Genomic DNA, 144,179 nt, shown 5'->3' with positions numbered 1-144,179 from the left:
CACGGCCCCAACAATCAATTTCTACATAAGATTACCTTCAAATTCTTGCTGCAGTTCTGAACATTTGAGAGAATATTAACCCCCAATTTTATTTTTCTATCGCCAACTTGAACTTAGTCGCACCGATTTGAGCTCTTTTGCGTCAGTTATTATGTTGATGAGATTATCTGGAGTTCTTTAGTTGTTTTATCCATGTCGCTATAAGGTAGTTTTGTTTTCATATTTGATGGTACTACTTCAATTTTTAAAATTGGAATGGTACTGCATGCCTTGTTTAAAATAATGAAAGAAAGAAAAAGGAGAACATGAAACGAAGCTCTTTGGACGTTCAAAAATTTTCGGTCACCAAACATCTTCAACATTTAACCAAAAAAAAAAACACCTCGAACGCGTTTTAGATCCTTAGTATTTGATATACCTCACATCCGACCAGCATGACCTGGCACCACCAATCAATGAGAGTCTAATACAGATCATGTAGCCCATCATCTCGGCTAATCAGTTCTTGCCACATGATCACTCCTCAGAGAAAATCAAATCTCTCTTCACTTCACGATAGTTGGCCTAGAACAATAAAATGATCTCTACAATCATTAGATCGGTATCTCACTATATCCCAACAAACTTTTAGATGTGTGAAACAGTTATCCTCAACCTCCTTTTCACATCTTTGGCATCATTGGCTCCGCCCTCTGCCTATATAAACTTTTTACTAGAGACCCTCCGGATAAGTCTTTCATAAGTACAAGTCACATGCAACTTGATCCTTTCAAGTAAATCTAAATCTTTCTAAGCACCCTTGAGTCCTTAGAAGCTCTCTGAAGTCCTATCGAATCTTTGAAAAAACTTCTGAGTCATTGAGTCCCCACACATGAGTTCAGAGCGCCCTACTAGTAGCAATCTATTAAATGGACCTCTTACAGTTCGAGACTAAGTGACATTCTCGTGGGATTACATCTCTCCAAAACTCACAAAATGATTCTCTCCTTGTTTAGCAACACACTTCTCACTTACTTCCATTTCCACTTTTACTATTTTCTTGATTTCATCTTCTACTCTTACCTCTCGGCATCGGAGGGTCCTTCATCAAAAAACTCTGTGAATAGCATACTTTCTTTATCTTTGATGTTTTAGGATGCCCTAAGAGACTCATGAAATGTGGATCCAAACCTCTTTGATAGCTTCTCGACTTCCAGCTAGCTTCTAAAGTCTTTGAGTCAACACTCATTATTTTTCATCCTCAGCTCTAGTTCATCAGCCTGAGCCAGATTGACTCACAATCATAACAATGTTGATGATTGTAAATCCCTTGACTAGAACGATGTATTCCAAATTTTCAATAAGATGATGAAAATATCGCATTCCTTTATCCCACCTAATAGCGAATGAATCATGCATATGTGATGCTCAATTTTTTTTTTAAATTTTATTTTATTATTATATATATAATAATATTTTTATGATAAAATAATATTTGCTATCTATTTTTTTTAATGATAATTTTTTTTAAAAAAATTAAAAATATTATTATTATGTTTAATTTTTATTTAATATCAATTTTTAAAATAATTAATTTTTAAAAATTTTAATTAAAAATAAAAATAAAAATTTATGTTGATTTCGATTCCTATCTTTGTATGAACCAAACAACAACAATGAAAATCATCCATTCTGATTCTGATTCCAATCACAAACCAAACACTTATGATAGTTTGGCCATTCCAATTTTGATTCTAATCTATTTTCATTTCGATTTCAATTTCGATTTCAATTACGAATCAAACACCCTCTTAAACCATTAGAAAGATAGAGTGAATCATAAGTGAAAGTGGAGAGAGAGTAGGCCGGTCCAATGTGCTAACATGTAACCAAGCACTAACTCCACGGAGATCACGACGCCAGGGGGAAGGTAGTGCCGCCCCCTCTCTCTAAAAAGTTAAAGCCATATCCGCAAATGCCCATCTTCTGAACAACCTTTGAGGTGCGAGTGTTTGCATTAGTAGTGATTTGTTTTTTTTATATATATGCTTTGCACCCTTTGATCACAAAGCAGATTCTTCATTTCCTACGGGAAAAGCCCCTTTCCAAGGGAATAAGAGACATTCCCCAACAAACTAAGTTATCTAGTTTGACTTAACAACAACATCTTCATAGCCTACGAAATATAGAATAGGAGGTTAAAATGACTATGATTTGGAAAGCCTACTCCCTTTATCTACTCTGCCTTTTTCCCCCTTCGTTTCAGCCTCAGCCTCCGTGTGAAATAAAAAATTTTTGATCCTTTACACTTTAAGATTGCTTGAGTTTGAGCATGAAGAAAGAGACTTTCTCAACCTTGAGGCGTCCACCCTCTATTTGAAGCACAAACAAGTAGTACAAAAGAGCTGCATTGCCGCTGGGTTGGGTGCATGTCATAGGCGTGGGCCTCAGCGCAGCCTGCTCCGGGAACCATGCGTGCAGGGTACGTCGTGCCAGAGTGCGATGTGTCAAATTCTTGTGCCAGCCTCGCATCCCTGCGCGAGTAAAAACCACGGAGGGCCCTCCCGATCGCCCTTCATTTATCCTTTATTTGGTATAAAGAATTGATGGGAGAATGAATGGATAAAGGAAAAAAAAGATGAAAGACGTTGGTCCTCTATTTAGCATAAAAGAGGGATAAAAATAACCATGGATAGAGAAAAAAAAAAAAAAAAAAAAGAAAAAGAAAGAAAGGATTGATGAACCTTTCATCTATCTTTTTATATATTTAGTGAAATATAAAAAAATAAATAAAAATAATTTTTTTTATTTAATATAAAAAAAATAAGAAAAAAAATGAATGATATTTATATAACATTTTTACCAAACTACTCAAAATATTATTATTATCAATTTATAATATTCATTTATATTAAAAAATAAATAATATATAAATTTACAATCATTGTAATCTATAATTATATGAAAGTTATATAAATATTTAATTTAATCTAATAAATAATTTTATAAATAAAATATTAATTAATTATTAATTAATTAATAATTAAATTTAAATATTTAATTAAAATTATTCAAATAGTTAATTAAAAATAGTAAATAAAAATAGAGAAATAGAAGATAATTCTAATTATTTAATTATAATTATCAAAATTATGTATTAAATTAAAATGATTAATAATAAAATTTAATAATATTTGATTAATAGTGTGTGTGTGTGTATATATATATGCGCTGTCCCCGTCTGGATCGCTTAGATGTGCATGACTCAAAACTCAAATGGCTACTCAAACCTCAGGAAATTTCGAATATATATATATATATAATATGAATGAAAAATAAAAAATATTATAGTTTTGTCAAACAATTGATGAGAGATAATTTTATCAATGCAAAAATCTATTCATCAATGCCCATCCATCCTTTCTTACATTCTCTCAATCTGAGAGAATATAAATTGATGGATCAGGACAAATGGACAACCTTCCATTTTCATCCATTTTTTTTATAATTTTTTGAATCAAACAGTGGATGGAGACCATCCACCCTTCCAACTTCATCCATCCACCCTCTCATAATTCCAACCAAACACAGGATTAGTTACCATATATTCAACTAAAAAATTATTTATTAGATCTATTTTATCATATAGATTTTGGATCATCTAATAAAATATCGCTATATCATCCAATGAGATTAAAAAAGGTGTAGCAAAAGTTGGATGGAAAATGATTAATTATGATTAACAGTGTACTCTATTTCTTTTAATACTTTTCAATCAAATAGGAAGTTTTGAAATTTTGAATGATCGGATGCTATGATGATATTTTATTGGACGGTATAAAGTCTATGTGGTAGAACAGTTATAACTAATAATTTCTCCGGTCCAACAATATCATGGTCCAATCCATGGGGAGATGATTGTGCCATGTTGGACTTCATGCCCACCATGTCAATAACACATAAGATTGGGGACATCGTGGGTGCTTCATAGCCGATTAAAGAAAATTACAGGGTGCTTATCGATTGCCGGCATGGAAACTTAATATTCTTTGGTGATAGGTCTCTTGAACTTCTCTGCGTTGTGAATTGCACCACTTTTAAAATGAGATAAAGTGACATGCTTGCATGACCATAATCTATGCGTTCTCAACAACTTTATGTAAGGTTTCAAAATTTTATTGTGGTACTCCTACTGTATCTCAATAGACAATAATGATGATGATGATGATTAAGGAGATAATTTTATTTAAGAGAAGCTTTTTTTTTTTTTTTTGATGATTTTTTTTTTTGTTTAGAGTTTATAGTCCATGTTATGCTAAATGAACTCATTAGATATGCTTTACAAAAAAGGCCAGATGGAGTTCCATCAAAGAAAGTTCTCATCCTGTAGTCATATGGATTTAGAAATTTCTTACAATCTAAATATGTAATTGGCTTTCTCATTGGCAGGACTTGAGGGCTTCCCTGTATTATTGTCCAACTGTGCTGAGTGAGTGGTTCAAGTGTGAAAAATGGAAAAATCCAATGTTATGTCAATTTCCTTGCCAAGTGCCCAAGTCACGGAGAGTGGGCTGCACAGGCTTTGCTGACCAACGGAGCCGAAGATATTTGACAGAGAGAGACGCGATAGGGCGATATTGACCAATGATTAGAGTCAATTTGGATGCCAGTGGATCAAAAAAAAAAAAAAAAAGATTTTTGAGGAAAAAAAATACTGCATGTATAATCGTCTCCACGGTCATTGTCTCTGACAATGTCTTCGTTTCGAGTTTGTTTGACGCCGTTTTTTTTCTCTCCTCTTTCTTTTTTTTCTTAAGTTAAAAACATGTAATCTAGTGAGAAAAAAAAAAAATTTAGTTGGTCTGCTTTTATTTTTTAAAATATAATTTTTATTATATAGAAAAAAATAGAAGTAAAAAATTTTTACTTTCACTTTTTAAAAAATATTTTTTTAGATTTTTTTTTCCATATGTCTTAATGTCTCTCGACTTCTCATCAAATTGGCTTCCTTCCGAACTTCTTTAGATTTATCTAGATCATTAGCCCCATCGTTGTACCACTTTTTATTTCTCCCATTTTATCTTTTTCGTCACTCCTTTCATCATCATCACCACTTATTAGTCTTCTCATCTTCAATATATATTGCCTCTCCGACTCCTCTATTGAGACCTTCATCATTTACATCCTTCACTCCCTCTCCTACTCCTTTCCTGTCTTAGTTCGTGCCTTCTCCAAGTATCACCATTCAACCATTTTAGCTTTACAATGGTCGAGCTACCACATCTTTAAGTAATATTTTCTCTGCTAGTTCTATCTTTCACTTTTTTGGTAAACATATTTTCTTAATTTTATTATTTATTAAAAAAAATTGATAATTAGATATATTTTTATTATCAAATGTTTGAAAAAAAAATGAAAACAAAATTTTTATTTTTAAATATTTTGAAAAATAATAATGATGTCAAATGCAACTCAGAATACCGGTATTATTATTAAACACCAACACTTCACAAATAGACCTAAAATAGCAATGTTTTCTACATTAATATTAAAATTAATATTTATCAGTATCCAAATTGAGACGCAGAAGACTTGGACACCAGAGACACGAATAATCTTTTAATCGAAGGAAATTCAAGAGATGAATATTTTCTTAAGGTTCTTGGATAGAATAAGAACTTAGCATTCTTGGAATAGGACATGGTGGTCCGCAAGAGAAATTGCTATATCTGATAACTAGTTATCATCTTCTCTACATCGAGCAAACTTTGTGATTTTGGTCCGGCAGGCTCCATCCGATCACCACCATTTTTGTGTTGAATGGTTATTTTATGTGATGCAGACGCATAAGAGATTGCAATTCGATGTGATGGCCGGAGCGCTTGACTGGACAAGAGGATCGTAGGTATGGTCAAGTGAAATGCATGATGCGTGGATGTAATGAACGCCAATGCTTACCCAAAGGAAAAAAAAGGTGCCAATGCCAATCTATCGAAAAAATAAAAAATAAAAAGATAAACGTAGGCCAATTCTAAGCTAAAAGCTTCTGTGGGTGGTCCTGGGCGGTAGTGCTCAGCCAAGTGCGGAAGATGATAAGGTAGGCGATCTTTATAAGTATGATGGCTAATAATGCTAAAACAAGGTTCCCAATAAAATAAAAAAAAAAAGACAATAAAATAACGAAAGTTGATGCTTTCTTCTATGTCAGATAAAATAAAACATTTGGCACTATTTTTTTTGATATTATTTATATATATATAATAACTTGTCATTCAAATCAAAGATCCATTCTATTAACTATGATCTATATCATTAAAAATATTTACAAACCAAAAGTTATGTATCTTTATGTTCTCTAACTTATGCAACAAGTGGATTAAAAATTTATAATTAAAATGATTTGAGACCATGTTTTGCTGTGATCTAAGTATTGAACTTTATTAACTTTCAATACATATATATTTTAGTATATATAGTCATAGATCATGATCAATAAGGTTGATTCTCCATTTAAATATTTTACTATATATTTTAGCACATAGAGTAATTAAAGCCATTCTACTTGAAATGTAATTAGATGCTACCAAAAAACATGATTTTGTTTGTTTCTAAATATTTTTATTTATATTGATCATCGTGTAGATTCTCTATTTGAATGCCTGATTTTTGATTTTAGACCTAATAGAAGTAGATATCTTCTCTCAAAATGAGAGGATTTATATTCTTATTTTCAAAAATAAAATGAATAATCAAATGCTAGCTCAATTTGAGATTTATATGAAACATATATTCTATATGTATAATATGTGTGTGTATACACACATTCACGCACGCATGCGCGCGCGCACACACACACATATATATATATATATTGATAAAGTCTCCACCAAAATTTGCATCTCTCTTAAATACAGCATCTTTTCCGTCTTTAGAAAAAGCTCCAGCAAACCCTCTCAAATATACTCTCATTTCTTAAATCTCCCCTGCCTACTTTTTTTCTAATACACATGCATAGCACATGCAATTAAAATACTAGTGTATATATGTACACGTACGTCTCATATTATATTAGTAGTGCGTTGAGCCTGAGATTATGTCCACATATACTTGCAGGGGCATGCATGGTTATAAAGGAGAAACAAAAATAAAGTAAGTTGAACATCAGTCATCAGATTGCAAAAGTAGCCAGAGACAAGAAAAAGATAAAGGAAGGAAGCAGGTGAATACAGATGATAAATAGCTCTTACTAGTTCTTTGCTGAACTCAAGTTCAACTAGATCAAGATAAATATTTTCAGCCTTAATCAAAAGACAGAATCTTTTTTTGGGTAAGAAAAAGACACAATCTTTTATTCCATCTCTTCTGGATAAGAGGAGGATGTGAACTGTTTTCTAGCTCATGAGACTGAATCAAAGTGAAAAAAACAAAAAGAAATCCACACGGTAGAATTCAGAATATGAATTTTTTCATAGAATCACATGCTCGATGCAAAATCATATGTACAAAGATCCGATCCTTTTTCCACCATTTCAATACTCATTTGTACAAAAAGACATTCTACAATACCAAATGATCCTCTTTTCACTTCATCACTCCATCATCCTACCCTATTGCTTTGACTTTATTACTCTCGATATGATTTTAAGATGTGGTGCTTCATCTAACAACCAATTAGTGGCCATACTAGGAGACTTGTGTCCACTCTGTGGAGTGAAAACACTCCCGAAATGAGTGTATCCTGCAATTGTTTTAGAAGATCTGCCTTATCGTCTGATATGTCTACTTTAAAAAATTCATATATATGCATACATATAATGCTAAGCAAAGCAAAAGCATGCCATTGTATTCTTTATTCCATACTACTAAATGCTTAGATCCACTTGTGAAGCAACATACATTCATACATTTGCAAGCATGGAATGCTAAGAAAAGCAGGAGTACGTCAACGTATTCTTTATTCCATTACTTCTAAATGCTTAGATCCACTTCTGAATCAACATACCTTCAATTTGATTGCCTAAAGATCGAGAAAAGCACTATTATCAGTAGTAATGATCCCTCTCTCTCTCTCTTATCTTTTCATAGCACTCATCCCAATTAAACCATTAAAAGATAGAATTCCTTGCATTCTAAACCCAGATGTGCTTAAATAATATATATTTTATACATAGGAAAGCATGTTGCTTCTACACTTCAATGATTGTTACATCTTTCAATATACTACGATCGATAATTTGCTTTCTTAGAACCTTCTAATATCATATCACTTCAAGATTCCTTGAGCATCATTGTGTTCTCAACAGTGTGTTAATTTATGTTTTAGAAAAGCATCACCAAGTGTAGAATCTTTACAAAGTTAAGCCTGAATTACAAATAGGCGCAGTTAAAACTCAAAGTAGAAACTCATATTCTCATACCTACCTCAGTTTCCTCCCCAAATCCTCCCATAGCAAAAGCATGACATAGAATACATTCTGCATCATTTGATCCACTTCATATGCTTTTTGCAAGGAAGAGGGTCCCTTGTTTTCATATAATAAAGGAACTCCAAGGATTATTATTAGATGGTCATCGGGGCATGTCTTTCCATTATTTATAAGTGCTGCTGCTTTGCGGTAATATCCTTTTCATGATGCACAATTGACAATTCAGGGAAAAGTATGACACTAAAACCAGAGGAACATTCTATTTGTACTTCGTCCATGAAAGACACTCGCTAAACAATAACACAAGTCCGTTCGTTGTTTTGATTTAGGTGGTTCCATGTAGATGTGGAATTGTTAGGTACAGTTGCTCCAAATAAAAATATAGCATTGTTAGGTAGAAGTTAGTCTAACTTTAGAGATTCAGGAAATTAAAACTAGGATGGTGGGAGGGTTGGCGCCCCTCCATCCCACCATAGTAAAAATTAAATAGCTTCGTGCAAAGAATAACTAAGAGGAAGGCAGGAGTTAGATGCGTATGTAGTGGCTTTCGTGTGAAGGAAGAAGGTTAGTGCGCAGAAATTAGAGGAATCCTCTTTGGGACAGGAAAAGGGATAAAAAGGAACTCTGGCTGAAGATTAAAAAAAGCCCTCCTTCATTGAAAATAGAAGGCATTGGATATTAAAAAAAGAATTCATGGTTACCAGAACTGACAAAGTTAATAAGAAGAATCGAATCATGAATTGCTTCAATTTCAGAATAATGTAGTTTATTAATTAAAGTGGTCTTTAAACTCATTGATGGTGAAGTAGCTCTTGAAGGAGAAAACGAGTACTTCTCCATCAAATGAGATTAAATGTTACAAAGTGTCGAGAAAAGTATTGAGCAATTTAAGCAATGCCAAAAGCAGTGACTTGCAATAAGTGGGTTCAGACGGGAATAAATTCAAATGTCTGCCACATGAATCAGAGACATCGTAGGCATCTTGCAAGGATTTCAATTTGCAAGTTTTCATGCACGATATCAGGTTGACTTTGGCTTTACTGATGTCATCGTATCAGATCCGTTGAGAGCAGTGGAACTAAAAAGACGCCACAAAGAGATAAAATAATTACAGAAAGATTAAGGAATTCATATGGACTGGCACTACCTCTAATCCCATTCTCCTAGACATAGTTCTTTCCCCCCCCCACGTTCTCAGAGTTCATGTAATTAATAGTAGCGTGTGATGCTAATTCCACTACATCAATATCTAGTTTCCATTACTAGCGTTGGTCCAGTGATAGCCTGAAAGACCAATAAAAAAGACCAGTCCTTTTTTAGCTCAAAGGAGGCCAGGCGGTGTGAAAAGGCAAGAGTGAATGTACTAGACAAGTGGTAAGTCTGTGAACAATTGCATGCGATGTGTATTTGTTTATTATCAGCCGAATCTTGCATCAATTTTAAGTTTTGTTCGTCATCGAATGAGAAGATGTCGACGTTGCTCTAACGCTATTTTAAAACTGCTGAACCATCAGCTTTTGCAATCCTTCACTTCTCAAATCAGATCAAATAAAGAAATGGAAATTACCTGCATTAATTTTTTTTTTTTTTTTTAAAAAAAGGGTAGCTTCAGTTAGATTACAACTCGATAGCTGTACCCAGTACATCTGGCACCAAACTACTGCTTCTCCTATTTGAGGGTATGCGTTCCCACTATTGTTGGCACATGATTTAGGCCAATACTGCCTTTCAATAGGATGACTCAGTTAGCGCGCATAACTGTCAGTTGGAGGTGACTCACACGGTAGCGGTGTCCAAGCATTATATGTGGTCTCAAAAAATATCATCTCTCCTTGCATAAATGAATTATTGCCTTGTTTGTTGTTAATGGAAAATGATTAGCGTGGCTCGGTGCCATTTTCCGCTTGGCAGAGGTCTGAGATTTTGCATCCGAGATTCCAAATTCGTGTGGCTACAAGAGCTAGTGGAGACCGAGTTGTGGGGAAATAGAGGCAGTGGGTATGATAGAGGATCATGAAAAGATACAGACGTGTCCAAATGTGAGATGGTTGGAGCCGCTCATACTGGCGCTTGATCCGGCGTGGGGACACCGTGTGTCCAGACTCTAGAACTAGAATCACCTATAGCACTTGTATTTGCCACAAAAAAAAAAAAAAAAAAAAAAAAGAAAAAGAAAAGAAAAAAAGAGACAGAAAAAGGTATGACACAGATGTCCCGAAATTATTCATTTGGAGCTTGCCCAACCAAGGTAATTAGTAAGTAGTCCCTAGATAGAAAAGCATGAAACTTGGAAATTGATTTGGATCCTCCTAATAAGATGATTCATTTGGTTTATCATTGTTTAAGGGTTTTGGCATAACTTGATGTTGTCTAATGAAATAAACACAACCAGGTTCATGACACATCAATCTAAAATTTTATCTGCGGGTGCCTTTGGCGTACATTACATTATTTCAGACCCTAGACACCGCCTACATAGATCTTGATTCTTGACAGATCAGGGTAACTGACACAATGTAGATCTAGCGGCTAATATGCTCATACTTTCATCCAAACAAATCCATAGATTTCAAATCCTTCAGTATGACAATCAACATCTGCTTCCATTGCAAATTCTTTATGACAGTGAATAGATGAATGTGATTGCTCTCAGAATTTAAACAAAACTTGGTCACTGATAGTTCTTACCAAAAAGAAAATAAAAATTAAGAGAGAAATTATTCTTGTGAATAGACTTCCAGTAGATATCAGACAATGGCCTATTTTGAACCCTCACTCTGCATCTAACTGACCCAACTGCATCAATGTCTCGTGAAAGAGTGATGCTCTACTTCAGCATCCTCCAATGAGGCCATCCATGTCCACAGCCCGCCATTCTGTCACGATATTCCTGGATATTTTCTTAAAACCATGTGATTTGATAGTTCCAAGATGTTATATGCTTCAGCACTGTGACACCCCTTCAGCAACATAACTTGAAAAAGAAAGGGTTTGATATGGTCATAATACATCAAATAACTTACACATCAAACTCCATAAGCTTTTGCTGGATATTAAGGCCAACATTTGCAAGGACAGCATTGGGTTAAGATAAAAGAAGTTAATAATAAGATCCACACTTATGTTGAAAGAACATCTCACCAAGAAATACGAGATATTTTTGGGAACAACCTCCTCCCTTCAAACATCTTGTCATTCTACTAAAGATTTGGTATCAGTCCTGTTTCTGAGACCATCAAATCAGCTCTGCCTCAGGATTCCACTACCACTTTGTACAACTTGGTTTTCAGCCCTTGAATTTTGTTTCAGAGAATAGACCGACCAGCCAACTAATTGGGCATCTTAACGTGTAATATAGGACCCAAATGCCATTTCAGATAGCCATTTCCACTCCCATCATATAGGCAATTCAATGTAAACCAAAGCAGCAAGCATATAAATCATCCAAGAAGCCTGGCACTGAGATTCACCTTTTTCCTTTTGAAGGGGGAACAGACAGCATGCATGTGCTCATAGGCTTGTTTAAGATTTTGGCTTACCAAAATTTGATGCCAATAGCAGAGATACCCTGCTCGTTGACAAAGACAGCTGAAGAATAGTGATGCATCTCACAGATTATCAGTGTTGCAGCAGCAGTTTGGTATTTCCATTCATCTTATGGAGTCAGAACACAACGAATGCATGAACTACTTGCAAACTCAATCTTAACTAATATTAACTATAGGATTCGGAATCCCAAAACACTCCATAAATAATGACGTCTGAAAGGTCTTATAAAGATACCAAACCTATGGAGTGTCTAAGGACATCAAAAAAGTAGCCAGCATACAAACAACTATTGCGAGGTAGAGATGCCGGAGGCAGCTCATTTATGCATTTCAGACCTTTGATGTCAAGTTAATATGCTTCTAATCCCTTTTTTTGGATGCCCATTCCTCGACAAATAGAGCTGTTTCATTATCTTCCATCAAATATCCTACAAAACCGACATGAACGAAATCAGAAGCTCCTATTACAGAAACTGAAACACAAAATTACCATGAAAGAAAGCCATCTATATCAGAATATATACTTCATTAGTTGCTTCGGCCATCATTGTTGTGGGCCGTACGCTCAAACCCACCGGAATCCAAAATGCTTCTAAAATTCTATGAAAATGTAAGGCTAAATCAAAGGTTATGCATATCCATTTCTGTTCTACAAAACATGCTGGATATTAGTCATCCATAATTTTTCTACCATAATACAGATACAAGTTGGATATTATTCACATATAAATTGAATTTTTAACAGAATTCAGTGATGAAAACTTACATTAATTATATAATCATAAAGGATGGGAATAAAATTCACACATGTCACCAAGGATCCAAAACATGGCTATTAAACCCACAAAAAGACCACCAATTGAACCTGATCTGTATTAAAATATTAAAAAACACAAAATATTTAAATAAAAATAAAACATAAAAATATTAATATTTTTTGAATCAAATGTCATTATTATTAACCTTTAACTATAGCATAAACTAAAAAAAAAAAAATCAAAAATAGAGAGATTGCAAGAAAAAATATGTTTAAGTATAGGAATAGATGGGAGTTATTAATATTTTTAACAATAAAACTTTGATAATTCATAAAAAAATAAAATCAAATATGCCTATTTTTCATTTTTATCAAAGAAAATTTTTATTTTTATAAAAAATAGATGATTAAAATATAAAATATCACAATATGCATCAAATGATTATTCAATAACCCAAAAATACATGAATAAGTAAAATAAACAATAAAATAGGAATGCATGTTGTAGCTTGGTGGTTGAGGGCTTAGCATTCAAAGTATAGATCATTGGTTCAAACCCCCTGACTAATATACTTTATTTTTAGAGATTTTTTTACCAGATATCCAGATCCGGATCCAAAAAAATCTTTAAAAATTCAAATCTGGATCCGATTAGATATCTGTAAAAATAGTCAATTGGTCAAAAGCATGCGTTCAACCTACTCGGACTCTCCCACCCGAGATTAAGTGCACGTTTCTAGAATCCCATGAATCATAGTCATGGCGTCTATTGTTAGACTGCCTCTTTATCATTTACATTGATGTGTATAAATAAGCCAAACATAACATCAAGAGGTGAAAAGGCCGTGAAACCTCAATAAGCAAATAAAGTGTTTTTTCCCATCAGCCTCAGCTTTTGCCACTCCATGGGAATACATCTCCCCTATGAAATGAAATATTTGCCCCTGTTAAAACGCCCCACAATCAAGAATCAGGATGGAACTTAGCATATTTAGCATGTCTTGTTTACAATAATAGGCTCAAAACAAGAAGGTTCCGTGCATCTTAGAATCTCCACAAAGACTCTTGACTCAATTCCATTGAAAATTGTCGCCTAAAATGGTCCAACAATTTGCCAAAAATATGCTTCAGAATCGTGCCAATAAAGCTGAAAGAGGATTTACTTATAGATGAACAACCAAGTTTAGTCTTAAAAAACCCATAGGTAAAGGGCCCTCTAATGAGAAGGCATAACCCTATGACAGATCTACAAAAACATGGTCTCGTTCTCCTCTCTCAAAGGTATCAAGGGCCTGCTGGACCATGGTCATCTAGAGGCATGTAATGAACTCACATAGCACCCACATGCACAAAACATAACTTTTGTAAATAGTCATCTAACTGAGAAAGCAAATGTCACAGCCTTATACTTCTTTTCACTTATTAATTTTTGTTGCACAATAAAGCAAGATGTTCTTTCTAAAAGCAACGATGGAACTTTATCAGGGACTAACTTTATTTGGCAGGCAGTTGCAAGGATCTCCTCAACCCTTGCTTGGATACTTCTTAGAGATGGGTTCCACAACAGGCTCTATTTTCATGGGAAAAGTTTTGGAAAGCAAATTCTACCACCTAAAGAAGGACTGCAGATAAGAGAACAAATAAGTAGTTTTTCCGACTGATCCCATGAGCACTCATTCTCCATATTGTAAGAATCTCTTATTACATGTGTAAGGTTGATGCGTTTTGAACAAAGAATGTTAAAGGCCATGGAGAAGTGCACATCAAGCAAAACAATAAATTAGCAGGATGATGGATAAACTTCTGCTCAACATGCACCCCCTACCAAAAAGGCAGAGTAACATACATCATAAGTCCCAAAACTGTTTCAGAAGAAAAGCTCCTAGAGATATTCACTTTTAGCTTTACAAAGGATGGAACATCATATACAGATGGGACATGAAAAGAGTACAAGCAAAGGCTTGCCAAGAAAAAAAAAAAAAAAAAAAAACTGTGACCCAAGCTCCTTTGCTAGACAAATGTATAATATGAAGAAGCATCCTGAAGAAGGGAGTTTGAATGAGAGAAAGGATGGATCACCATCCATCATTCTCTCAGATTTACTGTTTCGGAATTACTATGAGATTGGATTTTTGCGATTTTTTAGATGCTTTTGATATTAAACAAGTGCAAGGTCAAACCTTGATTGTGATTTAAACAGGAAAGGAGTCCATGCTGAATCATGTTTCAGAGTGTCTTAAGATTAATCCAAGAAGGTAGAGAGCTGGTTTAGGATAATGAAATACCTCTTTTCCTCCTAGTGCCCCAACCTGAATATGGTTCCAAGTACAGTAACAAATTTTTATTAGAAAAATTATGGCTGTCGCCACATCATTATTACACTTCTCATTCCAGACTCTTCTTTTTATTATCATCTTATACTTACTGATACTAAAGCACAAAGCTTATCATGCCTAAGTGTGCAAATTGCTGTTCCACGGTTTGCATTATTAGAGTCAGTTGCCTTTTTATGAATGGATGAGCAAGCTGGTTTCTTTGAGCAGAAATATTTATTCTATTAGGCTCAAGCAGAAATCTTTTCCACAAACTGCACACCTAGAGCCCAAATAAAAAATAACATTCAGACAGGGAGTTTGGAAAGCATTTCACCATATCGCAAGAAATAGTAACCAACAGCCTTGTATAAATTTTCTTTTTTTAAGAAAAAGGTCTCTTCACATGGTAAGGAGGTACTATAGAACCTTTTTCATCTTCTTCATTTCCTCAATCTCCTGTGATTAAAAGGCTTCTTACTCAAGATATACTAGTCCTATGGACTAGAATATCAAGCCAAGATATATATCTTTTCCTTTCTTCATATGAAAACCTCAAGAGATGCCAATATTGATCACCTTGAAGAGGACTAACATGACAATGCTGAAGATGACATATTCCACTTTACTGTGAGTGTTTCAAACATATTAAGGATTTAAAAATTTAAATGTTACTACTGTAGAAAACTTGCCAAACAAAAGTGATCTTAGTAATGAATTTTACCAAACTAAAATAAAGGTGGAGGGATTTCCTTATGAATTGGTAGTAAGATCTTGAAATTTGCAACAGATTATGGTCCTAATATGATTCTGAAATCTGAAGAACCATAATTCCACCCCTCCATATACCTTCATGAATTTTAGTTCCATATATTCCTGGACAAATGAGGATCACCAAAGCATGCAACTTGGTGAAATATAGGCTATAGAAGCTCAAGTAATCAATAATATCCATAACTTTCAAACAATTTCACCTTTTAATCATGGAAAGATTCTACATACTCCATGGTTGCATTTATTTTTCAAGTCTGTTAACCATCCACACCCTTCCATATACCCACATCATCACGACCTTTTCTACAAAGAATTATGAGGCCCTTACGCATTTTGACTCCAGATATTCCTAGACTGATTAGTTTCAGCCAAGCATGACAAATTGGTGAACATATGCAGCAGAAGCTTAGAGGAAAAATAATATGCACAGCCTTTAAATCATTTTATCTTTTGATCATGGAAAGATTATTACATACTTTATAGTTGTACTTATTTCAAGTGGATCTGAAACCATTTCATAAAGTGCAAGATAAACTTGAAGTTAAGATTAAAGCAATTGAGCTTCCAATGATGCTAGACTCTTCAGCAAATTTAAACATTCACTTGTTGATGAAGCAACGGTTCTTGTTTAAGCACAAAGGGCATTCTACTTTGGATGATCCTTCCTAAGCCTCATATGTGACTTTCACTTCACCTCTGTTTATTTTTCTTATACTCAGAGTTGCATCACATGCTTTTCCTACAAAAGGATTAAAATCCTCAAGCTAACCATGAATTTGCAAAATCCTAGAATCAACAAAAAGAAAACCATAATTCACACCAAACGACTTTTCCAACATAAACAATAACTAAAGAATGATTTTTGCAACAATGAAATAGTACGATATGCATAACCCTTACATCTTATAACTCAACTGATTAAATTAGAAAAATTATCAACTAAAGAAAAAACCAAAATCCAACTAGATTAAAGATCAAATAATCAATTAGGGTCATCACTAGATCAAGTTGAGACCAACCCAAATAGAGTTGAATTAATATGGGATTTTGGCATTCCAATCCCCTTTCTCTAGTCAAATGCCAGGATGGTCCTTTTTTATAACAAATACAAACCACCCAAATGTTTTGGTTCGATGGAAAAAAAAAGAGACTCAACATGCACTAAACAGGTCATGCCATCAAACATCATTTACCATATAACAATTATCCTCCCATTTCTTGTTCCATGTCCTCCTTTTGATTATACCTACCACGTTGAATCCCACCCACAACTGATGTTCCATTCAAGCATAAAATGAATGGCCTATCGACAAACTACTCATATGCATTCATTTTAGAGCTCCTTGGTGGGACCTCCTTTCCTTCCATAACATCTTACCCACCTCCTTAGATACCTATACTTTAGTAGCCCATGATATAATCCTCTTTCTCAAACTTTGGCGCCTTCCTATTCAAGTCCACTTGGAATAGTGGTCCTTTTGATTACCATTATGCCGTCCTTGCTCCCTTCTAATGCCTTCACTGCCAATACCTCTTTTAATTGGCTAGCTAAAGATCATACCAGGTTCTAGCATCATCAACATTAGAAACATTGCCAATCCAAAGCAGTTACTTCACATGGTAACTGGGCATCTAGCGAATTCCTATCTTCAACAATATATAGAGCCTTTAGCTTGGATGGTAATGTGCTTCCCTTTCACTTTTAGGTCTCTATTAATTGTTTTAAATTGGTGACATCACAAAGACCCACCATTTAAGGGACCATCGATAGCTTGAAGATTTTGATGATTATTGCACTCTTTTATGCCAGGATGACTCCAAATAAGTTCTTTGTTCTGGTTCTGCCATTTTGTTCTCTAAATGTGGGAGGTCGTTCAACTACTGCATCATAGGATCTGTTAAAGAAAGGAGGGGAGGGGGGGGGAGAGAGAGAGAGATGCATCATCTTATGAAGATTTAGGAGAGATAGTGGGGAAAAGGAGAACACAAGGAAGAAGTGGAGATAAAGCTAGTGGGAAATGCGCATCTCTAATGGTATGGTAATTTAATAAATAGTGTTTAATGAAAGAATCCACCAGTTAAGGGACAAGAACTTTTTGTCTATTGTATCAAAACTATGGGTTCACTTGTATTTATCAAAGAACAAGGTATTGTCTTGGCATTTTATAATAAAAAGGGATCATGTTGTCAAAAACCCAATTAATTTTTGTGTTATTGTATTGGGTGATTATCAGATTATTTAGGTTAAAAGTATATGGACCAATCTTGTCAAAACTCAATACTTCGATAGCCGTAACCTCCAATGACCACTGAGAAAAATAAGACACATTGACTACACCAACACCACACCTCTTTTAAGTTGCACCACTTTACTAATCCATGTTCCCTTGCAAGAAATCACATCTATGATGCACAAGAGACTTGCATTATATTCCTCCTATTAATAGGTTTTATATATTCTTCTACAAAATCATAAGAAATATTTGGACAATTCTAAGCTCAATATGTTGAAGCATAAAAGGAGCATCATTGATCACAAGTTTGGGATCTTGCCATGCTTTTACAACTTTCAATAAGTACTCTGGTATAATTATACAAGATGATCCCAACAAACTTACATCTTTCTTCAATTATTCCATGAGATGTTTATGACTCATGAAAGAATAATTCATGTTCATGGACATGATTGTCTTCAGATTAAGATCATTGACAACAATAGGACCCAACACACTTTTTTTCTTCTTGAGGTATGAATACATGGAAAAGGCAAAATGAAAAAGCAAGATGTTTTTCTTACTTATTCAAAAACCAAACGATGTAATACTGCTTATATAGAGAATGCAAGGAGAAGAAACTAGAGCACAAAAGACCTTCTAAATCTAAACATTTGGGTTCGCATCCATCTTTTCCTATTTGACATTATGGTAACCAAAAGGACCTACAAAACATTATTGAACCTCTCATGTGAAACATATACAGGACATGAAAAAGGCTATGCAAAGAAAGAATTGAAGTATCAATTTCTGATGGCATGCCAACCTAGATCTGGACAACAAATATCGTCTCATGCCAGCACTTGGCATGCACTAGCACAATAACATAGCAAGCAATGGTAAATAGCATGCTAGTGCACCATGCTAATAAAGCATTGGTCCAATAGGTATTAGTTCAAACTTCAAAGCATCCGCTCTAGCTGGTGTCTTTGTTAGTTGTCTCAACTCATCCATTTTGTAAGTCTAAACAGTTCTCTAAAATTTGTTTATGTCCCTCCAATCTACACTCCAATGTAGAAAATTCTTAATGCACCGAGAGGTTGATGTGGTAAGCTCTCCAAGGATAAGAGCCATCCTTACGTTTAAACTAGTTTTTGGTGAAGCAGTCATTCCACTACCCCTAATCAGAAAGACAGACTAATAGCCTGTTCTTGAACCTACATTCAAGAAATTTTACTAATTATGGCGGCAGAGGCGAACAATTTAATCTCGGTTCCCTGATAAAAAACCTTTTAGGATGCTTAACAAAAAAATGCCCACCACTGACCACTGCTATCACTCTAATGCTAGTTAAGCGAACCATTTGTACAGCATAATACAGTATCCATATGAGAAAGTTCGGAAGAGTTTTCTTTTGAAAAAAAAAATGCATTCATAAAATATCTGTTTGTACTTAATTTTGACATCAAATATAAAGAAAACAAATTAGTTAGATGACCACAGGAAAAGACCTAATGAGCCAGAAACAGAAATTCTGCCATGAGATTTACCTGCAAGTGATTTATTGCATTAAATAAGTTTGCCGGCCACTTATTAGATATACCTAGTAGAACTTTATACCAACAAAGACTTCAACTTACCTCATTCAGAAACAAAAAATCCCCGTTACTCTACTTGTACTCAAAAGTTGGGATCGGAGTGCTTGGCGTATCAAAACTCTCTAGGATCTCCGTCTTGCTGCCTCCACCTCCACTCTTCCCCTTATCCTGCTTCTTCTCACCTCCAAACCACCCTCCGAACCAAGAAGAGGAGGAGGAGGAGGCAGTGGTATCTTCAGCCAGGGAGACTGGAGATTGGTATCCCATCTGGGGAATGGACCCTCCAGCGCCAGCCATGGCGGGAACGCTAGATGGCGGCATCATGAGGGCGGGGTCGGGGATGTTCTGCGGGGCGCTGAGGACGCGATTGAGCATGATGCCGGCACCCTCGATGAGAGCAAGGAGGATACCCCCGAATAGGGCGGATCGGGCGGCCGGGCCGGCTCCCTGGCGCATCTGGAGGAAGCCACCTGTGGCGGCGCCGGCGATGATGGAGTTCCAGGGGTCCTCCTTCTGGCGGATGTATACCATGGAACAGTCGAAGGCAGAAAAGAGGCCGCCCCAGACGGCAAAGCTTCCGCCCACGCGGGGGGCGTTCATGCGGACCCCCTGGACGCCGCCGGCGAGCCGCTCGCCGTTGGGGGAGTTGTAGAGTCCCTTGATGAAGTGGAAGGCCGATCCTCCCACCGCTCCCATCCCGAACGCTCCGCCGATGTCGTCCAAGATCCGGTCCGGACACGGCTCGCGCGACGTCTCCGGCGTTCCCATGCCGCCAAGAAGGAAGGAAGAAAAATCGAGAAGAAACTAGAGAGAGAGAGGGGCCAGAGCAGACGGCTATCGAGGGGTACATAAATTAGGAACAAACCCTAGCTAGAATCGGACTGGACTCTGGGGGCGGTGGCTTTGCAGTCAGAGCCCACAAGGTCCGGGCTGGGCTGTCTCTCCTATTAGGCTTGCTTTATATTGGTTTGCGCCTATTCTTCTTGAAATAACTGGGTCGGCTAAATAAGTCCTGGCCTATTAACAACCCAACAAAAGACCAGCGGCGTGGAACGCGTGTCAAATGGGCCGGGCCAACCTGTCAGGTTAGCAGGCTGGATATGAATACCATGAGAATTACAGGCCGGCGAAGGTGGAGCAATCATTCTACTCATTGGGTTCAATTTGATTGATAATATTTATATGTTTTATTTATACACTTATTTAGCATCTAAATATGATTAAACTTGTCCTCAAATCAAAGAAATTTTAGGTCAAATTGATTTAGAAATATGCATTCTTTGAGCTACTTATTTTTAAAAATTATTGCCACTGAAAAAAATATAAAAGCTATTAAATATGTAAAATCCATGAATATAACTCGCGGCCATGTTTTGTAATCATTATACCCATGTTCTAGCAGATTTGCAAAAATAATGAGATAAATTTGGGTGGTAGGATTCTACTCAAAATTGTGCCTAATAGTTATATTTGAAAATTAACCTAGCAAATATACATTCATTCAAATTGATTTTTTTTTCCCCACATATATTGCCGATCTAAAAAAGCCCTCACTTAAAATTAAGTTCTGTTGGAATTTTAAATTAACTCTCTAAAAAATATTTTTTAAATATTAATAATGATATTAACTTTTAAAGTATCCATGATGTGATAGCTATCAACTAGACTCCGAGATAAAAATTTATTTTACTCGAATAAATAAAAAATTCGACAATCTCCTAAATTTTATTAGATATTTTGAAATAATTTTATAAAATATATTAGAAATATTATAATTTTCTTGAAAAATATGCTGAAAGTATTAGATCATTGTAAATTAATATCTAAGATAAGTGCTTCATTTTTCAAAGTAAAATTTTTTTTATTAAATTTAATATATAATCAATTAAAAGATATATATTTAAAAAATAATTAAATCCCTAAAAGAGAAAAATAAATTAATTCATTGTAATATATTTTGGATTGTGTATGAGATGTTATGTATATGATAAATATGCATGCTTCTTACTTAAGCACACAAATGAATCTATAACTATGGTAACTTTATATCCCCACATTCTTCATGCAAAAACATGGTACTCATATAAGAAACTATCATCAGAAATTCAAGCCAGAATATATTAATATCATCCATCTTGATTTTTGGCTAGGATTTGTGGCAATATAGCTATGGATGGTCTAGATTGAGTGTGATGGAAGATCAGGACTATCTAATGGTCATCCCGATAAAAATAGTAGTTTAGATTCATACTAAATATAAAAGATATTAAAAATATTAAATATAAGATATATTCGATTTTGGATTTGATATCAGATTTGATTTTCAATTTGCTTTCAAATCAAAGAATGGTCAAAATCATAAGCTAAATCTAATGATTTTTAATTTTCAAACCCATCATCTAAACGATCAGAAATTTGAAATAACGTTACACTTGTTCAAGTAACAAGAATTCCTCATTTAATTTCTGCTATACTTGTTTAGTACGGTTTTAAAATAAACAAAAATATTCGGTAGGTTGACATGAAATCCTACATATTCGATTTGAACTACTCTCGCCGCACGAAATCCCAAGTGACCGCACCTCGTAGTCACCCAATAACTCAAATAGAACGCCTTCAGTAGAGTGCTTTACCTAATTAATTTTTTAAAAAATTATTTATAAAAATAATTTAATTTTTAATTTATTTATAAAAATAATATAAATAAGATAAACCGTTATTCAAAATAATATTTTATGATGATCACATCATCCATCTTTTTTCTCTCATTTTTCACGTAGACGACGAAAAAAAATTAAAATCGTCAAATCAAATAGCGTTTTTTAAAACACCATTTGAAATGGTATCTTAAAAAATATCATTTAATTTGATGATTTTACTTTTTCAAAAAAAATAAAAAAATAAAAAAATTAAAATTATAATTTTAAATTTATAACAAAATAAAAATTATAATTTTGATTAAAATAAAAATCATCATTTTAAATTAGTATCCCCATTTCAAATTATCTTTTAAAAAAAAAATATAAAAAAAATTGGTGTAAAAAAATAAAAAATAACATAAAAAAGAATTGAAAAAAATAAAAATAATAATTTTAAACTTTAAAAAAATAAAAATTTTAATTTTAAATTTTAAAAAAATAAAAATTTTAATTTTAAACTTTAAAAAAATAAAAATTTTAATTTTAAATTTTAAAAAAATAAAAATTTTAATTTTAAATTTTAAAAAAATAAAAATTTTAATTTTAATTCGAATAAAAATCATCATTTCAAATTACAATCTCCTTTTCAAATTAATTTTTTCATAAAAATATCATAAAAGAAGGAAAAAATAAAATAAATAAAAATTATAATTTTAAATTTTAAAAAATAAAAATTTTAATTTTAATTCCAATAAAAAATATCATTTTAAATTATTTTTCTCATTTAAAATTAAATTTTCTAAAAAAATATCCCAAAAAAATCTTAAAAAATTTAAAAAATAAAAAATACCATAAAAGAAGAAAATAATGAGAAAGAAATGAAAAAAAAATAAAAACTATAATTTTGAATGAATTTTAAAAAAATAAAAATTCTAATTTTAATTCAAATAAAAAACATCATTTCAAATTATATTTTCCATTTAAAATTAATTTTTTAAAAATAATATCCCAAAAAAATCTTAAAAAATTAAAAAAATAAAAGGTGCCATAAAAGAAGAAAAAAGAAAAAATAGAAAAAAATAAAAATTATAATTTTAAATTAAAAAAATTAAAATTTTAATTTTAATTAAAATAAAAAACATCATTTCAACTTACTTTCCCCATTTCAAATTAATTTATTTAAAAAATATTCTAAATAAAGGAAAAAAATATATAAAAAATAACATAAAAATAAAAAAAATTGGTAAAAATAGAAAAAATTTAAAATTATAATTTAAAATTATAAAAAAATTTTAATTTTAATTTGAATTCAAAAAATAAAAGAAATAAAAAAATGCCATAAAAAAGTGAAAAAATGTGAAAAAAAGGAAAAAATAAAAATTGTAAATTAAAATTTAAAAAAATAAAAATTTTAACTTTAATTCAAATAAAAAATATCATTTCAAATTACTTTCTTCATTTCAAATTATTTTAAAAAAAATCTGAAATAAAGAAAAAAATTGGTGTAAAAAAAATAAAAAATACCATAAAAATATAAAAGGGGGAAAAGAATTGAATTGAAAAAAAATAAAAATTCTAATTGTAATTCAAAAATAAAAATTATAATTTTGAATTTGAAAAAAAAAATTCTAATTATAATTCAAATAAAAAACATCATTTTAAATTATTAAAGTAACTTAAATTTATTTTTTTTAAAAATATTTCAAACAAAGGAAAAAAATGCCAAAAGGGGTAAAAATGGGAGAAAATTATAATTATAATTTTAAATTATAAAAATTTTAATTTGAATTCCAAAAAATTAAAAAAAATATCATAAAAGAAGTGAATAAAAGGGAAAATTTTTTAAAAAATAAAAATTATAATTATAATTTTTTTAAAAAATTAATTTTAATTTAAATAAAAAATTATCATTTCAAATTATTATCTCCATTTTAAATTAATTTTTTTATTAAAAAATCACATAAAAATAACTAAAGAAAATTAAAAAAAATAAAAATATTATAAAAAAAAAATTTGAAATAAAATGCCAAAGGGAATAGCATTTTTGAAGATGCCATCTCTTTTGGCATTTTTGAACCATAAGACCCCCCAACAAAAAAACCCCCTCTTCTCCTTCTTCTCAGGCGTTTCTCTGGCTTCTTCAACGTTTTCTCCTCTCCGATGGCGAGTTCCAGGCGGCGGTGAGCTCCTTCTCTCTTTTCTCTTCCTCTCTCTCTCCCTCTTCTCTCCCTCTTTTTCCTTGGCCCACCAGCGACAAACGACCGACGGTGGGCCCACGTGCCCCCCCGGTTGGTCCGCCGGCGGCCGTCCGCCCCCTCCCCTTCCCTTGGCCGGCCGCCCGCTCTCTTTCCTCTTCCTCTCTCTCCCTCTTCCTTCCCTCTTCCTCTCTCTCTCCCTCTTTTTTCTTGGACCGCCGGCGACAGTCGGCCGGTGGCGGTCCCGTGCACCCCCCAATGTGGTTGGTCCGCCGATGGGCCACCGGCAGCCGCCCCACCCCTCCCCTTCCCTTGGTCGGCCCCCTCTCTCTTTCCTCTTCCACTCTCTCTCCCTCTCTCCCTCTTCCTTCCCTCTTCCTCTCTCTCTCTCTCTCTTTTTGCTTGGCCCGCCGGCGACAGCCGGCCGGTGGCGGTCCCATGCGCCCCCCATGTGGTTGGTCCATCGGTGGGCCGTCGGTGGCTGCCCCGCCCCTCCCCTTCCCTTGGCCGGCCCCCTCTCTCTTTCCTCTTCCTCTCTCTCTCCCTCTTCCTTCTCTCTTCCTCTCTCTCTCTCCCTCTTTTTCCTTGGCTCGTCGGCGATAGCCGACCGACGGCGGTCCCCTTCCCTTGGCCGGCGGTTGCCCCGCCCCACCCCTCTCCTTCCCTTGGCCGACGGTGGGCCCCTTCTCTTCCCTTGGCCGGCCGCCCTGCCCCATCCCCACCCGCGACGGCCCCGCGGCAGTGGGCCCCAAATGGCGGCCCCACGATGGCCCTCCGGTGGCGGGCCCGTGCGATCTTTTTATTTTTTATTTTTGTCTCATTATTTTTTATTTTTGTTTCATTAGATTCAGATTTATTTTAAAATTCGATTCGATCCTAATTTAAAAATTTTAAAATATATTGTATTTCATGAAAACGTAGACCTGTCAGTTGACCAATGTAGGATATTCTACAATATCTATATAAAATATATATTTGATTATATATTTTTGTACGGGTATCATAAAATATATATATTGGTCAATTGATTGTCCAGTTTGGACAGTTTGGGAATTATATTTAATTCTATAAGTAATTACATTATTCGAACGATATGCAGAGGGTTTGAGAGAAATTTCGAACAGTATTTTTCTTTAGTTCTCCTCACACATTTTTAATCGTGTGGGAAGAACTAAAGAAAAATACTGTCAAAATTTTTTTCGGTCCCTTTTGCGTATTGTTTGATTAATATAATTAACCTATAGAAGTAATACAATTTTCGAATGGGATAGGATCTATTTGTACCTATTTATTGATGATATGATGCATTTATCATGTAAATCTTTTGAAATGATAAAATAATTAGTAATATTAAATTTTTTGATTTTGATTTTGTCATAAGTTTATCTGAGAAAATGGCCAGTACTCGAGTTCGTGTACTATTGTATTATGATGGCATGATACAGAATGACGAAACTGGTGTGTAGTACAGTCACTCTGTAAATTAAATGATTAGAGTATCTTTATCATTATCACGTCAAGAATTATTGGACCATTTATACAGCAATATTCCTGTAGATAAAGAACAATATAAAATAAAATTAAAATAAAAATCTCCTAATCTGTCGGGACAGTTAATGCAAAGCAAGTATATCTTAGTTTCAATTGATGACGATGAAGATGTCGAAGAAATACTGATCTTTTCTTTGAAATATTTAGAATATTGATTTTTAGAATTATATATTGAAAAGAAAGATGTACCAAGCTTTGAATACTATAGTCGGCTTTTAACTCAAGCGGACAATAATGTTGGGCCTTCCTCACCTTTTGTAACTCCTATGATGCAAACCGATAGTGTTGAGGCCATATTTGTAGAACAATATTCTACTACTGTCGGTCCTAGTTGTCTAATTATTCAGAGTCCTATGGTGATTTTTCTTATGTCTTCTGCTATGGTGACTTCTCTTTTGTTAGAAGTAGTGGTAAGTGTGGGAGACGATACTCATATAGGGAACGATGACTGGGTAGTCAGTGAAATAAATTCTGATAATCTAGGCTTCGAGTCAGATGAAAGCAGAGATGAAGACTATTAGATGGATGAGGACAGTAGTAGTAGTGATAATGATGGTGAAGATGAGAATGATGATGAAGATGTTTAGCCTAATATTAATATAGAAGAATCTCAACCTCGTTTGCACGAACCTCCATAATTTTTTAACGATATAAATTTAGATGATGGTGGTTGTATTAGTGCTGGTCGAAGATTGAACTCTGACAATCAGTTTTGGGACTCCTCGATGACTGAATTTTTTAAAGATCTAATGTTTGAGAGTAAAGATTATGTAAGGAGAGCTGTTGATCTTTATCACATTATGAAGCATCAGACATACAATGTAGTTCAGTCGCATTTGAAATTATGGTTCGTACGATGCGTATCATCAGATAATGTTCGAAATTGTAAATGAAGGCTTTGTGCTACATTGTTGAAAAAATATGGATATTTTCAAATCATAAAATATGAGAGTTCTCACACATATTTGTTTACGGGATTGAGTCGAGACCACAAACATGTCAGTGGAAGGATGATTGGCACACTAGTCCAACATATTGTTGAGAAAGATCTCGGTATTAAAGTTGAAGCTATTGTAACAACCGTTAATGATCAATTTCAATATACAGTGTCATACAAGAAAGCATGGTGTGGAAAGCAGAAGGCATTAGTTGATATTTATGGAGAATAGGAGCTGTCTTATGCTAAATTATTCTATTATATGGCTGCACTTCAACATGCAAATTTCGGTACAGTTGTTTCATAAATTTTTTTTTTCAATTGTGAATTCTAATGTCCGAGTTTTAAATTATATTTTTTGGACTTTCAAACCATCTATCCAGGATTTTACGCACTGCTATCCTATAATCAGCATTGATGGCACGCACTTATATGAAAAGTTTAAAGGTAAGATATTAATTGCAATAGAAATTGATGCAGAAAATGAGATATTTCTATTAGCATATGCAATTATGGATGAGAAGACGACTGCAAGTTGGAGTTGGTTTCTTTTCCAGCTCAGAACACATATCGTCAAAGATAGAAATAGAATATGCTTAATTTTTGACAGACATCCAGGTATATTAAATATAATCGCAGATGAGTCTATTGGATGGAGTCCACCACGTGCCTATCACCGATACTGCTTAAGACATATCTGCAGTAATTTCAAAATGTGTAGCTGAAAAGAGCAGTATGGCAAGCAGGAAGCACTCATCAAGTTCGCAAGTTCAACTTTATCATAGATAGGATCAGAACAGTGAATGAAGAGGCTTGGAGCTGGTTGTCGAAGATAGAAAAGGAGAAGTGGACGTTGGCACATGATGATGGCCTACGCTATGGTGTCTTAACTACAAATTTGTCGAAAATTTTTAACAGTGCCTTACGAGGAGCTAGAAATATGCCAATTACAGCTTGTGTTCAAATGATATTTTATCATCTTGTAAAATACTTTAATACGAGGCATATCCAAGTCTTCAGATATGTAGAGGAGAATTTAAATAATCTTTTTACTCCTCGTGTTGCAATTAAGATTGCTGAAGATCCGGTTAAAGCTAACCAGCACCGAGTAACAGCATTCAACCTTCAAAGAGGCATATATGAAGTGCTTACGAGGAGAGCAAGTGCAGGGTTACGAGGTGGAAAAAATTTTTATACTGTTACTTTAGCTGAAAGAAAATATTCTTGTGGAAAGTGGAGCATGTACAAATATCCATATTCAGATGTTTTAGCTGTGTGTTAAGAAATTATTGTATATTTTAGTGATTTTGTGGATGATGCATATACAATTACAGCATATATAAATGCTTGGAGCAGTGACTTTAATCTATTATCACATGAAGATTATTGGACGCATACACGTATGTTCAAATGTATTCCTGATCATCATCGTTTGAGATCCAAGCAGAAAGGTAGACCAAAGTTAACAAGACTATGAAATGAGATGGATGATAGGCAAATAAGAAGTAAGAACCACTATGGCATTTGTAAGGAACAGGATCATGACCGCCATCGCTGTCCTAAGATACTTCAACACACTTCAACTTCAAGCAGTGGAAGAAATTAAAGGCTCCGAAGATGTATTTTCATCATTATTTTATGTATTCTGTGAGATTGTATTTGAATATACGTATTTAATATCCAGAGATGAACTGAATTGTATGTTTAAGTTGTATTATGTGACAATATTGTGTTTAAAATATATTTCTGATAAAATGAATGGCTATCATATTTCTTACTTTTTAATACACTTGTGATAATATCATTATTTTAGATTCATTAGCGTATTATGGCTTACGATCCGCGGTATTCCGATCCTCGAGACAGTAGTATTCTTATATTGCAAGAGCACCATCGATCACAGATTATTTTAGATGGTGGAGTAAGCATTCCAATCCTACTCTTACTATTTAAATTTTTTTTTGAAAAATTATATATATTATTTAATTATTATATCTTATTGCAGGAGCCCAGACACCTTCGTCTACGACGATTCGATGCTGACTTCTGGAGGACAGAGGACATCCCATATAGAGTGCTGGATTATTTACGATATCTTGGATTCTATGGAGTATGTCGGATTGATCGTATACAGATGGATGTTGGTCTTATTACTGCTTTGCTTGAGAGATAGCATCCAGAAACATACATTTCATCTTCCATTTGGTGAGGCGACCAACACTTTACAGGATGTCAACATCCTTACTGGACTACCAATTGATGGTGATCCAGTTATCGAAGTTGATCCCACCTTTACCATTCCGGAGTGGCAGGCTTTGTGCTTGCGATTGCTAGGGTTTGAGTCCGACGCCCAATTTTTCGATCATTCACGACTCAGGATTGAGTGTTTGGATGATCGTTATCGATATTTTCATATTGAGGATGATGCACCAGAGGAGATGGTGCAGCAATATATTAGGGGTCAAGTGCTGTGGTTGTTCGGTGGTGTCCTGTTACCCGATATTTCATCGAATAAAATGAAGTTGATATTTTTGTCATTATTAGAGGATTTAGACTTCGTCCGTAGACTCAGTTGGACCAGTGCAGTACTATCTTGATTGTACAGAGATGTGTCGGGGTTTTTATGCTGATCAGAGCGAGATTAGTGGTTATCTTGTATTATTACAGGTTTGTGAATTAAAATTTTTTATTTTTAATATTCAATTATAGTTCACATTGGGTATATTATGTATGATTTTTTTAAAATTTGCAGATTTGGGTATGGGAGCTATGCCGACTATCAGTCCATTACGACGACAGTTGCTCGAGATGCCATCAAAGCAGCATGATTCTGACATTCCATTCAGACTCGATGGACCATTGGGATATGGTATAAAAATATTACTTTTTTAACTTGAAACTTACTATTTTAAATTCGACAAAATTTATTTAACATGAGTAGATTGTGAAACAGATGGAATGTTGCATTCAATGTTCATCACGTATCGACGAGAGTGGCACGGGTTTATAGGTGCCAGTTGGATATATTAATTGATACATATAAATGGATAAATTTAATTTTTTTACAAATATCATTTTACAATATTTATAATCTATTAAAATTTAACCTTACTAATTTTTTTATTTTAACTCTATTAGTTTTTGTGGGAGCCATATACAGATGAGATATTGGCTATATTGCCGCAGATGTGTACAGTTGGACATAACATATAGACTGCTAGGGTGCCACTTATTTATTTTGATATGGTAGAGTGACATCTTTTCGATCGTGTCCTACGGTAGTTTGGTCAGATTCAGGGCATCTCAAAGTAGTTTGATACCAGTCAGGAACTTCATCATATTGATCAATGAGGGAGAGATCGTATTGACTGACGTATCAGACATGCAGAGTACATTGATATTTGGGATGCACGTCGAGATCACATTGTTCATGGTGATCCCATTTTGAGAGACCGTCCATATATCGAAGACTACATGGCTTGATTTTTTAGCATTACAGTGCGAGTCATTGGACAGCCTCGGTATGCAGTTTTCGGATACGAGGGCGAGAGTTCTGCTGTGCGTCTTTTGATAAGACTACAAAAATTAATTTATATTATTTATGTTAATTTTTATTTTATATTTTACAGTATATTGATTGTTTTATTTTTATTATGTAGACTGATTCTATGTCGGATCTTGTGTTGGACGCTCGTCGTATTTTATCTACGACTGATGAGGACGAACGAATTCGAATACTGCGTAAGATAGAGAGAACAAGTTTCGAAACATTGGTGACAATTGGTGTTGACCCATATAGCTGTGCGCCTTGGTATGGAGCAGTCGATGCGCTAGATATGAGATATACACCATCACCATATGTTCTACATATGCCATCACCGCATATTCTGCAGATGTCATCACTAGATACTGCACAGATGCCACTGCCTTTTGATCCACAGATGGCAGCATCTTCTTCTTCCTACATCCCCCAGATGACATCACCAGATACCAGTTGGCCACATGAGTATGACACTTTCTTTTCAGGCCCATCAGTGTATCCAGATGAGAGGGTTGAGGGGGTCGCTCAGTCCGTAGATGATCCGACAGCATGACTTATTCCTGAGCAGCATGACCACCAGATCTCCACTGATATAGGGGAGGATCCATCACAACAGGAGCAGCCGTTGAGGACCTTCCTGAGAAGGTCCAAGCAACCACGGGCACCACGACGTCCTTGTGGGACTTAGTATTTTTTTGATTTATATTTAATATTTTTAAAATTTTTATTGTATTATTTTTTATACACTTGATATTTTTATTCTATTTTATATTATTAATTATTAATTATATTTTATATTATTTAATTTTAAGTGATCGGATATTATGCTTTGTGGATATGGATACAAATACTCTCATGTGTCCCAGAACATTAAGAGAGAAAAAGTTATGCTAAAAGGGCTATAAAAATTATAATATAAATAATAATAATAATATGTCAGATAATTTAATTATATATCTTAAAATATCTAAAAATAAGCTAAATCAGACAAGTCGGTGGGGAACCATCAAAGTTCAAGCTGATTTTTCGATATATGAGATGAATCGGACCGTACTGGTACATCTCGATTTGGTACGGGCACGAACAGCTACATATAGTGCAGTATGGGCTGATATAGGACGGTAAGATTCCGATATAATTTTGAATTCAAAATTATAAACTTTATTTTTTATTTTTTTTTTCATTTTTTTGGTATTTTTTTAATTTTTTAAGATATATTTTTTGAGATATTTTTTTAAAAAAATTAATTTTAAAAGAGAATTATAATTTGAAATGATGATTTTTATTTGAATTAAAATTAATATTTTTTTCTAAAATTTGAAATTATAATTTTTATACTTTTCTCATGTTTTTCTTTTTCTATTCTATTTTTTATTTTTTAATTTTTTAAGGTATTTTTTTGAGATATTTTTTTAACAAAATTAATTTTAAAAGAAGATTGTAATTTAAAATTATGATTCTAATTTGAATTAAAATTAAAATTTTTATTTTCTTAAAATTAAGAATTATAATTTTTATTTTTTTCAATTCAATTCTTTTCCCTTTTTTCTTTTTTTATGGTGTTTTTTATTTTTTTATACCAATTTTTTTTAGATTTTTTTTAAAAAAAATAATTTGAAATGGGGATAGTAATTTAAAATGACATCTTTTAATTGAATTAAAGTTAAAATTTTAATTTTTTTAAAATTTTATTTTACAATTTTAATTTCTTTTCCCATTTCTTTCCCTTTTTTTCACTTTTTTTATAGCATTTCTTATATTTTTATTTTCTTGAATTCAAATTAAAATTTTAATTTTCTTTATAATTTCAAATTATAATTTTAATTTTTTCCATTTTTATCATTTTTTGTATTTTTATGGTATTTTTTTAGGTATTTTTTTCCTTTGTTTGGAATATTTTTTAAAAAAATTAATTTGAAATGGGAAAAGTAATTTCAAATGATATTTTTTATTTGAATTAAAAATAAAAATTTATTTTCTTTAAATTCAAAATTATAATTTTTATTTTTTTTCATTTTTTTATTTTTGATTGTATTTTTTATTTTTTTATTTTTAAAGATTTTTTTGAGATATTTTTTTATAAAAATTAATTTGAAATGGAAAAAGTAATTTGAAATAATATTTTTTATTTGAATTAAAATTAGAATTTTTATTTTTTAATTCAAAATTATAATTTTTATTTTTTTCTCTTTTCATTCTAATTTTTTCTTTTTTATGGTATTTTTTATTTTTTAATTTTTTTAAGATTTTTTTGGGATATGTTTAAAAAAAATTAATTCAAAATGGAAAAAATAATTTGAAATTATTTTTTTTATTTGAATCAAAATTAGACTTATAATTTTTTTAAATTCAAAATTATAATTTTTATTTTTTTTCTTATGTTTTCTTTTTTTATAGTATTTTTAAAAAAAAAATAATTTGGAAAGGGGATTATAATTTGAAATGATAATTTTTATTTAAATTAAAATTAAAATTAAAATTTTTTTAAAATTTAGATTTATAATTTTTATTTTTTTTAATTTTTTTATGATATTTTTAATTTTTTTTACATCAATTTTTTTCAGATATTTTTTAGAAAGATAATTTGAAATGGAGATACTAATTTGAAATGATGATTTTTATTTGAATTAAAATTAAAATTTTTATTTTTTTCAAAATTTAAAATTATAATTTCTATTTTTTTATTTTTTTTTCTCTTTTTTTGAAAATTAATAATTAAAATCATCATTTTGAATGATGTTTTTGAAAATGCTATTTGGAATGGTATTTTCAAAAATACTATTTCAAATGGTATTTTAAAAAATATCATTTGAAACGGTGATTTTAGTTTTTTTTCGTCGTCTATGTGAAAATTGGAAAAAAAAAAGGTGGGTGACGTGGCCATCATAAAATATCATTTTGAATGGTGTTTTATCCTGTTTGCATTATTTTGATAAATAAATTAAAAATTAAATTATTTTTTTAAATAATTTTTTTTAAAATTAATTAGGTAAAGCACTCGCCTTCAGTACCTCTGTATGGCGCCAGCGACATCAGAATAGCACTGAGGACCATGGTACCACCAAACTACGGCCATGCAGTCACACTTAACATGAGAGAGAGAGAGAGAGGAGATTGCCCCCCTTGAAAGCGCTCAGGAACCAAGGTGATGAGTTAAAGAGTAGGAAATAAAAGATTAAACAAGAGAAGAAGGGGTGTTTTTTTTTTGATACAAGAAAAAAAAAGAGGGGTGTTAGATGGGATATCTAACCAAACATCCTTCCCTCATCCCTCCATTTAACATTGCATATTACTGCATACCCGAAAGAAATTCTCTTTCCATTTCCCCCATACCTCTTATGTAGCTAATCGCTGCCATCTCTACTCAACGCTAAGGACGGCAATTGAATCAAATTAGATCGGATATAGATCGGATCAATATAGATTCATTCAAAAAATCATCAATCAAAATTTGATCTATTTATTAAATAGATCAAAAATTTAGATATGAATTTAATCTATTTATTAAACGGATAATCCGATCTGACTTATTTAATATGCTTATTAAACAGGTCAAATTAGATTAAATGAATTAAATAGATTAAACAGATCGAGTTAAATGGATCAAAAATAGATTAAGCAGATTTTAAACATACATCAAATGGGTTAAATAAGTTAAATAGATTAAATAAGTTATCTAACTCAATCCAAATCTGAATATTAAATAGGTTAAATGGATCAGATATTTAAAACTCAAAACTAATACAAATATTCAATGGATTAAATAGATCGACTTGTGTATTATCCAAATCCATTTAGTCTAAATTCAAATTTATTTATGATGGATCGAATACGGATTAGATTGATGAGTTGGATCATATTTTTCTGGCCCTACTTAACGAATCCTCTTTACTCTGTCGCTCTTTCCTCTCTCTGAAGAAAAAAAATCTTTAAACTTTTTTCTTAACTCAGTTCAATAAAAAGCCTACAACTTTGGTACCTCTACATATGTCCCTACATACGTATCTTTAGAAAAGTTCTTATCTTCTGTTAGGATCGTAGTCCCTAGCCAACCTTCTAAAAGAAAAATCTCTGATAGAAAGTGAGGTTTATTAGTCTTTATCCACTAAGCATAGAACCCCATTATAAGCATGCGAGCGGGTCTGAGGGACTTCGCACCTTAGTTGACTCGCATCAAGCCAGATCGACCTCAAGCGGTAGGTTGGATGGTCAGTCACAATTTAATCTCTATCCAACAAATATGGGTCGACCCTTCAGATCGATCTTCGAAAATTTTGTTAGATCAACAGCCACCCCTTCGACTGGCAACCCCCTCCCGAGTGTGCATTGGCACTTACACGACATCCTCACAGTGCACCAATAGTTGACAATTAAATACTAGTACTCTACTTGCAATTTTTATCTATTTAGGATTATTATCCTATGTATCACCTAGTCTCCTAGCTCTGTGAGAAGAAAAATAGGACACCAGCTGTTGCTGTAGATTGCTGACTTGGATCGAAATTGCTGCAGCACGACGTTTGATGCCGTAGTTGTATGACTGGTCTTTTGATCTGAAATGATATTACTGCTCGCAGTGAAGCTGCTGGAGTTTGACTGACACATCAATATGGATCTCAAAGAGCCCTTGTAGTGGATATTGACGATAGTTGGTCCACTATAGAAGTGGGGTGTGCATCAAGATGGGATCTATATTGACTTCTGTTACTAAGTATACCCATTCCTGAGGCTCTGAGATGGTGGTCGGATCACTAGACAACTTTTCGTACAGTTGCATCAGTAGCTATTTCATTCTATATAGATAATTTCGATCTATCGATCTATCGATCCTAGCAAAAGGGAGTAGTCCTATGAGATTTAAGAGGCTGAATCTTTAAGTCTATGGCCATAGCAGTGTGATTGATGGAAAAAAATTTTCATAGAATAATATATAAACTTAAGCTGATTGAATCTATCATATGACCGATGTTGAGATTTGACAATTTATCCATGACTTGCCATCTACTCAGGACTCACGATAGAGGGATTGAATCATACATTAACTACATCTAGAGGTTCATTTCGGTTCTATTAGATTGTCACTATATACTGCTAGGTATTACTAGTGGATTGTGAGAGCTCACTAAGATTGTTTTGGATTAATAATCCTTATTGAGTTAAAGTGGAATTATTCCGATCCATTGAAAAGAGTTTCAATGATACGATGATAGAGATTATTGTATGTCTCACTACTAGATAGAATTGAACCTATGAGGTCACATAATAAAAGGATTAGGTCTGAAATAAGTAATTGAGCTTATGAAGTATCAATTGGGTTTAAAAAAATTCATTGGATTCATGATAAACTTGCTAGCACATGGTTGGACCTAATTCCTCTTTCTGTTGTGATTATTTATTTGATAAGTTAATTCTAACTTAATTACTTGCTAATTATCTACATGAATAAGATTCATGAAACTTCAATTATTGGATGTCTAAAGTTATAGATCACATAAATTAAGGGTGCAAGTCCCTTATGAATCTCTTTGATAGTTATTATGGGGTGCCATCTTAATTTGATCAATTTGGACGTGTCCATGGATTAGAGAATCTTTTATTTTCATATGAGACAGCTCTTGGGTGTATTTTGGGGTGTCTAATTATGGATGTAGGGGCTTCAATTGTTGGTGCCTAAAGAGCTTCCTAATGTAAGTTGGATAACTTAAGTTAATAGAAATTCTAATGCAAGTAGGACTTATATTATGAGATTGAATAGGATTCAATCCTTATGCCTATTTAAAGGGATCTCCCCTAAGATCTCTAGAGAATCAAGATCAGCAGCTCCTCACACCCAAAGGCTCTCTTCACGCCCTCTCTTTCTCCTCTTTTCTTTTCTCTTGGGCATTCTACATGCCCTACCCTTGGGACGCACGTCCCAAGGTGTTCCATGTCCAAAAGAGTTTGGATGTCTCTTTCTTATTGATTTCTAGCATCTGGTAGTAGCACATAGTAAGGAGAAACTCTAGAGAAGAGGAGAAGAAGAAGATCAAAGAGAAAGATCAAGTGTTGATTGCAATCCAGGCTTTGTTCAGATTCAGCAGACTGAATTTTGAAGATTCAAACTTCAGATGATAGAAGACTGTTCCAGACTGATCCCAAGTGGATACTCATAGAAGTCAGATACTTGTGTGGCTAACAGAGAGCTCCATCTCTTCTAAATTCAGATTTGAAAAAAGAGATTGCAAAACAGGTATGTGATTTGATCACATTCTAAATTTCAGCATATATCAATTTCAGCATATGAAATAGATCTATGTGATTTTATATTTTTATGCATGCAAAATTTAGATTAAAATTATTTTAATCTTATTCTCCACTACAGTGTTTAAAAAATTAAGTTTTGAAACATATATGCATGCTTCAAACCCCGAATTCTAATAGTGGTATCAAAGCCATAGATTTTCGTATGCTGAATTTTAATATACATATCTTTAAAAATATTTTAAAATTAATTTTTTTTTATACATGAGATGTATAGATAGATCTTTAAATTTAAAATTTAATTTTAGATTTAATTTTAGAATATATAGTTGATATGTTGATGCATGCATAGATCTGAAAATTGATCTAGAAAGAGTTCTAGTTCATGTAAAATAGATACATGCATGAAATCTAAATTTTTTTTGTGATCTGAATTTTGATTCATATGTATGATATATGATTATATATTTAGATCATAAATTTGGCTTTAATCTGATCTATAATTAGTATATGAAATATATGATATCATGTTTAAATCTAAAATTTTGTTTATGATCTGATTTTATATGCATATACGTGATATATGTTTGTATGTTAGAATTTAAAAATTATTTTTATATTTTAATATTTATTTTCATATAAAATATTTAGATCTAAAATATGATTTTAAAATCTAAAATTTATGTTTGTGTATGAGGGTTTTGGTCATGAGAAAATCAAAAATTAGGTCATGTAATAGGATTACATCTAAGATTTTTGATTTGAGACATATGGGTCTAATTCGATTAAGTAATTTATTAAATCAAGTCAAGTGTTGAATTAAGTTAGATCAATTAAGTTAATGATCATACAATTATTATTGATCAAATTGATTGAGTCCGATATGTAGAATCGATTAACCTAAAGACCTAATTTGGCTTGTTGATTTGAGCCCAATTCACTTGAGCTAACTAATTCTGATCAATTATCCAATTGGTGTCTAAGGTAAGTAATTGAAAGGTAGTTATTTAATTGATTTCGTTCGCTTATCTGATCAATTTATTGGTATCTAAAGAAAGCAACGGGGGGACCCCTATCAATCTCCACTTACTTGATCAATTTGGAAGATTGAGTCTCAAATATGGTTGCTTGATGGTTTGATTTAGCCCATGCCAATTATATCAGTCATGTGATGACTGATTAGTTGAGATCTAAATCTAAATCTCTCCATAAAATATTGTCCAAAGTCTTCCATCCTTGTAGATGTGCGGGCATGTTATCGACGTTGATTATTCTCGACTGGTTATAGTGGTTTAGTTGCATCAGAAATATCCAACCACTCTATTAGCAAAGGGTTGCTGTAGGGTAAAGATGGGATTGGACCCAATAACTGTTAGGTGAGGGATCGAATGACGGCTTTATACCTGCTTGTAAATGGTGAGTCTGACTTAACTAAGAAGTGCGGACAATAACTGTTAGGTGAGCCCACATGACTTAAAGATCAAGTGGCTGCAATATTCTTAGAGAAGCATCTGGACAAAGAGTTATCTACGCATCGATATTTATTCATATTATCAATAACTGTTAGGTGAGGTGCACGGCATCGGTGGGACTGCAGCACCCACTAGAAATCTAATTGTCGTGTTAGAATTTTTATTTCTCCATTCAGAGAGTATGAGAGTTTTGATAAAATTGTGGGAGTTTCTTTTTGTATCTAAAAATTTTTAGAATAAAATTATAAAATAAATACAAACATCCAATTAAAATCTTTGCTCTCTGCTATTCCTTATGTCAGCTTCCAATCCTCTAGTTTGAATCCTAGATATCAATCGATTAATCAAAATTGAGTATATAGACTGGCTTACAAACTTAAAAATTATTCTTAATTATAAAAAATTAAGTAATGTTCTCTATCATATTATTCTAATGTTAACAATCCGTCCAACCCATAGTCAACGAGCTATACTTGATGAGTGGATGAACAATGACAATAAAGATAGGTGCTATGCATGAGTACATGTACACTGCCAATAACATGTTGATTCATCCACAAGTATTATGAGGTGATCAAAGTCGCATAGCACATGTGATGCATGATGGGCAGTCAGTCTATGATCGTTATTTGATAATGATCGAGGATATTAAAGAGCTTAAAAGGCTCGACATGATCATGCATAAAGAATTGCTTATGGATTTAATCCTGCGATCTTTGATTAGTTTATATGGATAGTTTATGATAAACTACTATATAAAAGACCATCATGGCACTTTATCTGAATTGAATAAAGTATTGATAACAAAGGAACTTTGAAAGAGTTTAGAGGTAAATATCTAAAGAGTCTAAAGAAACAAAGACACACCTAGAGTAGGTATGTCAAAATTGCTCAATACTGTCCTTACGATTTTTTATTCTCCTAGTTGAGCTACAGACTCTAGTGTAGAGTTGATAGAAAGGTAGAGGGCTGAGGAAGTAATTCTTGAATTGTCTATAGGGCAATAGTTGCTGCTGCGACTATAGATATCTGTCCTTTACGATCACGATTTGGATTTAGTTCTTAGAGACAGTCTTTATCATTTGCATGTTGATGCATATGTGAATTTAATTGAGTAATCAGTGAATGCCATTGGATCTGAGAGATCTAAAATTGAGATAAAATTTAAAATATATGTAGAACCTATAGCTAAGTCATATTGAAAAAGAAATGATTAACAAACTGAAAAAATATGTGCTTGGGCTCATTAACTTTTGAGTCAAATCTAGTTTGTGCATCATCTCTTTGAAGAAATATGATCAAGTTACTCTTGTGGGATAAGAGAATAAAGATCACTGAGATACTTATTCTTGTATACATTTGATGTGTGTAGCCCATGTGATGTGCTAACCAAAAAGTTATCTCTACTTTGTATATGAGATACAAATCTGAAATTTTTAAAAGATTCAAAGAATTCAGATATAAGTAGAGAAACAAATCAAAAAATTTTTGAAGGTACTTAAATCGAATTGAGGATGCAATACCATTGAAAGAAATTTCTTGATTATCTTATAAAATAGCATTGTTTCATATTGGACCCCTCTTAGTAAATCTCAGCTCAATAAGATAAGAAGAGTTATAGGACTACATAAGATATGATCTGGTCCATAATGAAATTTACTGATTTATTTATATTTCTTTAAGGATATGCTTTATTTCTATGAAATTGAGTTCTCTCTAAACCTGTTACTACCACACCATATAAGATATGATATGGTGAGAACAGAATCTTGATTATTTTGAGATTCAAGGGTGTCCAGCCTGTGTCTAGGACAGCAAGTGAATATGTTAGAGGATAGATCTATGAAGCTCTTCCTAAAAGAGTTTGGGATATTACTTTTCGATGGGATTACAATATGATTGTGACTCAATGCTATCTTCTTAGAAAACTGTTTAACCAAGATGAACTAGTAAGAGAAAAGTTAAGCTCTAAGAGAGTGTCTCTGAAGAGCAGGGAGCCTTGGGACCTTAAGAACATATTTATCATGAGCCAGTAGACATGTGTTCCTCCTCCACCTCGTACACATAGTAGGATCTCCAATCCTTTCGAAAGATACTTGAGTATGCTTAATAGAGGATGTAGAGAAAATCATTTCTCATGAGAGATAGAAAATATAGAGATGATCCTAGAACCTACAATGAGGCGATGTGAGACATCGACTCCAAGAAAGGATATAAAATAGCTTTCCTGAGTAGAGATCTTTTGAAGATTTTTATATGGAATAGCTTATGGATTTCACTTCTTGTGATAGGTGATTACAAAGACCACAATACCTTTGGAGTTGGAACATTCATTTCAATGATATGATCAAATTGTTTGATCAGATATGAGAAATTATAGATTTAAAAAAGATTAGTGGGAGTGTCCAATACTGTCATCGATTAAAATATGGTTGAATATAGATTTTTCTATGAAAGACATAAAGTGAGCATCCTAAAAATTTATAGAGATAGATGCAATTGGATGCTTGTATTTTTACAGATAAAGTACAGAGATCAGATGCTGAAAGCATTCAGCATAGAAATCTCAGAGAGAGATCTGCTATCCTCTTGGGCATAGTCGTCGGACATAGTCATATGTCATAAAGTACTTGAACTGATTATACCGTGATTGTCATAAGTAGATATCAGTTGTATCTAAGCTATGAGTGCTGGATTGCTGTGAAAATATCCTTAAGCTCTTAAGAAGAATTGAAGACACGTTTGGAGAAGGATCAAAGCTAGGAGTGGGAGGATACATCAATTCAGACTTTATGTCTGATGTTGATGGTAGAATATCTACATCATGGATGTGTTTCTATGTCGATATCTTGGAAGAAATTCAAATAATCGATCAATAGAAGCTGAGTACACTGTAGATGTATAGGATGCATTCTGATTATAATGTTAGTTGCAGAATTAGTTGTCATACCATTAGATACTGTGATATTATACTGAAAAGATAATGGCATCATAACTCTTGCTAAGGAGCCTAGGTCTCATTAGATATTCAAGCATATAGAATAGCAGAATACGCGACTATCTCGAGTAGAAATATATAGAAGTGCAGAAAGCAAACTCCACATGTGATGTGGATGACCCACAAGTAAGTCACTTGGCCAGCCTAAGACTATAGCCTGTCTTGTGAAGATAAAACTTGGTACATGGCAGATTGACTTTAGTGCAAGTGGGAGATTGTTGGATGTATGCCCTAGAAGTCAATCTTGGCTGATAAATTTCATATCTCTAGGATATGATTTTATACTTATTGGACAGTTATATTACTATTCATGTCTATGTGTCCATGAATCATCCAAAGAATTAATAAGATGATGACACATATTCTCAAAGAGTTGAGAATTTAAAACATATATCATTGATGGTTAATTTCTAAATTGCTCCTGGTCATAGGATCATCATGGGGATGGTGATTGATCCGGATAGACTAGTGCACGAATCACTTCCTTCGGACAGATAGATCTCGAATCTACAGTATAGAGATACTGGAGCGAAAGTGCAGATAGTTGTTAGAGAACAACTAGCACTGAGCGTGACCAACACGAGAAGTCACATGGATGTTTATTCACTCGTTAGTGACTTTCTCGATGCTGCAGTTGTATAACTGATCCTTTGACCTGAGATGACACTATTGCTCGCAGTAAGGCTGCTGGAGTTTGACTGACACATCAACATAGATCGCAAAGAACCTTTGTAGTGGATGTTGGCGACAGTTAGTCCACTATAGGAGTGGGGTGTGCATCAAGATGGGATCTATCGATCCTAGTAGAAGGGAGTAGTCCTATAGAATTTAAGAGGCTGAGTCCTTAAGTCTATGACCATAGCAGTATGACTGATAGAAAAAAATTTTATAGAATCACATACGGACTTAAGCTGATTGAATCTATCATATGATCGATGTTGAGGTTTGACGATTTATCCATGACCTGCCATCTAGTCGGGACTTACGATAGAAGGACTGAATCACACATTAACTACACATAAAAATTTATTTCAGTTTTACTGGATTGTCACTACATACTGCTAGGTGTCACTAGTGGATTATGGAGCTCACTAGGGTTGTTCTGGATCGACAATCTTTATTGAGTTAGAGTGAAATTATTCTAACTCATTGAAAAGAGTTTTAATGATACGATGATAGAGATCATTGTATGTCTCACTATTAGATAGAATTGAACCTATGAGATCATACAACAAAGGAATTAGGTCTAAAATAAGTAATTGAGCTTGTGAAGTATCAATTGGGTTTAGAGAAATCCATTGGGCTCATGGTAATCTTGCTAGCACATGGTTGGACCCAATTCTTCTTTCCATTGGGATTACTTATTTGATAAGTTAATTTTAACTTAATTACTTACTAATTACCTACATGAATAAGATTCATGAGACTTCGATTATTGGGTGTCTAAGGTTATGGATCACATAAATTAAGGGTGCAAGTCCCTTATGAATCTCCTTGATAGTTATTATAGGGCGCCACCTTGATTTAATCAATTTGGACGTGTCTATTGATTAGAGGGCTTTTTGTTTTTATATGGGGCATCTCTTGGATGTATTTTGGGATGTCTAATTATGGGTGCAAGGGCTCCAATTGTGACATATAAAGGGCTTCCTAATGTAAGTTGGATAACTTAAGTTAATAGGAATCCTATTACAAGTAGGACTTGTATTATGAGATTGAATAGGATTTAATTCTTATGTCTATTTAAAGGGATCTCTCCTAAGGTCCCTAGAGAATTAAGACCAGCAGCCCCTCACACCCAAAAGCTCTCCCCACGCCCTCTCTTCCTCTTCTTTTCTCTTCTCTTGGACATTCTACACGTCCTTCCATTGGGATGCGCATCACAAGGTGTTCCATGCCCAAATAAGTTGGGTGCCTCTTCCTTGTTGATTTCTAGCATCTGGTAGCAGTGCATAGCAAGGAGAAACTCTAGAGAAGAGGAGAAGAAGAAGATCAAGGAGAAAGATCAAGTGTTGATCACGAGCCAGACTTCGTTCAGATTCAGCAAGCTGAATTTTGGAGATTCAAACTTCAGATTATAGAGGATTGTTTCAGACTGATCCTGAGTAGATACTCGTATAGGTCGGATACTTGTGTAGCTAACAGAGAGCTTCATCTCTTTCAGATCCAGATTTGAAGAAAAAAATTGCGAAACAGGTATGTAATTTGATCACAATCTAAATTTCAGCATATATTAATTTCAGCATATGAAATAAATCCATGTGATTTTATATTTTTATGTATGCAACATTGAGATTAAAATTATTTTAATCTTATTCTTCGTTGCGGTGTTTAGAAAATTAAGTTTTGAAATATATATGCATGCTTCAATCCCCGAATTCCCATAGCAACGACTTGGATCATTTATGTAGGACCTTTATTATAAATTTTGACCTAATCAGATTTGGACTCTCTCTATATATATGTATATACATATGCATATACATATATATCATTATAAGAATTTTTAGAATTGATAAAGACATTATGACAACAATAAGAAAAATTCTTGCCAAAGATGCCATATTTAGCGAGAGCACAGTCAAGTCCTTGCTAAATATTTCAGAGTCAATTTTTTGGCAAAGACAGCATAGTTGTTCATGCCAAAAGTTTGATATTTAGGCAAAAATATTGTACGTTCTTTCCAAAAGTAATGGTTTTAAATGGAGACATTTTAAATCTATGCCAAATATGATAATTTTTTAGATTTAAATATTTTAAAGCCAACTTTTTGGCAAGGACTGTATAGGTGTCCATGCCAAAAATTAGATATTTAAACAAGGATAATTTATATCTTTGTTGAATGTGATAATTTTTAGATCAGGACATTATATATCCTAGACAAAACTAATATTATAATGCCAAAATTTTTGACATTCATGGTGCCAATTTCTCTTAAACTTATAAATAAATAATAAATAATATAAATATTTTATTATATTATTATTATACTTAATTATTTTATAATTAATGTCAAATTCTGTAATTAGTCTAATTATCTATCTAATAAGGTAGTTGATATAATAATTATAGTATTTATTATTATTTTGGGAACTAAACAGCCTCCCATCCTCCTCTGATCTTTTTGATGATGATTCTTCTCAAAACCCTACTGACGGTAATTCTTTGTGGTCCTTGATTTCGCTCGACCTCTCTTCTACTCCAGCGATCAGAGGTAAGTTTTTTTTTTTTTGATTTTTCATGGATGCCCAAAGAACCTAGGTAGGAGATCATCCTCCTATTTTCTCTCGTTAGAAGAGGATGGGAGATCGCAGAGGAGACCGACGGATGGGGAGTGGGAGTCGGAAAAAAAAACAAAAGAAAAAAGAATGGAGAGGGAGCCGAAGTAACCAACGGTGCTATGAGGGGAGGAAGCAGATAGAGGGAGAGAGGGATGATATCAGGTTTTTTTGAAGTAAAAATTTTTTCGATGAAATCAGGTTTTGCATCATCAATAATATTATTTACGATAAATTTTTTTCGTCATTAATAAGCTAAAAAAATTAAAAATTAAAAATTTTTAATTATTTATGATATAAATTTTAGTCGTAAATAATTTAACTATTTACGATCAATAAAGATTTTTTGTCACAAATTAAAAATATTAACGACGGATAATTTCATCGTTAATAGTTTAAAAGTTAGATAAATTAAAAAATTAAAATAAAATAATTAGTTGTGATGAAAATATAACATCATAGATAACAAAATATTACTATATTTATAAAAAATTATAAGATAGTTTTAAAAAATAATATGTGTAAAATAAAGTATCAAGATATGTGTATATAAAAGGCACGTGAAAAGTCATGGTCTATAAAAATTATGTTGTCGCAAATATTGGGGCATGGGAGGGTCGAAGTGGATGGGGTTGATGAAGACATGCTTGAGGTGATTACTTTTATTTCTATTCTTACTTTTTATCATGATGTTTTTTCTTATAGTTTTTGTCATTCTAATATGCCTTTCTCAAGTCTCTAATTGTTTACATTTAAAAGTTATGTTTTCAACCTTTAGTTTTGATCCAAAAATAAGATAGATAAATATCAATTTATTTAGTACAAGATATAAAATATTATTCTATTTATATTATATAAAATAATATATAATTATATATATATAAATTAATATATAATATTGATTTGAAGTAAAATAAGTATGTCGATTAAAATCTTTTCCTATCTTTATTTGATTAATCCATTTTATGTTTTGAGGTTGCCCTCTCCAAAATACCCCTAGACCCTCAAAAGCGGAGGTAAGATTTGATCCCATTTCAGTTGATCCAACAACCAAAGAGTTTACCAATTTAATATGTGTATACACACACATACATATATATATAGACACACACATATACATACACATATACATATACATATATATATATATATATATATATATATATGTATGTATGTATGTATGTATATACATATATCACATATATCATTGTATTATCCAAATTAAAAAAAAATTTTTTTGAACAATTATTATCCACGGAATAAAATTTTCATCACTAATTATATAAATAGCGGTGAAACAACTTATTTTCATCGTAAATAATATTTTTTCGGAATGTAAATTTTTTCAGTGAAAAATTTTTTTATGATGGGAATTATTAGCGACAGAAAAACTTTTCCGTCGCTAATAATGTTATTAGAGATGAAAATATATTTTTTATCGTAAATATTTTTTTCATTCAATTTATTTACGATGAAAATTAATTATTGACGATGAAAAATTACGTCGCTAATACCCCGCGTCCCTTCACGTCCCATCAGAAACTCATTTTTCTTCCTCCCCCCCCCCCACGACATTCGGCCTCCTGCATTCTTCTCCCTGCTTCCCACATTCTTCTCTCGGCCTCTCTGCCTCCTCGTCCCCTCTGGCTTCCTCCATCGTCCGGAGCTCTTCCGCCACCGCCGCCACCGCAGTCGTCGAGGTGAGTCGTGTTGAGCTTTTTTTCTTTTGGGTTGTGTTCGGGCTGGGGCCAGGGACGGGGATGGGGAACGGCATGGGGCCAACGTGCCGCTGCCGGCATGCCAGGCACGGTACTGGCGTGTCGGGGATGGCCGCCTGGGTCGGGACGGCGGTTTGCGGCTACGTGGGGCCTACGGACTGCGGCCGCCTAGGTCGGGATGGCGGGCTTGCATGCCTGCATGCCGGGACCGGTGTCGGCATGCCGGGGACGGTCGCCTGGGGCCTACGGGCTGCGGCCACATGGTGGCGACGTTTCGCGGCCGGCGTGCCGGGGACGGCTGCCTGGGCTGGGACGACGGGCCTGCGTGCCCGAACCGGCGTGCCGGGCATGGTGCCGGCGTGCCGGGGCCTGGGGCTGGGGCGGGGCGGGTTGGGCTGGATTGGGTCGGGTCGGGTTGGGCCAAGTCAGACTGGGATGGGGTGGATCGGGCCGAGATGGGGTGGGTCATGCTGGGGCGAGTTGGGTGGAGTTGGGTCCGATCGGGTCGGGCTGGGGCGAGTCAAGTGGAGCCGAGTTGGGTCGAGCTGGGGTGGGTTAGGTGGAGCTAGGGCGTGCCGGGCATGGTGCCAGGTCGGGGATGGTAGGGTCTGGGCCCGGTCGGTTCCGAGGATGAGGCGGGTCGGGCCAGGTCGAGTCGGGCTGGGGCGAGTCGAGTGGAGCCAGGTCGGGTCGGGTTGGGGTGGGTTGGGTGGAGCTAGGGTGGGTCGGGTCCGATTCGTGTCGAGTCGAGGATTGTAGGGTCTGGGTCGGGTCGGTTCCGAGTCAGGCTGGGTCGAGTCGGGCTGGGGCAAGTCGGGTGGAGCTGGGTCGGGTCGGGGTGGGTCGGGTGGAGTGGGGGCAGGTCGGGTCGGGCTGGGGCAAGTCGGATGGAGTCGGGTCAGGTCCGGTCGAGTTGGGGCGGGTCGGGTCAGGTCAGGTTCGGTCCGATCCGTGTCGAGTCAGGGATGGTAGGGTCTGGGCTGGGTCGATTTTGGGTCGGGCAGGGATGAGGTGGGTCGGGTCGGCCTGAGGCGGGTCGGGTCGGCCTGGGTGGAGATGGGTCGGGTCGGCCTGGATCGGTTGGAGTCGGGGTGGGTCGGGTCTTGTCTGTGCCAGGTCTGGTCGGGTTCGGGGAGTGTCGGGCCCAGTTAGGGCATCGAAATCATTATAATTATTGCATATTATTTTTTAGTGTTACTAGTGAAGTTAGTTAATTATTTGATTGATTATTTTTTCACTAACACAATGCATATTGCTGTTACTTGTTATAATTAAATTATTTTATGTACTGTTTTGTATGCTGCTGAAATTATAAATAAAGAAGATATTTCTATTTAAAAAAAATTTCATTAAAATTTTTGATCAAAAAATTTTAATACAAAGTTATTCTTTTTTCATAAATTAGAAATCCATCTTCGAATGCACATTCAAAGATGGTACTTAAATTATATTGAGTTGTAGATTTTCATTCAAGTTTCGATCTTCATTGAGATCGAAACTTGAATGTTCCGTATTCAGACATTTTAAAAAAGTAATAATATTATTATTGTTAATAGTTAATATTTTGTTTCATTATGTGATATTCAGTAGTTATCTATCCATTATTTTTCGGATATGTGGTGGATAGGATGCGTGGGCACCATATCCACATCATATACTTGGAAAATCATGGGGAGATGCTGTTGAAATTTTCATAAAAATGAGACGAAATATCCACTAATAACAATAATGAGATTATTACTTTTTTGAAAGGGATAGGGCCACACCTATTAGTAATGGTTTGAAAAGGATAGAATCATGTATTTTTACTTCATAAAGGGATAGGGCCACATATTTTCTGTGTTAATGTTCTGTCTGTATGTCTTTTTTAATATGTGTTATTTTGTATGAAGTGATCCGGATCTGGATCCGAGTCGGGACTTTGCCTGAAATTCGGAACGTGATTCAGTCCGAAATTCGAATCGGGATCCTGAATACCATAGAACTTTTTTTGGTTGTTAATGATTTTGTTTTTATTGTTAGATCAATATTAACAAAAGTTGGATGAATGCTAGAGGAATTTTTTTACCTGAATATCAAAAAAGAGTTTGAGATTTCATTGACTTTGCACGGCATAAGGCTGACAGTGCTAGTCGGATAAAGTGTCCATGTAAGAGATGTGTCAATATGGTATACCATCACATAACACTTGTTGAGGAGCATTTGCTACAATATGTATGGATAAGAAGTATACTTGCTGGACATGGCATGGGGAGGGTGATCCGAATGAGGTGGTGCATGACGATGACGATACTAAAGATGATAGTGATGCTGATGGACCTATCGAACATAGTGGTATAGAAGAATTGTTAGATGATTTACATCAAAGTGCTTGTTCGAATGTATGGATGAATACTATTGCATCTGAAAGCAATTCTGATCATGAACATAATATCCAGCTTGAGGTAGAAGGGACCTCTGAATAGTTTGCAAAGTTTGTAAGGGATGCACGAGAGCCACTTTATCCAAATTATACAAAGTTTTTCAAGTTAGAGTTTTTGTTAAAATTACTTCATATTAAAATCGTGAACCAATGAAGTTAGAAGTCATTTGATCAAATTTTAATATTGATTAAAGCAGCTCTGTCCGATAGAGAGAGACTGCCGAAATCATATTCTGAAGCAAAAATATACATGCAAAAAATTAGACTTGGCTATACTCCTATACGTGCCTGCAAAAATGACTGCATATTATTTTATAAGAATAATGAACAAGCAACTGAATATTCGAATTACGGTGAGCCTAGATACAAAATCGATAATAGGACAGGAAAGAAGATACCTCAAAAGATTTTGAGATATTTTCATTGATTCCAAGACTTCAAAGGTTGTATATGTCCACAAAGACAGTTGAAAAAATGAGATGGCATTATGAGCAGTGGGTTTCAAAAAAGAACATACTTAGCCATCCGACTGACTCTTTAGTATGAAAAGACTTCGATGCAAAGCATCCGCACTTTGCGAGTGACCCACGCAATATTAGGCTTAGTCTAGTGATAGATGGATTTAATTTCTTTGGCAATATGAGTATTTCTTATAGCATGTGGCCTGTGATGCTAGTTGTATACAATGTGTCACATTGAAAGTGCATGAAAGATATTTATTTTTATGTCACTGTTGATTTCGGGTCTGAAAGCTTCAGATAATAAAATTGATGTATATCTATGACCTTTGATTGATGATCTGAAAGAGTTATGGGACAATAGAGTTTAGACATATAATTCTGTGAGTTGAAGTAATTTTAAATTGCATGCTTCGATTTTATAGACTATAAATAATTTTTCGATATATGAAAATTTATCTGGATGGAGCACCAAAGGATATCTGACATGTCCAATATACAATAGGGATGCATCCTCCTTATATTTAAAGCACGGACAGAAAATATATTTCATGGATCATCGACGGTTTCTTCTTGCTAATCATTCTTGAAGGATCCGTTATAATCAATTCTTTAATAGTAAGTCCGATCAACGTCCGCCACCCAAGGAGTTAAGTGGACAAAAAATTTTAGAACAACTTAAAATTATTGAAAATATTTGATTTAAAAAAATATCGGGTACTCGCAAGCGGAAGTGTACTGAAGTTGAGCTGAATTGGATGAAGCGAAGTATCTTTTTTGAACTAAACATATTGGAAGTAGCTACTACTTCATCATAATCTAGATGTCATGCACATTGAAAAGAATATTTGTGATAATATCATCGGTACTGTATTGAATATTTTAGAAAAAATAAAAGATGGTACAAATACCCATCTTGATCTACAAGAAATGAAAATTCGATCAAAGTTGCATTTAGTTCGTCGAGGTGAGAGATTTTTTATGCCATCCGCATATTATTCGCTATTTGGAGAGAAAAAGAAGAATTTCTGTGGATGGTTCAAAATTATAAAGTTTCCTGATGCATATGCTTCAAATATATCGCGGTGTGTTAGAAACAACGATGGTAATATCTCTGGCATAAAAAGTCATAACTCCCATGTGATGATGCAACGTTTGCTTCCAGTGGTTATACGTGGCTATTTGGGTGGTGATGTTTAAACTGCATTGATGGAGTTGGGAGTGTTCTTTCGAGAACTATATTTTCAAAAATTGAAGATTAATTTACTTGAGAGATCAGAGAAAGATATCGCACTCATTTTTTATAAGTTAAAAAAAAAATTTCTACCATCATTTTTTGATGTTATGGTACATCTGGCTGTCCATCTTTCAAAGAAAGCTCTTTTGATCAGACCGGTATATTATCGATGGATGTATCCTATTGAAAGATAAAAAAGTTATACGTATTTTATCATATCAATTATAAGATATAAATATATTTATAAAATTTAAATTTATTTTTGTTTGTTGATTCTTGTGCACCTTAAAAAAATATGTACGCAATAAAGCAAGGCCTGAAAAATTTATAGCGGAAGCATATGTAGCTACCGAGTCTGTCACATTCTACTCGATGTATCTTGATGATATCGAAATAAAATTTAATCATACAGATCGTAATGCAGACCATGAATGGAGTGACAATGAGTCAACATTGTCTATATTTAAACAAACGGTTCGACCTATTGATGCTAGAAAATTTAAATTTATGGACTTGAACGAGCTATCTAAGGCATATTTTTATATTCTAAATAATTATGAAGAAATTGAAGATTTTATTGAGTAAGTATCATCTTACGATATTGTTTAATGATCAAAATTTTTTTTTATATTAATATAAAATTAAAAATTATAATTTCTTGCAATGAGCACAAGAGTATACTATGTAGAGAGAATAATACGGATGTCGATGATCGATATAGAAAAAAACTTACAAAATAGTTTAGTGATCTTGTAAGTTGCATTAGTGATATGTTATTTATTTACTTATAAATAATATTATTTCAATCAATATAATTTTTTATCTTATGATGCAGATAAAATATAAGTATTTCAATAAAGAAGTGGGTGCAACCGATGAGTTGTACGATTTAGCATATGGTCCCAATTGAAGGGTTAATCACTACACATCCTGTATCATTGGAGGAATGAGATTTCACACAAGAGAGCTTGAGATGCAACAACGACCCAGAATAGTGGAATTACTACAACAAGATTTGAAGGAGAAGAAGAGATTGATTATTATGGTGTACTGGTAGATATCATAGAACTGAAGTATAGGTCCAGTAATTATGTATTTTTGTTTCAGTGTGAATGATGAGATATTAGTAATAAAAAGATCGAGATTCATATTAATTCATAATTTATTAATATAAATCTTGCACGAATATGGTACCAAAATAAGTCGAACATATTAGCAACTCAAGCGAAATAAATAATATATTTGAAAGATCTAAAGTATCGAGGTAATTGGCATGTAGTACAAAAAATAATATTTAGAGGCATATATGACATACCAACTCGATTAGAGATGGATGAAATTTTAGATTTACATGAAGAGAAAACTTTTCAGCAAGAAGAACAAAAATCAGCCGAATTTTTGATTGATGAAGAACTTGTAACGACACCTTTGAATAGGGTTGATCTCCCATCCAACAAAGTTGAAGCTGATTTTGTATCTAATCTGGATGAGTCGAAGGACGACGATCAGTTCATAAATGATAATGAAATAGAAGACGATACATATATCGATTATTATGATTCGGATGAAGATCTATACATCGAGGAAGATACGAATATTGATGAGTAAATATTTATTCTTCGTTCAATTTTGTGTTACAATAATGGTATGTGATATAATTATATTCATTAGAATGTTATTTGATTGTTATTATTATTATATAATATTATATTTATTTACATCTCAATTCTTGCAGATATGGCACTAGGAGATAGACGACGACGGTCGCGTTCATAGTTACCTGCAGATAGCTCGAAGGTTGAGGCACCTTCACCGATCTCCATGGTCTCACCGGCTCCAGTGTCAGAGGGTCATGCACTGGCAGATCCCAGTGAGCCGACTATGATTGAGCCGGGTCCCAGTGAGGTGGATCCCAGTGAGACTGGTCCCAATGGTATTAATCATTACACTTTATATATAATCAAATTTGATTCTTTTATTTGGATCATACTAATGATTTATTTATTATTATTTTAGGTCAGTCTACATCGGTGGTCAGGCGAAGGCGAGGTCCATCGAAGAATCTCGCTTTAGAGTGTTGGAGATGTGAGCACCCGGGATAGCATCTCCAGATAGAGGCTACACCAGACCCATTAGGGGATGGTGTGAGCCATAGCAGGTCGAGCTAGGTCATATGCCATAGCTATACCTCGGTAACGCTCTTCGATTGGCGTCATATTGTCCCGGCTCAGAGACAGGTTTTCTATACTCACTTACAGATAAAATAAATTATATTACGAATATTTAATTTGTATAGTATTCTTCTAATGTTTGTTATTGGGAGGGTGTATTTGACATCGTCGATTTTGAGGATGATCGTGTGAGGCGAGCGATTGATACTCATCTATCCTTGCGCTTCGAGGATTATCGTGATCACATGCATCAACATTGATACCGGATGGTGCAGGCTGATGGACAGGAGGCAGCACGGCTGCAGCCTTACGATAGCATCACCATCGATGATTGGACTACCATATGCCGGCATTACGAGGATCTGGCATATCAGGTTACACATCTAAACTTTTCTTTAGATTTTAATGACTTAATCATTTATTCTTAAATTATATTTGTTATCTACTAATTGTACTGTTAATTTTACAGAGACGATGTGCTCAGAATGCGGTGACCCGGACGAGACAGACTGTGCCGCATTGTGGGGGTTTGAGATCATTTGCTTGCCATATGAAGCACATGGTACGTATTTTTTAAATTTCTAATTATGATATATATTTTTTAATTATTTAAATTTTTTTAAATAATTCTCAAATTGCAGAGAGATATTGAGAGTGGCGAGCTTCCTGGTAGGATCGATATCTACCAGCGGACCCACCAGCGACGGTCAAGGAAGTAGACGACAGGGAGCCAGGAGCTTTTTGTAAATTTTTTTAATTAATTTTTTATTCATAATTTGATCTTTATTAAAAAATTAAAATAACTCTAATTTTTATTTTCAGGATTGTATGACCGACATGAGATCCCACCCTATCCTTGAGGACTTGACTGCACCCACAAATGATGAGATCTGTGATCAGGTGCTCGATACGAGACCCTGTTATATTAGGGGTCTAGGATATGGGATCACTGCTCCTTCATCTTCACGATCATCTAGGGTTGAGATCCATTCTACGTGCCAGGCTCGGTTGATGGAGGTGCAGAGATAAATTACCGAGGATCGACAGCAGGCTGAGCAGTGAGCTCAGGAGCTGACTGAACGCATCGACAAGTATCAGCAGTTTCAGATCCAAATGATGGATCAGATGGTGCAGATGGAGCAGACGATCCAGATGCTAAGGCAGCAGCAGGCCGGTCCAAGCTCCATTGCTGGTCCAAGCTCCGTCGAGCATTCTCCATCCCCACCTCATTCTCCACATGCTGATATGTGACGGCTCTTTGATGTATTTTTTTTTAAAAAATTTTGTAATTTTAATTTAATATAATAAAATAATAAAATTTATTTATCATTTTATTGTATAAATTTCTTATTCAAATTTTTTAATTTATAAAAAATATTATATATATAATTTAAAAAAATATATTCAAAATTTAAAAAAATAATTAGCGACAAAATTATTACCGACGAAATATTCATCGTAAAAATTTACAAAAATGATTTAATTTTTTAAAAAATATATAATTAACAGCGACAAAAAAATTTCATCGTAAATACTTATTAGCGACGTAAAGTTCCGTCAAAAAAATATTTATTTATGATGTAAATATTAGTCGCTAAAGTTTTTTAATTATTATTAAAGTTCCGTCAAAAAAATATTTATTTATGATGTAAATATTAGTCGCTAAAGTTTTTTAATTATTATTTTTTCATTAAATAAAATTTTTTGCGATGAAAAATTTTCATCGCTAAAAATGAATAATAGCGACAAATATATTTTCGTCACTATTAATTATTATTAGTGACTGTTATTTTCATCACAAATTATTTTTTTACCAATAAATTTTGTTATTTTTTATTTTTTACGGTTAAAATATTTCGTCGCAAATTAAGGTTATTTGCGATGAAAATAGACTTTTCGTCGTAAAATATTATCAATGATGGTATTTTTTGCGATGAAATTTTAGCAACGAAATTTTCATCACTAATTATTATTAATAATAAATTTAATTTTTTAATAATAAAATTTTTTTGTAGTTAATAATTTATTTTCTTATAGTGCCAACCGGTAATCTTCGACTTACTTCTTTCCCTTGACCCTAACACTACTGCGTTTAGCTATTATTTCCATTCCACATGTGGGAGGAGGAGGAGGAGAGGATGTAATGAATATATAAAACAAGGATGAAGAAAAGTAACAGAGATCTTTGAGAGATTACTCACAAACAGCAGACAGATATTGCAGTCAGTGACTAACACCCAGTAAAGAGTAAACATTCCAACAATAAGAGAAAGACCATAACCTTACATCAGATTTGGACAATCAGTGACCGCGAAGAGGACTACCCATATATCAGAAAAAGCCTGGAGGATGATTGGGTGGTGGTGAGGGGAGTTCAGAGAGAGGTAAGAATGGAGGAGCCTCTCCAAATCCTCTGCCTCGAAGATTTGTCTCCCAATGATCATCTCCACCATCGAGCTCCGGAAGTCACCATAAGGATCGCTCGACCTCTTCACTACCGCAAACCCTCTCTTCTCCTCCTCCAACTCTTTCACCTTCTTCCTCGAGGCTATCGAATAAACCAAGGGCCGAAACCCCTCGTGGGCATTCCGATTGTCGTGATTCTTTGATCTTCTTCTTGGTGGACATCGAGACGCCTTCTTATTATTCTTCTTCTTAGCATTGGGCATGGGACGCTGGTAGAACTCGGAGGAATCAGAGGAGAAGCTCCTCGATGAGAAGAAAGTTTCGGTCTCCTCCTCCTTACCCTCTCCTTGATCTTCACTAGTAAAGAACTCGAATCCATCATCAGTGTTCACAGAAGAAGAGCTACTGATTCCATAACTATGCGACAGTAACTTCTTCTTCTTCTTCTTTTTCTTCTTATTCCTCTCCACCTTTTTCTGATCATCTTTCTCCACTTCATTGAAGCAATAGTAGTAATAAGAACTCTTTGACGGAGAGGAAGGGGAAGCTGGAGGGCACATCCTCCCCTCCCCCTCTCCTGTCACGTAGAACCCACCCGTCTCCCTCACTCTCCTCTCCTTCTTCTTATTCTTCCCATGTCTCCCCTTCTCATTCTTGGCCATGAAAGGAGGAAGATCTCTGGTGGGTCGGCAACCTTCACAATCTATGGCGAGCCGCAAGACGGGAGCTATATGACGACGACCATTATGGGCTAAAAACATACCATCATCATCGACACCTCGGTGACGGTGGTGGCCGGGGACGAAGACGGGCTCACGGGCGACGTCGTGCAAAAGGGTCCGGCTCGAGGCGGTGGAGCTCAGGATGGTGGCAGCGGAGGTGGAACCGTTGCAGGTGGAGCGGAGAACAGAAGAGGGCTTAAACATGCGAGCGAGTCGCTGTTTAAGCCTGCTAGTGCTCCTACTACTCTCCATTGCCTCTCTCTTTATCTATGTCTCACTTGCTCTTGTTTTGAATTGACGAGAGAATAATAATAAAAGGGGAGGAGGGGAGGGTATTTATAGTATTTCAAACAAAAGCTAAGAGATGGAATCCCCGCGAGCAAGATATTGCTCCTTTATATTATGAGCTTATTGTTGTATGAACGAACTGGTGGCTTGCCTAAGTGGTGGAATGAGTGCCGTGGCTCCCGGGAGCGGGCCGGCCGGTCGTCGGGTCATTGTAGGGATGGCAATGAATCTATTATCCGTATCTTTCCATATTTATCTTGTGCGGGATAGGTAACCTCGGAATAGGTTGAGAGCGGAGCAGGTAGAGTTAAATGAAAAAGATTGGACCGGTTCGATCTAGTAAAAATATTAAAATTAATTATTTTTATATATAAATTAATTTTTATCTTGAAAAGAAGATTATATATATATATATATAAAAGATTTAGAATAAATTGTATCATTAAGATTCATCATAGGTTGGATAAAATCTGCTCTATTTAAGTGTTGGGTAGTTAATAAGGAAAGATAAATTGTTATCCCTAGCTTGACAAAAAATATATTTTTTTAGATTTAATATAAAATAATTTTTTTTGAAACGATTCATTACATCATCCATATTAGTAATAGATTTTTGAATAATAACAATTATTAGTCATCATTATGCGACAGAATTAGTGACTATAATTTTCACTAAATAAAATATTAATTTAATAAAAAATTTACTATTTTTTTTTAAAAAGACATTTATACTATATGATTAATGGTTATTATAATAATCATTAACAAGTTTAGTAAAGATCTATCGTATAATGGAATAAAAGTGTAAAACCGTTATTGAAACCTTGGCTTGTCTGTCAGGTCAAATATTTGGTAGGCACGTGATAGCATCACGTACCGTCCGACCAAGACAGAGAGACTAGATGATCATTTAATAGCGTATATATAGGAGGATCTTTGTGTTTTGTCGGCTTCTTTGGTTGCATAGAACCAGAGAGGGTGTGGACTGGATTCCATTGGTGAAGTCAAACCAGCGCACGTGAAGGATGATGGAATTTTAAAATGGTCTGTTGTCAATTTTCGTTTGCCGCTTTCCTAGCATCCTAATCGCGAGAGGCCGCAGGGATGGCTTAAGTTTCTTATGCTTCAACCGCGCGATTCTGTAGTTCAAATTAATGTTACCGTATATAGGCATTCACGAAGAATGATGCTATTCCCTGAAGTAGAAAACTGGATATAAGGGGATAACATACATAAATGTGTTAAAAATAAAACATATATTTCCAAAAATTCAGAATTTAACAAAAATAGAGAAAAAATAAGAAAAAGCAATGAGAATCCTGGTGGATGACTATGGTGATGGTGATAACGAGGAGTTCTCAATAAAGTAGATGCATCGTAACTTGGTTATTGTAGATCCAGATTGTGGCCCTGATGTTGCTATAGTGGAAGTTGATGAGCCTAGCAGACATCATGAAAAAAGAAAATTGGGTGGTTGGTGTTAGTGAGCTTGAAAATAATGAAATCTCCATCTCACTGGAAGGAGAGATCTAAGAACAGTATCATTTTAAGTGTTGAGAGAGTTACTACCACCACCATATTATTAAAGGAAATAGAGACGATGAAGAAGAGATGAGAGACGCAGCAAGGGCTTGAGTGGTTAGTATATAGCTTCAAAATTTGGGTCCATTGATTAACTGTTAAGAATATTTTTAGGGATTCGAGATATTATGGTTTAGGCTTCAGGCCTGATTTTATATACTGATGTAGATGCATATATGTATCTAAATGAAGGATCAGCTTGTGTAACACTCTCCATACATCATGTGGATGTAGATGTTAATGAGGTCAGAATTAATTTATATGATAATTAAAATTTATTATTCGATGTGCCATAGATATTAATGACACTGATAATAATATGCTTAGTCATTATCAAAGCTCATTACTTAATGTGCAATAGAAACTTTGTTATTGTGTCCTATGTATTGTAATTTGCTAAATAGTTATATTACATTTTAAGAATAGCACAATAGTGCATCATGTGGACATATCTTATTGATATCAGTATTAATGTTGGAAATTTAAGCATAGAAGTTCATGTGTAGAGTTCTTCATTTGCTGTGTGGATGCTACTACTGATAGTAGGAATTATTGCTTGATCATTAATTATAAAAGTTTATTATTCAATTCAATATAAATTTGGCTATGGAAATTTTATGTCATTGTAATTTGTTATAATGATATTATTGCATTTCAAGAATAATTAAAAAATCGTGCAAATCAATATTCATAATGTGGGTATCATGGGGGTCCAAAGTTTTCCATTTGTTGTATGGATGCTAGTATTAATGATGGAAGTTTTTATTCAGCCATCAAGCTTCATTAAAACTTATTACTTAACATACAACAAAAATTTATCTATTATAATTTATTATATTATTATATTATATTTTAAAATAATTAATAAAAAATTGCATCCCATGCATGTGGAATATATGCTAAAACAATCAATTCCCATAAAAATATCATATAAAGAGTTTTAGGTGCCTTAAAATTTCTACCTATAGGGAGCCACCATCCGAGTACATGACCTTTGATCCCCAAGTGCAATTTCTTTGGCATTAACTATGTCTCATATGGTTTGGTGTGATAGTCATTCGTAATTTTAGTATTTTTCTTGCGGCATTATTTCATTTTTTTTTATTGATATTTGAAAAGAGAAATCGATAAAATATGCTATTTATTGAAGTTAGCTTTGAGAGACGTCTTTGTTATACATAAAATGTTATATTAGGGTTGAGTGAAAAAATATTTGAAGTTTTGGGATGGGAGGGTTTGTCATTTTGGATTGAGGATCCACAAAGACCATAATTATAGAGCTTGCTTTGGTGTGGGCCCTATGCTTGGCATATTATGCTATTTGACTTAGTTGTTGCACTATTTATTGGAGATTGTTCTTAAAAGAAAATATATAAATCTGCGATGATTGCTATACTCCAAATTTTAGCCTATCAAGTATAAATCAGTGCAAATTAGTATAAACTTGAGATATTTTACACATAAATTGTAAATTATATACAAGTATGAGCACTTATGACATGACTGCTCCATTAGTTATCCAAAACCATGGTTCGGATCGTTTCCTCCGCTATCCTGCTCGTAAATAGTGTTTTCGATATTAAAAAAGCTATAGGCAACCCAAAGAGGCCTTGTACTAACTCTTGGGAATACGCCATCCCAGCAGCACATTGGTCTTTGGAGATCCATCAGAAGACAGGTAGGTTGGAGTACCCCCAAGTTTTTGAAATCCATTAATGGAGGGAAGAACGAGTGGAGAAACGAGCTGTGAGCTCTGTCCCTTGCTCTGTCCTTTGTGGGCTCGTTTCCCATGAAACGTGTCGCTATGCCTCTGTCCACTCTTACGGTTGGCACCTATTAGTGGACAAAACAGTCAGTGCTGAGCCACAGTCTGTTTGGTGTCCTCTCTCTCTCAGGAGAATTTCTTCTCTGAGGACAGGGGAATGCATGCAAGGCCAAAAGCCATGCTCTTCCTCAAATAAAAGGCCGAAAGCCAAAGAAAGAAACAAAGAGGAGGTTGACGAGCCTTTTCTCTTGATTAGCTTCCTGATGGCTGGTGAGGTCTTTTGGCTTATCTTAGACTTTTACTTCTGACTCTTATAAGGGCCATGGAGATGGGAGTATATCCCCCGACCCAAGAGGCCCCACTGGCTCACCAGCATTACAAGAATGGGCCCACAGCTCCTTCAAAGGTTAAGAGGGGAATGCCAATTGCTAAGCACAAGGAGACATGCAAGCGATAGCCCTACCCACCTTTCACGGGCCTTTCATGTGAGGCTCATGTGGTGGAGGTGGATGTCTTTTTCTTCTGCTCCATTTCTTTGTATTCAGAGAGCTTTTTTTTTTTTTGGTAAGAATTCAGAGACAGCTATTTGATCTAAAAATTAATCCATGATAAGTTCGATGTGGCGTGGCTCAGCCGTAAAATAAACGAGGAGGTTAGGGGAAGCTTCCTTTGTTGTTGGTTGTTAATTGGCTTGTTGTGAAACTCGCACCTTGGTCAATAGAGGGGGTGGCATCTCATGTGCCCTTTAGGAGGGTATGCCAATGAGATGTTATGATAAGGTAGCACCTGGTAGTTTGATGCATGCGTGCATCTACTAGGTTGGTGCAAATTGATATCAAAAGTTAGTGCACAAATGAAGAATCTATTTTAAGAAATGTTCTTTGCTGCTTAAGGAATCATCAGTAAATTAGGCCGCTAAAGAGAGACCCAAAGATTTGTTACTTTACTTTGGATAAAACTCTATAGTGACTGTATATATTTCAAATTCATGCCATAGCGTAAAGTCATGGGAGCTACGTGGGTGTGCACTAACTGAAGTGCAGGTTTACCGTGAAGTACCGGAATTTCCACCGTGTATCTCTATCAAATACATCTCCAATTTTAAGATTCACATATGTCATCATAGTTCGTCGGCATTGTATTATACCGAGGACCACAATAGAACTATGATGTTTTGATATGATTGCGAGGATGCATGCTCAGATCCTTGCGTTTGAAACTTTATTACTATTATGGGCCTCAGGTGTATATATTTTAGAGACACGTGTTAGGTCTATTATGTGAATAAGGTGTTTTTTGTTTTTGGGGTACAGGTAAATAAGGTGTTTATCCATGAATTTGAGAGCATCTGAGGGATTATGTTTGGGAATAGTGGACTTCTATATGTTGCACTTAAGCTCAATGAAAATAATGCTTTCCACTGTCACATGAACCATCGAACAAACCTCAATCATTTAAATAATAAGTGGCTGCGAAGGACAACAGAAACAAACAATATCATCGTTCAAAGGTGATACATGTGTTGACGATTTTATAAATATGCACCAACCGTAATGCACCCTCTCTCGCAGGGCAATGCCATTGTTTCGTTGACGTGAGTCAGATCGAGTGTTTAATAACTTATATTTTGGTGTCCACTGCAAAAGAAAAAGGGGTAATATTTTATAGGATGTGGTCCTAAATAAAGGGCACTCACTAGCTGGTCAACAAAGATCAATCACAGAAAAAAATTTGAAAACAGTATATAATTCAAACTATCTTTGCTTTGGTACTAACTATAAAGTTCTAAACTATCTTTAGAGATGCATTATTTCATTGTCCACACTTTCTTTCTGCCTTTCCTTTTTTTTTTTTTTTTTTTTTATGATGAGGTTTTTTCTGAATTTCGGTGAGCTCATTGTTCCCACATTATACGAGGAGGCGTACGTAGAACTTTTGTTCATTCTAGGTACGTTTATATTTATAATTTTGAATTAAACAAGCATCAAACAGCCGTTGAAGAACTCTTACCCAAAAAAAAAAAAATCTCTAACCCACATAAACAGACCATCGAAGATGACGTAGGCATGCAGGCAAATCTAATTTTTGCACATGTGGTGTGATGCAAATATTCGCACTTTTTTTTGGATTTTCAAAATACGAGACCCAAGGAAGTGCGAGCCAGTGTCAACCTGTTTACCCTGTCTGGAGTCTTTTTCCTAATTAATGTAAAAAAAATTATTTATATAAATAATTTAATTTTAATTTATTTATTAAATTGATATAAAAATGATAAAATACTATTTTGAATGATATTTTATCATCACCACATCGCTTTCAATTTTCCATATAGACGATGTCAAAAAAAAAAAATCAAATAATATGACGTTTCTAAAAACATCATACTATTTGGCATTTTTTAATTTTTTTCTTAAAAAAAAATAAAAAATAGAAATTTTTTTTTAATTTATAAAAAAATAAAAATTTTAATTTTGATAAAAATAAAAATTATCATTTCAAATTAGTATCCCTATTTCAAATTATCTTTTTAAAAAAATATCTGAAAAAATTTATTATAAATAAAAAATTAAAAATATCATAAAAAAATCAAAAAGAAGTAGAAATTATAATTCTAAATTTAAAAAAAATAAAAATTTTAATTTTAATTCAAATAAAAATCGTCATTTCGAATTACAATCTCATTTTCAAATTAATTTTTTAAAAAAAAAATCATAAAAGAAGAAAAAATTGAGAAAAAAATAAAAATTATAATTTTGAATGAATTTAAAAAAATATTTTTTTTTATTTAAAATTATTTTTTTCCGTGCGGCCCTGCGGCGCCTTTCTCTTTCAAACCATCTATCCAAGGTTTTATGCACTGCCATCCTGTAATCAGCATTGATGGCACGCACTTGTAAATGAAAAAAATTATTTTTTAAAATTCATTCAAAATTATAATTTTTATTTTTTTCTCAATTTTTTCTCAATTTTTTTCTTTTTATGATATTTTTTTTAAAAAAATTAATTTAAAAAGGATATTGTAATTTAAAATGATGATTTTTATTTGAATTAAAATTAAAATTTTTATTTTCTTAAAATTTAAAATTATAATTTTTATTTCTTTTCAATTCTTTTTTTATGATATTTTTAATTTTTTATTTACAACAAATTTTTTTCAGATATTTTTTTAAAAAGATAATTTGAAATGAGGATACTAATTTGAAATGATAATTTTTATTTTTATTAAAATTAAAATTTTTATTTTTTTTATAAATTTAAAATTTTTTTATTTTTTATTTTTTTTGAGAAAAAATTAAAAAATGTCAAATAGTATGGCATTTTTAAAAACGTCATTTGGGATGGTATTTTTAAAAACGCCATTTCAAATGGTGTTTTTAAAGATACCATATTATTTCATATTTTTTAAATTTTTTTTTTGACGTCGTCTACGTGAAAATTGGTAGGTGACATGGTGATGATAAAACGTCATTCAAAATGATATTTTATTATTTTTACATCAATTTGATAAATAAATTAAAAATTAAATTATTTATATAAATAATTTTTTTATATTAATTAGAGAAAAAAAAAAAAAGACTCCGCTGTCTCGACTAGATTCGGATCGTCCTGAGTTTTTTTTTTTTTCAAAAAAAACAACTGTCCCCCCACCCCACCACCCCGCCCATGCACTTTCTCCCATTAGGATTTGACAGGGAAAAGGTACGGTCAATAAAAAAAAAATTTATGTTTGGTTGAAGTGCTAAAAAATAAAAAAAATAAAAAAGAAAAGGGAAAGAAAGGAAGGAAAGGGGGCGGGGAAGGCTACTTTTCTGTGAGAGCAATGTTTGATACAGGATGAAAAAGAAAAGTTCAAATGAAATATTAAAAAATTATTTTTCTGTCAATTGAAAATTATTTTTTTTAAAAAAATATCTATAAATTTTTGATAGAATGAGACAAAATATTTTTTATCAAAACATAACAGATATTTTATTTAATTTTTATTAAAAAAATAAATATTCAACTAAATATAAACCACTATATAATATATCATTTTTTTTATAATCATCCAAACATATAAAAATCTTTTTTTCATACATAATATATCCAAATATTAATTTCTTTAAAAAAATATTCAAGTAAGAAAAAATTCTTTACATAAATCAGATAAGTTTTCACTTCTACTTTACTTCTATAAATGTTTTTCGGTTACTCAATGGCCTTAAGCGAGCCATGCACTTCACATCTAATTGTTGGATGCCCTCTAGTAACTAATTCCGGCATGATGCCCGGCGAGGCTCATTCAAGCTTAAGTTCTGCATCTTATTACTTCTAACGTCATCTTTCTTTGTGTGATGCAAATATAGGAGTTTCAAAATTTTATTGAGTATAGGCATACCATTGCTGGAACTATTTCAAAGTCATGTGTTTTATCGAGTTGCCATGTTAATCGAAAAAGCCAAATTTGAGTTTCTTCAACCAGTCTCCGAACGCCGCCGGTGCAGACGTGCATTCTATCTAATTGCGATATTAACATTTTGTGTTACACATAGAAAACTAGATATGCTGGTGCTTTTATCTAGTCTCGGCCAAAGGCTTGCTAATACGGGTTCTATATTTGCATGTCAGTTTTAGCTCATCTATATAGTTGCAGCTCAGATGAAAAAAAAAAAAATCATCGATACTTGATATTGAATTGGTGGATCTCCCACAAGCCTATATTAGCTTGATTTGCTAAACCTTTTTTTCCCTTAAAAAAATATGCTATACAGCTCCATTCACACATTGCTGTGTAAGAGTAAGGTCATTTATAAGGGTTCTACCAAAAGGATCATTTACAAGGGAAAAATTACACTCTTATGAAATATAATCCAAAGTGGTGTTTATCCCTTGAAGAGATGCCTTCTTTTTCCTATGAGGAGATTTGTAGAAATCTCTCAGAAAACAAAACCCTCTCCATCTCAAACTGCAGTTTGGCTTTCTTTCTTTCATTATATTTCATCACTTTTAAGGTCTATGGCAGTTATATTTCAGGATCTCTGGCCAAACTGCAGTTTGGCTTTCTTTCTTTCATTATATTTCATCACTTTTAAGGTCTATGGCAGTTATATTTCAGGATCTCTGGCCTCTAGTTTTACTCCCGTCTTGAGTGAACAATCCTGTGATTTTCAACACTTTTAAGGTCTGTGGCTAATATAATATTACTCAAACTTATAATATAAAAAAGGAAGGAATACAAAATGAAACAGAGTAATCTCGATAACAGCACCACAACCATCAAGGCAGGATCAACAGGAGACAGTTTTAATTTATTTTTTAGAACGGCAGTGATATGTTTGTTTTACAATTTAAAATAAGGATTCTCCTAATAAATTTTGGGTGGCATCTCGCCTCCCCTTTCCATCAAAAACAAAACAAAACAAAATAAAATAAGGAGCCCCAAACAAACCCGCAAATCACATATCACAATCCATCTGGAACGTGATTTCTAACAGCCCAAAAGAATCTTGGAACTGTAATGGGTTTTTCAATTCAGCTTTTATGCACTCAAAAGATGAGGTTCATTTGACCTTAACCATAATTAAATTCACGAACATCTTGAGCTGAATGTACTATTACAATATTACTTAACAGTAATTTTTCGGAGTACATTTTGCACATACAGATGCAATAATCATCATTAATAACAAGAAACACCACCATTATCAAAGCCTATAACAATGGAACATGAACTTTCTTTCTCTTGCATCCATCATTTCTCAAAAATCTATAGATATTTTGCTAATAGTCTAGTTAACAATGAGTCTCCACCTCATTTATGCTAAAGCAATTATCACAAATCTTACATTTGCATAAAAAAAAGAATGTGTTAAGTATGCAACAGATATGTAACACAACCGTCATAGAAATGAAAACTAGCTGTCACAGCACGTGCAGGCTTTGACGAATATTCATAGAGTATTCAGTTGACCTAAGGCACGTTGGTTATGGTGTATGCAGCACTGCCACTGAAGGAGAGCTGCACAAAGACAGGACCTGCAGAGGATAACTGGAACCAAATCCTAGGGCCAAAAAATAAAATCTACATCAAGAAACAATCACATGGTGTACCTTGCCAGTTAATTCAAGAGAAAAATAAGAGTAAAAATAAAAAACGTGAAGCAAACCAAGCTATAGCCCAGCACTTGCACCGCTCAAATTTGGAAGGAGGTGCCCTATTCAAAAATTGCAACTCCCAATGCTTTGGGAGGTGTTTTCTCAAGTATTTGACCTGTTTTTTTTTCTCCTATCCGTGACAGTTTGTTGTCATGATTGTGGTTCCCTACCATAGTACCATGATTCTCAAAAAAGAAAGTAACGCTTTTCTTTTTTTAAATACCACAGCATATAAATACTCTATTATCTATAATGCCCAATAAATTTGGCACACCAATTGAAGCTGATGATATCTGCTTTTCCATTTATCATCAAATGAAATAAAAGATTCATCAGAAAATGTTCCACATTACAGCAATCCCAGGACCATAGCATCTTATAGTATAATATTGATGTTTAAATAGGTTGAGAAAGAAAGTAAATGGAACAATTCAAATTCCATCTATAATAATTATGCTTATGAAATTAATAAAAAAAGGACCTTAGTGAATACTGGATCCTCCCACAAAACTAGCGTGATGTCGTGGAACATGTGAATATTCTCTGGCCAGTCTACAGCTTCAGCAAGGTATTCACAGTCAGATATGAATGAAAGTGGGAACCGTTGATAAAAACCTATGCACATACAAATTCACACTCATAATGAATTGTATAAATCCATGTGGGCATGCATTCTTGATAGTGTATTCTTACATGCTCCTAACTCAGTAAGTGTATAAACTCACAATCGTGGATTACATCTAATGTATCCTCAATTATAAGGTTGTTCAGAGGTTATCATTATCATGCTGGAGAAAGTAGTAGCTTCTTGGGGATGTATGGCTAGCAAAGAGAAATCACAATATGCTTGAATTATGCAACCTTACAGCATAAATTTTGAAGCCAAATAGAGAATGGACATGTCCTTGTGCATCGTTAATGGTAGGCATAAGGAATATGTCACAGTCACACAACCTACACTGCCAGACTAAGTCGAATGCAAGGCCAAAAACATAAACAATACCCACGTACCAGCCAGAGCACAGGAATCAAATGACAAAGTGAAAATTGTAATATCTAACAAAAGGGGAAAAGGGAAGGTGGAGAATGGGTGGCGATCCAATAATAACCATGGGAACTGTGAATAATGGCGAGGAACTGCTTGAGAAAGCTAAGTTCAAAGTGTTTCTATTTATCTTTCCATTTGTTTTTCCTAAGGTTTCACCATTATTTGCCCTTGGTTTGCACTGGAATCTTTCCTATTGACCATACAATTAAGAAAGTACACATTACAAGGTTCAAACAGAAAAGACGTAGGTGCATGTGAAGCACGAAAAAAGCATATCCCTTCTTTTTTCCACACTGAGATGTCCAGGATGAATGCCAGAGAAAAGGATATTTTAGAATTCATGAGGGTTGACTGTCTCTAGAAGTCCCAAATTGGTATTTTGGTGATACCAAACACTGGTATATGTTTCGCTGCAGGAGCTCAGTGAGTTGACAAAAAATATTTGCCATTGTTACACTAAGAAATGAAGCCCAACTTATGTTAAAAAAAGAATTCAATTAAAAAAAGGCTCATAAACTTGATTTCACATCAGAATATTAAGGGTCTATTTATAAGGTCAAGCCTGAAAAGTTTTTTTTCACTTTATTCTACCCCATCAGTTCATCAAATAAGTTGAAGGAAAAATTTAATGTTGCAACGAATGGAAGAAAAAGATGGACAGGAAACCAGTGCAACAGTTGCGAAGCTTACACTTTCAATATGAAGAATTGGTCAAAAGTACAAGTTTAAAAATAGAGACAAAGATAATATAACAACAAATAATATTGTCATCATTAAACATAAAGACAGAAACTGGCATCTTAATAGAAGAAAAAAAGTAAAAGGCTAGATACCAAGAAAGGTATATTACCTCCCATTCAATTTGCCGCAAATTCACAAAGAGCAATGCATCTGTAAATCTGTGCTTCTGCCATTGCACTTTGCTTTGAACAGCAATTGTACAAACAAGATTTTTTTTTTTTATAATAATTCTGAATATTTGCCTTCTTTAAACCAATTGGTAGGCTCATCTAGTGATGTTTGTGTGGACCACTCCTAGGTAAGTGAGAAAATAGGCAACATCCAATCCTTATCATCTGCATACTCATGCTTTCAGTCATACCACCTCAACTTATTGAATTGGAAGAACTGATGCTGTTATGGATTTTACATGCTCATACCACTGGTTACACCACTTCTGCTTATTAAACTGGAAGATCGGATGCAGCATTGTAGTTATCTCATGAGCTAATACTTTTGGTTATACTTCTTCTTATTGAATTGGAAGAACTGATGCAGCAGTCTGTGGACTTCCCCATAGCTTTGAGTAGCAGAAACAAGTCGATCTTTTATCCACAAGGGTAGCTTGTTAGTTGGATCTGAGAAGCTCCGAATTGATGAATCACATGCATACCGTGAGTCGACCAACAAGATTGCAGCATAGTCATTTATGTGCCTAATTGCTCTGCCTGAAATTAAAGAAATTGGGTGTGTGTGTGTGGGGGGGGGGGGGGGGGGGTGGTGGTGGTTAGGTGTTGGTAAGAGAGTGAACAATCATTTACATGTTAATTGATGCTAAATAGTCAAAGAACATGCATACCAATTGACTGATTTACAGCTTTCATGCATAAGTTATCATAGTATTCTCTTCCTCTTTGCTTGCATTTCCTCAAGATGTCAAAGCCAGACTGAACTTTACTGTTGCTATATAATTTATTACCAAAGGATTTATTTGGTGTTGGTGAAGACAATTCTCCTAAACCTTCTATATATTTTACTCTTTCCATCAATTCAATATCAGCAGGACTTGGATAAGGAAGTCCAACCATTATAACGCAACGTCCCATCCCATCACTGAAGTTTATACCTTCAGAAATCTTTCCACCGACAACAGCTAGAAGAAGTGCACCGTTAGTTCTTGAATCATTTAAAACTCCACTAGGAGACTCAATGGCTTCCTTGTATTCCTTGAGTACAAGATCGACATCAATGCTGTTTCTAGGTTCCCTGTATACACGTTTCTTCTTCAGAATTTTGGAAAGAAGCCCAGTAGCCCTCCATGTATCATAGACCTGTCCTTCATAGTCAAACGAAGAGAAAAACACGACAACTCCTTCTGGGATAACTGCCACTAGATTGCAAAGTAAACGTCCGAGCTCATCTATCTGGCATGCAAAAAAACCAAAATAACATAGTTAGCTGAATGCACCAGTGAATATTAATGACAATAAACAAGTATGGATTCAAAGAAGGCTATCAATAATTAGGCCATATCATGAATGCTTATTAAATATATAAAAAAGCTTGCAATGACATTTCAAAAAGGAAATATCATAAAAAATTCAGCACAGAAATGTAACATGGGCCTAGAAGAAACGTCTAGGTGCCTGAGAGAATAAAATATAAACAGAAAAGGAATTTTTCAAAAAAAAAAGAAGCATTCAAAGGGTAATGAAGAACCAAAAGGGCAGATGATGAACAACAGATGCAATTCACAAATAATAATTTTTAAAAAGAATACAAGATCTATAAGTTACATACAGACCAATATCTGTATACAACAACAGGCATTAACTCAGCAATTTATATGTGATATAGGTATCGTACCAACATGATATTTTATAATTATATATCTGCAAAACATTGTTATCAAAAGCATGGCAGGGCTTCCATATAACTGACATAGAGTTGCCTCTACCCTGTCCAAGATCATTCCTTAGGGCTGCAATATGTGTGGAGTGAATCATCATATCCTAGTTGATGTAGCTCTTGTTAATGAGATTCAACACTCCCAAATCAGACGAGGATGGAGTGTGATGTCCGATTCTATTCATATAGTCATAAATGCAGAGAAGGAAGCCTAAAAGACATTTGGTGCAAAAATGCTTGACAGAGTCTTTGTCCAAGCAGTGGACAGGACATATCAATCTCTGAACTAAGAGTTCCATAGGCCAGAAGATAGAATAAAGGATCCTGTCCAAATGATGGAGAAAATGGTAACCTGAGTCAGGGCATCAACTGCTCCTTTTTTCTCACTAAATTGAAAGAATAATTTTTGGCCAAATGATATCTGCAGTCATTTTAGTGCAGATATTCATTTTACTTTGCCCAAATGATATCGACTAACCCATTTTGACTAAAGAATAAAAGTCACTCCGCTAATCACAAAGCAATTTTTACACAAGACAACCCAATTTGTACTCATACACCTGTTTTTGTACCATATTAAAATGTGAATTATGTAAAGAAACACGATGTTCGATATAGATAGATTCCCACGATAAACATATATAGGATAACTACTACCACATTTCGAATTAACATAAACTTGTATTCCACTTCCCTTACATCTGAAGAGCGGGTATTATGATTAACAAAGGTCTTTTAAGTTTAAAACCCACCAAAAATCTGCTTTTATAAGCAAGCACTGCCCTAAAAGACTTCATAATCCAACAAGTAACCACCAAAATCATGACCAGTGAGTCCGAGTACAAACCATGCTTGGAGTGTTTCTTGAATTGTAACTGAAATCAAAAGTCATGCCAGAGGGTCCACGAGAAACTGCAATGGGCAATATATTCTCTGGAGGAACAATATGGTTGCATGTGAAAAAATGCACTTGATCCAATGCTAAGCCAGGGAAGAGGCGCATCCTTGTCTCTTCAATAGGCTGAAGAGTCCCCCCTGCTAGGACAACAGCATGTGCTTGACCTGCAATCTGCAGAAATTTAAAATTAAAATAGGTTATAGTGATATGCGAATCTGTCTGTATGATTTTCCCTGAAAATTTTGATAAAGCATTAGGGCTATGAGACCTCAGAAAAAATTTTCTCTCCACAAAGCATTACAAATTTAAGGCATCCTTCTTCTGTTTGCCCAGAAAGCTTCTGCCTGGAGACTATAATTCTTCCATCACTATCATTATTTATGAGGGAGAGAAAGATATCAACTAGAGCTTGAAAACCAGATATTACACTTCCTTCTGCACCATGGCCCTGGCAATCAGAATGCAAGGAACCACTTTCTGAACTTGCAAATTTAGTACCATAGCCAGTGACCTGAAAAACTGATACAATATCATCAACTGGGAAATAAAATACATAGATGGTTGTGCATCTGCATAGAGTACCTTGTGAATGATGTTGCTTTCCTTCACATATCGATGCAATTTTACTAAGTTGATGTTGTCAATATTGAGAGAAAATAAGAACTCATTTATGGTCATTGACGTATCACCAAAATTTTTCTCTTCAGTTGCTTGGTCTGCATGAACGTTAGTTATGTTACTAATACCGGAAGAATCTTCCTGGCAGCCAAGCAACAACCGGAGGAAGGACCGGATTAAAACTATCAGAGTCTGGATGTATCGTCGATTCCCAGCTCCCAAAAGATTCCGAAACCTGCCAAGATACAACTCGAGGTGGGACAACACCTGCTTCAACTGGCAATGGAAAGTTCAAGTCACAACAAAGTTATGTTTAGACTTCTTATTTCCCCACCCAAATCATGACAAATTAATGTTTATACTATTTCTTCCCCCCAACAGGTTTGTAAGTGGGCAAAAAAGACCTAAAAGCAACAGAAAATCAATCAGAAGTAACGCAACAAAAAGCCCCCTGCTCAAGGGGCGACATTCCTCTTGACTAAAAGAATACTATTGGACCCAAAAGCTGAGCCATATCGAGATCCTACTCAGTTTGAAGGCTTCAGAAATTTCTGTAAAATTCATAAAAAATATAAATAGTAAAAAAAATAAAGCACAGAATCTCTGAATTAACCTCCTATGCATGAATTTTTTTTATAATTTCAAGCCTAACATCAACTAGTCTCAGGAACAACGAAAGCCCATTATAAATGTAAGTAGCCTAGAAGGCAACCAGTCTCCGGAACAACAAAAACCCATTATAAATGTCAGCAGCTAAAAGGAATCAGGTACTGCATCATTACCTGTGATGTAGTGATTTTTGAGTTGTACATGCTAGTAAGGGAGTCTGCCACATTGTGGGCTTCATCTATAACTACAACACTGTTCTTCAGGTTCAGACCAAGTGATTCACGAGCAGATCTCAGTAGTAAAGATTGGTAGGGAAGGACCACAAGGTCACCTGCCCGAACCATGTCACGAGCACCATAATATGGACAGGTCCCAATTTTCCTTCCTAGCTGTGCAAGATCTTCAATGTCCAATGCACCATGCTCCCATACTTTATTCCTGAACTGCTTACGTAGATTCTGCTTCCCCAACATTGGGCATCCTGAAGAAGCCTTTACACGCCGTACCCTCCCGTTATCAGTCTGGACCTGAATAAAGATTGCATCATTGGCTCTATCAACTGAGGTCACCATATGGTCTCAGTTCTGTTCACATCAAATTGTCATGGCATTCATGGCTAACATCAGCACATACTGACTGTTTATTGTGTTTTTTTCAGATACCAAATATCATGAAACATTGCATACAAGATGTTTTTAATAAACCTCAAATTGTACTTCGATGAAATTATAGCTTCGATATTAAAATATATCCAGGAAGGTACTAAGGTACTGTTTTAAGAAAGCATGGTCACAGACATAAGTGTTGGTGATGACATTACAAAGCTTCAGACAACATTCAACCTAGATCCACACTTCTCCAATTTTTCTTATGGATGATCAGCTACTGCTCTTGTGATCTCAAGTTAAATATTAAGCACATTTCCCCCTATACTAAAGAGTGAAATAAAATTGAAAATATAATAATTTGAAAGATTTTGTCGAAATTATTTATTTCAAAATTTCCCAAAAAAGCTAATTGTAGGTTCTTTATCAATTGAAATAATAGGACATTATGCTTATTAATAAACTTGTGGAAGAAAACCAGAAGCGATTTTGAAATTCATAATTCAAGCAAATGGGTTATGCATTGGACGTTGGCACAGAACTAAGGCAGCACATGATATCAACCCATGATCAAACCTTGATTTTGGAATCCTTCTTGCTCTTCTGCAACTCCAAGCAATGCTCATTGATCCGGTTCAAGTTCCCCAGCTTCAGAACATCTGAGCAATCCAAACAAATACATAAATATTACCACTAAGAAGTCCAGTAAGAGAGAAACGTCTATTACCAGAATTGATGCACAGGTTCTTCCTTGAGCCCAAACACACGAGATTGAGCTCCGAAGCGAAGGCCGTCCTTTTGAACTCCCTCACAAACTGTGACAGCTGCGAATGTGTCCTGCTAGTGAAATAAACCTTTGGGGTCACTTCCTCCTCCATTCCTCCCCCTACCTCCTCTTCATCACTGCCGCTCGAACTCAAACACCTCCAACCTTTCCTTTTCGATCTCCCAATGCCATACTCCATATCCTCCGCCTCACTCTCATAATCATCTACCAGAAACTCCATCTCTTCATCATTCTCTGGCGACTCCTCGGCAGTTTTCTCCACATTCTTGGGCCTTACAAAAGAGGCCTTCTTCTCCAATGCTCCCGATCCAGACCCTAATCTCCTCCTTCCTACCTCCTCCATCTCCGGACCTGGGATGGCAAAATCCCTCATCCAATCCGGCTCCTCCTCTTCATCAATGCTGGAGGATTTCGTGTCGCTGGACTTCCCATTCTGCTGCTCGCGCTGCTTCTTCCTCCGATCGACGGCCCACTGCATCGCACTGCATATGATGCTTAGGGTTTTCCCCGTTCCTGCGCCCAAACCGAGAAAGAGGCCATGCGGATTTCAGATGAGGATCTAGGTTTCATTTCCAGGAGGAAGATGGGGAGAGAGAGAGAGAGAGAGTGAGAGAGAGGGTTGGGGGGGGGGGAGGGGGAGAGAGTTGGGGAGGGAGGGGGGAAGGAAGGAAGGGGTACCAGTGGGGCTCTCGAGCATGGCGATACCGCCCTTCTCGAGGGAGTCGTAGAGGAAAGCCATGAAGTCGGTTTGGATCGGGTAGGGATCGAAGGGGAAAGCCGGAAATTCGCGCCTCGCCCTCTCCGACGCCTCGCTCATTTCTTCTATCTTTTTCCTTCCTATTTGGTCCAGTTCCTCTTACCTCCCGTCCCCTCAAGTAGCACTTCCTTTCCCGCGCTCTGCAATGGGAGCGGCTTCAAGGGGAAGGGGAAAATTATTGGTGGAACCAGGTCCACCACGTCATTTTTGCACCAGCTCAACTGGTGATCGACACGTATACAGCTTTCGGTGCCGGGGAAAAATTCGCCGAGGAACTTTTCAACCTCCTCCGTTTACGGCCGGGCGACGGAAGGCGTCGTACCAGTAGCCGTGCTCGACGAAGGTGGCCGGCGTCCGGGACTTGGCCATGTGGACGATGTATGTTAGTCGCTTCTCTTTGCTGCCGCCCCGTGGAAAGAGGAGGAGTAGAGGAGGAGGAGCGCTGCCGTGGATGTGGCCGCCGTCGCCGTCATTATTCTCGTCGTTATAGTGGCATCGGGATGATGCTTATATAGTTGAAAGAGGGAAGGGGGCGGGAAGAGGGAGAGGGTGGTTGGGTGGTTGAGAAAGGGTGGGTACGGGGGTTTCATCTCATCTGGAAGAATGATTGCTGGCTGAGAATGAGAACAAAGGAGAGGGTCCAGGACAGTATGCAAGAAAACAGGAGAGTGGTGAGGAAGAGGCCACAAAGGAGAGAAAGAAGGAAGATTGAAAGGGTGAGAGGACGGTCGCATTGGTTTCGTCCGCTCAAGTTCTGCCGCGGGCCCCCATGATGCCTATCTCCTCGTCTCCTCCTCCCCCGCCTCTCGTCGGGACCCTTGGCCTTCCTTTATAACTCCCTTAGATGCATCCACGCTGCTCTTGGCCGCCACAGCCACTGCCCGGCTCGATTCCTCCACCACAATCTCTCCCAGGCTCTTCCCACTGATGGTCGCATCTTCACCTCCACCCACTGCACCGCTACCAACCTCGCCTCCCTTTGCTCAGCTGCTCCCTCGACGCTACCCATCGGCCTCGTTGCTGACCCAGCCGTTGTCGCCAACTCCCTTGTTGTTGTGTATCTCCAAGTGCGGCGACCACTCTTGCCTCTACTTTCCAACTGTTCGACAATATGCCCCGCCGAAATCTCACCCCCGACTCAACCATGGTCACCACTGCCTCGGTCCAGGCGGATGCGATAGGAGTAACAACTGGATACAATGGAAATGGATTGAGACAAGACGGTCCTCCACCTCCCTCGTGCCAGTGCTCTCCACCTCCCCCGGCCCCGGCGACCTACGCCTTCTTGCTGGAGATCTACTGTCCTTCACCGTCTTCGTCTTTTACTATTCATTTTCTTCCATGGTTTTTAGTTGCCATTGGCACGGCGCCTCCCTTGATAGTAAATCGGCGACTTTTCCCCCTCCGTCTGAACTCTTATACGTGCCGATCATTGGTTGAACTGGTTCAAAAATGGCGTGGTGGACCTGGTTCAAGTTCAACCAATAATTTTTCCTCCGGCGCACGGTTCGCTCACCTTTCCCGCGCAAGTGGTGGAGAAATTACCGAACCCCACATTCATCCTCGGACCAGCCGGACCCATCCGTCCTGGAATAAAGACCCGATAATTTGATATCGATCTAACCGGTTTAGCTTTCGGAATTTACAAACCCACGTAAACCAGAAAACCCGGATCGGACCGGTTCAAACCGGAACAGGTATTTGAATCCGGTCTTACTATGTCGGCAGTCGGCTGACCGATACACGTCTATAAATTGGCAACCCAGGGACGTCATTACCTCTTTGTTCTGCCGAAATTATTTCCGTTGGCCCGCTCCGGGAAGCATCGCCATGGAGCGGAGAGCGATCGGCCATGTCTCAGTTCTTGAAGCCTGGCTTAGACATTCCTCGGCGACGATGAGGGAGGTGGAGCAGGCTCTTCGCCCCACCCATCCGTCCTCCTCCTCCAGGTACTCTCCTCTGCTTTTCTTTAATCCTTTCGATCGTTTCGTCTCTCAACACCTTCTGTCCTCCTCGTGGCTTCTTTCCCCTTCCATCGGAAACCCTTAAAACCCTAGTGCATGAAGGATTTTTTACGTTCGGATGCCGGTGTACGAGTTTCAGAGTTCCATTCTTTATCTAGCAGCAGAGGATCACACGACAACCATAATTGTCTGAGGGACGGAAGCCGAATGACCACCGAGATACCCAGGTTTGCATCTCAATCCAGATATCCCCTTCAAGAATTCGGTTCTTGAATTTTTCTTGAAATCTTTCTGGCAATATAATGGGTTTTTTTTAATTTATTTTTGCGTTCGATGCTTTTACTGCACTCTTCAAGAATTTGGTTCTTGTTTTGATATCTTTCGTCCAGTAGCCTTTCAGTTACTTTTTCCGTTCAATACTTGTCGCTACCCTCTTTAAGAATTGAGTTCTGGGAGTTGTCTTGAAATCGTTCTTGCAGTGGAGTAGGCACCAACAATTGGGCTCTTGGAGTTATAGGTACTTCAATTTCTCTTCCTATTTATCTTCAAGAATTGCGTTCGTGGAGTTACAGGCACTTCAATATATATTTCTATCCGGTGCTTCTGCTATTTTCTTCAAGAATTGGGTTCTTGGAGTCACTTGAAATCCTTCTTGCAATAGACCAAGGTTATTTCAATTTCCTTTTGTTTTCCATGCTGCTATTTGATGCATCGTATATATGATGCTAGCTAACTGATTTTTTTTAAAAAAAAAAAAAAAATCTGGTTCATGATTCTTCCTTGAGATTCCTTGTGTTGTACTTGCTGACTGATTTGCAGGGCATGCTTTATGCTTGTCATAGAACGAATAGGTAGTTAGTGGGAGTGGTTGCATGAACAATTAGTTTTGTAACCCTAGAAAGACTTTTTGTATTAAACGTGGAAGGGAATCAATATGAAATGTTTAGTTTTTTTATGCATTGTGAGTATTATACAGGGCGAGATAGTTGTTCTGGAAGGCCGATATTGATGTATACCGCAGCTAGAAGATAGAAGTACTCATTGCAACTGAAAATTTTCATGTCTTCATTTATTTTCTATTTTTTGATTGAGATAGTTAATTTAATTCTTATCAGCATGCCTGGTTGTTTTGTTGGTGTTTACTCTTCACATGTCTTACCTAAACTGTATTCTCAAGGGTTTGAATTGCCTGGAGGTGCCTTTCTATGGCTATTTAAAACTTTAATGATCCACTTATTCTTTTCTTTTTTTTTTTTTTGGCATTTAGATGTAACAACAAGTGATACTATCACTAACTATATTGTAAATATAACTGGTTTACTGGAATTTCCATTTCTTACTACAAGAGCAAATAAAGCTTTCAGATATAGCTGTGATGCTTTCAGATTCAGGAAATTATAACTTGAAAGACCAATCCTGGTGAACTATACATGCACTTCTTTTCCCTTGTTATCTTAAAAAGGCAGGCTGGGCTGAAGTGAGTAATAGCCTGCACCCAGCCTGGGTGTTTGGCTGTTCAGATGATAATTGGGACTTCACTTAATCATTAGTGCCCAAGAGAATGCCTTGGTTGTTGGGAGTGATATATTGTCAAAATTCTTCTTTGCTTCAGGTATTTGCCATTTTATTTCTTTTAGTTTGTCCAATGCTGTAACTATATATTTATTGGATTGTCTGGTCTTGATATATTCTTATTGAAAGTCGACAAGCGTGTTTTTTTTGTTCAAGTCTGTGCCTATGCTCTGTGGTAAACTTAACCTGCTGTGTTTCTTGTGCTGTTTGACATATGACTGGCATTTATCATATGAAAACAGATGCTTCAAGTACCTGAGAGCTTCAAATTATTGTAGATTTCCTATTATGATTTTTTTTTAAGCACCACAAGACTTGCATGATAATAAAGGCTGCAATTTAAGGGACCTATTACATGCTACTTACACTATTTAGTATTTACCATTAGACCCAATATTCCAGTTTCAAGAACATAAGTAGGTATGTGATGTTATAGAATATGTTGATTTGTCATATCCTGTGGAGATTCATTTTATACCACAAACGAAGAATTCTTTATTGTGTTTTTACAGTCTGTTGCCCCACAGGTAGCTGAAGAGATGAGCATCAAACATGGAGAAAAGGTTGGGTATACTATCCATTTTGAAGCTCAAAACAATCCAGTATGACCTCTTCCCTTTTTTTGTCTGTTGGCATTCTATTTAGTTGTTGCTTGAAATACAACACTATGCTTGTATTATTAGACTTCTTCAAATAGGCACAAGGTTATTAGCTTTTTAATTCACCTGGTGTGTAGCTGAGTGAGGAGTTTTCTTCTAGATTAGGTGGCAATTAACTGGATTTATTGCTCTCTCTCTCTCTCTCTCTCTCTATGTCTCTCACACACGCATGCATGCACATGCGCGCGCATGCACGCATGCATGCACGAACGCTCACACCCATGCACGCACACCATCTCTCTCTTCCGCCTTCCCTCATGTGCTATTCCTGAGTTTGACCAAGATAAGATTCCTAACTGATGGGACTTTGCTCAGAGAATTGATGGATGATCATCTTTGGATCAAGTATGGTGGTCAGTTGCAAATTTTAAAATATATTGTTTCCTATCTCATATATATTTAGGTGCTAAAGAGAGAAATGTGCTTACCTCTGTTAAACATATGTAAAATTCACAATCGACAAGACTTATCCAAACAACCATGGTGGCTTCAGAGATTGTTCTTCACCTTGCATTTTTATAAGAAATACACATACCGTTACCTCCAACCTCTCTGTCTCCAAATCATAAGTGAATCTCCTCACCATGATATCCTCATGTATTGTGAACTCATTTCGATCCATCTTTACTCAGTTTACTCAGTAAGCAACTCCACCTTTTCAAATGCGCTGTCTAATTCCATGCATCACTATGTTGCTAGATATCATATTCACCATTTTAATATTTTTGCTTCTTGTCTTCTGTGTGTGTCTCTTTTTTATACCCTAATATTCTGATTCGTACAACTATTTGGCTCGTTCCACTGCACAGAAGGTTTTTTTTCGCACAAATCTCAAAGGCATATAGTGGTGACGTAACATTATGGGTTTCTTCAATGTTGCTATTTTTCTTTTCTATATGAATTAAGTAATTGAAGAAGTTTGTCATGCTAGCAGTGCGTGCTTTAATAATCTCGCACCTCTTTCAATGTTTGTATATCTTTTTCTTTACCATATCTTTTGATTTCACCTTTGAAGCATATTCCTTCTGTTTGGCACAATAGTTTAGGACGCCACCAGCAGTTTAAATTCATCTTTTTTTTTTGGTTTTGGAGGTTATGAGAAATTTTTTAAGAACTTTGTTTATTAATCCTTTATCTATTTATGTTGTCTTGTACTAGTGTCATAATAGTAGCCACGGCTGATGAAAGATCTCAATGCTGTAGACCCTTTTGTATCCTTTACAAACAGATGTGTTGTTACTAAGCCTCTTGAAAAAGGTATATTTTGCAAACTATATTAATCAATTATTCTGTTACTACTGCTTCTCTCTATCATCATCTTGAAGCTAATTTCTTGCATGGATGTTGCCAGGTCCAATGCTGTAGACCCCACAATTGAGGTAAAAACCATGTCAACTTTTTTCCATATTAGCTCTTATTTTGATCTACTAAGAATTTAGATCTCCTCCTCTTCTTCTTTTCCTTCTTCCTCCTCCTCCTCTTCTTTTTCTTCTTTATGACTGGTTCCTGGAGCTCTGAGAACAGCTGACCTCAATCCATATTTAATTACCAGCACACTTGCAAATTAGTCTTTTAGTAATATGATCTGCCATTCTGCCTAAGACAGAGAATAGGGGGAAAAACAGAAAATAAATTTTGGATTTTGAGTGAAGTGGATTACCTAGCTCAAGTGCTCAGGTTTCCCAAAAAGCTTCTTCCATTTTCCAGATGGTTAACACATGGACATATATTGTAGCCTCTACTTTTCTTTGTGCTGGTGTAAAATGGCATTGGGAAAAACCTATAATTATAATTTTTACAACCTCTGTCATGCCTTTATATAAAATCATAAAGTCGTCATTAGGGTATGCCAAAACAAAAGTAACTGGTGGTTATGTGGGCATGTCATTTGAATCTGGTTGTGGCACTGATGATCACTGTTTGGAGGAGAAAACATCTTTCTTACGGGCTTGTACTCATACTATTCTACCATAGGGGTATATCTGCAAATAATGTCTAACCAACCTGTAATGCATAGCTTAATAATTTTCTACCTTTTGTGCTATTGTGGATGATCTCCCAAACTTGGATTCTGCACATGGCATTGATGCATGTTAATCTTATACATTGACAGTAGCCTTAGCATGTGCTTTTATTCGTGTTTGCTCAACTTCTCACATTGCTTTTTATTCTCAGACAGAGGAATATAGGACAGGCTGCTGATGATCCCTCATGTTGTGAGCTGCCTGCCATACTTTCTGTTGAAGTAGATTTTTTGAGCTTTAACACTATATATATATATATATATCCAACCTGTTAAAAGTTTTTTTGTCATTATTCTAACCACATGCCAAAATTCTTAAGTTGAGCTGATAAATTTTCCATTCTACTAGCATAGGGAATACACTGTGGAAATTTATTGTGTTGAGGAGCCTGTCCTGACTATTTACAAGTGCTATTGATGCCATGCTATCAATTCATGACAAGGTAAATTGCAGCTCATAGAAGGTGATAGTTGTTCTGCTGCTGTATTGATATATTTGATCCCACTTGATTGTATCACAAGTTGCAGGAACCTTCTAGTTGGATGCTATATCAGCTTTGCGACCTGCATCCCAATTCTTTTGTGCTTCTTGACTTGAAAACTCTTCTACAGTCATTTCATTGTTATATACTTCCTCTAATCCAAGGTACAGGACATTCCTTTGCTCAGGGATATTTGGGCTTGGCAGGTAGCTAACTTTTGTATTAGGATTACACATACTTAGAGAGTAGCAAATAAAGCTGCTGATCATATGGCAAGCCAAGCATTGCAAGCAGATGTTTGCTGGTCCTATTTGTCTGTTCTGGATTCTAAGTTCAGTCAAATATTGCAAGCAGATGGCTATGGAATCACTTTTTTGGTGCTCATCCCAATATTCTACTAGATTGGTTATTTATGGACTACTTATACGTCATAGGCGACTACTGTTCATCATTTCTTCAGTTGGTTTTCCATTAATCCACAATGCATCAATCAGTTTTTATTCAATCTGCAGTCTCTCCTGCTTTATGGTGCCATATGGGTATATCCATGGCCTTCATTGTTATGTTTCTGCTTATCCCTTTTGCTTATGTTATGGATCAGCTTTACTGTGCCATTGCATATGTCAGCACTATGTGGAGCCTCTGTTATTCTATGCCATTATCAGTTCTGTAGCACTATTTCTGGTCTTCTTCTCAGCAGTTGCCTGTTAGCTGACAATGTTCCTGGTTCTGCCAATGATTCTACCTTTGAAGGGGTTGCTGCTTTGTCCTAAGCAAGATCGCCATACTGCAGTGTTCTGTTTGCATTTAGCACTTTCTGATACTTATGATATTCACTGTCTACTGTTCTTCTATCTCCTGCATGGGTTCTTATCTTCTGGATTATGTTCTCATTTCTATGCAGTTTTGGATCTTGTTTTGTTTCTGCTAGCATTCTCTCTTAGCTGTTATATGAGCAAAGGCAGTCCTGTATTCCAAGTGCAAAGGCAGTCCTTATTCTCATTGGGCTCATATATTATTCAACATTTACTTTCATCTGTCTGCTGGAGGGCTATTGTGCTATGGTATATCTGCTCTGCTATATGTTCTTTGCTATGTTATGTGCTCTTCAAGCAGGTGTCTTGTGCCATTGTCATATTCTATCTTTCCTGATCCGATATGTTGGGAACATATATGCTCATTTTGCTCATCTTCAGCGGTTCAATACTTGTTATGCCTTCAAACATACTTTAAGCTGTTATAGCTATTATGCTACCTGTTTTTCTGCTGTTTTATCAAGTTATATCTCATGCATATGCTCTATCCTTCATCATATGTGTTTTCCACATAAGGCCGATGGTTCTTGTTGCATGGGTTTCTTCATAGGACCTATAATTATTTTCCACTGTACTCAGGGTGCACTTCCAGATACTCTGTGCTTTCCTACACAGGCTCTTTACTTAACATCATGCCACCCAATATTCAATGAAATCGGTATTGTTCTTCATTTTCCTTTTTGTCATTTTGGATCCTGGATGTAAATTTTCTTCTACATGCCCTCCATTAATTTCAAATTCATTATTTTTCTTGAGCACTCACCTTTTAATATGTCAAGTAATGTTATTTTGTTTAATTATATTCTCACATCATTGTCCAATCACCCTGTTTCATAAATTCCATGTTACAATGAAATGATTGCCATGTTCACTCTGCTTTTTCAGTTACCTAAATTTATCTCTGCTTTGTTTGGTTATTATATTGATATGGTGCAGGAACCAGCTGGGGACATTCTAGTCTTCCTGAGATGATATTGATGCTGCTGCACGGTTACAGAAGATACTGAAGACAATGATAACCATTTTCCTGATCGTATCATATCTATAACTTAACACCATCTTTTTACTTTTGGTCTGTGGGAAGAATTGGATTAGAAAAGGTGGTAAAGGAAAGCACATCAAGTAGAAATTTTACAGAAAAAATCCAGAAATCTGGGACGAAACAATCAGCATCTTCTTCTTCTTCTTCTTTTAAATTACCTATATAAATTGGAATACAGATTCATTCTAAAATAATCAAAATCAACTTCTATTATCTGTCGCATTCCTTGTGAGCAAGTTATTATTAGCTGCTTTGTGCGTAACATCTAGTTCAATGTATCTCTGTAACTAGCCAAAGAGCAATGTGCAGTCAATTGCTTTGTTCTCTTTTGAGACACTTTATTATTTCTAAATTATGAATAGAATAATCAGCCATATTGTTTTCCATTTGGCAAAAGCACGAAGCCTGCCCTTAGAGAGGCAGCTTCAAACACCTTGAACCACATAATCTATTGAATCGCTTTAGTGTGCTATGTTCTACTTAAATGCTTGAACACTTGAATGTACCTCCTATTATTGCTTGCTTTCACATTCTTTTTAGATAATTATATTAAAAAGCCATGAGCTTTTTGGAGATAAATGTACGGTCTTGCTATTAAAGTTCTTATAACACTAATTGGCATTTAACCCATTGAAAACATAGATCATTGCGGCATGAATACATTTTAAGAGAGGCTAACTACTTCATACTGTGGGACTTCCAGAAAGCACTCTAGAAATGTAGGAGCCTGCTGACTTATTTCTCGTGCTACTTTTGGCTACTATTTCTTTGTTGTTGCAGATCTCACTCAACCTATTAAACAAGACTGAAGATTTTGTCTTTAAGCAAGTTTCGGCATGCTTATGTTTCTACCTTTTTGGTTAATATTGAAACTTTTTTAAAACTTAAATGGAACAGGCTGAAACTAAAATACACGTATTAATCAAATATTCATGTGAATTAGAGAAAGACTTAAATGCAAAATATGGAAAATTAAGAGCATGTTTGGTGGCCTTTGATCCTTTTTGAAAGCATATATCAGCATGAACAATAGTTCTTTACACTTTACATGTCATTTATGTAAGCATGCATGCAGAGTAAGCATTGCAATAAATGTTTTATAAGGTGTTAACCATTCAAGTAACCATTTTGCAAGTTATCTTTATGCTCAATTGTTTAAAATGTGTGAAAAGTATCAATGTATTAAGTATATTAGACTTTTGAACTCTTTGGGATTTTTTCACCCTCCTGATTTTCATGATCATGATTTATCCTTTTCTGTAATTTAAAATTTCTAAAGCAGAAAGGGGGAGAGATCGTGAACTTGGAAATTTTTTTTTGAAATAGAAACTTTGGATTTCCTGGTTTCAGGGATCTTATGAATTTCAGAGGGAGAGCCTTGGCACATGGGTAAGATTGCTCTACTGTGGTCTGAATGTCATGGGATCAAAACATAGAAACAACGGTCTGCATGCAAGAATAAGGCTGCATACATCTGACCCTTCCCAGACCTTGCAATTGACGGTGCCTCCTACGCTAAGATGTCCTTTTATTAGAGATTTTATAAATTTCACTACTAACTAAATGCCTGCCCAGATTTATGTACTTGTAACATGTATTTAGACAACACTTTTAATAACAGAATATGATGATTCTGTAATGCATCAAAACAAACCCTTAATGGTGACATCCTAGTCGACCATGGTGGTGACTTGGATCCAAGGATATGCATGGGGAGACACCACTCACCTCTTGTTGCAGGACATCTTGAGACTGCTGATGGGATAGTTATCAAGCATGTCTTCCGAGAGGCGAATACCGCGGTTGATTGGGTGGCCACTTTTGTTGCAGAGCATGTTGGAGACTTTCTTGGATGGATGCGGAGGCAGCCCTATGGCCTCTCAGGCTTATTTTGTTTTCTAATCTTTTTGGATGTGTTCACACTAGACTTATATGAACATTCCATTTTTAGCCAAAAAGAAAAAAAATGGTGATGTCCTAAAGATGCTATACTATAGCATTTCATATAACCCTTATTACAATAGCTCCATTCTCTACTATAATCTCCTTAAAAATTGACACTGTGCAATGGAAGTTACCACCAGCATTGACTTGCCTGGTGGGCATGCAATGTGGAAAGGGATGAATCTACTAATTCCCTCTAATAGGGATTGTGGCATTGAGGTTACTTTTTGTTTGTTTTATATCCTCAAAAGTTGAGACCTCTAGAATGGTAGCTGTTCTCAAATTTGTGCTTTTTACTTGAAGTCTCTGAGTAAATTTCTTTCTGGATGCTTCTAACTTACTGGTTCTGTTAGGTTTCTTGAGATTGGTGATTTGTCAATGCACAAGATATCTTTCTATATCTTCATGAGAAAGGATGAAGAGAAATAAAGAAAATAAGAGAGAGCAGGAAGACTGAAGTAAAGAATGTTGATTCAAAGTACCTGGCTGATCCATGCTTTACTGAATTTGTTTTTTTTTGAGGTCTGCAGTTAGATCTTACATCCACGATAATATGAAAATCTGAACCTTAGCAATTATTTTGCCAATGCATTTAATTGATATGATCCTTTTTCGTCGTTCTTTGCAGAATGAATGTTTTGTAGCCATGCGCTGCCCAACTTATGGGGGTTGGTTTTGTATTTTTTGAAGAAATCCTGGCCCATTTTTTGATTTGAAAACCCTAGCGAATTTTATCTATAACAGTTGATACTGATAATATATGTCAAATCTATGTAATCCGGTAGGCAAACAACCAAATTCTTTCTGGACCATATAAGACCAGCCTTATTTTTTGATATATGTCATATTTCTGCATGTTTATCACACTTTGTCTAAGCTGTAGATACTTATTCTTAGTTTATTAGTCATGCTAATCTTTTAATGCTATGAACTAACTTTTAGGATTCATTTTTTTATAAGATCTGCTAGTGTCAGTAGATCACCATGTTGAAAACTGAACAAAGCCACTGATCAATTAATATTTTATTTCCATGTTGTCAGTTTTGCTACTATGAATGGGGAGGCTTTCACATGCAGATCAGGCTAGTAATGACTAATTATTATGATGAAACTGACCAACATTTATGGGACTTTTGAAAGGATCATCTATATTTGCATTAATATATCTTTGTTTAAGGACCTAAATGTTTCCTCCCACTCCCAAGGAAAAGAAAAGAAGGTTGTGATATCCACTAATAATGTTGAGGTGTATACTTAAGCATTATATTGGAATGTTTGTAAGACCTTTTTAGCTGATGTCTTTTAATTTAATGCAGGAAGCAGCGTATGTCGTGGATGGTGGGTTGAAAGCAGTGTTTTCATAATCTGGTATATATTGTTAAGTTCTTTATTTTTATGCATAGATTGGCATAGGCTGTTTATTAGCATATACAGAATTTTAGCTTAACATTTGTATTCCTTTGTAACACAGAGATTACATGAATCTCAATTGCAAATCAACAACAAATGTATACTTAAGCATAGTATTGGAATGTTTGTAAGACATTTTTAGCTGATGTCTTTTAATTTCATGCTGGGGGTAGTGTATGCCACAGAGTTGGTTGTTCAAGCGAGGTTTTCATAATCCTGTATACCTTTTACGTTCTTTATTTTTATGCATGGATTGGTATAGGTTGTTCATTAGCTAATATAAATTTTTAACTTAACACTTGTATTGCATTGTAGCACAGATTATGTAAATCTCAATCACAAATCAACAACAGTGGACATAAAACTTAAGAAAAATAAAAGAGCAATCCCCTAGGCTCCCTCCTCCTTTGAGATCTTCCAAATCAATTATGATTCGCCCTTGTTCTCATGTCCATTACTATAAATTTAACCACTACAAGGGTCTCCTCAGTTTTTTATGCATGCCAATCGAGCATCTCTACTTATTATTCAGTGCCTTCGTTTTTTGCAATTCTGTTGCTTTTCTCTAATGCACTAATTTTGATCCATTACTTCATGATATTTTATAATTTTTCAGGAAAGAAGTAAATTATGAGTATTTGCTACATATATTATATATATGTGCATATATTTGTCTGTCCTTTCTCCTTATTTGAACTGTGACTTCACATTTCCTTGTTTCCAGTTTAATTTGCATATGAGCATTCTCCCCTTATTGTGAATTCAACCCTCTCATGTAATCTTCTCACGATTATCTGGCAGTGATTGGACTCATAGAGACTATATGTGATTTGGTATCACAGCAGCAAGGTATCTATGATGTGATTAAAGACTTAGGACATCTACATTAACATAATTAGTGAAGCCAATCATGCCTGGGAAACTTTGATGAGATGAAGTAAGGTTGGTTCACATACAGAACATTATAGTCATTTTGTGATGTGGTGTCTCTGATAGATGAAGGTGGATGATCTTATTGGACTGTTTAATGAGATATGCATACTGTAGATGATTTGTGATTCATATGAAATATGGATGGTGACTCAATTGGACTGCATTAGCTTAAGCACATTAGAATAAAATATAGGTAGATGGTCCTTCAAGACTTAATCCACTGTCCACTAAGTTACTTGGAGTTTAGCTACAGATAATTAGATGTCCTGCTGGGTATTATCAGTAGTTGTTATTTACGATAACAATTTTTTATCCTCAAAAAAAAAAAAAACAATTTTGAATGGGTAGCTCATGCCTTTATGATGTATTGTGCTTAGACAAGGAGTTGTAGTGTCATGGTAACTTCACAGTTGGATTAGTTCTGTACACATTTTTTTTTTTTTGTTTAAAAGTCTAGTTGTTTATGGAAATCACTTTCATGTACCTCTTCCCACCCTTGCCAAACTTTTATTAAACCAAGGCAAATGGACCCTTTTCTCCTGCAAGGTCAAGACTATCTGATCATGGTTCATATCCTTTTGTGGGAATTTGGATTATCAGGAATTTGTAGATCCAGTCAATTTTCAAAATATGGATGAGGAAAACTGACCTTGACAGGTTTGATATATACAGATGGAGATGAAATCGTGACATTAAATCCAGAGAATGATTTTTTGTTCTCTTCTTGTAGGGCCTGGTCTGCATCTCTGGTTACGGTCAATGCTTTTATGTGGAATTATGAATTGTGAGTGATGGCTGGTATTGAACTCCAGAAGGGTAGAGAATATGCCTGGAGGGTTCTGGTCCTGTGAAGCTATTGAAAAGTGAATGTGGAACACCTCTTTGTTGCTATTGCTAAGCTTCTAACATCATTTTGAGCAGGAGGGGAAGAGTTTGTTGAGCAGTTTGTAGGCTCGTTGTTTAAGATACACCTTATGTTCAATAGCTTGCAAGCCTAATTTGTTATCACCTTCTTTATAAGATCGTTCATGTATGTCCTCTTTTTGGTGCTATATGATTATCTTTCGCTTTTATTAATAAAATTAGTGAACTTGTGCTCCTACACTGCATAATGTAAAAAGGTAGACTAGAGAAATCTTAAGAGCTACATTTTTAGATTATGTGTTGAGAGTTGACTGGATTGGTTCTGGCATGTTAAACAAAGATCAAGGATGCTCCAGGAAAACAAAGGGGCTCAGATTTGTGCAGAACAGACGTGAAAGAGAATTAAAATATGCAAGTGTTTGTTCTAATCATTGGAAGGATTTTTACTAACTTGTAATCAAATGTGTGGCCCTTTGAAGGAACAAATGGTGATTGAGGTGAGGATACACAAAGCAGATGGGTTAAGGCTGGTGTACTGCATTCTTTCTATGCTAAAACGGTCAGGTATGATCTAAAATTTTAGATCAATCACAAACTGCAAGGTTGTCCTGCTGTAAGGTTTACCCCTTACAGTGCAAAGGTTGTCCTAATTTGTGTAGATCTATCTTTAATCATAAATTTGTTAGATATGATCTAGATTAAATTTATGATTTATTAGATTTAAAAGATGTTTAAATCTGAAATAAAATCTCTTTGTTAATAATTTTTGTGCAAAGAAATTGTTTAAAGTTGAAATTGTTTCAATTACATGAACCTGTTTAGATTAGATCTAAAGTAGTTTCATGTTTATTTCACTTGCATCTTGATTATGAATCAAACATGCAATATGATTGGTAGAATAATATTGTAAAATTATTTTACAAATATGAAAATTATTTTTTGAAAAGCCAAACCCAACCCTCAGCCCAAAACTTAATTAAGAATTAAAAAGTTGTTTGAATAGGTTCTTGGATTGTGAATTGAAGAACTTAAGACACAAACCATAACACATTGGGTTAATGGGTTAGCGGGAATTAGGTCCATTAATTGGGTTAGACCTATGGTTAGATTGAAGATGGACTTAATTAGAGAATTGACTAAATCTAATCAATTGTTGTCTTAGATTAGGTCAAGGATTCTCTAGATCAATTACAATAGTTGTAATTGGTCAAGTCCATGTCTTTAACGAGAACCAAATGGACTTGATTCTTGGCTAAGCGGTCTAGCACGAACTGTTAGGTTGATCTAATCGAAACTAATTAAACTAGTTGATGTCTAAGGTAAACCAGACCGGTGGTTTTTAATTGGGAGCCCGCTTACCTGGCCATTTCTGATGGTGTCTAAGGCAAGCTTTGGCAGACCCTCCCACTGATCGAACTTACCTGGCCTCTTGGTGAAATTATGTTTTGATCGGATCACTTGACTATTCGAGCTGACCCATGTCAGCTAGGTAAATCAGTGTGACTGATTTAGGTGCTCCTAGACCAGCCCTGGTCTCCCTTAAGCTGACTTGGTGAAGCCAATGGGAGGATCATGATAAGCTGGTTCATCTGATCTCATCCTTTATATTATTTAAATCCTCTAAAATTATTAGGTCCTTAAAATAACAAAGTTATGGAGATAACTGAGTCATAGCCTCCCATTAAGGTGTTTGATAATGAGTCCATTAACTCAATAATCATTGCAGACCCAAAGGCTTGGTGCTTGTTGACTAATGGAATTATCACTCATCATATGACGACTTGGAAGTGTCTCTCTAATGGTGGTTAGGTGAGCTAACCAAAGTTGAGCTTAATCATTCGTTGGTTAGATACACCATGTATGATCATGTTAATGGTTGGACCTAATTGGATCCTTACAGTGGAGGCCAAAGCCTACTGATTAGGTTTCTGGGGCAAAATTAAAATTACTAGAAATTGTTTAGAGAAACAATTGGTTATGAACCTACCCCTAGATGTACATGGGTTGGCCAACCAAAGTTGGGCTTGTGTGCAGTCTAAGTGGATTCTAGTACCCGCTAAGGAATTAGGGTAATTCCTCGAGTTGGAGGTAGAGGCTACCAATTCGAATAAAATAGTGGGAGAAACCTTTTGATTAAAGTCCAAATCTTTAGGTTTAATGAATCAATTACTAATTAGGTTATGGTTCTCCTTTGTGCAAATATGGCCACTTCCCTATCGCTCCGATCATTGTTGGACAATGATAAGTTGGTGGGACCCAACTTCGGTAGCTGGTACCGAAAGTTAAAGATAGTCCTGGAGCATGAACGGATCCTATATGTGATAATGGATACTGCACCTGAGGAGCCAGCTGCCAATGCACGTGGAACAGTCAGAGACACTTACCAGAAGTGGCTCAGTGACCGGACCACGGTGCGCTGTATCATGCTGGCTGCTATGAGTGACGAGTTCAGTTGCAAATTCGAGACGGCTCAGCCAAAGGACATGCTTCAAGTGTTGGAGGATGCCTTTGGCACACCCGATGACGTAGAGAGGCACAAGACTAGTTGTGCCATCTTCAACGCCAAAATGCAGGATGGTGCCTCTGTCACTGATCATGTATTGTACATGATCGAGCTGATGGAACGATTGAGCAAGCTCGGCTTTCCCTTGCATGAGCAGCTTGGGAAAGATGCAATGCTGAACTCGCTGCCCAAGTCTTATCTCCCATTCCTCACTCATTATAGAATGATAAAGCCTGAAGAGAACTACCACGGGTTACTGGGGTTGCTTCAGAACTTTGAGAAGGATCACCAACTTTACAAGGAGTCGGTGAACTTAGTGGGAGATTCGTTTTCTGGTTCTCGACCCTTTAAGAAAGGGAAGAAGAACAAGAAGAAGAAAGTGAAGAAGGTGCAAGTTCAGGCTGGGACATCAGTGTAGAGTCAGACCAAAAAGATCAAGCCTAATAAGAGTCTATTCTACTGGCAAGCACCCTTGATTAGATAGTGTGTCAGATATCTACTTATGGCACTGTAGGTTAGGTCATATAAACAAGAACAGAATAAACAGGTTGACTCAAGAGGAAATCCTCGAAGTCAGTGATTGTGAATCACTTCCAATCTGTGAGTCCTGTCTTCTTGGTAAAATGACCAAGTCACCTTTTACTGGAAAAGGTGAGAGAGCTACTAAGCTCTTGGGCCTAGTACATACTGATGTATGCGGGCCCATGAGCACCAGTGCTAGAGATGGATATTTCTACTTCATAATTTTCACGGATGACCTATCCCGATATGGATATGTCTATCTGATGAAACATAAGTCGGATTCATTTGAAATGTTCAAACGATTCCGAAGTGAAGTAGAAAAACAAACTGGAAAGAGTATTAAAACTCTTCGATCTGATCGAGGAGGAGAATACCTTTCTAGTGAGTTTCTCACATATCTAAGAGAGAATGAGATTTTCTCCTAATGGACTCCTCCAGGAACACCACAGCATAATGGTGTGTTTGAAAGGAGGAATCGGACTCTGTTAGACATGGTCCGATCCATGATGGGCTTTGCTAGCTTGCCGATATCCTTCTGGGGATATGCACTCGAATCGGCCTGTTATCTGTTAAATAGGGTTCCAAGTAAGTCTGTAATTAAGACTTCATATGAGATATGGACGGGACGTAAGCCAGCACTTTCACACCTTAGGGTCTGGGGGTGCCCGGCCTATGTCAAACGATTAGTCACAAACAAACTTGGATCTAGGTCTGACAAATGCTCATTCATAGGGTACCCCAAAGAGACAAAAGGATATTTTTTCTACCATGCTGATGAACAAAAGGTGTTCGTCAGCCTTAAGGCAATCTTTTTAGAAAAGGAGTTCCTTGGTGAAGGAACCGTTGCCTCTAAGATCGAACTTGATGAAGTTCAACAGGTAGAAGGACCGACACCAATAGCTGAACCTGAGTCTGATATGATTAGATCATATCCGGAACCCAATGTACCTGCACCATTAAGGCGATCTAGTAGAGTACCGCGTCAACCGGACAGATACTACGGTTTCTTGGTCCGGGACGGAGATCCCATCGAACTTGATGAGAATAATGAGGATCCGATCACTTATATGGATGCAATGCAGAGACCTGATTCCGAGAAATGGCTTGAAGCCATGAAATCCGAAATGGAGTCCATGAAGGTCAACGATGTATGGACATTGGTTGACCCACCTGAAGGGGTTAAACCCATTGGGTGTAAATGGGTCTTCAAAAGGAAGAGGGGCGCAGACGGAAAGGTAGAGACCTATAAAGCCCGTCTGGTAGCCAAGGGGTATCGTCAACGTTATGGTATTGACTATGACGAGACGTTTTTCCCTGTGGCAATGCTCAAATCTATTCGGATAATGCTTGCAATAGCTGTCCATCTAGATTATGAGATCTGACAGATAGATGTAAAGACAGCTTTCCTGAATGGAGAGCTGACCGAAGAGGTGTATATAATACAACCTGAGGGGTTTACATCCACAGATGAGTCCAAGGTGTGCAAGCTTCAGAGATCCATTTATGGATTGAAGCAAGCTTCTCGGAGTTGGAACATGCGTTTTGATAAGGTGATCAAAACGTATGGCTTCATTAAGAATGGAGAAGAGCCCTGCATCTATAAATGGGCAAATGGTCCAGTTGTGGTATTTCTTATCTTGTACGTGGATGACATTCGCTTAATCGGGAATGACATCCCCGTACTACAGGGAATAAAAGTTTGGTTGTCATCACAGTTCTCCATGAAGGACTTGGGTGAAGCATCCTACATCCTAGGGATGAAGATCTATAGGGATAGATCTAAAAGGATGCTTGGGTTATCCCAGTCCATGTACATAGACACTGTGCTGAAGAGGTTCAGCATGGAGAATTCCAAGAAGGGCTATCTACCGATAGGTCATGGAATTTCTCTCTCTAAGAAGGATTGTCCGACAACTCCTGAAGAGAGAGAGCGTATGAGTAGAGTCCCATATGCTTCAGCCGTGGGATCTATCATGTACGCCATGACATGTACAAGACCAGATGTGGCATACTCACTAGGAGTAGTGAGTAGATACCAATCTAATCCTAGAGAAAATCACTGGAAAGTGGTTAAAGCCATCCTTAAGTATTTGAGAAATACTAAGGACCAATGGTTGGTTTATGGCGAGTCAGATCTGAAACTTGTGGGGTTCACAGACTCCAGCTTCCAATCAGACCATGATGACAGCAGGAGCGTGTCGGGTTATATCTTTACTCTGAATGGTGGAGCCATCTGCTGGAAGAGTTCCAAGCAGCATACTGTGGCAGACTCTGTTTGTGAAGTGGAGTACATCGCAGCATCGAATACCGTGAAGGAAGCTGTGGCTGAGGAAATTCATCAACGAGCTTGGAGTAGCACCCTCCCTCGATGGTCCAGTCCTGCTCTACTGCGACAGCACTGGTACCATAGCTCAGTTGAAGGAACCCAAAGCACATCAGCGGACGAAGCATATCTTGCACCGCTTCCATCTGATCTGAGAGATCGTGGATCGAGGTGACGTCGACCTTTAGAAGATCGACGGAAAGGAGAATCTAGCCGACCCCTTCACTAAAGCCCTGGCGATAAAGGAGTTCGACAACCACAAGTCGAAGATGAGTATTAGATACTGTGCCGAGTGGCTTTAGAACAAGTGGGAGTTGTTGGGAAATGTGTCCCAAAAAGCCAATCGTCAAGCTATTGACGGTTGAGCAACCAAGTATTGTAATTGATTTGTTAATAAATAAAATATATTTGGCATCTTCATCATAAGCTTTCATCTTCTAATGAACTCCGTTGTTATGATGAAGTCCTTAGGACATTTAAGTTCGATAAAGAGAGGATTTATCGATTAGTCCTTAAAACTGTTCACGATCAAATGATAGGCTGTTAATAAGGACGACAGCTTCTATCGAGCATAGGTCGCTGTAGGCCATATGGGTTGGTTGTCCTCTTAACCAAGGAGTGTGGAGACACTGGTATGGCATACAGGTGAGATGTAAGGGTACATCGTCATTGAACGTGACCAACTCCAGAGTATTCTGCTGTCGAGAATGTCTCTGATGGGATATAGGTATAAGTGTCCCTTAGACTTGAGATCGCCTCAGTGACTTGCAAGCAACTCACTGTGCTTTGGTACTGGACTAACTGAATTTCTAATTCAGGGACGGAAGGCTTCTGGGCACAGTCAAATACTTGCGAAGTCAGAGTGTGATCGAGATGGGATTGACTACTCCAAGAGTTGGAGAAGAATGAGTCGCTGTATTTCAATTTAGCAAAACCTTGGCCAGGGTAATTCATCAGATGGATTTGATATTTTGAAATACAATGTGGACAACCTGATCAGAGTTGACAGTTAAACTCTGGGGTGTTCTATGATCATTTTGGTCAAGGGGATGAATTATATGAAAACTATATCCGCATGGATTTTAAGGATGTTGTTCTATACATTCGACCTATCCGATCGTCGGGTACCATTGCTAGATGGTCACTTCGATTGGTATAGGAATTTGTTCCTATGCTACCGGCTTAGGTTCGGACCTATGAGGTCACACACATTAGAGTTCATGATCCGATCGGATGGTTGATCAATGATTAAGAATCGTTCTAGGGTTAAATGATCAATACGATTGACATTTAACCCAGTGCAAGTGTTGCAGGAGGATCTATTAGCAATTCGATTGCTGATTGGCTTAATTTGATTAAGCCAATGGGCTGAGATTAAGTCTAATTAAATATGATTTAATTAGATTTGGTTTGGACTTGATTGGATCAAGTCCAATTGATTTATTGGATAAGCCAAGTGCAAGGAAAAACTAGTCCTACTTCAACTAGGACTTGGGTCAATCTAATTTCTAATTTGATTAGAAGATTAAATCAGATTTAAATCTAATTTAATCTGATTAAATTAGGTTCTTAATTGGGTTAAGACCTATTTTAATTGGGTTGATCTAATTTTGATTTGATTTGGTTTGGGAAACCAAATTAAAACAAGTCATAAGACAGAATCCTAGTAAGACTAGGATTCCACCTTGCGCCACATAATCCTTCTCCACGCTCTCTCTCTTATTCAACGCCAATCTCCACTTATTTTGTGCGACAAAAGCCCTCTCCCAGATCTCTCCCACGTTCACAAAAGGTCTCCTCTCTTCTTTCTTACATGGAAGGTGGTTTGGATCAAATCTAAAAGGAATAAGTTTGGATTTCGAATTCTATGAGATAGAGTTTTAGAAATCCAAAACTCTTTCAATTTTGCACCGAATTTATCCAAAATTTTTTTGGAATTTTCGTGGCTTTTAGGGTATACATTGTGCACCCTTTTCTGGTGATCCATGCACGAAAATATGAAGGAGGTGCTCAAGAGTTGGGCGTCCCTTAACTTGCCATGTTTGGATAAGCCTTGACTAGGTGTTTGACCTAGACAAGGACTCTATCATATCTCTCTATATAAGACTAGTTTCTTCGTGAAATTTTAGGGGAAGTCAGAGATTTGAGAGACCTTTGTGCCATCCAAAAATCAGAGAGAAATACCTTTGGGTCGTGGAGATATAAAAGATGCAAGTTTGGGTGTCTAGAGAGAAAAACGTGAAGAAGAAGAGGGTCTTCTTCTAGGATTTTTGTTTTCATATCTTTCCTCCATCTTGAGTTTCCTGAGAGCGTCTCAGATCTGAAACTCCTCCTTCTACTTTCCATCTTTGGAAGAGTCCAAATCAAGAAGGAGGCACCTGATCAACCATCAAAGAAGGATCAGCGCAGTACTAGCATACTGTGCTGATTTCCTGAAGCAGGACTTCTGATCGAGATTCGTGGGCTCGTGTGGATGACTCCTAGAGGCCGGACGCGTGTGCGGCTTGCAACATCATCCTCAAGCCCAGATCAACAAGGTTAGAACGTCTAACTTGCAAGGTAATAGATCTGATCTATTGTTTAATACATACATTAGATGTAGTATAGAAACATGTTGATATGAACAACATGTAGTTCATGCTATATTTATATATTTTGATTTCAGATTTAATAATCAGATTATAAATTAGATCTAATCTAAGAAATAATCTAAGCATGTATAAATAATCATGTAATAAAGAACCTAGGCTCTGATACCAATTGTAGGAACCAGATCTAGGGTTTCAGGGTTAGATCTTGAAACCTTTTCAAGATCATACAGCGGAAGACTAATCCTGAAACCCTAGATCTGGTTCCTACAATTGGTATCAGAGCCTAGGTTCTTTATTACATGATTATTTATACATGCTTAGATTATTTCTTAGATTAGATCTAATTTATAATCTGATTATTAAATCTGAAATCAAAATATATAAATATAGCATGAACTACATGTTGATCATATCAACATGTTTCTATACTACATCTAATGTATGTATTAAACAATAGATCAGATCTATTACCTTGCAAGTTAGACGTTCTAACCTTGTTGATCTGGGCTTGAGGATGATGTTGCAAGCCATGGACGGGACGTAAGCCAGCACTTTCACACCTTAGGGTCTGGGGGTGCCCGGCCTATGTCAAACGATTAGTCACAGACAAACTTGGACCTAGGTCTGACAAATGCTCATTCATAGGGTACCCCAAAGAGACAAAAGGATATTTTTTCTACCATGCTGATGAACAAAAGGTTTTCGTCAGCCTTAAGACAATCTTTTTAGAAAAAGAGTTCCTTGGTGAAGGAACCGTTGCCTTTAAGGTTGAACTTGATGAAGTTCAACAGGTAGAAGGACCGACACCAATAGCTGAACCTGAGTCGGATATGATTAGATCAGATCCGGAGCCTAATATACCTGCACCATTAAGGCGATCTGGTAGAGTACCGCATCAGCCGGACAGATACTACGGTTTCTTGGTCCGGGATGGTGATCCCATCGAACTTGATGAGAATAATGAGGATCCGATCACCTATATGGATGCAATGCAGAGACCTGATTCCGAGAAATGGCTTGAAGCCATGAAATCCGAAATGGAGTCCATGAAGGTCAACGATGTATGGACATTGGTTGACCCACCTGAAGGGGTTAAACCCATTGGGTGTAAATGGGTCTTCAAAAGGAAGAGGGGCGCAGACGGAAAGGTGGAGACCTATAAAGCCCGTCTGGTAGCCAAGGGGTATCGTCAACGTTATGGTATTGACTATGACGAGACGTTTTTCCCTGTGGCAATGCTCAAATCTATTCGGATAATGCTTGCAATAGCTGCCCATCTAGATTATGAGATCTGGCAGATGGATGTAAAGACAGCTTTCCTGAATGGAGAGCTGACCGAAGAGGTGTATATGATACAACCTGAGGGGTTTACATCTACAGATGAGTCCAAGGTGTGCAAGCTTCAGAGATCCATTTATGGATTGAAGCAAGCTTCTCGGAGTTGGAACATGCGTTTTGATAAGGTGATCAAAACGTATGGCTTCATTAAGAATAGAGAAGAGCCCTGCATCTATAAATGGGCAAATGGTCCAGTTGTGGTATTCCTTATCTTGTACGTGGATGACATTTTCTTAATCGGGAATGACATCCCCGCACTACAGGGAATAAAAGTTTGGTTGTCATCACAGTTCTCCATGAAGGACTTGGGTGAAGCATCCTACATCCTAGGGATGAAGATCTATAGGGATAGATCTAAAAGGATGCTTAGGTTATCCCAGTCCATGTACATAGACACTGTGCTGAAGAGGTTCAGCATGGAGAATTTCAAGAAGGGCTATCTACCGATAGGTCATGGAATTTCTCTCTCTAAGAAGGATTGTCCGACAACTCCTGAAGAGAGAGAGCGTATGAGTAGAGTCCCATATGCTTCAGCCGTGGGATCTATCATGTACGCCATGACATGTACAAGACCAGATGTGGAATACTCACTAGAAGTAGTGAGTAGATACCAATCTGATCCTGGAGAAAATCACTGGAAAGTGGTTAAAGCCATCCTTAAGTATTTGAGAAATACTAAGGACCAATGGTTGGTTTATGGCGAGTCAGATCTTAAACTTGTGGGGTTCACAGACTCCAGCTTCCAATCTGACCATGATGACAGCAGGAGCGTGTCGGGTTATATCTTTACTCTGAATGGTGGAGCCATCTGCTGGAAGAGTTCCAAGCAGCATACTGTGGCAGACTCTGTTTGTGAAGCGAGTTTAGGTCGTGGAGATATAAAAGACGCAAGTTTGGGTGTCTAGAGAGAAAAACGTGAAGAAGAAGAGGGTCTTCTTCTAGGGTTTTTGTTGCTCCTAGATTGATTTTGATGATTACAAAGCAGATTGAAGGGATACAAACAATTGAAAAAGTCCTTATGCTCTTCAAGGGCAAAATCGTAATTTTGCTAAAATCCTGATTTGATAGTACCATTTGGTAGAACAAATGATTTGAAATCTATTGGTGAAAATTTCATTGTGTTTGGACTAATATTTTTGAAGTTATGAAGGTTTAAAGTGCATGAGTCGACTCATGAGTCAACTCATGGCACTATGAGCTGAATGGCACGAAAAAAATTCCCATGGCACGCTGGATTTTTTGGCTTGGCACGACCTGTGAGTCGACTCATGAGTCGACCCACAAGGCATGAGTCGACTCATGAGTCGACCCCTGCTGATTTGAACCGAAAAATTCAGAAATCAGATCTTCTGGTCTGTTGCAACAGAAGTCGACTCATGAGTCGACTCCTGAAGCATGAGTCGACTCATGAGTCGACCCCTGCGACGGGAAATGTCAGCAACGGCTATTTTTTTGCCCGTTTTAATTGCCATTTATGCTTCCTAAAAATCCTCTAACGGCTCTTTATCTGCCTAAATTGTTTTCTCTTGCTTCTAATGCTACAAAATGCTTTAAATGATGAAAGAAATTGCAGATTAAATAGCGGATCAAACGTGAAATCAAACGTAGAGAAGAAATAGAGAAGAAAAGAGAAGAAAAGAGAAGAAAAAGAGAAGAACAGAAGAGAGGATCCGAAATTTGCAAGAAAAAGCCTGAGATCAACGAAATATCCATAGAGAAAAAGAGAGAGGATCCACAATATACCAGAGAGATTGTGAAAGAGAAAAGGAAGATCTTTCAAGGAGAGAATTCTTCACGCCTATCGTTTCAACCTTGATCTAGAGATCGTTCAAAGCTTTCAAGAGATCTTCAATCAACAATCAACCTCTTCTCAAGCGTTCAACCGTTCATTCATCTTGAGAAAATCTGAAAAAGGGGTTCTTCATTTGAGTAAAGTTTTTATTGTTATATTTGCTCATTTAAGGAGCTGTTTTTGTATTCATCTGTGCTCTAAATATTCTTACTCTTTGTGAGTTTTTGCTCTTGTTTTTGGAGGATTTCCAAAACAAGGAAAGGTTGATCCGAACCTGAAATCGGAGTGTTGTGGGTTGGCTTGTACCCGGGAAACAAGTGTTCTAGCTTGGGATAGCTAGGGTCGGAGTTTCCGACGTCCTGTATTCTAGCTTGGGATAGCTAGTGTCGGAGTTTCCGACGTTTTGTATTCAGGTTGAATACAAAGGATAGTGGATTAAAATTCCCAAGTGGGATCTTGGGGAGTGGACGTAGGTGCAAGGTTAGCACCGAACCACTATAAATCCTTGTGTTTGTGGTGTGCTTTATCGCTTTATCATATTTATATCCTTGCAATACTGCTTTAGTTAATTAATATTGATTTAAAGCCATTATTTTGTTCTTCATAAGTTATCGGTTGGGCTTAAAATTTTTAGAAACCCAATTCACCCCCCCTCTTGGGTTGCATAGCTGGGCAACAAGTGGTATCAGAGCCAGTGCTCTAGCCCTTCTTTGATCTAACAATCAAAGAGCCAAAGATCTATGGCAACCCATGTTGGAACTTCTCTAGCCGAGGGGCAATCAACAAACCGACCTCCACTTTTCAATGGGTCTAATTACACCTATTGGAAAGCTCGGATAAAGATTTTCATACAAGCACTCGACTATGATATGTGGAGTATCATAGTGAATGGTCCTCACACACCCACCAAGATTATAGATGGTGAGGAGTCAACCAAACCCGAGAAAGAATGGGATGAGGTTGACAAGAAATTAGCACAATTAAATGCCAAAGCTATGAATGTTCTTTATTGTGCACTAGATGCTAGTGAATTTAATCGCATTTCTACTTGTGCATCTGCTAAAGAAATATGGAATAGGTTAGAAGTCACCCATGAGGGAACAAATCAAGTAAAAGAGTCTAAAATAAACATGCTTGTACATAAATATGAATTGTTCAAAATAGAGCATGATGAGTCCATAACTGCTATGTTTACTCGTTTTACTGATATAATCAATGGTTTAAAGAGTCTTGGCAAATCTTATACTAACAGTGAACTTGTAAGAAAGATTCTCAGGTCACTGCCAAGAACTTGGGAAGCCAAGGTGACTGCCATCCAAGAAGCAAAGGACTTGAACACTCTACCTCTAGAAGAGCTTCTTGGATCCTTGATGACTCATGAACTTAGCATGATGCAACATCAAGAGGATGAAATCAAAAAGAAAAGAACCATTGCCCTCAAATCCACAACTTCACCTGATTATGAAACAGATGACTCTGAAGATGAAGATCAGGATGAGGAGATGGCTCTCATCACCCAAAAATTCAAGGAGTTTCTAAGAAAAAGGAAACAGGGGATGAGAAAGAAATTCACAAAAGAGGATCAAAGCATAGAAAAGGAGAAAGATCAAACCCTTATATGCTACGAGTGCAAGAAGCCAGGACATTTCAGATCCGAATGTCCTCAATTGAAGAAAGGTCCAAAGAAATTCAAAAAGAAGGCAATGATGGCGACCTGGAGTGCGAGTGATGACTCAAGCTCCAACGAGGAAACCTCAACCGAACAAGCCAATCTGTGCCTGATGGCACATGAAAATGAGGTAACTTCTGAATCCACTAGTGAATTTACTTTTGAAGAATTGCATGAAGCTTTCTATGATTCAATTGATGAATTAAAGAAACTAGGGAAGAAAAACAAAGAGCTGAAATTGGAAAATCAGTCCTTAGTGAAACAAGCTGAAATTCTTTCAATTGAAAAATTCACATTGATTCAAGAAAATCAAAACTTTAAGGATGAAATTAACAAACTGAAATCTATAGTAGATAAGTTCACCTTAAGTTCAAACAAGCTAAATATGATCCTTGATAATCAGAAAGCTATATATGATAAGGCTGGACTTGGTTATAAACCCCTGAAGAAACAAAAATTTTTGAAGGATATTTATGCAAATTATTCAAGCAAAAAGCCTACAAATATTACTTGTTTTAAATGTGGAAGAATAGGACATAAATCATACACATGTCTTATTAACAAATATGCAAACACAAAGAAAATATGGGTTCCAAAAGGAACCATTCTGACTAACCTAAAAGGACCCAAGAAAGCTTGGGTACCTAAGACAGAAACTTGATCTGTGCTTGCAGGTGTGTCTAGCATCCCAAGAAGGAAACAGGAAATGGTATCTTGACAGCGGATGCTCGAGACACATGACTGGTGATGAATCACAATTCATCACGCTTGATGCTAAGGATGGAGGGATGGTCACCTTTGGAGATAATGGCAAAGGAAAGATCATCGGGATAGGTAACATTGGTATCACTCCCTCCAAATACATTGAGAATGTTTTACTTGTTAAAGGTTTAAAGCATAACTTACTTAGCATTAGTCAATTCTGTGATAAAGGGTATAAAGTAAGTTTTGAATCATCTGTATGCATTGTGACGAGTCCTATTAACGATGGCATTAAATTTATAGGACATAGGCATGGCAATGTTTATATGGTAGACTTGAATGATTTAACTAAATTAGACATGCAATGCCTAGTTTCCTTAAATGCTAAAATAAATGAGACTAGTTGGCTGTGGCATCGTAGACTTGCACATATTAGCATGCATTCTCTTTCAAAATTAATCAAAAAGGATTTAGTTCTCGGTTTGCCAAAATTAAATTTTGAAAAGGATAGAATTTGTGATGCATGCCAATTAGGTAAACAAACTAGAATATCATTTAAATCCAAAAACACTATTTCAACTTCTAGACCTTTAGAGCTCTTACATATGGATTTATTTGGACCAACTAAAACCACTAGTCTAGGAGGAAAACGATATGGATTTGTAATAATTGATGATTACTCTCGTTTTACTTGGGTTTTCTTTTTAGCTCTCAAAAATGAAACTTTTCAAATTTTCACGAAATTTCATCGAAAAGTCACTAATGAAAAAGGGTTTTCAATTCAAAATATTAGAAGTGATCATGGAACAGAATTTGAAAATCATGACTTTGAAAATTTTTGTGATGAAAATGGAATTGGCCACAACTTCTCTGCTCCTAGGACACCCCAACAAAATGGGGTAGTTGAAAGGAAAAATAGAACCTTAGAAGAAATGGCCCGTACCATGCTCTGTGAAAGCAACCTTCCAAAATATTTTTGGGCGGAAGCTATTAACACAGCATGTTACATTTTAAATCGTGCTTTAATAAGACAATTTTTAAAGAAAACCCCCTATGAACTTTGGAAAGGAAGAAAACCAAATATTGCCTATTTTCATGTTTTTGGTTGCCGATGTTTTGTATTAAATAATGGCAAAGAAAAACTTGGTAAATTTGATGCAAAATCAGATGAAGCAATCCTTCTAGGCTACTCCTCCACTAGTAAAGCATTTAGAGTGTTCAACAAAAGAACCTTAGTAGTTGAGGAGTCCATACATGTTGTCTTTGATGAATCTAACGATCTTCCTTCAAGGAAGAATAAGGGTGTTGATGATGCAGATCCACTAATAGAAGGTATGAAGGAGATCACTCTAAAAGATTCAGCAACTCCAGAAGACAAGGATCAAGAAGATGAACAAAATGAGAAAGGTGAAGAAATTCAAGAACAACCTCAAGGTACAAATGACTTACCCAAGGAATGGAGGTATGTTCACAACCACCCTAAGGAATTAATTATCGGAGATCCTATGCATGGGGTAAAAACACGTTCTTCACTTAGAGATGTACTTAAACATTGTGCTTTTGTATCTCAACTTGAACCTAAAACTTTTGAAGAAGCTGAAAATGATCATAACTGGATTAATGCTATGCAAGAAGAACTCAGTCAATTTGAAAGAAATAATGTTTGGACCTTAGTGAAAAGACCTAAAGATTATTCAATAATTGGCACAAAATGGGTCTTTAGAAACAAATTAGATGAGCATGGAAATGTAATTAGAAATAAAGCAAGACTGGTTGCTAAGGGATATAATCAAGAAGAAGGAATTGATTTTGATGAAACCTTTGCACCTGTTGCTAGATTAGAAGCCATTAGACTTCTACTTGCTTATGCTTGCTTTATGAAATTCAAACTATTTCAAATGGATGTTAAAAGTGCATTTTTAAATGGATATATTTCTGAAGAAGTATATGTAGAACAACCCCCTGGATTTGAAAATCATGCTTTTCCCAATCATGTCTTTAGATTAAATAAAGCTTTATATGGTCTAAAACAAGCACCTAGAGCATGGTATGAAAGGCTAAGCAAATTTCTACTAAATAATGGTTTCTCAAGAGGCAATGTGGATACAACTCTATTTATTAAAAGAAACCAAAATGATATGCTAATTATACAAATTTATGTTGATGACATAATTTTTGGGTCTACTAATGAATCCCTTTGTCAAGACTTTGCTAAGCTTATGCAGGGAGAGTTCGAGATGAGCATGATGGGAGAACTCACCTTCTTCCTCGGACTCCAAATCAAACAATCAAAAGAGGGAATCTCCATCACCCAAAGCAAGTACACCAAGGATCTACTCAAAAGATTTGGAATGGAGAACTGCAAACCAATTGGCACACCAATGAGTCCCTCATGTAAGCTTGACAAGGATGATGAAGGTAAAAGCGTAGACTTAAAATACTATAGAGGTATGATTGGCTCATTATTATATTTAACTGCAAGTAGGCCTGATATCATGTTTAGTGTTTGCTTATGTGCAAGATATCAATCTAATCCTAAGGAATCTCATTTGAATGCTGTTAAAAGAATCCTTAGATACTTAAATGGTACACAAACTATAGGGTTATGGTACTCTAAGGACTCACAAATTAATTTGTTAGGATATTCTGATGCTGATTTTGCTGGATGTAAATTAGATAGAAAAAGCACAAGTGGAACTTGCCAATTTCTTGGAGTTAACCTAATCTCATGGTTTAGCAAGAAACAAAATTCGGTAGCACTGTCTACGGCTGAGGCCGAATACATTGCAGCCGGAAGTTGTTGTGCTCAAATCTTGTGGATTAAGCAACAACTCGAAGATTTTGGAATCAAACTTAATGAAACACCAATAAAATGTGATAATACAAGTGCTATAAATCTATCTAAAAATCCAATACAACACTCAAGATCTAAACATATTGAGATAAGACATCATTTTATAAGAGAACATGTTCAAAACAAAAATATAATTCTTGAATATGTTTGCACTGAAAATCAATTAGCTGATATCTTTACAAAGGCCCTTAGTGAGGAAAGATTCTGTGAAATTAGGAGAAATCTAGGAATTCTAGATCCATTTGTCTGAAATTTCTCAATTTCCAAAGAATAGATGTCAAAATCTCTTAGAGCTCAATTTTCAACATCTATCCTGGTTCCAAAAGCTCAGTTTTATCACTCTAAAAACTTATCATTGAGCAAAATTCTTTCTCCCAAAATTTTGAATTTTTCTGGAATTTATTTGCATTTTTCCTGATTTTCTGAACTTCATGAGTCGACCCCCATGAGTCGACTCAATGGCAAACTTGTAAATCCCACCAACTTCCATCGGGTTCATTGTTTTTAAAACGGGAAACCTGTTTATGAGACGACTCATCTTCTCGTCGTCTTCCTTCCGAAAGCCGTCCTCTCCAAACTTCTGTTTTGCTCCAAATTCAAAGATTAATTTCGAGGCAATTCTCCCTCCTTCTCTCCACCAAAAATCGCCTCCTTGAAAAGGATTTTTCTGTGCATTCTCGCAGTGTTTGGCGCGGGTGGAACGTGCCCTAGAACTTCACCGTTCATTCAAAATCCACTTCTTTTTTCCACCAAAATTCTTCTTTAGTGATCCCTCCTCCACTGAATTCAAGTCTTCTTGTCTGCTACCTTATTGGATATGGCTCCAAAGATGAAACTTCCCCAAAGAAGGAAATCAATCCGAGAGCCTGAGGAAATTGTCCGAAAGAAAAGGCATGCTCAGTCTTCCACTGTTCCCAATCCAGTTTCAGTACCTGCTCAAGGTCCCTCTCAACCCTCCATAAGCCCCAATGTAAATCTTCTTTCTGATAGAAAAGTAGAAACCGGGAAAAATATAGATTTTCGGTTCTTTGAGAAAGAAGGCTTTACTTTTGCTACCAAGATCAAAAATCAAGGATGGGAACTTTATTGCTCTCTTAAGGAAGTCACCTATGTTGATCTAGTAAGAGAGTTCTACCAGAACCTAAATTATGGAAACGGATCTGTGACTTCAACTGTAAAGGGGATTGACATCTGTTTGGATTCTAGGATATTGGGAGAGATACTTCAGTTGCCTAGTGAAGGATACTCATATATGGAACTCCCAATTAAAGAAGAAGGGATCAGAATTATCTTAGGAGAAGATTTTTCAGGAAGTTTAAACAGATTGGAAGCAAAGCTACTGTCCATTGAGATGAGGGTCCTGCATCAGATTGTGACAAAACTATTCTTTCCTAGGAGTGGTAGACATGACTTACTATCTGGCAGAGATGTATGTGTCATGTTTCATATCATCACTCAGACCCCCTTAAACCTCCCTACACTTATGATAGAGGCCATGAGAGAAACTTTGAACAGATCCAAGGCACACTTGCCTTATGGTATGGCCCTTACTAGAGTTTTTAGGAGGGTTGGAGTTAGCTGTGAAGGGGAGACACCTACCAAGCTCTCACATGTGGACACTTTCAACCAACACAGCCTGCACCGAATGGGAATTACAAAGACTGTTGGTGGTTGGATCAAGGGCTCTGAAGAAAGAGCTGAGGAGAGAGCTGAGGAAAGAGCTGAAGACAGAACTGAAGGCAGAGTAGAAGAAGAAGGTCCAACTTCTCCTGTACATGATTTCAGGGCAGCTTCACCAGATACCCAGTTCATTCATGATACTGAGGCTGGCCCTTCTGAGTTTACTAGGATGCCCACACCAGTGTATCAGCCAGAGAGCAGAGCACCTCATTCAGAGTTCAGACTGGCTGACGATCAGATCGAGCATATATCTCAGCGTGTGGCTTCTTTGTTGTCTAGCCAGTGGAGTAGTACTTCTTTTGCACCTGGAGCTACTTCTTCTGATCAGACCATTACTCCCCACATCTCCACTATATTTCAGATGATTTCAGATCAGTCCGTCAGGATACAGCAGCTTGAGGATACTGTCTGGAGACTTACTGGCAGAGTTCTTGACTTGCAGGGGCAAGTCCTTGCATTGGCCCATCCCCAGCCACAGGAGTCTACTATTGAGGTCACAGACCTCACTGCAGAGGCTGGCAGGCTCAGAGGAGCACTAGAAGGTGGATATGAGCTACTGAGGAAAGAGATCAGAGGATCGAGTGAGCATGCTACCACCCAGTTCACTGCTCTACTTCAATCTGTTTCCAGAGCACTGAACGTACTTGATTCTATCAGACTCATGGTATCAGCCCTAGTATCTCAGCATTCTCAACCACCTAGTTCATCTCGTTCTCCTGCTCGTGCCATCACCTCCACTCGTGGCAGAGGCAGACGGGGTAGAGGACGCACTTCTGATCCATCATCTCCTCACCCTATATCTGATGACTCCGATCCATGATTTGTCTTGATCATTGACTTATCTTGATCTTTACTAGGTTCTAGGAGTTAGTATCTTGTTCTAGGATCTATACCTTGGGGCCATGTATTGACATTTAGCTGGTTGAATTTTATGTATTGAAACAATTATGATATAAATGGAATCATCTTTTACCTATATTTCTACCTCTTTGTAATGATTATATTTTGGTTATATTTCAATCTCCGATACATCTGTTGAAATTTTATCTTCTCCTTATTGTTGTTTGCTATTGATAATTGCTATATTGAGGGGGAGCAAACATCTGTGAAAAACTCTAAAGAGGAAGAAATTAAAGAATATTTTCAGAAAAGGAAAAGAAAGAGTTAACTATGTTTGATGATGTCAAAAAGGGGGAGAAATTAAAATTAAACAAAAATTGAAATTAGACAAAAAGCAAAACCCTAAATTATGAGAAAAAGGGGGAGAAATTAAATTAAAACAAATATTGAAGAAATTAAACAAATATTGGAGAAATTAGACAAAAACAAGGATTGAAAGATTAAACAAAACTTTGAGAAATTTTGGTATCGAAATTTGGTATCAGACAGAGAAATTTGGTATCAGACAGAACTTTAATCCATCAAAAGCAAAATCATGAGTACAATGCAAATAAGTATTTTTTATATATATGCTCTGATATTCAAACTTGCTTTTGAAATTTTACTCACCTTAAGACATCAATAAGAAATTTGTTTTACTCTGATTCATCCTACAATTTCTTTCAACTTGATCTGATACATGATAACATTTGATCCGATACAGTGTGAAGGTTTCTCTAAAATATTATAACATTTGCTCTAATACTGTATGAAATTTGCTCTGATACATTATAAAATCTTTTCTGATATCATTGTAAAAATTATTTTTGCTCTGATACATAGAAAAAGTTATTTATCTTCTCTTGCTCTGAAATATCTTGAACTCAAAATGATCTAATACCCTTTTCAAATCTTTAAGAAAATGGACAAACTATTTTTGCATTTATATTACATGCCAAAAGAATCATACTCTTTTCAAGCATATACACCCATAATGGATTCTTTTGAAATTAATGCTTTAACATAAATATTTTTGTTCATATGTTTTGTCATCATCAAAAAGGGGGAGATTGTTGCTCCTAGATTGATTTTGATGATTACAAAGCAGATTGAAGGGATACAAACAATTGAAAAAGTCCTTATGCTCTTCAAGGGCAAAATCATAATTTTGCTAAAATCCTGATTTGATAGTACCATTTGGTAGAACAAATGATTTGAAATCTATTGGTGAAAATTTCATTGTGTTTGGACTAATATTTTTGAAGTTATGAAGGTTTAAAGTGCATGAGTCGACTCATGAGTCAACTCATGGCACTATGAGCTGAATGGCACGAAAAAAATTCCCATGGCACGCTGGATTTTTTGGCTTGGCACGACCTGTGAGTCGACTCATGAGTCGACCCACAAGGCATGAGTCGACTCATGAGTCGACCCCTGCTGATTTGAACCGAAAAATTCAGAAATCAGATCTTCTGGTCTGTTGCAACAGAAGTCGACTCATGAGTCGACTCCTGAAGCATGAGTCGACTCATGAGTCGACCCCTGCGACGGGAAATGTCAGCAACGGCTATTTTTTTGCCCGTTTTAATTGCCATTTATGCTTCCTAAAAATCCTCTAACGGCTCTTTATCTGCCTAAATTGTTTTCTCTTGCTTCTAATGCTACAAAATGCTTTAAATGATGAAAGAAATTGCAGATTAAATAGCGGATCAAACGTGAAATCAAACGTAGAGAAGAAATAGAGAAGAAAAGAGAAGAAAAGAGAAGAAAAAGAGAAGAACAGAAGAGAGGATCCGAAATTTGCAAGAAAAAGCCTGAGATCAACGAAATATCCATAGAGAAAAAGAGAGAGGATCCACAATATACCAGAGAGATTGTGAAAGAGAAAAGGAAGATCTTTCAAGGAGAGAATTCTTCACGCCTATCGTTTCAACCTTGATCTAGAGATCGTTCAAAGCTTTCAAGAGATCTTCAATCAACAATCAACCTCTTCTCAAGCGTTCAACCGTTCATTCATCTTGAGAAAATCTGAAAAAGGGGTTCTTCATTTGAGTAAAGTTTTTATTGTTATATTTGCTCATTTAAGGAGCTGTTTTTGTATTCATCTGTGCTCTAAATATTCTTACTCTTTGTGAGTTTTTGCTCTTGTTTTTGGAGGATTTCCAAAACAAGGAAAGGTTGATCCGAACCTGAAATCGGAGTGTTGTGGGTTGGCTTGTACCCGGGAAACAAGTGTTCTAGCTTGGGATAGCTAGGGTCGGAGTTTCCGACGTCCTGTATTCTAGCTTGGGATAGCTAGTGTCGGAGTTTCCGACGTTTTGTATTCGGGTTGAATACAAAGGATAGTGGATTAAAATTCCCAAGTGGGATCTTGAGGAGTGGACGTAGGTGCAAGGTTAGCACCGAACCACTATAAATCCTTGTGTTTGTGGTGTGCTTTATCGCTTTATCATATTTATATCCTTGCAATACTGCTTTAGTTAATTAATATTGATTTAAAGCCATTATTTTGTTCTTCATAAGTTATCGGTTGGGCTTAAAATTTTTAGAAACCCAATTCACCCCCCCTCTTGGGTTGCATAGCTGGGCAACAGTTTTTGTTTTCATATCTTTCCTCCCTCCATCTTGAGTTTCCTGAGAGCGTCTCAGATCTGAAACTCCTCCTTCTACTTCTCATCTTTGGAAGAGTCCAAATCAAGAAGAAGGAGGCACCTGATCAACCATCAAAGAAGGATCAGCGCAGTACTAGCATACTGTGCTGATTTCCTGAAGCAGGACTTCTGATCGAGATTCGTGAGCTCGTGTGGACGACTCCTAGAGACCGGACGCGTGTGCGGCTTGCAACATCATCCTCAAGCCCAGATCAACAAGGTTAGAACGTCTAACTTGCAAGGTAATAGATCTAATCTATTGTTTAATACATACATTAGATGTAGTATAGAAACATGTTGATATGATCAACATGTAGTTCATGCTATATTTATATATTTTAATTTCTGATTTAATGCTATGTAATAATCATGTAATAGGATCTTAGATCTAGAAATTTTCTGATTTTAGAAAATAAATTTTGATTTATTTTAGTCTTCCGCTGTTTGATCTTGAAAAAGTTTCAAGATCTAACCCTGAAACCTTAGATCTGGTTCCTACAATTGGTATCAGAGCCAGGTTCTTTATTACATGATTATTTATACATACTTAGATTATTTTTTAGATTAGATCTAATTTATAATCTGATTATTAAATCTGAAATTAAAATTTTAGATCAATCACAAACTGCAAGGTTGTCCTGCTGTAAGGTTTACCCCTTACAGTGCAAAGGTTGTCCTAGTTTGTGTAGATCTATTTTTAATCATAAATTTGTTAGATATGATCTAGATTAAATTTATGATTTATTAGATTTAAAAGATGTTTAAATCTGAAATAAAATCTCTTTGTTAATAATTTTTGTGCAAAGAAATTGTTTAAAGTTGAAATTGTTTCAATTACATGAACCTGTTTAGATTAGATCTAAAGTAGTTTCATGTTTATTTCACTTGCATCTTGATTATGAATCAAACATGCAATATGGTTGGTAGAATCATATTGTAAAATTATTTTACAAATATGAAAATTATTTTTTGAAAAGCCAAACCCAACCCTCAGCCCAAAACTTAATTAAGAATTAAGAAGTTAAGGCAGGATAAAATTGATCGACATGGCTTTATGAGTTGCAAGGAAGGGGGGAGAAAGCTTTATTTGTATTTCATTTGTTTTTCAGGTGACAGGTTGCAAACAAACAAATAGACTCAGTAGCATCAGAAGAGGCATCAAGGACTTCAGGAAGCATTCTTTAAGACATGTTTCATAATAGGAATATTAGAAGCAACATTCATCAACTGAGCTAAAATATGTGGGTCTGGACTTGATGGCACTTGATACGGTGATATTTCTGCATCACGTTCTCTAATAGCTTGATAATGCAGCTTTGAGTTTTGATTCTTTTGGTGCTATTTTGCACCACAATTAAGCAGGTAGTGTTGCTTTGAGTCCCTGTCAGTATTTTCTATTTTCAAGAGGTTGGAAAAGAAGTCAAAAAAACCACCAGATTTTCTGCCGTGAAAGATGTTATTTAATTTCTTTTTCAAACTATGTGTGCTTAAAGCTTTGGATTTCCTTACCTCTTGCTTTAGTAACCAGACAGCTTTCGACATTGATTTTGTATTGCAGAATTTGTTTTCTGCATTATTTCATATTTAAAATTACTTTATTATTTTCTAAGCAAACAATTTCGCTCCATGTTTCCAGTAAGGTATTTTCTAAGCAAACTTAACTTATAAACAATTTCATAACCTATATGAGTGAGTGCTTTATTGTATCAGTCATTTATTGTCCTCCAAGTCATCATATTTGATGTATTTTAAATTTACCATAAGCACACGGTATGTGATGTAGCACATCCGGTGAGTACGGATCGATGTCATGAGGAATTAGATTTTTAAAGTATGTTCAATACTTGCTCGGACGAGCTTTAAAGAAAAAAAAGAAGAGATTGTTTGTTGGATTACTAACTATCAAAGCAGTAAATTAATTAATTATAAAGATAAATGATATAAAAGATTTAGGACTTTTGAATCCATTAAACCAATGAATTAGAGGGTCTTCCTATGGTTTCTCTCATATATAAGTCAGTACTTTATTGTACCCCATGAGTCAGTCATTTATTATCCTTCAAGTCATCATACTTGATGTGTCTTAAATTTACCGCAAGCATACGGTATGCGATGTAGCACATTCGGCGAGTACGGATTGATCCTACGAGGAATTAGATTTTTAAAGTATGTTCAATACTTGCTCAGACAAGCTTTAAAGAAAAAGAGGAGAGATTGTTTGTGGGATTACTAACTATCAAAACAGTAAATTAACTAATTATAAAGATAAATGATCTAAAAGATTTAGGACTTTTGAATTTACTAAATCAATGAATTAGAGGATTTTTTTATGATTTCTCTCATATTGTCCCTTGATCAAGGTGTAAAACATGAACAAGCATAGATCATGAAAAAATTTAACTCAATTATGATCCATCAAGTATTTTATTTTTATCCTAATTAAGAGACTTTTCTTTCAACCATTTCTCTTGTGTTACCCAAGTATGGGCTATGAAGGGGCTCAAAAAACTCTTAAAAATTAAAGCATAAAGAAAAATTGAAACAAGAAGGCTTCTATTCATGGTTTAGCTTCATCGCAAATCTCAGAAGGATTGCTTAGCCAGATATAGTTTGATTTGCAGTCCAAAAAAAATAAAATCCTATGCTACTTGCTGGAATTTAATTTTTAAAAATTAAAAATTATAGAATTAAAAGATGCAGAAATTAAAACTATTCTACTGCAGAAATTAAAATTTGCAGAGATTAAATAGAAGGAAAAGAAAAACTAATTTATTGTTGAATAACATTTCTGATACAAAATCTTTAACTCCTAAGCCATGAATGAGGTTTGGAGTTGGAACAAAAAATAAAAATAAAATAAAACAAAAACTCCCAATCTATCCCATAGAACCTGGCTTCTCTTTCTCTTGGTTTGGGCCAACCTCTTCCTAGCTGACTCTTCTTCTCGTGTATTAGAAGGGTGGAAGAAAGTGAGAATAAGGGACTTAAGAACCAAAGAGGAGTGGAGACAGGGTTTTGGGTAGAATAAAACCTACAAATACTAAAGCTTCAGAAAAGATTTGATGCCCTCCAAGATGAGGTATGTGGTTTTTTTTTATAGGCTCTTTGGGAGAAGAGATTTTTATTTTTTTAGATGTGAGACCAAAGAAAGGGGGATGAGAGTTTATTTTCTTTTAAAATTCTCTTTTTGTTCTATCACTCGTCTTTGGAATTTCGTCACATCCTTTCCGCGTTCATTTCTGCGTTCACCCAGAAGTCTTTTGCATGTATCCATGTCTACCCACATGAACCAGCAGCGTCATGCCGCGCTCGCCTATTTGAATTTCTCCATGAAGCGCTCATTTGAAGCCGTATGCTTGCACCTGTTTGGACCTATATCACCACGCCCACTCCACTCGGATCGCGTCAAAACCTACAGCCCAATGCCCGTGTGAACCAGCAAAAACTTCCCATGAGCCGCACGAAGATCTTTAAGATATTACTGTAGCTATTCACATGGCTCACCAACTTTCTCATGGACCAAGTGGTCCATGATGGACCATTAGCTTATGGATTGGATCAGGTTGATTTTTGCTTTGATTTTAAATCCGTTTTAACTCTATTTTTTGTCCCTTTTGATCCCTTAAGCCTACATATCGGGATCTTCATATTGGTGTACCTCTTTTCTATAAAATATATGAAGAAGCATAAATTTTAAAAAAATAAAAATAATTTGATTCATAAATTAATACTTTTATGGGCAAATTTATGCACTTACCACAACCCCCAACTTATTCATTACTAGTCTCTTAGCAATGCAATATAAGTTTTTTTTTTTTGACAATGTTTTATTAAGATCCTCCTTTACAAAAATAGACCTAAGATTGAAAGTCATTAGAAGTAAATTTCGTAGGTAGTACAATAAGAAACTTTCTTAAAATATATCTAAAGATCTATAGCACTTGTATTTGTGATGACTAACTTACCATTTGAGTGTTGGCTTGTAAAGGACAAATGTATATTCTCTTATCATCTTATTTCGGTTAATTTACTATACACACCCAAATAAAGTTTATGAATTAAGGTAGCTTTCACATTGTCTGCTTTTTTTCTTTTTTAGTGCTAAACATCTTGGCCTTTCCTTCATCATTTAATGCGAACCTCCACACTTAACTTAGATGCAGAGATCCGGTTACTAAGCTTAGGGCAATCTACATATACTTTGTGTTTTGTATTTTTATTTTAAGCAGGTAGCTCTTTTCTCAAATTCAAGTTTTTGATTGGGGTGTATATCAATCACCAATTTTAAGTGATAATTAAATCCTCAGTTGGTCTTACAATCAGCACCTATTTTGCCTTGTCAATGTACATGTGCAATTAGAAGTGCTAATAGACTTTAGGTAATCTAAGTAAGCTGCTAAAAGTCTGTTCAATTAATCTACTCCTTAACTTGCTACAGTCATTAGCAAATACTCTCTAACTCTTATTATTCTTTCCTAGTCTATTTTGCTCAATATTCTCTTTTTTGACACGCAGTTTATTCAAAGTTTTCATTTAAAAGATGTAAAAGATTTTTTTTTTAATTTCAAAGTTTTTCGAGAGATATATTTTTCAAAATTTTTCAATAATATTTTTAGAAGATTTTCTCCAATTTAAATATCATTGTCTCTAATGAAGGAGAAAAGATAATACAATGTAAGAAAGAAAAAGAAAAATATCACCTAGTGAATATGTGTTCTATGTTGAAGGTGATCTGGTGTGATGTTGGTTTGAAAGTCCGAAGCCTGAAGATGGATATCTCTATTTATTCAATAGAAAAGACATTAGTTAAAAAAATTAGGTTGCCTCCCAGAAGCGCTAAGTTTAACGTCTTCAGTCAGACTAAATATTGAAAACAAATTAATCGAAATAAGTTGATTTATAGAGAATCATGGTTTCGTCAATAGATTCTTTGGGCAATTTCAAGAATGATTTTAATTTTTGATCATTAACTTTAAATACAGCATATCATTGCTTGGATTTTCAATTTCTACAGTTTCATATGGAAAAACTTCTTTAACTAAAAATAGTCCTGTCCATCTAAACTTAAGTTTTTCAGAAAATAGATGTAATCTAGAATTGTACAAGAGAATTTTTTATTCAGGAGAAAGATTTTCTCATAATTACTTGATCATAGAATATTTTGATTCGTTCCTTACACACCCTAGCATTCTTGTAAGCTTTATTTCTAAGTTCTTCTAATTCATTAATTTAAAGTTTCTTGTGATTTCTGACTACATCCAAGTCCATGTTTAACTTTTTTAATGGTCCACATGGCTTTGTGTTCTAACTCAACAGACAAGTGGCAAGATTTTTTAAACACAATCCTATAAGGAGATATTTCTAGGTTAGTCTTGAAGGCGGTTCGGTATGCTCATAGTGCGTCAACTAATTTCAAAGATCAGTCCTTTCTATTGGCATTAACAGTCTTCTCCAAGATTTATTTGATCTATTTGTTGGACGCTTCTACTTGTCCACTAGTTTGAGGATGATAAGGTGTGGCCAACTTATGGGTGACATTATATTTTTCATTAATATAGCAAAAGGTCGGCTACAAAAGTATCTCCCAATCATTAATGATTGCTCTAGGAGTATCAAAATAGGAGAAAATATTTTTTTTCAGGAATTTTGTGAGCACTTTGCTATATGTAGATTTACAGAAAATAGCTTCTACTCACTTAGAGACATAATCGACAGCTATTAAAATATATTCATTTTCAAATGAGTTTAGAAATGGATCCATAAAATTGATTCTCCAAACATTAAAGATTTCAACTATCAAGATTGGATTGAGTGGCATCATGTCTCTCTTGGTAATTCGTCCCATTTGTTGGCATCGAGCATAACTTCTATAGTACTCGTGTGCATCCTTAAATAAATTGGATCAATAAAATCTACATTGAAAGATTTTGATAGCTATTTTCTTGGACGCAAAGTGACCACCACATGCTTGATCATGACAGAAAGATAAAATGCTTCTAACCTCATTGTCCGGAACAGACCTTCTAATGATTTGGTCAGGATACTGCTTAAGAAGGTATGGATCATCCCAAATAAAATACTTCGCTTGGGCAAAGAATTTGTGTCTGTCTTGAGTGGTCTAGTGAGAAAAGATTTTACCAATGGCTAAATAGTTGACAATATCGGCATACTATGATTTATTGGACACAGACATGAGTTGTTCATCAGAAAAAAATTTATTGATTGATAATTCACTAGATAGAGCGACTATGATTCAGGACAAGTGATTGGCTACTGCATTCTCTGTTTCTTTCTTGTCCCTGATTTTTAGGTCAAAATTTTGAAAGAGCAAGATCCATCGTATCAATCGTGTCTTGGCATCTTTCTTTGCTAGGATATGTCTAATGGCTGAGTGGTCAGTATAGACGATGGTGTGGGACCCAACCAAATAGGACCTGAATTTTTCTAGAGCAAAGATAATGGCTAAGAATTTCTTTTCAGTGGTAGTATAATTAAGCTGCACATCATTTAGGATTTTGCTAGCATAGTAAATAACTCTGGATAACTTATTAATTCTTTAACCTAAGACAGCTCCTATAGTATGATCGGATGCATCGCACATGAGTTTAAAAAGTTCAGACTAGACAGGAGGATGAATGATGGGAGCTGAAATGAGTGTCTTTTTAAGGAACTCAAAAGACTCTAGGCACTCAGAAGTGAACTCAAACTTGAGATTTCTTTTACTAATAGGTTTGTTAATGGACGAGCCACTTTGCTGAAATTGGCAATTGACCTTCTATAAAATCCAACATGTCCTAAAAATGAACAAATTCTTTGACAGATTTGGATGGTGGAAGACTTGCAATCAGGTCTACTTTGGCTTTGTTTACTTTAATTTTTTTTTCAAAATTACATGGCCAAGAACTATACCTTCTCTAACCATGAATTGGCATTTTTTCCAGTTGAGAACTAAGTGTTTCTCTTTACATCTTTCTAAGACTAATCTCAGATGATCTAAGTATTCAAAGAAAGTAGGGCCAAAGACAGAAAAGTCATTCATAAAAATTTTCAAAAATTATTCGACCATATTAAAAAAAATATTGATCATGCATATCTAAAAGGTTGCCAATGCATTACATAATCCAAAAGGACAAACACCTGTAAGCGAAGGTTCCAAATGGACAGGTGAATGTAGTCTTTTCCTGATCTTCAGGGACTATTAGGATCTGGTTATAACTAGAGTATTCATCAAGAAAACAATAGAACTCTTGTCCAGTTAATTTCTCTAACATTTGATCAATAAACGAGAAGGGAAAGTGATCTTTTCTTGTCGCAGCATTCAGTTTTCGATAGTATATACAGACCCTCCACCCATTTGGATCTTAGTTAAGATAAATTCGTTTGCTACATTCTGGACCACCATTATCCTTGACTTTTTGGGTACTACTTGTACAGGACTTACCCACGAGCTATCAGAGATGAGGTAGATAATTCTATGATCAAGTAATTTTAGGATTTTCTTTTTTACTACATCCTTCATGGCTGGGTGAAGTCTTCTTTGAGCATCTCTAGTTAGTTTGGCTTCTTCCTCTAGGTGTATCCTGTGTTAAACTATGGAAGGACTTATTCTCTTAATATCAGCCATGGTCTAGTCTATTTCTTCACGATTTTCTCTTAGGATTGCTAACACCTCTTGTTTAGGATTTAGGTCTGATGCGACAATTGTAGGTAAGATTTTCACTAGACCTAAATATGCATACTTAAGGTGCTCGGGTGGGAGATTCAATTCTAATTTGGGTGCCTCCTTTATTGATGGCTTGGATGATGGTTTAACCATTTTCATGATTAGTTCAGTGAGAGGCTTTTGTCTTTGGCTAATTCTATTGTCTATAGGAATTTCATTGATGTCCCCAAATTCATGGATTGATCAGAAACTAGACTCAAGGTCGACTTCTTCATCGCTAATGTCAATGGGTTCATAAATTTTATTTTGAATTATATTAACATCAGCATACTAGGTAGATTCCTATTTTAGATTGAATATATTCAATTCAATAGTCATGTTCCCAAAAGATAGCTTCATAAGTTCATTCCGGCAGTTGATTTCAGCATTCGCAATAGTTAAAAATGATCTTCCTAAAATAACTGAGATATGACTCTTGAAATTTGCAACTGGTTCGATCTCTAAAATGAAAAAATCCACAAGGAAGATAAAATTGCCAACCTTGATTAAAACATCCTCTATCATTTCCTTAGGGATCCTAAGAGATCTATCTACTAATTGTAATGTGATCCTTGTCGGCTAAAGTTTTTCCAACCCTAGTTGCTCATAAACTAAATAAAGAAGAATATTTACACTAACCCCTAAATCTAGCAAAGTCTTCTCAATGTTGGTCTCTCCAATAACATAGAAAATTGTCGGAGATCCTGGATCCTTATATTTTATTGGTACATGACTAGATAAGTACGAGCTCACACTTGCTGTTAAAAAAGCTCTATTGGGTACATTGGTTGTCCTTTTCTTGGTACAAAGGTCTTTTAAAAATTTAGCATAGATTGAAACTTGTTTAATCATGTTTAGAAGAGGGATATTCACCTCGACTTGCTTAAGCACCTCTAATATTTTTTTCAAATATTTTGATTGTTTATTAGACCTTAGTCAGTTTGGAAAAGAGGCTCTAGGAATTGTGGGTTCTAGATTTGGTGTACTATCAGTTTCAGAAGCTTGAGTTTGTAAAGTGGGTTGTTCATAAAGTGACTCAGTAGATGAGTTCTCTCTATCATCATATATACTTACCTTATTGTCCATTTGTTTCTCAGATCTTAAGGTGTGAATAGCATTCACATGGTTGATTTGATTTTCTTGTTGGGGTCGTGGATCATTTTGGTTTCTCGGGTTGGGCTCAGGTTGGCTGGGTAGCCTACCTCGCTCTCACTCACTCATGGCAAATACTAGCTGATCCACTTGTATTTTCAAACGGGTTATGGCTTGGGTATTAGTATTTATGAGTTGCTCAGTGATTTACATAAAATTGCTTAGTGTGGCACTGGTGTCAGTACTGGATTTGGCCAAGGCTTCTAAACTTTTCTCTAGAGAACTAAGTTTCTTCTCATTATTATTGAAACCTGATAAGTTTTAGGCTTTGGATTTTGTTGGTTGAAGCTAGGACCGCCTACATTTAGGTTCTATGACCATGAGAAGTTTGGATGATTCCTCCGTCTTGGAGGTTATATGTAGGTGCATAGGGGTTGTTCACTAGTCTCTGGTATGTGGCATTTACTTGTGCACATCTATTTTTTATTGGGTTTATCAGGAAGGGGCATTCTTCAGGAACATGGTCCGGTGCACTACACCCGCTGCATATAGGTGCAGATACTTGGTTCACACTGGCTGGTCTCTATAGCTCTAAGGCCTCTAACCTACGTGCTAAGGTTACAATTTTGGCCTCTACAACTAGAGAAGTCTAAATTTGGTGCATTCCACCTCTCGAGGGTGTAAGTCTATCGGGTTCTCTAGTTGTTTCTCATTGTAAATTCTTCTTGGCTAGATCTTCTAGAAATTATCAGATTTCAGTGGGTTCCTTGTACATGAATTGATCTTGGCATATGGACTCTAGCATGGTTCTGAAATTTGAATCTAGTCCTTTATAAATTATCTGGCATATCCTCCAGATCTCTATTCCATGGTGTGGGTATTGGGTCAAGAGATTCTTAAAGCGATCGAAGTATTTTCAGAATGATTCGCTAGCTAGTTGGTAAAATTGGCTTATCTCATTCCTAATCCTAGCTGTTTTGTGGTGAGAAAAAAACTTCTTTAGGAACACTTATAAAGTCCTCCCAAGTTGTGATATGTGATAGATTGGTTTGGAAGACTATAGAGTCATTTTTTAGCATTGTCTTAGAGGGTAAAATTGATCAGTCTTAGTTTAACCTCGTCCTCTAACAATTGTTACAGTCTCATGGTTGCACAAATCTCTTCAAACTCTCTAATAAGTATGTATGCATCCTCTATTCTCGTGAATTTTGGAAGCATATTGATAATTTGATATTTAATTTCAAAGTTGTTTGTAGTGGATTGGGGCAACCTGATGCAAGAAGATTAGATGAAACCGACTGGATAACATAAATTCTTAAGGGTTTGGGACTGATTGGGTTCTCTTATTGTAAAGGTTGTTGGATTTGAAATAGGAATCGAATCAGTTCTTACTAGTCGACCCGATACCCTTCTTCACGAAGCAAATGGAGAAATCAATTTGTTTTCTTTTTTTCTGAATTTTTTTTAAAAAAGACTTAGAATTAAATGTAGATTTTTTTTAAAATTTTTTTATGTTGTTTTCAAGCAAGTTTTCAATCAAAAAAAAAAAGAAGAAAAATCCTAATTAGGGTTCTCCTAACTCTAGACAACTCTTAACTATCAAGGTTGTCTTCGAGCACTTTAAGTTCGAAATCGACTAACCGAATCAATCAGATAAGTATAAGATTGGTGGAAAACTCCCCGTATTTTTGCAACAAACCTAATTAGAGAACCATTTTTCTTCGGAACGTAGTTACTAAACTACTTTCCTAGACACTGACAGGCTAACCAACTTGAACCTGATCCAACTCTTGGGTTCCCTCGTCCTAATGAGCTTGGATGTCCCTAGGGCTGGCGTCTAATCAATTTTATTTAAGGATTAGGTTATATAGATACAAAAAAGTGATTTGTAGGCTAAGGAAAGGTAATCAAATCTCTACTTTATGTTGTTAATGGGTTTTGCCCTTAAAGTACTTTATGGATATGCAATTCAACAAAGCAATAAAAACAGACAAGTTTTAATTAAAAAAAACTAACAGCAAATAAAATCTAATAAGTATGCAAAAGAAAAAAGTTAGAACACATATGTGACTTCCAGCACTCACCAACTTAATGTAAAGCGAGATAAAGGAGACAAATAATGTAAAACTACAGCTAAACTAAAAGTATGAAAAACAAAAATTTAAAACATAATTTAAACATGCCAATTCCCTAGTAACAGCACCAAAAACTTGATGTATCTTAATAAATTTACCGCAAGTATACGTGTGCAATGTAGCACGTCCGATGAGTACAGATCGATCCCACAAAAAATTGAATTTTTAAAGTGTGTTCAAATACTTGCTAATGCGAGCTTTAAAAAAAAAGAAGAGATTGTTTGTTGGATTACTAACTATCAAAATAATAAATTAATTAATTATAAAGATAAATGATCTAGGGCTTTTGAATCCACTAGACCAATGAATTAGAGAGCCTTCTCATAGTTTCTCTCATATTGTCCCTTGATCAAGGTGTAAAATATAAACAAGCATGGATCATGAAAAGATTTAACTCAACTATGATCCATCGAGCATTTTGCTTTCACCTTAATTAAGAGACTTTTTCTTTCAACCATTTCTCTTGTATTATCCAAGTATGGGCTATGAAGGGGCTCAAACCCAACTATAACCCATAAAAGTTTCCATAAAGAAGAGAAAAAAGGATTTAGAGATTTATGAGCCTTCTATCAATTATCTCTTCTTGCATCGAATTAAGTATGGACTATGAAGAGATTCTGACCCAACGATAGCCCATCAAGTCTCTTAGCAAGAGAGATGAAAGGAGAAGAAACTTTTAAAAATTAAAAAATAAAGAGAAATTTAAAGAAGAAGGCTTCTGTTCATGGTCTAACTTTATCGTAAATTCCAGAAAGATTGCTTAGTCAGACATACTTTGATTTGAAGTCCAAAAAAATATAAATCTTATGTTACTTGCTGGAATTTAATTTGTAAAAATTAAAAATTATAGAATTAAAAGATGCATAAATTTAAGCTACTCTACTACAGAAATTAAAATTTGTAGGGATTAAATAGAAGGAAAAGAAAAACTAATTTATTGCTGAATAACAATTATGATACAAGATCTTTAACTCCTAAGTCATGAACGAGGCTTGGAGTTGGAACAAAAAATAAAAATAAAATATAACAAAAACTCTCAATCTATCCCACAGAATCTATCTTTTCTCCCTCTTTTGATTTTGGGCCAACCTTCCTCTGGCTAATTCTCCTTCTCGTGTGTTGGAAGGATGGACGAAAATGGGAATAAGGGGCTTAAGGACCAAGGAAGAGTGGAGACAGGGTTTTAGGTGGAATAAAACCTACAAATACTAAAGCTTAAAAAAAGATTTGATGCCCTCCAAGATGAGGTATATGGTTTTTTTTTTATAAGCTCTTTGGGAGAAGAGATTTTTATTTTTTTAAATGTGGGACTAAAGAAAGGAGGATGAGAGTTTGTTTCCTTTTAAAATTTTCTCTTTTTGTTTCGTCGCTCGTCTCCAGAATTTTGCCGCATCCTTTCCATGTTCATTTCCACATTCACCCAAGAGTCTTTCGCGTGTATCCGCGTCTGCCCACGTGAACCAGCAACATCATGTCGCACTCGCCCATTTGAATTTCTGCATGAAGCACTCATTTGAAGCCACATGCTTGCACCTGTTTGGACCCACATCACCACGGCCACTCCACTTGGATCGCGCCAAAACCCATAGCCCAATGCTCGCATGAACCAGCAAGAACTCTCCGTGAGCCGTGTGAAGACCTTTAAGATATTATTATAGCTTTTCACATGGCTCACTAACCTTCTCATGAACCAAGTGATCCACGGTGGACCACTAGCTTACGAATTAGATAGAATTGATTTTCAGTTTTGATTTTAAACCCATTTTAACTCTATTTTTTATCTCATTTGATCCTTTTAAACCTGTGGATCGGATTCTTCATGTTGGTGCATTTTTTTCTGTAAAATATAAGAAAAAATATTAATTTTAAAAAATAAAAATAATTTAATTCATAAATTAATATCTTTATAGATAAATTTATGCACTTATTAATACTCTTGTTATTTGCCACAAATTAACTAGTTGTTGCTCACCTGCAATACTTGGTTAACAGTTGTAAATCTCCTTATAAAATGGATTATCCATGTTGGAGTCTTTCTTTTCTAACATTATGGTTTTGGAAAGAGTTCTGATGCATATCATTGTAGCCATTTTCTTATTAGATTTCTGAGTATGTGGAAGCCGGCGGCGGCAAGAAAAAGGACAAGGGAGGATTGGAAGGTTATGACCAGTGAAGTGTTTTAGACTTTTAGGTATATGCCTCTTGCACTTTCAATTGGTGTTTTTTTGTCTTCTTCTGTCAAATCTCTCTTACTAGTTTCAAATAATTTAGGATACGTTTGGTTAGTTATTAAAAAAATATTTTTTATTTTTAAATTTTTAAAAAATAAAAATCAAAAAATAATATTTAATAACATCATGGAAAACAAAAAGTAAAAATCAAAAAAATCAAAATAAATATTTTATATGTAAAATAATTTTTTTTTTATTTTTTAAAATTTACTTTTCTACTTTTTTTACTTTCTCACATCTAAAATACCAAACCAACGAGTAAAGAGCTTAAATCCTTCTTCCTCGTCGAGCTCTTCACCTCTCTATCCCCTTTTTCCTCTCTTTCTGAATCCTTCTCCCTCGTCGAGCTCTTCATCTGCTATCACCAAACGTTGCTTTTTTCTTTATAACATCCTAGTTACCAAACATACTTTTTATTTTTTTACTTTTATTCAATAGCAAAAATCAAAAAAAATAAAAAATACTTTTTAAAAATCACAAATCATAAATCAAAAAGTGTAACCAAATGCACTCTTGATTATGTAGCATGTATATATGTCATTTAGAGATGAATTTCATTTCTTAGACCAGATCTCTTCATTTTGCATCTTCATGTAAATTCTTTTCAAGGAGGGTTACTTCCTGATTGCATGAGCTTTAACTACATGATTTGGTTCATTTCCTACTTGTCAACAAGTTTTTTTTTTTTTTTTCTTTTTCTTTTTAGACTAGGAGAGGCTAATCCCCAACTTTTCTACCTTACACCCACCCCGCCTTTAGAGGTTGACTCCAACCAGATTGAAACCCCAACCTCTTGCTGAAGTGGCAACAGGTGATGTCATCCAAACTCAGTGGTGGTCTTGTAAATTTTGTTGAGAGATCCTCTTTTGCTCACAGTTGCTTTAGCAAGAAAATCAGCACCAAAGTTAGAGGTTACCATCAAATCAAGAGCCAGTGGTAAGCCGTTCCCAAGTTTTGATGAATTATATCTTGAATCGTAAATCCAATCCCATATAAGCGAGAGGTACTTTCTATTTAGGGTATGCATGCATAATTCTACCCTGTCTCAGCCAATTTGAGTCTTTTGTTATGATTAATGTTTGATACACCAATTATATATTGTAACAAGAAAAATGTTTGTTATGATTAATGTTTGATCCTCTTGCAATGTACCTGTGAATTGCTCAACAATCTACAAACATAACATAACAATATGGTGCAACTGTTATTAATGTTTTTAGCACTCTATCGAACTTGTAAGTTGTAACCAATCAAAAATAAAGCTTGCTCACTAGATGTCAAAAGCATGCATCTATTAGTTGTAAATTCAGCAAACTACTCAATAAACTGAACGTACGAGGCCTCAATGAAAAGCATTGAATCTAAGGTGTAGTTGGACTTTCTGCTTCTCATTAAAATAAATAAATAAATAACAATGAACAGTGTGCGAGATTGGAGCATCAACACAATCTTAAGTTGAAGTAACAAATCTCACATGGTTTACATCAGGGGATTGCACTTTAGGTTATTGGCTTATTGCCTATACTCAGACCTATTGTTTGAGCAAGAATTGATCTTTGTTTGATACTCTTTTAGAAGGTAATTCTCCATTGGAGGCAACAAATCTTACAATTAACATCAATTAGTTGGGCGTTTATGTTAGAATATATAGACTTGGGCAAGGAGCCTGTAGAGATGATATGGTAATGACGGGTCATCGATGGAAGGTACAAGAAAGCCTAAGAGGTTTGTGCCTTTTGTTGCCTCTGGAACATGTCCATAGCAACTAAATGGCCAAGACCCTTGAAGATTGTAAATCACTTCCACGTCCATTTATGTTATGTATGTTTTATAGTCATGTTATACTGGAATAATGAATGTAAGTTTTGAGAGTGAAACTATACCAAGATCTAGAGTTCAGAAGGTTGGATGGATTACAAATCCTTCAACCTGTTATTTAAACTTGAACTGGTTATGTTGCATGAGGCATTAAATGTTTCCTTTGATTAATTTTAATTGGTTTGGATGTCTCTTTTACTATTGTGATATTATATTTACAAAAATCTCTCTCCCAAACCACCGTTTTCCTTTAGAATTTGTCTTACACTATGATTCTATAGTTTTGGTGAATTTCCACTAAATTCTGTTGCTTTAAACTGTTGGAATTTCTTTATTCCTGTAATATGGTGTAAGTGGTTAAAATTTGTACCAGGTCATATACAGAACATTTTTTTTCTTTTAAGGGAATGCCTGCAGATGGAATTCCAGAAATGCAAAGATCAAACATTGTTTCTTGTGATACAAATATGTTTATCATATTTTCCCGCTCTTTTTTCATTGTACATTATAGTCGGAAAGCATAAAATTATATTTTATATTATTTCTCTTGTTTCAATACCAAAAATTGATTGTTTGGTGCTGATAAATCTATTCTTTTTTCATAATAATTTTACCACATGAATGCGTTCAGTTTATAGTCTGTTAAGCATGGGAAACAATTTTATTTTCAGGCTTCAATTTGTTAATGTAATTTGAAAACAGAAACTTTTCTGTATATTGACATTAATCTTGAGAATCATGTATTGGAATTTACAAATGCATCTTTAGTTTACATGATATTTGCTAGCACATATTCTCTCTAATTTTCTCATAATCAAAACAAAAAGTGTGGTTGAGGTAATAATATGTTCAACTATGCTACAATGCAATGAGTAGTAAGCAACAAGCGGGCTACCTTTTCCTACAGATTATGTTGGCTAAGATAAAAACATGATATGGGTGTCAGCAAATTGGTTTCAATGGATTTCAACAGAGTGGAGCAAGAAGAGAGAGCTGTGGCTTGAATGATTCGAGAAGAAAGAGAAAGGCCTAGAATGAGCGTGATGTAAATTGTGTAAATATATTGGTATCCACGCTTGTGGGATATAGGTAAGGCACTGTGATGATTAACCATGATGAAAAATATCTTCCTTACCTTTTAATCTATTATTACTGGAGAGAATAGCGACTGAAAAGGAAAATATTTGATTTGAATGGTTAGTTAATACTTTTTGTCCAATTATAACCAAACTAAGGTTCATTGTGTTAGTACCAAGAGCCAGACCGATTGGCTAGTGGCATGTTTCAATATGCCCCCATACCGCTCCACATCTGCTCACACCAGCATAGCATAAAGGGCCAAGGGGAGAGAGAATGGGATAGGGAAAAAGACAAAGGGAGGGCTGCAGAGGGTTGGAGGAGAAGCTCCGTCCTTTGGACAACCACAGTCAGCCAAAAGAGTCCATCCCCCTCCCTCTTCCTCTCCCACCCTTTTTTCTGAAAAACAAAAAACCCCTTCTTTTTTTTTTCTTTTTCTTCTTAGTTTGTGACGTTCTAATGAAGTTGGCAACCTGGTTGAATTCCTCTATTATGTACAGATTCTCGAAATCTTGACTTCTCCTGTGTTGTATCAATGGTAAAAGAGGATGTAGATTTTTTTGGCGACTGTGTAAAGTATCTTATAAATTGCTATTCTTAATTTGAAATTTAGCTCCATCAACCAACTCCATAATTTCATAGTGAGATAATAATTATTTAACTTCATTTAAGTGTAGGAAAAGGGTCACTCTAAGGTCCATCGATTGAACTATCCACCTAGGATGCTGCTCGGAAATCTCCCCTCTAGTCCAGTACTTGCCTCCTTGTGATTTGACTCTTCTATTCTTTTACCAATTTTACCATGAAAATATCTCAAACACTCAAGTCCAATAAAGTCAGTGGTTTGTAGCTGTATCACTTTTCTAGAATTCCGATATAATCTACTTAATTAAAAATAACCACGACCAATGTCAATTTCTATGAATTAACGATACTTTGTTTATTACCTTGGACATCTCCTTAGTTCTTCCTTGTCCTAAATATTTTGAGTTACATGTTTGCTCTCCATCAGATTAAGGTTGCCACATTTGGGGTCAAACTAGAAAGTAGAAAATGAGATCATGATCATACCTATCCATGTAAGGTAGATAACTTGGTAGTCGTTTGCACTGTTATCAGTAGAAGCCAATATTCAAAACCTAATTCAAGGCAAATATTGATGATGCAAGACTACACACACACATCTAACTCTAAAAAGGTTGCGTACCTTCTCATACTCCTATAATAGGTATACCATATATCTAATTTTAGATAAAAAATAAATAACACTATTTTGTCTACATTTGCAAGAAAATTTGTGTCTCGAATTGTTGTAATGTTAATTCTATATTTTTTAATTTATTGCAATGTCTCTTATTGATCTCCCAATTTGGATGGAGCTTACTATTGGTGTTTACATGATAAGTTATATGGAGTTGGATGATTGACGAGATTTATTGGATTATTTTAAAATGATATGATATATGATGTGAATTCAAAAAAAAATCGAGGAATCAAAATATGAGTTCTAATTTTAACCGCATCCTCCCCTCCTCCTAACATTCCCTCCTATGATAGTCATACAACTCTCATTGGCGTCCCCCTGGCCACTGTCTCACTGCACCCATCCCTCTGCCGTCACCACCCCCATCTTTCTCTCCTCCTATCTCTTTTTTTCTCCCTCTCTTTTTCTCTTTTCCCTCTCTTTCTAGAACATGAGTGAAGTCACGGGTCTTCATATGAGTGATGGGAGAGTTGGGGGAGGAGGCATTTGTTCCTACTATTGGTATTTTGAAGGTGGTGAACATGTTTGAGAATGGTCAAGAGCATAAGCTTAGGGAGGTGAGGCAAGAGGTCTTCATTGAGGGTGGGTCACCATAAACAGTAACAACATGGTCTGTGTTAAGGGATAGGTTGGCATGAATTCAGATTTGAGATTGTATTTTCTCTAAAGTGAAATCACAAATGGAAATTTTGCTTTCCGTGATAAACTTCAATAAGATCAAATTATAGCCCCTTTCTTTTCTAATCCAATAAAAGCTTTGATTATCCACAGAAAAAAATATGATTTTTATCTATAAATAAGAGAACATTCTGCCACCAAGAAGCTGAAATGTCCCAAATTTATCTGATTCAAAGATCTAAAACAATTAAAGAGAAGGAAATGGTGATAATTAAGAAAAAAATCTATGCTTGTAAGCATGATATTTAAAAAATAAAATAGCTAATTTTTCTTCAAAAATTGAGATGTTAAGTCTTTATGAATATGAACTACTAAATTTTCTCTAAGGGAAATCAAAATCGAGTGCTTTGATGTGAAGTTTTCGAATCCAAAAGTTTGGAAATTACTTTTAAAAAACTTACAATCTTCAAAACCATATTATTGGAGACCAATAATGGTTATTTTAATCCAAAATTTTGAATCAACATTTTTAGAAATTATATGAAAACAAAACTTTACAACTTTCATAAATTTGATTTTAAAAATACAAAGAACTATTTTTACCTCAAAAAATTAACAAAAAACATCATAAACACCGCCACCAACTCACAATCTATAACCAAAAATAAAGAGGGAGGGAGAGAGTGGAGGAAAGAGAGGGAGAAGGAAAGGAAGATGAATAGAGAGGGAGAGGAGAGGAGGAATGGGGGCAACAGTGGCTAGAGGGATTGGGGTGATGGTGACGATGGCTGAAGGATCGACGAGAGTTGTATGGCTATCTTAGAGAGGAGGGTTGGAGAAAAGGATAAGATTAAAATTAGGATTTAGATATTTTGATCTTTAGACTATTATAAATCCACGTCAGATTTTATTCTATTTTAAAATAATTCAATAAATTTGCACCACCCATTTAACTGCAAATAATTTATTAGATAGGCACAAGTGGTGAATTTTGTCCCAAATTGAAAGATCGGTGGGGGATATTGCAATAAATTAAAAATTATAGGATTAACATTACATTAATTGAAGATACAAGGATCATTTGCAAATCAAGATAAAATATATGATATTACTTACTTTTTACTCATTATTTTTTTATATTTACTAAAGCACCATTGAAGTCATGCATAATTTGAATCCTAATCTAATATATGTATGTTAAAACGGAGGCTTCTCAAGACATATATCCCCAAAAAATAGAGAAGAGGCCGCCACATGTCCTCAGAAAAAAAAAGGGCCAACAAGGGAGAGCCCGACCCTCCTTTGGCATGCCGTGCATCGGCTCGGTTGTGAGGCCACCGACAGCGACGGCGGCGAGGTTGGGACCACCGGACCCCTCACCTCTCCAGCAGGACCCATCATGGCAATGATGGCAATGGTGGATGAGGAGAGGGAGATAGAAGAGGGGATGAAGAATTTCTCCATATTGATCTTGGCGGACGAGTCTTGCTCCTCCTTGAGGCGGTAGCTGCGATAGCATTTGGATTAGAGGTTGAGCATCGTCAGGCTCTCGAAGAAGCTGTAGTTGTTCGCACATAAGTAGTGCCCCTCTTGGCATCTCTGTTCTTCCACTATCTTGATGAGATCGATCAAAGGAATCCCAGTCTACACCACTAACAACAAAAAAACCCCAACATGCAAATAATAGATCTATAAGAAAAGGCGATGCATGACTCAAAATTTGCCCACCAAAATCGTACAAAAAAAAATAGAGAAATGAAGAAATCTAGATGACTGCATCAACCATCATATAGCTTGGCAAAATTATATCGATCAACTTATTGTAAAGATGGAAAGACGCAACATTTTCTCCAAGAATGAGGAAAAAATCAGAAACTTGACATTAAATCCCAATTTCTCTCTTTTTTTTAAATAAAAGACCTTATAAAATGTAATCCTTGGAGATCTACCAACTGGGGATGCAAAATTAGAATACAAGAGGGAAAAAAGAAAAATTAAATATAGATCTACTTATTAAGAATTGAAAGAGGTCCCAGTGACTCCAGCCACCATCTAAGCTTCTGTATTTAGCCGCTTCAAGCCAACCATCCGGTTGGGACTCCTTAGGACAGAAAAAATAGGGAAAAATATGGAAAAAATCAAAGAAAACAAAGGAAAGATAGAAAAAAATTAAGGATAAGATCTTTGCTCATAAAGATGGTCATTTGTTTCGCTTCTATTTCTTTTCATTTTATTATCTTCTTTAGGGATCTATGGAAAAGAAGAGTACTTGAGAGAGATTAGAGAGATTTTTTAGATTCCTATCTCATGCATCGCATGGAGTTATAAACTAGTATTTATAATAATGGTTTGTCATTAGCTGCACTAGTTTTACGTTCTAGTGCACTCCTCGATGAAGGGATGTGAAAATGGATCAAGAGAAAATCTACTCAAAATTTCTAAAAGAAAAAAAAAAGAATAAAAATACAAGGACTATATTGCAGCCTTTAAATTTTGATGTATCATCAATATCATTGCAGATTTATAGACTGCCTAGCGTCAAAGAAAGATTTTGAAACCATGGAGACCAACTTGGAACGGCCTTGTTATGGGCCATGAAGAGAGAAACTAAAAACACTTCTACTTCCATTTCAATTATTTGATGAACCATTGTTCATACATATTTGTTGATTGGCTACTTTCAAACACTAAAGCTGCCAACTATTTTTAGTACTTTATAAGATTGCTAAGTGCCATTGATGTATAACCTGCTTATGAGCTTCTTACAGGTGGAATCTATATATATATATGAACGCATCAGTCCCACCTGTCATCTTCCATTTTGACTTCGCTGCTAGTACTTTGGTCCTCTTTTCCCTTGCCTTCGCCACTAGTGCATCGTCAGAGCCATCGTCGAGATCGTCTATCTTGCTAGTGATGGTATGGCAATCATTTAAGTGGGTGGGATAGCGTTGGCATTTTGGGATAAGGTCACACTAACAGTTACGAATTTTTTTTATTTTTATTTAATCATTACCGAGTTATGCATGAGATGGAAAGGAGAAGGCAAATAAAAAAGTTTTTTTTTATATGCATCCGTATTTAGATAGAAAACATTAAGAAATAATAGTTTTTATATTTTTATCTTAAATTTCTTTTAAAAGCCAATAACATTATTATCAATCACTTCATTTTGTCATAAAAATTCTAATACGTTGATCTTTAGTTGAGCCATTATTGTAGAATAAAATTAATCAACATCATTCGAGAAGATATTTAAAAAATAAAATTATTTATTGCTCTTCTTTAATTATTTTAATTATATTTAATATATATATAAAATAAATATAATAAAATAGATAAATAAAATTAAATATTATTTTAAAACATCATATCTCATGCATGAGGTTATAAGCTGATAAATTTAGGATGTACGTCCCTCTCTTTTTTATTCAAAAAAAGAATTTTGATAATTCATGGATGCCGGTTTTTTGTTTCCCGATTTCGTATGGATCTGGCAAGCAACAATTCTCAATTGGTGGAATCATGGCCGTCCATTGGATACGAAATTAATATTTAATTATTGATAAAATAATAATCATAATTAAATGCTGCGGGATTTCAGTCAAAAATATTTTTTATAATCATCTTTTTCTGATTGGATCACAGCCCTCCATCAAAATCCTCCACTCTCCGCTAGCCAATGGCAACACTGAACCCGTGGTACATAAACGGTAGTACGCAAACGCTAAACATGCTCCTCCCCAAGGCCAACATTCGCCGCGACCAAACCGTCCAAGACTTTTACCAAAAAAAAAAAAAAAAGGGTCCAAGAGTCGTCACGGCGTGCAGCCGTGCAGTAGCGTCGCGGCCCGAGACAACAACGCTCTCGTCCATCAGCTCCGCGGAGTTGTGTTGAAATCCGATATCGCATGAATCGTTGGCGTTTGGGAAGAGAAATGCAGCCATCCACTGCTCTCCTTCCGAAGCGGGGCATATCTTCCTCACCGCAGCTCAGCAGGAGATTAAAGCAAACAGGTGAGAGGCATGGTATCCTCCTTTTGAAAAAATCATGGCTTTGCGATAACTGGTTTACATTTTTTTAAAGAAAAAAAGAAGAGGTTTTTAAGTTCTGGGTTTTTATGCACTGAAGCTATTTGGTTATTCTGCAAAAAATTCTGAGCAGGTGGTGGACCAATGAGAACAGAGTACTTGTTATAATATCTTTTATCGTGATCTTTACAATTAAAATTTATCAAGCACGATTGCTTTGCTTTAGTTTGTTGCTTAATGTCTTGTTGATATGATCATCTTTTTACTAGTATTTTGATGGATATTTGATCAATCGAACATTATGGAACTGTGTAGAAAATGAAATAGTTCAGATGTTCAGACTTCCAACTCTCAGAGAGGACAGCCCAGCCTCACTGGCAACGCCAAGATACCAGAGGTCAGCTCGTGCGCTTGATGAGAGGTTCGTGAGAATATTAAAGATTTTTAAGTGGGGACCAGATGCTGAGAAGGCCTTGGAGGTGCTGAGGTTGAAGGTTGATCACCGATTGGTTCGTGAAGTAATGAAAACAGATGTTGAGATTGGGGTGAAGATGCAGTTCTTCAGATGGGCCGCAAAAAGGAAGAATTTTGAGCATGATTACACCACGTATATGGGCTTGATACATTGTTTGGATGAAGCCGGACTGGTAGGCGAGATGTGGAAAAATATCCAAGACATGGTTAAAAGCAATTGTGTCATTACCCCTACCGAATTATCTGAGATTATTAAGATTTTGGGGAGGGCGAAGATGGTGGACAAGGCATGCTCGATTTTTTATCGGACAAAGGCTCGGAAATGCAGGCCAACTGCACATGCTTACAATAGCATGATCATCATGCTGATGCAGGAGGGCCATTACGAGAAGGTGCATGAGCTTTACAATGAAATGTGCAATGAAGGTAATTGTTTTCCCGACACTGTTACTTACAATGCTCTTATTGCCACTTTCTGCAAGCTGGGTCGTGAGGACTCGGCTATTAGGCTATTTGAGGAGATGAAAGAGAATGGATTACAACCCACGGCAAAGATTTATACCACTTTGATGGGCATGTTTTTTAAGTCAGAAAATACTGAGAGGGCTCTGAGTTTGTTCCGTGAAATGAGAGGTCAATGTTGTGCCCCAAATGTCTTTACTTATACTGAGTTGATAAAAGGTCTTGGTAAGGCTGGGAGAGTAGAAGAGGCATATGACTTCTTTCTTGAAGTGCGACGGGAGGGCTGTAAGCCAGACACAGTCCTCATGAATAATTTGATGAACATCTTGGGCAAGGCTGGGCGGCTGGATGATGTCATTAAGCTTTTCGATGAGATGGAATCTTTGCAATGCGTGCCAAATGTGGTTACATATAATACCATCATCAAAGCACTTTTTGAATCTAAATCTCGTGCATCAGAGGCTGCTTCGTGGTTCGAAAAATTGAAGGAAAAAGGAATTGCTCCTAGTGCCTTCACCTATTCCATTCTCATTGATGGATTCTGCAAAAGCAATAGAGTGGAAAAAGCCATGTTGCTTCTTGAGGAGATGGATGAGAAGGGTTTCCCCCCATGTCCAGCAGCCTATTGTAGCCTAATTGATGCTCTTGGAAAAGCAAAACGGTATGAAGTTGCCAATGAGCTATTTCAGGAATTAAAAGAAAACTGCGGTTCTTCCAGTTCTCGAGTATACGCTGTGATGATAAAGCATTTTGGTAAATGTGGGCGTCTTAATGATGCAATAGATCTTTTTGATGAAATGAAGAAATTGGGATGCACTCCTGATGTCTATGCCTACAATGCTCTCATGTCTGGAATGGTAAGGATTGGCATGATAGATGAAGCTCAAACCTTGCTCCGAACAATGCAAGAACAAGGTTGTGTTCCAGATATAAATTCCCTCAATATCATTTTAAATGGACTGGCAAAGACAGCTGGCCCACACCAAGCAATGGAGATGCTTTCGAACATGAAGAAATCTAACATTAAACCGGATGTGGTCTCATACAACACAGTTCTCGGTGCTCTAAGCCATGCTGGTATGTTTGAGGAGGCAGCTAAATTAATGAAAGAGATGAAGTCAAAGGGATTTGAATATGATCTCATTACGTACTCATCAATGCTCGAAGCCATTGGAAAAATTGATGATGAACCCATGGACTTAGTTCGTTAAAGAGAATTTGGTAAGATTCTTCTTTACTAGACTTTATTTTTATAAATATATAGCTAATTCTACCATGTTTTGTGGGTTTGCTTCATTGGGGTTTCAATTAAATTCATACTGGACCTTTATTAGAAAGTTGCATTATCTGATTAGATATGTGACAAGTTGTTGGACTCTTATTACAGTGGAGATTTGACATGCAATCTCATAGATATATCCTGTTTCTTGACAATTTATTGCCCATATTGTATAAAAGTCTAGGATCTCACCCAAAAATGCTATCCAAAAAATGTGTTATTTGGAATCCTTAGCCCTGTATAAACATCCATGCCCTCCCCAAAACACAATCAATGGGGACTAAACAAATGCTTGCATAAATCCTCATATACCCTCCCTGTTTAATCCCTAGCATGATTGCCAAATTAAGGGTAAATAGGATCACATCTTAGAAACAATTGCAAACTACAATCGGCTTGTGGTTAGCCCCAAAACAACCCATGCTACAATATCTTCTAGTCACACATGCGCCATTGGTCAAGTTTGCTTTGATATCATTTGCAACGACCTAAGATCTCACCCAAAAAGGCTACCTAGAAAAGTGTTATTCAGGTTCCTTGGCCCTATATAAGGTTCCAAGACCTCCCTAGCATACTACCAATATGGGACTAATTGCATGCCTACATTGGTCCTCCCATATTCTTTTTTGGTTTTAATGTAATTGCTAAACATAGTAAAAATAGATGCAAGTTTCATGAAGAAATTGATGAATTATGTGTTTTACATTTTCATGAGGTCAAAAGTCAAAAACAATTAAGAAGAAATCATATGCTATCTAGATAGTCAACAATCTTCCCCCAAAACCAAAAAAGAAAAAGAAGATAAATTATAAAACATCATAATCAAATGCAAAAGCACTACTTTTTAAAAATGTCAGTATTTGTTCTAGAGAAGCTTGGGATTATGGAAGGGATTGTTGCATCCATTATTGCAGAGCTTCCAAGTTTTGCCAATCAGGCTTATCTCAGCCAGTTGGCACTCTTGCCTCAGAGAAGTCCAGAATTTGACTTGGGATGGTGCCACTCCCATAGAGCTTCTAAATAGAGAAAGACTGAAGGAAAGAAATAAAAGAGGAAAAAAAATCTTTTATGTTCCTCATAAATACTAACCCCACAGCCCCTCTTCTCCTCTCTTTTTGGCTGATAGTTTCAAGCTGATATCTTGATTAATTAAATATCTGACATCCTGAAAATTCAAATTGTTTATAACTATATTTGTTTTTATAAATATAAGGCACTCCCTGAAATAGATGGCATAGGCACAGAAGTATTTTTCGGTAATAATGACTGACTTGATGTTTTATGCTAGAAAATATTAAAAGTACTTATGAGGGAAGCTAAAGAGTGATTAGGATCTTTCAAAAGGACCAAGATGGATCATGTCTTAGTGAGTATAGGTGTTAATAAGCAGGGGCCTAGGGGGAGAGATTAGCAACAATATAAGCATTTAAGCAAAAAAAGGGTGTAAGAGGTGTTCAAATGTAAATATTTTCTTTTGGCAACACTATATTATGGCATCGTGGTCAATTATATTGCTAGCCCTATGCTGTACCATGTGAATTTGCTGTTAGCATGAAACTTGGAAAGTGAAGTACTAAATTCTCAGGAACATCACAGATAATGTAGAAATGTTGGGAATGCTTCTCTCAACTAGGGACCAGTTATCAAACATAAACATCATTTTTTTCTTTTGGTAGGAAAAACGAACATCTTGGTAGACCAGACCAGGAGAATTTACAAATTTGCCATATGAAGAGAAGGGCACTGATCAAAAGGCTGTTCTTATCTGAACAACTAAGCTTTTGTTATACATTGTCCCAGAAACTCAAGAATTGGTAGCTCAACTAGAATGTCAGATTCAGCTACATGTCATTAGTGATAATGTTGCATCCATGCGTAATCTCAAGAAGGTGTTCCTATATTTTGAGCCTTGATAAGTCAATAACATTATATTGCTATCTTTGTACATAAAGGTGTTTTTTGAAAGCTTCAACTTGCTGTACAAGCATAGCAAATTAGCCTGCCCACTCTACAACTTAAAATGGATGGAAAAACATGGAGTTGAGGACAGCAATTCGAAGAATATAGAAGAAACCCCAAACTAATGTCCTTAAATATCTAAAAAATGTAATTAGGCTTCTCTGAGATCTTAGCCTGTGATAATAACTTTTTCAGTTGAAAATTTATTATTGTATAACATAAGAAGAGTTGCTCAAGAGCACAGAAGAAATCTAAATCAGGATATACTATACCACCTTTCCTTTGGGATTCGTATCCATGACAGTAGGTGGACTATAATTTTGTCCTGTCACTATTATTCTGCTCCACCAACCAGATTTTTATCTTGTTTTTTTTGATGGTTAAAGGATCTGATGTTAATATCATTATATAGCATGTCGTGCTTTAGTGGGTTCCTGTGTTCCTGGTTATATTTCATAACCAACTGCGGTCAAGTAGCCTTATCCCACCTCTCTGGAGCCTGAAGCCTTCTTTATGGTTGTAGTAGCTGACTTATTCACATTAAGGGCTTTGTTGTCTGTTACCACTAGTATTCGCAAAATTAATCTCACAGCTTTCATCTTTTGGGCCCTCTGAGATGGAAGACGTTGCTCTCCTTACTGGTTTTGTGTATTATTCTACTCATGCCAATACCATCTTTGTTAATTCTCCACTGTACATAGTCAAAAAAATGGTTATTATGATTGTACTTTCCACCCTTTCTTCCATTCTTTGCATGCTCAGGTTTGCGCACTGTACATTTGCTTTCTTTACTTGAGCACCACAAAGTCTCACAAACTTGTATCTTGATAATCATGTTGTTATTATCACTTAGCTATCAGTTAATTTCTTGTGACATCATGATTTATCTAAAGAAATGGACACCTTTCCAGGAAAAATTGTGAAACACAAACATAAGCATGTTCAACAAAGTGTTGCCCCCACAAAAAGGGTGCACTTGGTGTTCAAGTTCTGATATTGCTGGGATTCTGAAGTATGGTTGCTGGAGAGAGCTTTGTTCAAAATTCATATTTAACTGCATCCAAAAATAAAGCTGTGTGCTGTTTAGATTAAATATTGCAATTAGAATACCATTGGACCAAACAGCACGCAAGGTAGTCCTCCTGGGGCCGTCCACATAATTTGGATTTTTTTGAAGCAAAAGGTGATGCTTCACTCGAAGTTTTGAGATGTTACTTGGGCAATCATAAATCTTAATGGTGCTATATTCTTGGCCTCTCTTAGCCAAGATTGGATTCAGATTCTACTGCTTGCAAAACCTGAAACTAGGAAGCCAGAGTATCGAGTCATGGATGCTTTTACCAGATCCTGTAAGATCACATCAAACATGCCATCAAAGAATCCAAGGTGGACTCCTTGCATCTGCAAACCTTCATAGGATGTAGAAGCTATAGTCATGGACGTAAGACTTGCAATTCTCACAGCCAGGAGCTTAGGAGCAGTGTAGTTATGGAAGCATTCAAACCAAGAGGGCCATGAAAGCCTAGCCCCACCTTCTGGGTGTTGCCTTATCTCATTATTTCTCTTCATATTGCTCATGCTGTACATTTACTCTCTGAAACTTCATAAAGAATATAAGTTCCTTTTTTTTTTTAATACAAAATCAGCACAATACACCTGAAGAAGCATGTGGGGCACGGAGCATCAGGTGAATAATGATCTCTGGCCAGATCTTGAAGTGATTTGTGCTGTGATGTACCATATACCAGAACATAATGTGTTGTGCAGCTGGTGTGGTGTTGTCTTCTGATAGACATTAGGTGGCCTTGGCTGCCTCTCTCTCTTTTTTTTTCTTTCTGGAGTTGAGACTCATATTATATGACAGAGAACATGTGAAACCACATCTAGTTTAAACAATGCAACGCTTTTCTACTTGTTAGGGCTTGCAAGCTGTAACGCTAAAGGATTGTCAATTGGAGAAGTGCCGCTTCATCTTAGTTACATGCCAAGTTGCATATTTTATGACATTTGGCTCGATTCCATGCCTAGTCATTTTGTTATCCATCATTTTTTTCCCCCTTTGTGGAGGTGAACTTTTGATCAATTATTTTAGGTTAGGTTTTTTTGCATGTATATCTTTTTCAATATTCAAAATTGAATGAATATTCTTTCAAAATTGTTATATATCCTTATAAAATATTTATTTTACATATATATATATATATATATATATATATATATATATATATATATATATATATATATATATATATATATATATCTTTTTTCTCTTTATTTTTTACATATGTACTCATGTCATCTAATATTGTTAAAAAAAAATTCATAGTTTAAAATTAAAATAATAAAAATATTCTTATTAGTAGATGTATAAAGAAAATTTATAAAGGTATGTATGTAAATAGTAATTTTATGAGGATATTCACATAAATTTGAATGTTTAGAAAGATATACATGCAAAAAATTTTAAATATAAATACATCTTCGTTGATTTGTTAATTCTTTCTTTATTCTAATAGAAAAAAATTAATAAGCATGATTAAAATAATAAATATACTTAATTTATTGATTTATATAAATAAAAAGATTCATTTATCAAATAATATATTAGAATTATTTTATTTGGATAATAGACAGATCGCAACCATCCATAATTTATTTAATGTATAACAATATATTTTTGAGAAAAGTGTTTAGGTCCGATATTAGATAGATTGTTTGTATATTTATACAGAATGGACATAGTCATAAATTTGGCATTATATAACAATGAGAATTTACAATGTGGATTTGGACATTATATCAAGCAGCTGGAGTTTGCCTCATCACTACTTTACTAAAGCTTGTCTTGCTAAATGAAGGAAGACTAGGTGGCCTTCTTTGGCCTCTCCATCCTTTTTGAGTCTTTAGCTTCGATATTCCATAGGCAGAGCAAAGATAACTAATGTTGGAAGAGAGCAATAGAATAAATGGGATATTACAGTAGGTTTCTGATATAAGAAATGCCAACACTATCATTTTTTGAAGTCAAAAAAAAATTATTGGATGATGCGATTAAGGTTTGGTGGTGGCCCGTATGAAGATGGCTCCCTCTTTGAAAACTATGGGAAGTTTTATGGAAGGAAAGTCAACTGTTAAGTTCTATTAATTTTCTTGCTGTTAGTAGCCTAGTTTTGGTTCATAATGATTTTTATAATTTTTTTTCTTATTCACTTTCTCTCCCTCTTTCCTTTGTCCAAGGGATTTTTTTTTACTTATTTAATGAATGAATGCAATTCTAATGAGTCATCTGATGTTTGCCTAAAAATAAAATATAATATAATATTTTAATATATAATATATTATATAATATCATCATCATATTGTTATATTATGTAATATATTATTATTATAGAGTAAGAGGGTCTAAATCCATCTATATGATATAGATTAAATTAGAATTTTTTACATATATATTCTTCTAAACATTCAAATTTATATGAATATCCTCATAAAATTTCTACTTTCATATATATATTTATAAATTTTTCTTTATTCACATCTATCCATAATGGTATTTTAGTCACTTAATTTTTAAACCATTAATTTTTTAATAACATTAAATGATATGGACATATATACAAAAAAAAAAGTATATACAACAAAATAAATATTTTATGAGGATATATATATAAATATTAATTTTGAAAAAATATTTATATAAATTTGAATATTTAGGAGGACGTATATACAAAAAATACTTTTAAATTTTAAGTAGATGCAATGAGACTAGACCTCGGATAATTAAGGCAAGATTGGTTGTTTATCATATTTTGGTGATTTAGATAGCTGGAATCCATGTTTTAGTTATATTGTCCTCCGTATATTGTCATCATAGAAAGTGTTATTGGTATTATAGTGTTGTGCCTCTTTTTCTTCTAGAAGAAAAACCTTGGCACATTTGTAAAATATTAACTTGGTAAAACAACTTTTTGCTCAAGCTACTTTAACACAGAGGTACAAATAAGTCGAGCCATTCACGAGCTACTTGAGTTCAACTGAGTCCAAGCTCGACTCGATTTAATTATTATCGAGTTCGAATCAAGCTCGAATAACTCGATAGTTTTTTAAGTCGAATTTGAGTAACAAGATACTTAACTCGAAAACTCATGAGCCTATTTAAATTTTTATATATTTTAATAATAATATTTTTATTTATAATATATATAAATATATATATTTTTATTAGATTAAGATTCGATTTTAAGTCCGAACTTGAATTCAAATATGGTTCGGTTAATATTTGAATCAAGTTGATTGATCTTGAGTTTTGTTTGATTTTTATCGAGACGAGCTCGAGCTTGGGATGTTAAAACTTGATCGATTTCGAGTTGAGTTCTGAAACTAAGTATTTTGAGTCAAGTCGAATTCAAACTTCTAATTATTCAACTTGGCTCGATTCAATTGTACCCTTACTTAGCACAAAGGTCAGAGATTTGGGGTTTGGGCGGTGAAGGAATACAAGGGGAGAAAATCTAACACGAAGAAAAGACTCCGCCTTTTGTTTCTACATGTTCGCGGGGTCCAAGTTGATATTCCATCACCCATCATGAGGCAGCAAACGTCTCGTTAGGTCAGCTTTAACCAGAGTCGTCAAAAAGGCGAAGTTCGTGAGCAACGACGTATCATTCCATGCGAGAAAAATGAAAGATATATGGCAATAAAACCAAGATTTGCCTTCGTTGCCCAGGACACAACAATGCTTTACTCATGCATCAGTACATGCAAGATATAGTCAGTTCAATCAAAATATGATAAGTTCTTAAATGTTCTTTAACAAGAGAAACGTCTTGCCATTCTGCCATCTTGGCTGTTGCCTCGCAGCATATGGCAATAAAAGGGCTTTGCACTTTCTTCGCTCTTCCATGTGCCACAAGTAGGAAGTTTCCGCAATTTCTCATTGCCAGCACCTTCTGAGAGATGATTTTGAGGGGTCATGCCCTGTGTCTGTGGTGTAATAACTGCACATAGTTAGTTTAACTTCTTTTTCCTTGTCCCCATAATTCACAAAAAACAGAAAGGTGGGGTTCAAAATTGAAAGTTCATAATATTCAAACTGGTATGCACTATTGCACTGAGGATTTGCCTCTCAAAATATTTTTCGTTGTGAGTTTTGTGGTGTCCAGCTCTCACGCCTGAGGTTGGACAGATAAAATGACGATGTATGCGGAAGGTGTCATTTGAGTTTTGACTTCAAACTTGCAAAAAAATTATCAGAATATTTTTCGATGAGAATTCTCCGATATTCAAATTAGGAGATAGAAAATAATGAAAAAAAAAAATAAAAATCGAAAATTTATTTTGGAGATCCTTACATCCCTTTATTTATAGAGAAAAAGTTAGAGTCGTGCACGTCATAAAGTCTTGATCGATCCTTGATTTCTGCATACAGATTAAGCGGCGGTGAGTTTCTTCCTTTTGAACGTGATTTGACCAGAGACATTTTGTCTTATCGAAATTTTCTCGAATTGGATAAGCGGTGGAATTGGTCAACAAAGGATATTGCCTTTTCCAAGATCAGATTGGCATGGGCCTAGCTGATGGTAGCTCGTCAGAGGCCGAAGTATAAAATTCGATGGTTGTTGATATATAGACCTCGGCCAAAATCAAGATCTGAGCTTCCATCCTCCACGAGTTGATCTGGGGCATTCTTCATGTTCATAACAGCAGCAAATACCTCAAGAGACTGAGGGAGGGATCTAGCCAAGGCCAAGGTGAGGATCCGTAACAAATTTGTTGTAATATTGTTTTGTAGGTCACCTACAACTAGATCTGTTCATGGGTCAGGCTTTGGGCTTAGAGTTTATTCATTTTTAATCAAGCTTCGGGCTGGATCTATATAATTTTTGATATGATCTAGGCCCAAATCCGGCCCGTAATCAGGTCTACCTACAACCTATTGTTATGCCGATTATATAAAATGTAATATATAATTGATCAATTGATAATTGATAATACGCATTTAGCCTTATGATAGAATTTAAACAAAAATTATTTATAAAAATAATTTAATTTTTAATTTATTTATCAAAATAATGCAAACCGTATAAAATGCCATTCAGAATGGCGTTTTATGATGGCCACATCACCATCCTTTTTCATCCTTTTTCCACATGGACGACGGAAAAAAAAATTTAAATCGCCATTTCAAATGACGTTTTCTAAAACACCATTTCAAGTGGTGAGTTAAATTATTAATTTTCAAAAAAAAATAAAAAAAATAAAAATTATAATTTTAAATTTTTAAAAATAAAAATTATAATTTTGATTCAAATAAAAATCATCATTTCAAATTAGTATCCCTATTTCAAATTATCTTTTTAAAAAAATATCTGAAAAAAATTGATGTAAAAAAAATAAAAAATAACATAAAAAAAGAATTTAAAAAAATAAAAATTATAATTATAAATTTTAAGAAAATAAAAAATTTTAATTTTAATTCAAATAAAAATCATCATTTCAAATTACAATCCTATTTTCAAATTAATTTTTTTAAAAAAATATCATAAAAGAAAAAAAAATGAAAAAAAATAAAAATTATTATTTTAAATTTAAAAAATAAAAATTTTAATTTTAATTCAAATAAAAACATCATTTCAAATTATTTTCTCCATTTAAAATTAATTTTTTTAAAAAATATTCCAAAAAAATCTTTAAAAATTATAAAAAATAAAAAATACCATAAAAAATGAAAAAAAAATGAGAAAAAAATAAAAATTATAATTTTAAATTTTAAAAAATAAAAATTCTAATTTTAATTTAAATAAAAAATATCATTTCAAATTACTTTCTCCATTTCAAATTAATTTTTTTAAAAAAATATCTCAAAAAAATATATCTTAAAACATTAAAAAAATAAAAAATATCATAAAAAATAAAAAAATATGAGAAAAAAATAAAAATTATAATTTTAAATTTAAAAAAATAAAATTTTTAATTTTAATTTACATAAAAAATATCATTTCAAATTACTTTCCCCATTTCAAATTAATTTTTTTTTAAAATATTCCAAACAAAGGAAAAAAATACATAAAAAAAGCCATAAAAACAAAAAAATGATAAAAATGGAAAAAAATTATAATTATAATTTTAAATTATAAATAAATAAAATTTTAATTTGAATTCAAAAATAAAAAAATAAAAATGCCATAAAAAAGTGAAAAAAGGGAAAAAAATTGAAATTGTAAATTGAAATTTTTTTAAAAAAATTTAACTTTAATTCAAATAAAAAATATCATTTCAATTTACTATCCCCATTTCAAATTATTTTTTTTTTAAATATCAGAAAAAAAGGTGTAAAAAATAAAAAACACCATAAGAAAAAAATAAAGGGAAAAGAATTGAATTAAAAAAAAATAAAAATTATAATTCTAAATTTTAAGAAAAAAAATTATTTTAATTCAAATAAAAATCATCATTTCAAATTACAATTCCCTTTTAAAATTAATTTTGTTAAAAAAATATCCCAAAAAAATATCTTAAAAAATTAAAATAAATAAAATAAATAAAATAAAAAATAAAAAAATAAAAATTATAAAAATTATAATTTTAAATTTTTTTTAAAAATAATTTTAATTCAAATAAAAATCATCATTTCAAATTACAATCCCCTTTTAAAATTAATTTTTTTAAAAAATATTCCAAAAAAATATATCTTAAAAAAATAAAAAATACCATAAAAAAGAAAAAATGAGAAAAAAATAAAAATTATAATTTTAAATTTAAAATTATACTGAAATCTTACCATCCTATACCGATCCATACCGCACCATACGTAGCTGTTCATGTCCGTATCAAATCGAGATGTACCAGTACGGTCCGATTCATCTCATATATCGAAAAATCGGCTTGAACTTTGATGGTTCTTCACTGACTTGTCTGATTTAGCTTATTTTTAAATATTTTAAGAAATATAATTAAATTATTTGATATATTATTATTATTTACATTATAATTTCTATAGCCCTTTAAGCACAACTTTTTCTCTCTTAATGTTTTGAGACACATGAAAGTATGTGTATCTATATCCACAAAACATAATATTCGATCACTTAAAATTAAATAATATAAATTAAAATTAATAATTAATAATATAAAATAGAATAAAAATATCAAGTGTACAAAAAATAGTATAATAAAAGTTTCAAAAATATTAAGTACAAATATAAAAAATACTAAGTCCCACAAGGACGTCGTGGTGCCCGTGGTCGCTTGGATCTTCTCAAGAAGATCCTCAACGGCTGCTCCTGCTCCTGCTGTGATGGCTCCTCCCCTATATCAGTGGAGATCTGCTGGTCATGCTGCTCAGAAATAACTGATACTATCGGATCATCTACGGACTGAGCGACCCCCTCAACCCTCTCATCTGGATACACGAATGGGCTGAAAAGAAAGTGTCATACTCATGTGGTCAACTGGTATCCGATGATGTCATCTGGGGGATGTAGGAAGAAGAAGGTGCTGTCATCTGTGGATCAAAAGGCGGTGGCATCTGTGCAGCATCTAGTGATGACATCTGCGAATGCGGTGATAGCATATGTGGAACATATGGTGACGGCGTATATCTCATATCTGGCGCATCGGCTGCTCCATACCAAGGTGCACAACTATATGGATCAACATCAATCGCCACCAATGTTCCAAAATTTGTTCCCTCTATCTCACGCAGTATTCGAATCCGTTCGTCCTCATCAGTCATAGATAAAGCACGATGAGCATCCAACACAAGATCCGATATAGAATCAGTCTATATAATAAAAATAAAACAGTCAATATACTGTAAAATATAAAATAAAAATATAACACAAACAATATAAACTAATTTTCGTAGTCTTACCAAAAGACGCACAGCAGAACTCTCGTCCTCGTATCCGAGAACTTCATATCGAGGCTGTCCAATGACTCACACTATAATGCTAAAAAACCAAACCATGTAGTCCTCGGTATATGAACGGCCTCTCAAAATGAGATCATCATGAACAATGTGATCTCGACATGCATCTCAAATATCAATGCACTCTACATGTCTGATACGTCAGTCAATACGAGCTCTCCCTCATCGATCAATACGATGAAGTCTTTGACTGGTATCAAACTGCTCTGGGATACCTTGAATCTGACCAAACTGTCGCAGGATACGATCGAAAAGATGTCACTCTACCACATCAAAATAAATAAGTGGCACCCTAGCAGTCCATATGTCATGTCCAACTGTACACATCTGCGGTAATATAGTCAATATCTCATCTGTATATGGCTCCCAACAAAACTGATAGAGTTAAAATAAAAAAATAGTAAGCTAAAATTTTAATAGATTATGAATACTATAAAATAATATTTATAAAAAAATTAAATTTATCCGTGTATATGTATCAACTAATGTATCCAACTGGCACTTATAAACCCGTGCCACTCTCGTCGATACGTGATGAACGTTGAATGCAACGTTCCATCTGTTTCACAATCTACTCATGTTAA

At 35.2% G+C, this 144,179-nt stretch overlaps 4 protein-coding genes and 1 long non-coding RNA gene across 50 annotated transcripts; 2 read left to right on the top strand and 3 right to left on the bottom strand.

The window, feature by feature from the left end:
- Window positions 1-12,092: 12,092 nt before the first annotated feature.
- LOC105040801 (mitochondrial import inner membrane translocase subunit TIM17-2) lies at window positions 12,093-20,442 on the bottom strand. Its single transcript, XM_010917498.4, has 2 exons — window positions 19,650-20,442; window positions 12,093-12,381 (listed from the first exon to the last, which is right to left on the bottom strand). Exon 1 carries the CDS (start codon window positions 20,373-20,375, stop codon window positions 19,680-19,682), a length of 696 nt encoding a protein of 231 aa, XP_010915800.1. The 5' UTR covers window positions 20,376-20,442; the 3' UTR covers window positions 12,093-12,381; window positions 19,650-19,679.
- A 34,251-nt stretch (window positions 20,443-54,693) lies between these two features.
- Window positions 54,694-55,888, bottom strand: LOC105040802 (uncharacterized). Its single transcript, XM_010917500.4, has one exon. The coding sequence runs from the start codon at window positions 55,842-55,844 to the stop codon at window positions 54,747-54,749; it is 1,098 nt and encodes a 365-aa protein (XP_010915802.1). The 5' UTR covers window positions 55,845-55,888; the 3' UTR covers window positions 54,694-54,746.
- Window positions 55,889-64,928: 9,040 nt separating this feature from the next.
- Window positions 64,929-73,922, bottom strand: LOC105040803 (uncharacterized). 4 transcript variants are annotated; one of them, XM_073254476.1, is made up of 11 exons: window positions 73,233-73,922; window positions 72,495-73,067; window positions 72,344-72,426; window positions 71,336-71,689; window positions 70,518-70,829; window positions 70,363-70,454; window positions 70,204-70,279; window positions 69,885-70,106; window positions 67,989-68,553; window positions 67,260-67,857; window positions 64,929-65,267 (listed from the first exon to the last, which is right to left on the bottom strand). In XM_073254476.1, exons 1-10 carry the CDS (start codon window positions 73,369-73,371, stop codon window positions 67,637-67,639), a joined length of 2,637 nt encoding a protein of 878 aa, XP_073110577.1. In that variant the 5' UTR covers window positions 73,372-73,922; the 3' UTR covers window positions 64,929-65,267; window positions 67,260-67,636. The 4 variants fall into 4 exon arrangements, with proteins under 4 accessions (XP_073110577.1, XP_073110575.1, XP_073110576.1 ...); XM_073254474.1 differs by having other exon boundaries at window positions 70,204-70,446; XM_073254475.1 differs by having other exon boundaries at window positions 70,204-70,446; window positions 71,336-71,683.
- A 762-nt stretch (window positions 73,923-74,684) lies between these two features.
- Window positions 74,685-110,015, top strand: LOC105040805 (uncharacterized). Of its 42 annotated transcripts, none has more exons than XR_012140054.1 (11): window positions 74,685-75,260; window positions 75,369-75,502; window positions 75,755-76,887; window positions 77,375-77,449; window positions 78,665-78,763; window positions 78,858-78,885; window positions 81,763-81,859; window positions 83,219-84,334; window positions 84,441-85,180; window positions 87,499-87,583; window positions 109,633-110,015. It is a non-coding gene; the product is annotated as an uncharacterized lncRNA (long non-coding RNA). The 42 variants fall into 42 exon arrangements; XR_012140030.1 differs by adding an exon at window positions 79,682-79,722 and having other exon boundaries at window positions 79,879-84,334; XR_012140033.1 differs by adding an exon at window positions 79,879-79,972 and having other exon boundaries at window positions 78,858-79,722; window positions 81,763-84,334.
- A 20,183-nt stretch (window positions 110,016-130,198) lies between these two features.
- On the top strand, window positions 130,199-136,670 carry LOC105040807 (pentatricopeptide repeat-containing protein At3g16010). Of its 2 annotated transcripts, none has more exons than XM_073254473.1 (3): window positions 130,199-130,477; window positions 130,808-132,649; window positions 136,313-136,670. In XM_073254473.1, the coding sequence occupies exons 1-2, from the start codon at window positions 130,372-130,374 to the stop codon at window positions 132,637-132,639; spliced, it is 1,938 nt and encodes a 645-aa protein (XP_073110574.1). In that variant the 5' UTR covers window positions 130,199-130,371; the 3' UTR covers window positions 132,640-132,649; window positions 136,313-136,670. The 2 variants fall into 2 exon arrangements, with proteins under 2 accessions (XP_073110574.1, XP_010915805.1); XM_010917503.4 differs by lacking the exon at window positions 136,313-136,670 and adding an exon at window positions 135,578-135,944.
- Window positions 136,671-144,179: the final 7,509 nt, after the last annotated feature.

The sequence above is a fragment of the Elaeis guineensis genome, chromosome 3 (genome assembly GCF_000442705.2).
Source record: "Elaeis guineensis isolate ETL-2024a chromosome 3, EG11, whole genome shotgun sequence".
Lineage (NCBI taxonomy): Eukaryota > Viridiplantae > Streptophyta > Magnoliopsida > Arecales > Arecaceae > Elaeis > Elaeis guineensis.
This window is presented reverse-complemented; position numbering and strand designations above follow the sequence as displayed.

Excerpts from the sequence above, each read along its gene's own strand:
- LOC105040801 (XM_010917498.4), bottom strand. The coding sequence starts at position 20,375 with ATGGGAACGCCGGAGACGTCGCGCGAGCCGTGTCCGGACCGGATCTTG.
- LOC105040802 (XM_010917500.4), bottom strand. The coding sequence starts at position 55,844 with ATGGAGAGTAGTAGGAGCACTAGCAGGCTTAAACAGCGACTCGCTCGC.
- LOC105040803 (XM_073254474.1), bottom strand. The coding sequence starts at position 73,371 with ATGAGCGAGGCGTCGGAGAGGGCGAGGCGCGAATTTCCGGCTTTCCCC. Across the intron at positions 72,427-72,494 it reads GAACCTGTGCATCAATTCTG|ATGTTCTGAAGCTGGGGAAC; the intron begins GTAATAGACGTT and ends TGGATTGCTCAG. Across the intron at positions 70,447-70,517 it reads AAAGCAACATCATTCACAAG|GTCACTGGCTATGGTACTAA; the intron begins GTACTCTATGCA and ends TCAGTTTTTCAG.
- LOC105040807 (XM_073254473.1), top strand. The coding sequence starts at position 130,372 with ATGAATCGTTGGCGTTTGGGAAGAGAAATGCAGCCATCCACTGCTCTC. Across the intron at positions 130,478-130,807 it reads CAGGAGATTAAAGCAAACAG|AAAATGAAATAGTTCAGATG; the intron begins GTGAGAGGCATG and ends GGAACTGTGTAG.